This window comes from Saimiri boliviensis, chromosome 5 (assembly GCF_048565385.1).
Source record: "Saimiri boliviensis isolate mSaiBol1 chromosome 5, mSaiBol1.pri, whole genome shotgun sequence".
NCBI classification, from domain to species: Eukaryota; Metazoa; Chordata; class Mammalia; order Primates; family Cebidae; genus Saimiri; species Saimiri boliviensis.
Genome location: NC_133453.1, coordinates 18,252,645 through 18,396,823, shown reverse-complemented (window position 1 = coordinate 18,396,823; position 144,179 = coordinate 18,252,645). Strand labels below are relative to the sequence as shown.

The 144,179-nt window shown below is 39.4% G+C and overlaps 1 protein-coding gene across 6 annotated transcripts; it reads left to right on the top strand.

Annotated features, from left to right (window-relative positions):
- The first annotated feature begins 45,853 nt into the window (after positions 1–45,853).
- On the top strand, positions 45,854–122,879 carry ACSL3 (acyl-CoA synthetase long chain family member 3). Of its 6 annotated transcripts, XM_074398962.1 has the most exons (18): positions 45,854–46,109; positions 71,224–71,281; positions 71,971–71,995; positions 86,778–86,893; positions 89,502–89,914; positions 96,742–96,919; positions 98,123–98,232; positions 99,133–99,271; positions 101,344–101,494; positions 102,760–102,883; positions 103,129–103,200; positions 104,536–104,675; positions 107,008–107,180; positions 109,147–109,221; positions 110,904–111,095; positions 113,205–113,319; positions 114,639–114,796; positions 122,601–122,879. In XM_074398962.1, the coding sequence occupies exons 5-18, from the start codon at positions 89,537–89,539 to the stop codon at positions 122,756–122,758; spliced, it is 2,163 nt and encodes a 720-aa protein (XP_074255063.1). In that variant the 5' UTR covers positions 45,854–46,109; positions 71,224–71,281; positions 71,971–71,995; positions 86,778–86,893; positions 89,502–89,536; the 3' UTR covers positions 122,759–122,879. The 6 variants fall into 6 exon arrangements, with proteins under 6 accessions (XP_074255063.1, XP_074255062.1, XP_074255065.1 ...); XM_074398961.1 differs by lacking the exon at positions 71,971–71,995; XM_074398964.1 differs by lacking the exon at positions 86,778–86,893.
- The last annotated feature ends 21,300 nt before the right edge of the window (positions 122,880–144,179 follow it).

Here is a 144,179-nt window from a genome sequence, read left to right as displayed (position 1 = left end):
CAGGAAGCTGAGGCAGGAGAACTGCTTGAACCCAGGAAGCAGAGGTTGCAGTGAGCTAAGATTGTGCCACTGCAATTTAGCCTGGGTGACAGAGTGAGACTCTGTCTCAAAAAAAAAAAAAAAAAAAAAAAAAGAAAAGAAAAGAAAATCCTTTGCATGATACTATAATGATGGCTACTATACACTTATCTAAACCCATAGACTGTACAATACCAAGAGTCAACCCTAGTGTAAACTGTGAACTTTGGTGATAATGATGTGTCAATGTAGGTTCAACAATTCTAATAATCATTCCACTCTGGTGGGGACACTGATAATGGGAAGACCATGCATGTGGGTGAAGTGGGCATATGGGAAGCATCTGTCCTTACTCTTAACTTTACTGAGAACCTAAAACTGCTCTTTTAAAAAGTCTTCTGTAATCCCAGCACTTTGGGAGGCCGAGGCAGGTGGATCATGAGGTCAAGAGATCGAGACCATCCTGGTCAATATGGTGAAACCCCGTCTCTACTAAAAATACAAAAAATTACCTGGGCATGGTGGCACGTGCCTGTAATCCCAGCTACTCAGGAGGCTGAGGCAGGAGAATTGCCTGAACCCAGGAGGCAGAGGTTGCGGTGAGCCGAGATTGTGCCATTGCACTCCAGCCTGGGTAACAAGAGCAAAACTCCACCTCAAAAAAAAAAAAAAAGTCTTAAAGAAAGGACTATGAAAAAAATCAGGATTTTAAAAAATGGAATGAATTTGAGGATAGGATGCAAGGAAATGTTAGAAACAGCACCTTATAGATGCATATGAAGAAGAAGCAACTGGCTTTTAAAATATTAATAAACTTATTGTCTTACTAAAGAAGTTTATGAGGATATATAAATACGAATGTAATAAATAATGCTCTATGACCTGAAAATATCCAAATATTAGTTAGTAGGAGGATAGATGCCTGTAAGCATGAAAGAAGGATTTAGTTTTGGGTTTTCTGTCAATTTGTCAAGTGACTATGGGACCTCACCATACTTTGGTTGCAGCTTCTCAGCCCATAAAAAAGGGCAATAAAATTACCCACTGAGAGAACCTCAAAGAAGTGTTCTCATGAATAATGAGTTGATGATGCTAACATGGCTGATACATCCGAGATGAAAGGCTGGGTATAAAAATATAATACCTACCACTGTCGTTAAATTCCTGTTATTGTTCATACACAAGCAAATATGAGTGTGTATTAGTCACAGCTAAAAATTAGGCCACCCAAGAAAAAGAATGAGTACCTTTATGAATTGTGATTTCATTTGCACTAATTTTTTTTTCCAGTATTATTTTGGTGAGATATACAACTTAACTTGAGCTATTGTTATAACAAAATGTCTTTAGAACCTGACTTCCTGGTAGGAGAGGTGGTATATGTGGAATGTTCCAGTAGCCAGCACTGGGACCTTCATAGTGCCTCTTGGATCTCAGTTTCCAAGTCAGTAAAATCCAGTTGTCGGATTAAGTGATCTCTGACTTTTCTATTAGCTCTAAGAGTTGACAGTTCTCTATCACTCTTGAGGGCCAATCCTGCATCTGATGAAAAATAGAACCCCTGAGCTAGGTGTGCTGGCTCATGCTTATCATGCCAGCACTTTGGGAGGCCAAAGTGTGCAGATTCCTTGAGCTCAAAAGTTTGAGACTAGCCTGAGCATCGTGGCAAAACCCTGTCTCTAAAAAAAGTACAAATGTTGTGGGGCATGGTGGCATGTGCCTGTGGTCCCAGCTCCTTGTGAGCCTGAGGTGGAGGATTGCTTGACCCCAAGAAGTTGAGGCTGCAGTGAGCCTTGATAGTGCCACTGCACACTGTACTTCAGCCTGGGTGACAGAGTGAGACCTTGAAGAAGAAAGAAAGAGAGAGAGAGAGAGAGAGAGAGAGAGAGAGAGGAGAGAAAGAGAGAGAGAGGGAGGGAGGAAGGAAGGAGAAAGAAAGAGAATAGAAGTTGGGGAAGGTTAGTTATAAAACTGAGCAGTTCAGTGACGTTTTAATACAGCTGTGCTATAATTCTGGTCCTGCTACTTAAATTACTTGTAGGCAGATTCCCTCCTCTGCAAATGGAGCTCAGAGCTCAGTGACCCTTCAAAAAGTCATTGGGAGGATTACCTAAAGGTCTTAGATAGTACCTGTCACGTAGGGAATCCTCAACCAATTGGTCAGATTTTACCAAGCTCTGGAAGGACCTGCCCAGCATTGACTTCATTTGCTCTGGCACCCATACAACATTCACCAAACACTCATAATGCTCCTAGCAGAGTACCGCCCACCCTGTAAATGCTCAAGCTAAGCACAGCTTTTTTTCCCAAGAAAAGTTTGAATTGCTTATTAACTCAAATCATTATGGGCTGCAGAGAGCCTGCAAAGTGTCCTCCCAAACTATGCAGAATGGCTTTTGCTCATGGTTCTGATTGTTCATTTTTTCCTTCATTCATTCACCCAAGAACTCATTCATGTATCACTTATTTATTTGTATCCCTGTGATGTGCTATGTATAGTGCTGAATGCCAAGAAACAATTTTGAACTGGACAAAATCCCTCAGGGACCTTAACTTCTAATGACATCTAAATTGCTTCTTCTGTCTTCTTCTCTGAACTCTCTTTTGCTTGTTTCCTGTTGCAGCCAGGGATCTTTGAGGTGACACAGCTCCCCAAATCGGGATTCTTTTGGAAAGTGGAGAAGGTTCCTGTCTCTCTCTGTCTCACTGGCTCTGTATCTGTGACAGTATGCACTGTACTTAATCATGACACATACCAACTACATTTTTGGTTTTCTTTGCTGAGCACGACACGAAATGTGTTGTTTTTTATTATCTCCTTTAATCCAACCCAATGGGGTAGGTAGTAGGTATAATCACTAGCTCTTTTTGCAGATGTGGAAACTGAGGCATAGGAATTTTAAAGCAACTGGCCCAAGATACAGGGCCAGTAAATGTTTGAGCTGAGATTTGGAGGCTTCAACTCAGAATTGCCTACCTCTGTGTTTTTCCTATGTCTTACAGAGGTTTGAGTGAAATACTCGTTTGGGTTTCTTAGAGGCCCTCTTTGCTGCAATCTTTCCTCCCCATCTCCCTGTGAGAAATAGATTTCTGTTCTTTAAGCCACTCACTCGATGGTATTTTGTTCCGGCAGCCCAGCTGACTAATACAGAAATTTGCAAAGACCATATACTGTAACAACGTTCATTTATGATTTATGACGTGAGGATGCTGATCTCTGACTGACAGCCTCGGTTGAGGTGGTACCAGACATAGATGAGAATGAAAGGCTCAATGTTATTCTAGGGAGCACTCCTCTCCTCCTCTCCATGGTCTAAGACATTTTTCCCGGGTCAAGCCACTTAAGCATGGCTCTCTCTCCCTTAAGAAGAGGGTTTTTTTTTTCCCCATGAAGTTCTCCAGCCCTTAATGCAAATTGACATCTGGCAGGCAGCTCCAGATCTGAGTATCTCTTCTGCCCTACACTGCAGAATTAGACAACGTACTGGCCTTGAATTTTCTGCATGATCTTTCCTGGATATGAGTAATATATTCAGTTGTTGAGACAAATAAATGATTCTGTTCACCCTCCCAAACTTAGGTGCCAAAGTAGCAGATAGTTTTCCCCCTCTTCCTACTAGCACCTACATGGACAATTGCGGAGAGTTGCTTATTGAGTGAGAGAGGAGCAGGCTTAATAATGCTTAGGCCAGCTCACTGCCTTAAGGCAGTGAGAGGAAGAGACCAGCTTCCTCATATTATAAATGAACGTTGTTACGGTATATGATCTTTGCAAATTTATGTATTAGTCAGCTAGGGCTGCTGGAACAAAATACCATCGAGTGAGTGGCTTAAAGAACAGAAATCTATATCTCACGGTTCTGGAGGCTGGACGTCTAAGATCAGGGTGCCAGCATGGTTCGGTTCTGGTGAGAACTCTCTTTCTGTCTTGCAGATGATTGCCTTCTCAATGTCTTCACATGGGGGTGACAGAGCAAGTTTCCATCTCTTCTGCTTCTCAGAAAGGCACTAATCCCATCAGAGAGGTCCCATTCCCAAGACCTTATCTAAACCAAATCATCTCCCAAGAGGCCCCACTTTCAAATACCATCATGTTAGGGGTTAGGGCTTCAACATATGAACATAAATTTTTGGTCCAAACAATTTATAAAAGACCAATTATAACTAAAGTTTTTTATTTATAAATAAAAATGTATAAATTATTATTTATAAAAAAAGTATTGATTTATACATAAATAAATTTTTATAAATTTATAAAAATAAATAAATAAATATTAATAAATAAATTATAATTGAACAATGTTTATATGTTGAAGTCCTAACCCCTAACACCTAAATACTTGGTCCAAACAATTTATAAAAGACCAATTGTAACTAAAGTCTTTTTCTGAGACTGAGTCTTGCTCTGTTGCCCGGGCTGGAGTGCAGTGGTGAGATCTCGGCTCACTGCAACCCTCACCTCCCGGGTTCAAGCGATTCTTGTGCTTCAGTCGCCCAAATAGCTGGAATTACAGGTGTGTACCACCATACTCAGCTAATTCTTTTGTATTTTAGTAGAGATGGGGTTTCACCATGTTGGCCAGGCTGATCTCAAACTCCTGATTTCAAGCGATCCACCTGCCTCGGCCTCCCAAAGTGCTGGGATTACAGGCATGAGCCACCACACCTGGCCACCAATTATAACTAAAGTCTAATCGGCATAAAAAGTGAGATCAGAGTATCTGTCTGCCAAGAGGAAGCTACCAGTACCCACAGGGATGTGTAATTTTCCAGATTTTTTCTTTATAGCACCAGTGCCCGCAACCAAGGCCTCCAGCATGGGCAAATCCCTGAGCTCTTCAAACTCCTCATCCATCTTTCCGTGTGTATTCTGCTCCTCACCTGGATGTGCGCCTAGAACAGCTCTCAACCTTAAACTTCATTTTCTTCTGGTTATGAATCCATAGTGCTAGCCCTTAGGGATCTCTGTCAGTAATTCTTTAACTTTTTTGGTCCATTAAAAACACTCTTATTTTCCAAGTCTAATACTAAACCTATTCAGGCCTAACGTTTGTTCCAGCTCCAAAACCACAAATTATGATGTCAAGTATGTATCTCCCGATCTAACATTTGAACTGCATCTTGGATGTTTAATATTTATCTTTCATATATTAAATCAGCATCTTCCCTAAAATGAGTAAATAGTATTTTCACTATCTGTCCTCTCTTTTTAGCAAAGCGATTTAGATCTTTTCCTCAGAAAACGTAAGAAGGAAAGATCGCAAGTGTATGGAATTATCCTTCTCATGTCAAATTACTTGTATTATTAATAAAGGCAGAGTTGGCTGGGCGCGGTGGCTCACGCCTGTAATCCCAGCACTTTGGGAGACCAAGGCAGGAAGATCACGAGGTCAGGAGTTCAAGACCAGCCTGGCCAATATGGTGAAACCCCCGTCTCTACTAAAAATACAAAAATTGGTTGGGTGCGGTGGCTCACGCCTGTAATCCCAGCACTTTGGGAAACTGAGGCTGGTGGATTACCTGAGTTTGGGAGTTCGAGACTAGCCTGACCAACATGGAGAAACCCCATCTCTATAAAAATACAAAATTAGCCAGGCGTGGTGGCGTATGCCTGTAATCCCAGCTACTCAGGAGGCTGAAACAGGATAATCGCTTGAACCGGGGAGGTGGAGGTTGCATTGAGCCGAGATCATGCCATTGCACTCCAGCCTGGGTAACAAGAGTGAAACTCTGTCTCAAAAAATAAAAATGAAAATAAATACAAAAATTAGCCAGACCTAGTGGCAGGAGTCTGTCCTCCCAGCTACTTGGGAGGCCGAGGCAGAAGAATCGCTTGAACCTGAGTGGCGGAGGTTGCAGTGAGCAGAAACCACGCCATTGGACTCCAGCCTGGGTGACAGATTGAGGCTTTGTCTCAAAAATAAAAATAAATAAATAAATAAATAAATAAATAAATAAATAAATAAATATATGTAGCCTGAGTCATAGTTAATACATATATCCCTCTGGTATTTTATAGGAAATTCCTGTATCACCAAATGAGGTAGTAAGTTCCAAATCCAACACATTGGCTTTATCTATATAATTGGTTTTCATGATCAGTGTCATTTCGCTTCCCACAAGAATAGCAGGGCAGGCACTTAAATAATGTCTTTACCAGACTTACCTTCTATTCCCAGTAGAGAGAAATTTTTTAAAGACTGTTGAAAAAAATGTCAAAAGCCAAGAAAACCTGTCATCTGAAGCTTCAGTTTCTGTGGAATGGGGCTTGTTGCATTAATCTTTGTATTTCTGCAAAGTCTCTTTGCTTCTTAGGTTAGTTGTACAAATTGCAATCCATATATCATTCAAGTATAAGTGTGAAAATGCCTTCTAAGGTGATTACTGAGAACAGACTGAGTCTCTAACAAAAATAAATACTGACTTAGAACCAGACAAAAACTGTATATTACTAGGAAATTCTCACAACTCAACACAGAACTCCCTCAATAGCAAAGCCAGCAAAAAATGAGTTTTTACTCACTTTTTAGGCTAATGTCAAGAAATAGGAGAAAACGAAGAGACCAAAGAAACTAAGAAATCACTGCAATGACAATACAGAAGTCATCATAGGCAGGATTTGGGGACATTTGCCTCCACTTATTCTGGCCTGGTAGATAAACTGGGTCCTGGTTTTTTTCTGCAGCCTTACATAATGGTCTTACTTTTTCAGGTTGAATGGAGTTCACAGTGGTTCTTAACCTCATTTTCTTCTAGCTAAAAGTTATGATGACTCATTTATTTCTGCAATTGCCTTACCCTTTCATTTTTCAGTGGAGCTGGGGCATCCGGATTGGGGATGGGAGGCAGATCCTCAAGAAGAAGCCTGAGGAATGGACCAGAAGACCTTAAGCCTGGCCAAAAACACAGGCTTCTGCCTGCTTTGTTTTCCAGAACTCAGTCTTCCTTTTCTTGGAATGTTGTCTTTATTCTATCTCAGTTTAAAAGTCGCCTCCTCCAGGCAGGCTTCCCTGATTCTCCAGTCCCTCTGTCCTTATTCATCTTCATCTAGGCATATGACTATATCACTCCCTGGACCTTAAGGTCATGAAGACTGAATCTTTGTTTTGCCCACAAGTGGCACTGCCAAGATATCACGTAGTGCCTGGTGCCTAGCGGGTACTGTCAACATACGGTGAATGTGTGGATTACAGCTCTTTTCCCCAGCTTTGGATCTGAAGTTCTGATTGGGTTTGTGAGGCCTGAGTCTGAGCTGTTGGGGAAAGTGAAATTTCCCCAGCGCTTAGCACAATATCTTCCTTTTTCATCTTGCCTCTCCTTCAGTTGTCCTTCTTACTCACTCGTTTCCATTTCCAGCTTGGCTCAAAAAGTGCTAAGTATGGCTTCAATATTTTGCTGATGAAATGCTATATTTTTATTATCTGCCTAAAAATCTTCCTAACCCAGTCTTATTCTCTGTTTAAAAAAAAAATAAAATAAGAAAGAGAGAGAGAGAGATAAGAATTCAGTTATAAAGCCCTTTGAATAAGTTGATTCTGAGTTTTATAAACTGAAAATAAAAGATTGACATTGACTGAGTTTAATTATTGCTATCATTGCAGGAAGTCATCTTTTCTGAAATCAAATCTGTAACATAATCCTTTCAAGAAAAGTAATATTTTGACTATGGCTAGTAATCAGAAAAAGAAAAAGTCTTAAACTATAACAGAAAAGCCCAATTAACATTCAAAATTGATTTGTCACCCATATTATCTAATGACATCAAGCACAGTGTCATTTTCACAAAATATTTAAAATTGAGACAGGGAGATAAAAATTGTGTGAAGCATTTTACTTGAAGTATTAATTAAATGTAATCATTTAGTAAGTTAAGAATGTTTTTTAAATTTTAATATACATTTTAATATAGAAATAGAAATGAGGTCTCACTATGTAGTTCAGGCTGGTCTTGAACTTCTGAGCTCAAGTGATCCTCCTGCCTTGACCTCCCAAATTACCAGGATTACAGGCGTGAGCCACCGTAGCCAGCCTAAAATTTTAAAAAATTTACTCTGGAAATATTAGCAATATAACAATTTTCAGAATAACAGCTGTTGAATAGTGAGAAAGTTGATTAAAACTATTAAACTAATTTTCAGGTTAATAATCATAGGTGACCTTCTTTATCTGCAGGTTCTACATCGACTAGTTCAACTGAAAGTGGATTGAAAATATTTTTTTAAATGATACAGTAGCTCACACCTGTAATCCCAGCACTTTGGGAGGCTAAGGCAGGCGAATTACCTGAAAAGTTTGAGACCAACCTGGCCAACGTGGCAAAACCCTACCTCTACTAAAAACAAAAAAAAATTAGCTGGGCATGGTGGCATGTGCCTGTAATCCCAGCTACTTGGGAGGGTGAGGCAGGAGAATCACTTGAACCAGGGAGTCAGAGGTTGCAGTGAGCCGAGATCATGCCACTGACATATATATACATAAAACAAACCATAGAAAATGATACAACAAAGAATAATACAAACTAAAAACCAATATAGCAATTACTTACATAGCATTTACATTGCATTATGTATTAAGTAATCTAGAGATGATTTAAAGTATACAGGAGGATGTATATAGATTATATGCAAATACTAAACCATTTTAAATAAGCAACTTGAGCATTTGTGGAGTTTGGTATCCACAGGGGTTAATTCAATTCCTGGAACCTATTCCTGTGAATACCAAGAGATGACAGTATGTTACCATATAAATTGGTTATATAGATTTTTTCATTAGTATGTCACATTAATAAAGTTTAATTTATCCTTTCATCATATTTTTAACTCATTGTGATTAAAACTACTTTAATACTACTTATTTTTCCAGTTCATATTTTTTTATATTGCAGGGAGAAATTTCTGAAAGATTTTACCCAAGAAGGAGAGTGCTTAAATAACTGGTTAAGAGAAGTTAAACAAGCCAACTTAAAGAAGTAGGATGTGAACTGGTTTTACTTTTAAAGTTTGTTTTACCTGATGAAGAATTTTCAATTTATAACTTAGTTAAAATATTAAAACGTTAAAGAGGGAGAAACATTACGATATAAATTATAATATGAAGACAGTATACATCACATTTTTTTCAGAGCTAAAAATGAACAAATGTAAGACGTTATTCAGTGGTGGGCATGCTTATGTGAGCCTAACCCCAAAGTCTGAGGAAGAGGAGAGGCTGAAGAAAAACGATGAGTTTGTGTCCTTTGTAGGGACATGGATGAACCTGGAAACCATCATTCTCAGCAAACTGACACAAGAGCAGAAAATCAAACATCGCATGTTCTCACTCATAGGAGGGTGTTGAACAATGAGAACACATGGACACAGGGAGGGGAACATCACACACTGGGGTATGTTGGGGGGAAACAGGGGAGGGACAGCAGGGGGTGGGGAGTTGGGGAGAGATAGCATGGGGAGAAATGCCAGATACAGGTGAAGGGGAGGAAGGCAGCAAATCACACCGCCATGTGTGTACCTATGCAACAATCTTGCATGTTCTTCACATGTACCCCAAAACCTAAAATGCAATAAAATAAATTTAAAAAAAAAAAAGAAAGAAAGAAAAAGGCCAACGTATCTAGTGTCTCAGAAAGAAACATTTAATAGGGCCTTACCAACAGAACCATAGTCTTGGTGGTGAAAAGACTGGGTGGTGAATCCTGGCACCATTATCCCCCCATATCCAAGACATATATGTCACAGGGAAAGGGTGTGTGAGATTCAGAAGGGATGTATAGACAACTGAAGTATGATAACATCCGGGCTATTTTGACCCAAAGGTGGAAGGTACAGTAAATACATGCTCTTACATAAGGAACAATGGATAAACTGAAAATCTTACAGGCCTTCCCAGAACTGGGGATAGTCAGAAGATAACATGGCAGATGAGCAACCAAGATGGAGTTACTTTTGCCTCCACAGCTGTACCAAATTGAACCAAGTGTATATGCAAATAAAGGTTAACTGCATTCTATTGTAGTCTGGTCATGAATACAGAGGGGATTCTTGTATTGAAGCAAACATGCCTGTTTGGTCATTAATGGACCTAGCATATAGAATATTCAGCACTTGCTGAGATCATAACATGATACTGTTTTAATTAGCATGACGTGCTTGATCATGTTCAAAGTTCAAATGAGGTCACATCTTCCTTTAATAATCAAGTTAATCACTGGAGCCCTACTTGCCCAAATACACAGAATTCTGCTTTCTCTCTTGGGGTCCTCTCTCAGGAACACTAAGGGGTTACATAGTCCAGTCAGGCCCGTCCTGCTTCCAAATATCTTGCCAAGGGAGCCTGGGAAAGCTGATTAGTTCGCCTGTAGATTTTGTGTATTCTGAGGCTCTTGCTTCAGAATACACGGACCCAGGTTTCCACTCTGACCACAGTTCCCAAAAGCACATCATCCTTGTCCGAGTAAGCCATGCACTCTGCTGGAACCAGCTCTCGATAATCTAGACCTTGATATTAGGCCTAGGAGTCTAGGCCGGTTCACCCTTTTCTTCTTGGCCAGATTCTCCTTGCAGACCATCTCAGTCCCATAGAGAGCATCTGAACCCCGAAAGGGTAGGAATTATAAATCTCTGCATTTTCGCCAAAGCTTCCCCATGCAAATTTGGCCACATTCTTTCCAAAACATACCACTCCTGCATACCATGGAGTATTGGATGGAGCATCCTTTGATAGGCCAAACACAAAACAATAACAACAACCAAACAACCAAGCCAACTTCAAAATAAAAATTAAAAAGAAGCCATGCTTTCCTAAACCAAGACAACATGTATTTGCTGCTGCCATCTGGGCTGAGAGGTGTTCAACATTATTTAAATGGCAATCTCTCTAGGTAAATTTAAGTTCAGCACTAAGCAGTAAAACAATATTCAAAGTACAATAGAGTTGAAAATAAGTTTATTTCTCAATCCCTTCTTGCATTAACTTGACTTCCTTCCAGTCTTGTGGGTAAAGTATCTTCACTTCTGGATGAGGAAACTTTTAACACCACTCCACAACATGATGACAAAAGATAGAGTTACCCCCACAACTTTGATAAACATATTTCATGGTACACACAGCCAAGAAATAGCCCTTAATATTATACTTCTCCTAATTTTAACTTTCTGTCTATTTTTGAAATCCTTGTTTAACTTCAAAGGCTATCTTCTTGGAAGAGAATTGTGAATGAAATCTATGTTATCTGACTAAAATACAGTAAGAAATCATATAAATTTGTTGCAGATGGGTTACAATTTGATTATATTCCTCATCCTTGGCAAACCTTGGTAGTTGGTGATCAAATATAGACTTAATATCTGCATCAAGTAAAATCAAACAAATCTAGAAAATCCTCTAATATCTTTCTACCAATTTTTAAATGCCATGTTTTTAGATTCTGTGTCTTCATGGTAGGAATGTAGGAATTCATACATATATATGAACTCATATATATATATATATATATATATATATATATTTAAGTCTGATTTTTTTTTTTTTTTTTGAGACGGAGTTTCGCTCTTGTTACCCAGGCTGGAGTGCAATGGCGCGATCTCGGCTCACCGCAACCTCCGCCTCCTGGGTTCAGGCAATTCTCCTGCCTCAGCCTCCTGAGTAGCTGGGATTACAGGCACATGCCACCATGCCCAGCTAATTTTTGTATTTTTAGTAGAGACGGGGTTTCACCATGTTGACCAGGATGGTCTCGATCTCTTGACCTCGTGATCCACCCGCCTCGGCCTCCCAAAGTGCTGGGATTACAGGCTTGAGCCACCGCGCCCGGCCAAGGCCTACTTTTGAGGCTTAAAGTGCCCTAGCATTATAACAAAACACTGCAGCAAGGGCTATGAGAGGAGCCAGGAACCCATGGACAAAACCCAACCTTAGTATATATAGTCAGAATATCACACTTGTCCATCCCTGAGCCAGTCTCTGTGCTCAGTATCAATTATGTGGATAATCTTAGATCAACCACCCCAAGCCCCTTCCCAGAAGTGAGGTTGATTCCTTAGGCAGTGAAGTGCTTGCTATTCCCTAATGGCAGGAGACGGGGTCACGGATGGATGGGTGGAGATGGGGCATGACACCCTTCCTCTCCATACTCTTTTCTTTCCCATTGACTTTCAGTAGAAGACACAGGGATATAAAAGATAGGTTTCCAGATGCTGACTGCTTTCAGATCAGTGTCCTCCAGAGTAGCCCCTTGTCTTTGGCCATTTCTGCAGGGCAAAAAATATTTTTCTATACCTTTGTGGATGTAATTCATTCCGCCATCATTTCACTATTTCGTTCATGCATTTGTTCATTTAATATATATTGATGTGCCCAGTATTGTGCTTTTTATTTTTTTCCCGTCTCTTCTCTTAAGACTGAGTTAAGGGCTGGGTGCAATGGCTTATGCCTATAATCTCAGCACTTTGGGAGGCCAAGGCAGGCAGATCGCTTGAGGACAAGCATTAAGAGACCAGCCCTGGCCAGCATGGTGAAATCTCATGTCTACTAAACATAGCAAACTTAGCCAGGTGTGGTGGAATCCACCTATAGTCCCAGCTACGTAGGAGGCTGAGGTGGGAGGATGGCTTGAACCCAGGAGGCAGAGGTTGCAGTGAGCCAAGATTGCACCACTGCACTCCAGCCTGGGTGACAGAGTGACACTCCGTGTACATATGTGTGTGTGTGTGTGTGTGTGTGTGTATATATATATATATATATATATATATATATATATATAAGACTGAATGAAGATGCTGGGCCTGGTTGAAGGAGCTGAACCCAGACAGAGCCAGTGTGCTCAGAGGTAACGGGAGTAGAGGGGACCATGTCTGAGTAATTTTCCTTGCTAATATGCAGGCTTGCCAAAAGCCTTTCTTTATAGACATATGACTAACTCCACCCACTCTCATCTAGAAATGCCTGGGAGTTTTCCAGGTACTTAATTAGCTATTCAAAGATAATCCTTGGGAAGCTCCAATTTTCAAACAAAGTATCTTTTAATGATACTTTTAAATCCTCTCCTTAGATAACAAAGGTAGTCACGCCATTTATTGAACGCCTACTAGGCTCTCAGTTATCCATTTGACTTATATTAGGTTATTAATTCTTTACACAAACCACCAAGGTAGGAATTATGATTTTACCATTATAAAACGAAGGCATAGAAAGGCCCAGCGAGTTTCTCAAGGTGAAAAGCAACAGAACCAGGATGTGAATTTAGATCTGTCCAATGCCAACGTGAGTGCTAATTCCACAGGCCTCTCTCTCCCATGGTGCACTGAAGCATTGCTAACTAGCAAACCTTATTTTCATTTTTAGGTCACAATGAAACCCAACTATCCTATCAGTGTCTATTAAATTCAACTTAATAAGTAATTCTGAAACTGAGACTTCGTTTGGAATGGCGCAGTGGCTCACGCCTGTGTGAGCCTAGCACTGTGGGAGGCAGAGGCAGGTAGATCACTCGAGCTCAGAAGTTTGAGACCAGCCTGACCAATATGGTGAAACCCCGTCTCTACTAAAAATACAAAAAAATTAGCTGGGAGCAGTGGTGTGCCCAGCTGTAATACCAGCTACTTGAGAGGCTGAGACAGGAGAATTCCTTGAACCTGAGAGGCGGAGGTTGCAGTGAGCTAAGAATGTGCCACTGCACTCCAACCTGAGTGACAGAGCAAGACTACATCTCAAAAAAAAAAAAAAAAAAGGAGTTTAATGGAGCTAGGAGACTATGCAAATAGAACTACATTTTTACTGGGAACTAGTAGTAGAACTTAGGTTTTTTTTTTTTTTTGAGACAGGGTTTCACTCTGTCACCCAGACTGAAGTGTAGGGGCACAATCTTGGCTCACTACAACTTCTGCCTCCCAGGCTCAAACTCAAGCTCCCCACCACAGCCTCCCAAGTAGCTGGAACCACCCGCATGCACCACCACGCCCAGCTAATTTTTTGTGTATTTTGTAGAGACCGGGTTTTACCATGTTGCCCAGGCTGTTCTCAAACTTGTTGGCTCAAGTGATCTCAAACTTGTTGGCTCCAGCCACCTGGGCCTCCCAAAGTGCTGGGATTACAAGGATAAGCCACCACGCCCATCTGAATTTAGTATTTCTTTCCTTTTATTTTTTTGAGACAAGTCTCACCCTGTCGCCAGGCTGGAGTGCAGTAGTGTGATCTTGGCTCACTGCAGCTTCTGACTTCCTGGTTCAAGCAATTCTCCTGCCTCAGTCTCCCAAGTAGCTAGGATTACAGGCACATGCCACCACGCTCAGCTAATTTTGGTATTTTTAGTAGAGATGGGGTTTTACCACATTGGCCAGCATGGTCTCCATCTCCTGACCTCATGGTCCTCCCGTCTCAGCCTTCCAGAGTACTGGGATTACAGGTGTGAGCCACCGCACCCAGCCTGAATTTAATATTTCTAACTTCCAACTTGTTCTTTTCTGAATCCCTCAAAAGAAAATAAGACCCAGACCCTTCATGAACTTATAGTCTAGTTGGAGAACAGGTCTTACAGAAACGACACTGCTCTTAATTGTCAAAGTGAATAGCACAAATGTAGTTGAATGTCGAATGGAATATTAACACCAGTAAAAACTACCGGAGGAACTTGGAGCATGCATTCCTCCTGCGGTTTATTTTGTTTGAACGATTTTTGGGAGAAAGCTTCTTTTGCTTTTTCCCATTGTTCCAAGTGGAGGAACTTCCATTAGAATAATGCCTGTGTCTTAAAAGTCAGTTACTGATTGGTGATAGCGAGGATTCCACACCTAGTGGTATATGTTCCTTGACTGAGTAAAATTAATCTGCTCAAAAGCTGCAAGACTGCAACCATCAGAGATTCATTCTCTTTTCTCTCTGCCAGACCAGTGCAAGGCAGGGATCCCGGAGAGGTGCATATGTAAGGTTCTCTGTCTCACAGTTCACACTGCGTGATGTGGGCTCGGAATGTTAGCTAGCCCTGCCCTTTGGCTACAGGTGTAAATTCATGTTCTCCCATCAACTGCAACATTCGCCTCTGTCAGCTCCCCGTATCTTTTGTCTCAGTTGTTTCAGAACTCCACAGAGGAAAAAGAAGTGTTTTGTTTGTTTGTTTTGAGACGGAGTCTGCCTCTGTCTCGCCTAGGCTGGGGTGCAGTGGCTTGATCTCAGCTCACTGTAGCCTCCTCCCCTCCTGGATTCAAGTGATTTTCCTGTCTCAGCCTCAGAGTATCTGGGACTGCAGGCATGTGCCACCACACCTGGCTAATTTTGTATTTTTAGTGGAGATAGGGTTTCACCATATCGGTCAGGCTGGTCTTGAACTCCTCCTGACCTGAGGTGATCCGCCCACCTCGGCCTCCCCAAAGTGCTGGGATTACTGGCGTGAGCCACCACGCTCCACAGAAGTGTTATTTATTAGCCTTTTAAAAATCCCAAAGTACAAGGCATTTACTTCTTTACTTATAATTCAGCAAGTATGACTTATTGCTATGTCTAAGGAACTCAAAGCAAAACTTTGTTCTTAATGTTTTAATTTGTATTAAGAATGCTCAGCCATGATTTACTAAGATGTACCTTTTTAAAACATGTGACTGCTTTTATCAGGGCCCTTGTTAGTTGATGACGGCAGCCGAGGTTTGTGGTAGACCATATCCCTCTACCGCCTCTAATTTCAGCCACAGCTGAGGTGTATGATTCCCTGGGCCTCAAGCAGGTGTCCTGTGTTGTTCCATCTTCAACCCTGGAACCCTCCCCCAAGCTGTGGGAAGCCGCCCACTTAACCTGCGAGCACAGCCTGGAATTGTGAGGAAATCGTGCTGGCCAGGGAGACCCTCAGGCAACGAGGAAGAGGTGCCAGTGGGAGAGTGCTCCAAGCTCCTGTCCTTTGGATGGACAATTCTGGGAGCCACTGTGAGCACTCTTCAGGAGGGTCCAGCAGAACCAAAACCCTCTGTCCATAGTAGGGACAGATAAGCCAGGCGCAGTGGCTCACGCCTGTAATCCCAGCACTCTGAGAGGCCCACGCAGGAGGATCACGTGGTCAGTAGTTTGAGACCAGACCAGCCTGACCAACATGTGAAACCCCATCTCTACTAAAAATACAAAAATTAGCTGGGTGTGGTGGCACGTGCCTGTTATCCCAGCTACTCAGGAGGCTGAGGCAGAAGAATCACTTGAACCCGGGAGGCAGAGGTTGTACTGAGCCGAGATCACGTCACTGCACTCCAGCTGGGTGACAGAGCAAGGCTCTGTCTCTAAATAAAATAAAATAAAATAAAAAACTGAATAAACTATCTACACTCTAATTCTGGCTCTGCTTTTGCAGAGACCCAAACTAAGTCAATGACAAAAGAAGATAGGATATGTACCTATTTGGAAATTAGTAGTTTGGGGATGCCTGCCCTAAACATTCTTTTCCAGATGCGCCAAACTTTGTGAATTCTGTAGGAAATGGAAACTTGATTTTAAAAATAAACTTTGAAGCAATTTGAAAATAAAGAAGACCTTCCTTTTGAACCAATGCTAAGAGTTAAGCAGGGCCACAGGCACTGTGAACAAAACTTCTTAAGACTTCTTCAGAATTTGAAAAGATTGTAATAACAGATATCCTAGAGTGTATGGCAGGATTTTCAAGTAGCTTAGGGAATATGGAGAAGGCTTCCAGCTAAAAGCTTATACATTCTCTTTTTTTTCTGAATGTAGAGTTCATTCTAGGGCCCTTCAGACCTTATGAATTTATGTGACAAGAGCATTGCAAGCCCACCTGATGATATGAACAAGTCAATGTTAAGCCAAGTTTAGGGCTGGGCGTGGTGGCTCACACTTATAATCCCAGCACTTTGGGAGGCTGAGGCCAGTGCATCACTTGAGGCCAGGAGTTTAAGACCACCCTGACCAACATGGTGAAACCCAGTCTCTACTAAAAAAAATACAAAAAATTAGTCAGGTATGGTGGCACACGCCGGTAGTCCCAGCCACTGGGGAGGCTGAAGCAGAATTGTTTGAACCCTGGAAGTAGAGATTGCAGTGAGCCGAGATCGCACCACTGCACTCCAGCTTTGGCAACAGAGCAAGACTCTGTCTCAAAAAAAGAAAAGAAAAAGTCACTGTTAGGGGTGGGCTGTGTTCTGCCTCCACTCCCGAAATATATGTTGGAGTCATAATCTCTTGTACCTCAGAATGTGACCTTATTGGGAGATATGGTTTTAATAGAGATAATCAGGTTTAAATGATGTCATTAGTGTGAGCCCTAATCCAGTATCACTGGTGTGCTTATAAAATAGAGGAATTTGGACACAAAGTCACCATCCACAAGCCAAGAAACCCCTGAGGGTTCTGAAAGCTGGGAGAGAGGATGGGAAATAGATTCTCCCTTATATTCCTCAAAAGGAGCCAACCCTGCTGTCACCTTGATTTCAAACTTGTAGCCTCCAGAACCGAGACAGTACGTTTCTACTGTTTAAGCCACCAGCTGGTGATACTTTACTACAGCAGCCCCAGGAAACATGGAAGGCTACTCTGACAGGACCTTCCCTATTCAGCCTTCCATTTCATATCCATACTGTCATCTTCCATGAAGGTAGCTCAGGAGTTGAACAGACTTGGTCCTGATCCTGGTTTGATCACTTCATTAAGTTACTTTCTTTCTTTTTCTTTTTTTTTTGAGACAAAGTTTTACTCTTGTTGCCCAGGCTAGAGTGCAATGGTTCCAGCGATTCCCATGCCTCAGCCTCCCGACTAGCTGGGATTACATACATGCGCCACCACGCCTGGCTAATTTTGTAATTTTAGTAGAGATGGGCTTTCTCCATGTTCATCAGGCTGGTCTCGAACTCCCAGTCTCGGGTTATCCACACAGCTTGGCCTCTCAAAGTGCTGGGATTACAGGTGTGAACCATCGCACCCAGCCTAGTTTGTTTCTTCAAGCCTGTTTTCTCGTATGTAAAATAAGAACATGAATGATACCTACTACGGAGACCTTTTGAGTATTCAGTGCACTAATATAGATAAGATCCTTTCTTTCTAGGTGCTTATAAATTCAAGAGTGTCACCTAAGACCCATTGGCTCTTTGCCAACAAATGCTCATGGTCCAATGGTGGGTAGTCTGATCCTTGTAATTTGTATGGCTCTTAGAGATTCAAGTTCATTATCACTTCTGTCCACTAGGTTCGTTATAAATACTGCTGTCATTTTCTCTTATTGACTCCCAATGACCAAGGCTGTTAAGCCTCTTGAAATGAAACAATTAATTATCTTTACTTATGAGGAAGCAGTAAAACTAGAAAGATGACAGCCTTAGAGCCAACACCCAGACTTTCCTGACAAGCCATTGTGGATCAATCTGGGAACGTTGTATATTAATTAGTAGTATTGGTCAGCCTTGATGAGTCACCCAACCAGGGACCAGCTTCCAGCTCCTTTTGAGCCAGATAGGCACACAGGACTTTATTTTCTTATTTTATTTTTTTGAGAGGCTCAATCTCGGCTCACTGCAACCTCCGCCTCCCGGGTTCAAGTGATTCTCCTGCCTCAGCCTCCAGAGGAGCTGGGATCACAAGCACCCACCGCCACGGCTGGCTAGTTTTTGTATTTTTGATAGAGACGGGGTTTCATCATATTGGCCAGGCTGGTCTCAAACTCCTGACCTTGTGATCTGCCCACCTTGGCCTCCCAAAGTGCTGGGATTACAGGTGTGAACCACCACGCCCGGCAGGACTTTATTATTTTAAATGTATTTTTTAAACCAGATAATCATCCTTGGTTTATGTGGTACAGACACTTTAAAATCATACCTAAACATTACAAAACTAAACACAGCTGGTCTTTGGACTGTTGATTGGATTTGATTATCTGAATGTTTTTCTTGCTTTGTCAGTGATAACTCGAAGCTGATTAAACCACGAGATATCCCTTCACTAGGATGTCTATAATCAAAAAATTAAAAAATAGCAAGTATTGGAGAGAATGTGGAGACATTGGAACCCTCATACATTGCTGGTGGAAATGTAAGTGGTACAGTGCAGTGGAACAGAGTTTGGTGTTCCTCAAAATGTTTAACACAGAATTACTATACGGTCTGCATAGCATTTCTACTTTTAGATATATACCATAAAGAAATGAAACCAGTTGGGGTGGAGTGCCTCATGCCTGCAATACCAGCACTTTGGGAGGCTGAGGCAGGAGGATCGCTTGAGCTCAGGAGTTCGAGATCAGCCTGGGCAACATGACACAACCCCATCTCTACAAAAATACAAAAATTAGCCGGGCATAGGGGTGCATACCTGTAGTCCCATCTGCTCGGGAGGATGAGGTGGGAGGATCAATTGAGCCTGGGAAGCTGAGACTGCAGTGATCTCAGTGAGGTGTGATCACAACATGGCACTCCAGCCTGGGTGACAGAGTGAGACCTTGTCTCAAAAAGAAAGAAATGAAATGAAACCAAAGACTAATGCAGATACTCGTGTGCCACCGTTCACTGCAGCATCATTCACAACGGCCAAAAGATGGAAACAGTCCAAGTGCCCATCAGCAAATGAATGGATAACCAAAATGTGGTAGAGGCATGCAAAAGTACGTTATTCAGCCACAGGATGACGTTTTGATATACACTACAACCTGAATAAACCTTGAAAGCATTATGCTGAATGAAATAAACCAGATACAAAAGGACAAACATGCATGCTTTCACTTATATAAAATATCTAGAATAGGCAAATGAATTAAGAGACCAAAAGCATATTAGATGTTACCAGGGGCTGGGTTGGGGGTGAATGGGGGTTAATTGTTTCATGGGTACAGAGTTTCTTTTGTGGTGATGGAAAAGTTTTGAAAATAGATAGTTGTAATGTTAATAGTAGTACAACACTGCATGTAATTAACGCCAATGATTGCATTTTAAAAAATGGCAAATATACATTTTACCACAATAAAATTTTGAAAAGGCTGATTACATAATCATTTTGTTCTTTTCACGTGCAACCAGACACTCTCCAAACTAGTCACAATGATGATCTCATTTCATCTTCACACATGCCACGAGGTAAGGATTACTGTCTCCATGTGACAACTGAGAGAACTAAGATTCAGAGAAGGGCTCATGGCCAAGTCTCTACTCACTGAGCCAGGATTGTGCTTGAGTCCATCTTTCCCTAACACTAAGTGGTCAATACATGAATTTCTCTGTGTATGATCTACTGATAGCCCAATCATATAGGTGTGTGTCCATTTCTCCTTTACAGCAGCAGATCCTGGTTAGTGGGGAAGAAGAATGCTCTGGGCTCCATAAGGAGAATTTCCTGATTCTGAGGGGAAATGGAACAGTGTTTTCTCTAGGAGTCCCGTTGATCTTTATAAACATAAGGCTTGTCTTGAAGGTACCACTGTAATGCTTCATGTATTTTATAACCTCAGTTATCAGGAAGACAGCCAACATCCGGCATGAGCAAGAATCACCTCCTAACAGAAAAGGAGAGCTGAAAAAAGTAGAGCTATGCAAGGTTATCAAGGTTAGCTATTCCATTGGAGCTGCAGCCTCTGCATGCTATTACAATGCCTTTTCTCATTGCCATTCCAGAATGGCAATTTAGTAGAGAGAGCTTTAGTAGAGAGATGCTGGAGCAGGAGAAGGAGGTAGATTTTCTTTTCTTTCTTTCTCTCTTTTATTTTTTTTATTTTAAGACAGGAAAAAAAGAGGGGTCTCACTCTGGTGCCCAGGATGGGAATGCAGTGGTACAATCTTGTCTCGTTGCAACCTCTGCCTCCCAGGTTCAAGTGATTCTCTTGCCTCAGCCTCCCGAGTAGCTTGGATTACAGGCAGACGTCACCACACCCAGTTAATTTTTGTAATTTTAGTAGAGCCAGGGTTTCACCATGTTGTCTGAGGTGGTCTTGAACTCCTGGTCTCAAGTGATCTGCCCACCTGGGCCTCCAAAGGTGCTGGAGTTACAGGTGTGAATTTCCATGCCTGGCTGGAGGCAGTATTTTCAAGAGAATTGCAAATGACTATAAAGATGTAAACCTGGCCAGGTGCAGTAGCTCATGTCTACCTGCATTTTGGAAGGCCAAGGCAGACAGGTCGCTTGAGCTTAGGAGTTCACAACTAGCCTGGGAAACATGGGACCCTGCCTCTACAAAAAATAAGAGATAAAAAGTTAGCCAGGCACAGTGGCTCATGCTATAATCCTAGCACTTTTGGAGGCCAAGGTGGGAGGACTGCTTGAGCTCAGTAGTTTGAGAGGTCAAGGCTGCAGTGAGCCATGATAGCACCACTGCACCCCAGCTTGGGCAAAAGAGTAAGACACTGTTTCAAACAAACAGAAAAAATTAGCCAGGCTCAGTGGCTCATGAGGCTGAGGCAGGAGAATTGCTTGAGCCCAGGAGTTTGAGGCTGCGGTGAGCTATAATTTTGCCTTTGCAATTAGCCTGGGCAACAGAGTAAGACTCTATCTTCCAGAAAAATAATTATTATAATTTTGTTGTTACTGTTGTTGTTGAGATGGAATTTTGCTCTTGTTGCCTAGGCTGGAGTGCAGTGGTACCATCTTGGCTCACTGCAACCTCTGCCTCCTGGGTTCAACTGATTCTCCAGCCTCAGCCTCCCAAGTAGTGGGGATTACAGACATGTGCCACTATGCCTGGCTAATTTTGTATTTTTAGTAGAGACGGGGTTTCTCCATGTTGGTCAGGCTGGTCTGGAACTCCCAACCTTAGGTGATCCTCTTGCCTCGGCCAACCAAAGTGCTGGGATTACAGGTATGAGCCACTGCGCCCAGCCTATTATAATTTTTTTTTAAGTAAGAAGAAGGCTGAGCACGGTGGCTCACCCGTGTAATTCCAGCACTTTGGGAAGCCTAGGCGGGCTGATCATTTGAGGTCTGGAGTTCAAGACCAGCCTGGCCAACTCGGTGAAACCCCATCTCTACTAAAAATACAAAAATTAGCCAGGCATATGGCACATACCTGTAATCCCTGCTACTCTGGAGGCTGAAGCAGGAGAATCACTTGAACCCAGGAGATGGAGGCTGTGGTGAGCCAAGGTCATGCCACTGTACTCTAGCCTGGGGGACAGAGTGAGACTCTGTCTCAAAATAAATAAATATAAAATAAAATAAAATAAAATAAAATAAAATAAAATAAAATAAAATAAAGAAGAAGAACAGCATCTGTCCTGCCTGGGGAGGTGGACATCCTCTGTGCTCTTCCATGTCCAGTCCCTTCATTCTTGTCTCCTTTCTGACTTCTCTTTATTCACTGGATTTTTGCATGTTGGTGATGCCCAGGGTTCTGTCCTTCCAACTTCTTTTCATATTGTACACTCTCCCTTGACTGATCCCATCCACAAACATGGCTTCAGCTACATTGGCCTGAGGACATCTACATCTCTAGCCTGGCGGCTCCCTTGAATTTGGATTCATCTATTCATCACACATTTCCAACTGGATGTGCCCAACCATAGTCATCGTCTCTTTCTGAAACCTGAGTTTCTATTATCAGCCAGGCCAGAGGAGCAGTGGTTCAAGTCTATAATCCCAGTACTTTGGGAGGCTGATATAGGCAGATCCCAAGGTCAGGAGTTCGAGACCAGCCTGGCCAACAAGGCGAAAAACCATTTCTACTAAAAATACAAAAAAATTAGCCGGGTGCGCTGGCACACGCCTGTAATCCCAGATACTTAGGAGGCTGAAGCAGGAGAATCACTTGAACTTGGGAGGTAGAGATTGCAGTGAGCTAAGATCATGCCACTGCACTCCAGCCTGGGTTACAGAGCAAAACTCTGTCTCAAAAAACAACAACTATCAACCAACCAGTCACTCAAGTCAGAAACCTGGGAACCCCTCCTGGAATCCCCCTTTCCTCCTCTCTGTTGTCTTCCTGCATCCTACTTCCTCTTCCTGTCCTGTCAATACTACTTCCTGTTCGTTGCTAATTCAGTCCCTCTTCTCCACCTTCCCTGTGCTTTGTTTAATTCCTCCTTATCAAAACTTACCCAGAGCACTACAGGAGACTGTGTTTATCTCTCTATCTCCAGTCTTCATCCTCTGCAATTTCTTCTCTAAGGAATGCTTAAACAAACAAACAAGATTACATTTGGTCATGCTTTTCTTCTACCTAAAGGTGACTAATGCTTGTTGACAAGATAAATTTCAAACATCCAGGCTTGATATGGCTGACAAGTTTATTCATGTTCTTCGTCACATGTTCTCGGGCCATTTTCCTACACACAATTTGAGCTGTAGTCATCCTGGCCTACTTGTAATTCTAAAAATATGCCACTGCCCATCTTGCCTTTGTGATTCTACACAAAATGTTCTTTCTACTTGGAGTGTTCACCCACTCCCTTGTCCTCTACCTCTCTGCCCAGTTTTTATGTGTCCTCAGGGACTTAGCTCAAACATCAGTTCTTAGAGGCATGTTTTGACAATTGAGCTGATCTGGAAGCTTGTTCTTTATAACCCTCCCTTATGAGCCTGTGCAGAACTCTACTTACTCCTTATCACATTGTCTTTGTATGGATTTTCTTGCATAGTGTCTTCACTAGGCTAATTATAGATGGGAACTGCATCAAGCAGATGTTTGATACACAGGAGGGGATGAAAAGACATGTTGAATCAATGCTCCCTGCTTAGAAAATTATTCCATGCCAGTCAAGTGTGGAGGCTCACGCCTGTAATCCTAACACTTTGAGAGGCTGAGGCAGGTGGATCACTGAGGTCGGGAGTTTGAGACCAGCCTGACCAACAGGGAGAAACCCAATCTCTACTAAAAAATACAAAAACGTTAACTAGAAATGGTGGCGCATGTCTGTAATCCCAGCTACTTGGAGGGCTGAGGCAGGAGAACTGCTTGAACCCAGGAGGCAGAGGTTGCGGTTAGCCAAGGGGAGCAAAGATGGCGTCACTGAACTCCAGCCTGGGCAACAAGGGTGAAACTCCATCTCAAAAAAAAAAACACCAAGACAATTATTTCATCTTAGTCCACATCACAAGGAGTTGATAGACAACCCCTTTTAGCAACAATGGTGATATTCTAAGGGCTCCTTGAGATGCCAGGGTTGAAGAGAAAAGACGAATAGATTGAGACCTGAAAGTCAGAGTTTGTTAGACAGGCATTGGAGATATAAAAAGGACAGGAATGACAGTGAGCCTGGATTATTCAGTGTGGCTACTCACCACGGAAACTGGTGGACATCCCTTGCTTTTGCCTCCCAGTGATACTCTGCCTTTCTTTTAGTAACGGTACCTTAATATGCCTTAGAGATACCAAACCAGCCCCTGTGGTTCAGGTGGGGCTGATTCCAGGCTTTCACTCCATTGATAAGTACAGGTCCTTGGTCTGTCTAATCATACCATTCCACTCCCTTTGCCTCAGCGGTTGGTTCAGAGACAGGGACATGACACAAGCCAGACCAATGATGCTAAACACTAGGACATTCTCTGGAGCTATTTTATTTTTATTTATTAATTTTTTCAAGACAGAGTCTTGCTCTGTCACCAGGCTGGTGTGTAGTGGCACCATCTCGGCTCACTGTAACCTCCGCCTGCTGGGTTCAAGCGATTCTCCTGCCTCAGCCTCCCAAGTAGCTGGGATTACAGGCGCATGCTACCACGCCTAGCTAATTTTTGTATTTTTATTAGAGACGGGTTTCACCATGTTGGCCAGTATGGTCTCAATCCCTTGACTTCATGATCTGCCCGCCTCGGCCTCCCAAAGTGTTGGGATTACAGGCGTGAGCCACTGCGCCTGGCCTCTAGAGCTACCTAGAAAGAGAGTTTCTTTTTTCAGTGGGGTTTTTGGTGGAAATAGAAGGTAGAATTATAAGCCTATGGTGACTAGTTGCCATTTTTGCCTCCATATGGAAGAATACTTGGGAATGGGGCCTTAAGAAAAAGAAAGAGGTCCTGAGAGGCAGAAAAACACCTTGCTGCTGATAATGTTTTGAGTACCTAATCCAACTTTGCAAGACACCAAGCAAGTTGTTGTCACCCGGGCTGGAGTACAATAATGGTACAATCTCTGCTCAATGCAACCTCCACCTCCCCGGTTCAAGCAATTCTCCTCCCTCAGCCTCTCAGGTAGCTGGGATTACAGGTACCCACCATCATGCACAGGTAATTTTTTGTATTTTTAGTAGAGACAGGGCTTTTCGCCATGTTGGCCAGGCTGGTCTTGAACTCCTGACCTCAAGTGATCCACCTGCCTTGGCCTCCAAAAACATTGGGATTACAGGCAGGAGCCACTGCTCCCAGACAAATTCTCCTTTTTGAATGAGGAAATTCCAATTTGAGTCTCTGTCACTTGCCATCAAAAGAGTGTTTATTATTATAGAAATCAGAATAGCCAACACATCTATAGAAAAAAATGTGAATACAGGTGTCCTGTGGTCATGTGCTTCCTTCCATCCAAATCATCTCACCCAGTGACTCTGTGGGCATGAGGCTGTGGTAGTCTCAAACTACCTGAACTGTGACCCACTTATATGGGGCATACCTACTCCCCATCCCATTCACATATTCAAAAAAAAAGGGAAAGGTTTCCCAAATTTATTTTGTTTTACATTTGTTTTAAATTACTAAGCAAAACATGAATACATTCCTATAGCAATTGAAATATTATAGATAAGGCAGAAAGTCTCCTGACTTTTACTTGACCATTCCCTTCCAGAGGTCACCCTGCATACAGCTAGTAGCCTTTAAAACCTTGTAACTCAGGGTAGGCACATATGGGAATGCAGAGGTTTGCGTCACATGGTGGCTGTGCAGGTGACAGTGACTGTGATTATGTAGGTTCTGCCCACATATACAGCAAGAGTAAAGTTGAATTAAAGAGTCCCAGCCGCAAAAAGCACTTCCTGTCTTACTCCATCATCCAACCCCAGAGATATCTGAAGCTGTCCCCTCTTCTAAATTCCTTCTATGCATTTAGAAATCCTCTCTAAAAGGCTGCTCTTAATAAGTTTCTCGGGAAGGGGAGGATAACCTAAATATAATTTTTCTTGTAGGTACTTTCACTAATTCAAAAGAATGATATAGGTAATATATGAACATCTGCTTCATTTAAAAGACTAAAAAATACAGAAATACATGGAATACGAGGGTAAAAAATCTACCCTTATTTCACAATCTCAGTTCACCATTACCATTTCCTCCTCTTTGCATTATGGCATACCTTTATTTACTTATTTGTTATTTTTTAGTTTTACTTTAAGTTCTGAGATACATGTGCAGAATGTGCAGGTTTGTGACATAGTTATACATGTGCCACGGTGGTTTGCTGCACCTATCAACCCATCATCTAGGTTTAAAGCCCTGAATGCTTTAGATATTTGTTCAATCAGTTGGTTGTTGGTTGTTTTTTTTTTTTTTTTTTTTTTAATCTGAGGCTGGAGTGCAGTGGTGCGATCTCAGCTCACCGAAATCTCTGCCTCCCAGGTTCAAATGATTCTCCTGCCTCAGCCTCCCAAGTAGCTAGGATTGCAGACATGTGCCACCACGCCCAGCTAATTTTTTTTTTTTTTTAATCTGAGGCTGGAGTGCAGTGGCTCCATCTCAGCTCACCACAACCTCTGCCTCCCAGGTTCAAGTGATTCTCCTGCCTCAGCCTCCCAAGTAGCTGGGATTGCAAGCATGTGCCACCACACCCAGCTAATATATATATATATATATATATATATATATATATAATTTTTTTTTTAGTAGAGACAGGATTTTCACTGTCTTGGCCAGGCTGTTCTTGAACTCCTGACCTTGTGATCCACCCACCTCGGCTTCCCAAAGTGCTGAGATTACAAGCGTGAGCCACCTCTCCCGGCCTAGGTATTTGTTACATGACATACTTTTCTAGTCCTTTTCCTATCATGTTGATGCAAAAGTAATTGACGTTTGCATCAACCTAATATGTACTTTTATTTCATATATGCAATGCAGCAATATATTTTAGAAACTTTTTCAAGTCTGTGTCATAAGATTAAAAGATTAAGCTATGAAAAACAGAGAATATGCCTTTTGGTAATGACATACAGGATGGGCAAGCTTTAAAGGGCGGGAGGGCACTAGGAATTGTTGTACCCAAGCCTAAATAGGGAGAGACAGGCTGGGACGGGTGGGGTGTTGAACATTTGTATGGGTGGAGGCACTCAGCAGGGCCATGTCAAAAACAAAGCTCACTGACTCTTCAGTTTTTTCAGACCGCTTGTCAAATCTCGAGCCTGGGAGGAAGGCTGGGTTAGTGGCAGTAATGAAACTCCAATTGTTTATATTCTTAATTGCTATTAAAATTCAAGGTTTTTTTTCTTTCTTTTTTTTACCACAATGCTTATTGTTCCTTTTTTTCAGATAAATCAAGGTAAATATCTTTTTCCTCCCTATGTGGTCATTTCGTAAATTAAATCTTTGAAGAATTGTTCTTGTTTTGGGTTCTCTTTTTAATCTGGCAGAAATTTCCTCTTCCTTGTGCTCCACTTCCTTCTTATATTCTTCCTCTTCCCCCTCTTTTTTTTTTTTTTTTAGAAATATGCTCTTAAGCAAAGTATGATAACATAACATAATGAATACAAGAGTGTTGTATTTTAAAGATTACACAGAAAATATATACAACTGATAAAATAAGAAATAAAATAATTGAAAAAACAGATAAAATATAAAATATATACAATGTGTTTATATTTGTGTATGGGTCATAGAAATGTTCCCCAAGATTGCTAGAGATTCAATAAAAACAAGAATAAATTACTAGCAAGATGCATACTAGCAATCTTTAAAAGGAGTTTACTTTTAAAACATTGGTTGTGATGGCATGGTCTTGCTTCATTAAAAATTTCTAGACTGAGCTGGGCACAGTGGCTCATGAGTATAAGCCCAGCACTTTGGGAGGTTGAGGCTGGTGGATCACCTGAGGTCAGGAGTTTGAGACCAGCCTGGCCAAGATATGAAAACCTGTTTCTACTAAAAATATGGAAATTATTCAGGCATGGTGGTGGGCACCTGCAATCCCAGCTACTCAGGAGGCTGAGGTAGGAGAATTGCTTAAATCTGGGAGCTGGAGGCTGCAGTGAGCCGAATTGGTGCCACTGCACTCCACCCTGGGTGACAGAACAAGACTCTGTCTTAGAAAAATATATCTATACACACATATATGTGTGTATAATCAGGATGAGTGACCATACCGCACTTTTTTCTGGAAAGTAATGTAGTGCCAGGGAGAAAATAATGGGCTATAGAAAGTTAGACAAGCCAGGGTGTACTTCCAGGTTATACCACTCACTAGTTACAAGACCTCACAGGTCTCAGTGTTTTCTTCTATAAAACAGGGAAGTGCTTCCTGGGGTAGTTGTCAGATTTTAAAAAATTATATATATATATATATATATATATATATATATATGTATGTATAATACATATATATGTATTATACATATATATAAAACACAGTACTCATTCAATAAATGAGTACTTCTACTAATTCCAGGAGGTAAAATAAAAAGACAATAAATGAGTACAATTTTCCCATGCTTGCATTCTGATTTTCAGAATAACCTATGCAACTTTATACTCTCTACCAAGTCAACCAAGGCAGAAAAGGAGAGAGAAATTCAGTCAGATGATCTGTTTAAGAGAAAACACTGCTTTATGTTTCTCTTTTGCTGTATTTACTCAGAAACATGAGTTTGCATGACCTAGTGTAAGAAGAAAAGGAAGCCCTAGAAATATGATTCCTGCTTTACAGAAACAGGATGACAGAGTATCTGCAAAACACATACAGGAACTAGCATAATGTCTTGCTAAATGTTTGTTCAGTAAAGACATAACTGCAATTTCACAATAGTGACAAGTCTACCTTTCTAAGTGTCAATGAATTTCCTTTTAACATCCTTCATTTTCCTGTTTGTATCTATCAGGAAATTTGAGTTACGAATGACCTCAGACTAGCTTAAGCAAATGCAAGCACACACAAACACTTCCACATAGTATGCTGAATCAGGTTATGGGAAAGAATGGGGTAGGGGGTTGTTGACCTCAAGCACTGCTAGAATTGGGGATCCACATCCCATCTCTTTGCGGGGCTCCACTCTCTGCGTGTTGGCCAGATGGCTTCTGAGAGAGAGTAGATATGAATTCAGTAAACTTAAAGCTTGAATATTCCAAGCCAGTCTCTCAGGATACAGATGTAAAATGCCAGGGATGAACTCTAATTGGTCTTCCCTGGACTACCTGACCACCCTTTGAACCAATACTTGTGGTAAGGGGAGGGGGATGTTTTGATTGACAGGTTATGTTCTGTACTCGCTTCTGTGGCTAGTAGGGATGAGGTTTGATGACCTGCAGTTTCACCAGAAACACACAGAATTGGGAAGGGCTATTTTCCAAAGGGAAGAGATAGCTTTTAATATAAAAAGTAGGAGGGGGTTGCTAGGCAGACAATACAACCAGAGGTCCATGCAGAAGAGAATCTTTCATAAATGATCAAATAACTAGAATTTTGTTGTGATTATACTGTATAGAGTTTTGAAATTGTATGTACCAAGTTCTTTATTCCCTAGGAGGGTGTGTTTGTCACCCCATTACTCCTGATAAATGTATCCTAACATATTGAGGGAAATTATTATTTTTTAGAGCTGCTTTAATAGTAATAATAGGGAGGGCTATGTTGAGGTATCTCACCAAAACCAACACATTCTCACTAATTGTTAATTTGGTGGTTTTCTTTCTGTACTCACTAAAAGTAGCTGATTCAGAAGTGGATAGATGAGAATTTGTGATTTCGTAGTTAAAATGACTGTGTAATGAATTGCTTTGATTTTCTTGAATTAATATCACTGATATAAAACGAGGCTGGGAAGCATGTTCTGACTTTGTTGCATTCTCATTGTCATCGCTCAGTTTAGTTCCATGAGGGGGTGGGAGTAGGGAAAGTTGTCTTTAAGGTTAGGTGCCATTTTGGAATAAACCTGGTTTTTTGGTTTTTGTCTTTTTTGGGGGTTGGTGGGGGGGAGCAAAGTCTCGCTGTGTTGCCCAGGCTGGTGTGTAGTGGTGCAATCTCAGCTCACCACAACCTCCACCTCCCAGGCTCAATCTTCAGCCTCCCTGGTAGCTGGGGTTACAGGCGTGCACCACCATGCCTGGCTAATTTTTGAATTTTTAGTAGAGACGAGGTTTCACCATGTTAGCCAGGCTGGTCTCAAACTCCTGACCTCAAGTCATGTTCCTGCCTCAGCCTCTAAAGTTGGTTCTTTAAAACAGCTAAATTTTTTTTTTTTTTTTTTTTTTTTTTTGCTTAGCCCAGATGCTCAGAGGCTGGCAGGATCTCCTGCTTTTTGAATGAGTAGCAAACAACCAGGATAAACGTCAGGTGTGTCTTCCTACCGCTCTTCCCCCAGCCTTTCCTTCATCTATGTGCAGAAAGCTCCATGAGGTCCCTGTTCAGCATGCCAAGGCACTAGACATTAGAGCTCCTGTGTCTGTCCTCTGGGCCAATCGTTTTTTTCTCTCTGTGCCTGGCTCTAAAGTAAGCGGCAAATATATCCACATTTGGTGGTAAAAGGAACTGACAATAATGTTGAGTCAGTGCTTCTCAAACCTTAATGTGCGCGTGAATCATTTGGCTAAGCTCTTGTTAAAATGCAGATTCTGATTCAGTAGATCTGGCCATAACTCAGTAGATCTGGGTCTGACAGTCTGCAATCCTTTTTGAGACCGAGTCTCACCTATTTGCCCAGGCTGGAGTGCAGTGACACAGATCTCGGTTCACTGCAACCGCTGCCTCCCAGGTTCAAGGAATTCTCCTGCCTCAGCTTCCCAAGCAGCTAGGATTACAGGTACGTGCCAGCATGCCTAGCTAACTTTTGTATTTTTAGTAGAGATGGGGTTTCAATATGTTGGCCAGGCTGGTTTTGAACTCCTGAGCTGAAGTGATCTGCCCACCTTGGCCTCCCAAAGTGCTGGGATTACAGGTGCGAGCTACTGCGCCTGGCCTCCCGAATTTTAAGTAAAGCTGTTTTATACCTAGGTGAGGTACATAGGTGATCTCAGTAGATCTTTAGTTAATGCTTTGATATTTCCATTATTTATGCAAGTTTGAGAAACATGCTCTTAAGCAAACTATGATGACATAATGAATGCCAGAGTGTTGTGTTTTAAAGTTGTACAGAAAATATATAAAGCAGGTAAAAATATAAAACATATATAATGTGTTTATATTTGTGTATGGGTCCTAGAAATGTTACCCAAGATCATTAGAGATTCGATAAAAACAAGAATAAATTACTAGCAAGATGCATACTAATAACCTTTTTATTTTTAAAGGAGTTTATTTTTAAAATATTGGTTGTGATAGCATGGTGTTGCTTCTTTAAAAATTTCTAGACTGAGCTGTGCGCGGTGACTCACACCTGTAATCCCAGCACTTTGGGAGGCTGAAATTGGTGGATCAGCACCTGAGGTCAGGAGTTCAAGACCAGCCTGGCCAACATGGTGTAACCCCATCTCTACTAAAAATACAAAAATTAACTGGGCATGATGGTGGGCACCTGCAATCCCAGCTACTCAGGAGGCTGATGTAGGACTATCCCTTGAACCAGGAAGGCAGAGGTTGCAGTGAGCTGGGATTGTGCCATTGCACTCCAGCTTGGGTAACAGAGCAAGACTCTGTCTCAAAAAAAAAAAAAAAAAAAAAAAAAAAAAATTCTGGACTGGAAACTGTCCTTATAATAGTAAGAAAAATACAAATGATAAAAAGCTTTTCTTTTCTTTTTTTTTTTTTTGAGATGGAGTTTTACTCTGTCACCCAGGCGGGAGTGCAGTGGTGCTATCATCTCGGCTCATTGCAACCTCTGCCTCCCAGGTTCAAGTGATTCCCCTGCCTCAGCCTCCTGGGTAGCTGGGATTACAGGCACTTGCCAGCAGGCCTGGCTAATTTTTATATTTTTAGTAGAGATGGGTTTTATCATATTGGCCAGGCTGGTCTCGAACTCCTGACTTCAAGTGATCTGCTCGCCTTGGCCTCCCAAAGTCCTAGGATTACAGGTGTGAGCCACCGCACGCAGCCGATAAAGCTTTTCAATAGGCAAGATGTGAAATAGCAAAAGAGAAAAATTAAAATGAATTCTCTGTTTTGTCAGCACCTTTGCTGACAAATATTTTAAACATCCTTCCCCTCAAATGTATTAATTCAGCAAACACACATCAAGTGCCTGTTACACATCAGGCACTGTGCTAGGTGCTGGGATACAGTGGTGAGTGAAACAGACATGCTTTCTTGTTTTCATGCATCTTACAGTCCGGAGCCGAGCTGATCAATACAGTAGCCCCTAGCCATATGTGGCTATTGAGCACTTGAAAGGTGGCTAGTCCAAATTGAGATATGTTGTAAATGTAAAATAAACATGAGATTTAAAGGCATACCCCCAAAAACTAATAATTTTTTATATTGATTACAAGTTGAAATGATAATATTTTGGATATCCTGAGTTGTCCAAAATACTAGATAGAAGAAGACTTATGAAGATTAAATTGTGAATTGAAATACATGATTAAGAGCTGGCTGTGGTGGCTCACATCTGTAATCTCAGCACCTTGGGAGGCTGAGGCAGGCAGATCACTTGAGGCCAGGTGTTCGAGACCAGCCTGGCCAACATGGCAAAACTTCATCTCCACTAAAGATGCAAAAATTAGCTGCATGTGACAGTGCATGCCTGTAATCCCAGCTACCTGGGAGGCTGAGGCACAAGAAGAATTGCTTGAACCCAGGAGGCAGAGGTTGCAGTGAGCAAAGATGACACCACTGTACTCCAGCTTGGGTGGTAGAGTGAGACCCTGTCTCAAAACAAACAAAAAATGATCCCTCTGAAATATCAATAAGAAAAACACATAGGAATAAAGCGGTTATAGAAAGAATAATAAACTGAAAATATCACAGAAGAAATCACTGAAGTATATGTAGCATAAGAATAGCTTTCAGTTAAACTTTTAAGAAACAGTTTGATGTCTTGCATGAGATTTAAATGTTTAGCCAACATTGGTGTGTGTACCCCTCTAAACATGTGCGTGTGTGCACAGTTTTCATAGCTGAATTCAACAAGTGTGTATTGGAGGAGACATTGTACCAATCAGCACACTGGATGGACCTTAGGGATACGGAAGTGACAGTGACGTGCTCCTTGTTCTCAGACATCTTATCATCATGTTACAGAAGGAAATACACACAACTGACAGTGATACAGCCCAAGAAGCGCTAAACTCAAGGAGGTGCCATCTGTTGTTTTGTTCCACTTCACCTTTCTACTAATAACTGTACTGTCTGATTCACACCTGCCTCCCTCTCTGCTTTGGGGTGTGGATGGCTGAACTCCACCCTAGAGTCCAATGGTGAAGCAAGTGAGTCAGGCTGGAACAGACAACAAGATTGAGTGAAGAGGGACACATCATCTCTCAAGAGAATTAAGATTTCTGGGAAGAGACTCTGAATTTCCAGTGAGATAGGAGTCCGAAGCGGTCTCTAGCCATGTTGCTTCCATGGGGACGTCAGGCTGGAGCAAACACCAACATTGAGGAAACCGGCCTGTGGAACAGAGAAGCAAAACTGCTTTTTCTGATATTTTTGAGCCCAGTCTCAATTTTCCCAGAAGACAGAGATACTCCAGGGCTGTTCAATTTTGTAAGCCAATAAATTCCATTTGCCTAAGCAAGTCTAATTTGAATTTCCTGTTCGTCCTAAGATCTAACTGATAACATGATACCTAACCAAAAGGTAACTGATAACCTAGCTAATAACTGATAACATGATACCTAACCAATAGGTAACTGATTACATAGCTAATAACTGACAATATGATACCTACCTAACCAATAGTATAAACAAAACACAGAGAATGTGATGAGTGATTTTGCAGGGGAGCCACACAGACCACTTGATATTTGAGATCAATGCCTTCAATGACAAAGCAAGATCTGATGGACCTTTAGTTGATGAGACTGTATTCCTTGTTACATCTATGGATTCTGCAAATAGGGCAGGATTCCTAAAAATGTCAGGCCATTTCACACGACACAAAAATATGTTCCTGGCCAGGTGTGGTGGCTCATGCCTGTATTCTCAGCACTTTGGGAAGCTGAGACAGGTGGATCACCTGAGGTCAGGAGTTCAAGACCAGAGTGGCCAACATGGCGAAACCCTGTTTCTACTGGAAATACAAAAGAAAAAACAAATTACCTGGTGTAGTGGTGGGGACCTTAATTCCAGCTACTTAGGAGGCTGAGGTGGGAGAATTGCTTCAACCTGGGAGGCATAGGTTGCAGTGAGCTGAGATCATGCCATTGCACTCCAGCCTAGGTGAGAGAGAGAGAGACTCTGTCTCAAAAAAGGAAAGAACAAAAGAACAAAAGAAAGAAGGAAGGAAGGAAGAGAGAGAGAGAGAGAGAGAGAAGAAAAAGAAAGAAAGAAAGAAAGAAAGAGAAAGACGTTCCTAATCTCTGGGAGAGGCTCTTGGAAGCTGGAGGAATCTTCCTCATACTATACAGCTACTTCCTCATTGGAGCTTAAATGTCATCTCTCAGAGTTGTCTTCACTGACCTCCCCATCCAAAATGGTCTCTATTCCTTTTTCACAGTTATCCTGTTTAAATGTCTGAAGAGCATTTTGATTCTGTAATTATCTTTTAAAATAATATTGTTTACTATTTTTTATTTATAGTTGTGATTTTATCTTAGAATATAAAATGCTTAAGGGTCAGGACCTCTTAGTTTCAATATCCACAGTGTGTTTAGCATAGTACTTGTTGTCTGGTGGCACTTAAATTTCCTTAAAATGATGTTCGCTTAATTAGAACACTGAATCCAGGTTTGGCTTTCAAATATTTTCATTGATATAGAGAAGCCACAGCAGTTTCAGAGAAAAGAGAAGCAAGTCCGCTAAGGAACTTAGAAAGAAATTGACGCGAATGATTTTGGAGAAGAGAACAGTCAGGGACTATTTATGTATTTCACAGTATAAAGTCTTTATTAGAAACATGTAAAAAAAAACTGCTCTGTATTGTCACAAACTTCTAAATTAAAGGGAGAAACAAAACTTTCACCGGCCCTAAAGAAGAGCCTGGACTATCATCAGGTTCTGGGAAGTAGTTTTTTCAGCACCCAAAATATTGTGCCTTTCTTCAGCTACCTCATCTTTACCAAGAGAGCAGAGACTGTTGGTTGCTTACCTGGAAACTGTTCTCCTCTTCATGGTTCGTAACAGAATGCTAATTTTATTTAAGATGCCATTGTGTGTGTACTTCTAAGAGATTGTATGTTCCAGCTTCCTTAGTATGTGGTGACTTTCTGGTCAATATGATGTAAGATGAGATGTTGTGTTGAAAAAAAGAAAATCTCTTTGAAGGAATTACTGGGAACTGCATCCCTTTTGCATTATCTTCTTCTTTCTTCCTGATGCCTGGAGCACAGATGTGATGGCTAAAGCTCCAGCAGCTATTTTATGACTTCGGATATAGGCATCAGACACTAGTAAGTCACACACAGAGATGGAAAGAACAAAAAGAGAGAAGCATCTTGGGTTGGGTCCCTGATGATTTCATGGAGCATCCATACCAGCCCTGGATTACCAAGTTCCAGATTCCTTTTATGTGAAATAAAAATCCTTATACACCGGGCCCGGTGGCTCACACCTGTAATCCGAGTACTTTGGGAGGTTGAGGCAGGCAGATCACAAAGTCAGGAGATCGAGACCATCCTGGCTAACACAGTGAAACCCTGTCTCTACTAAACATACAAAAAATTAGCTGGTTGTGGTGGTGTGCACCTGTAGTCCCAGCTACCCAGGAGACTGAGGCAGGAGAATCACTTGAACCCGGGAGGTGGAGGTTACAATGAGCCGAGTGCCACTGCACTCCAGCCTGGGTGACAGAGCAATATTTCATCTCAAAAAACAAACAAACAAACAAAACCTTATATATTTTAGCTATTATTATTTTGCATTCTTAGTTACATACAACCAAACATGATTTTAATGATCTTGGTTTTTGCCTTTTAATCAAATATATAAAGTCTATATTATAAAAGATCTTAAGAAATAATAGAGAAACAGCTATTTTGGAGAGAAAATATTATTTCAGAAACTGCCTGAATTCAGGGTTCTTTACATACATGCTTATAAACTAGAAAGAAGGCCCAAATAAAACTGATAAATTGCAGAGAAGTTTTAGTAAGTCTAGCATAAAAGATTGCATATGCAGAGACTCGTACATAGAACAGCAATCAAACAAGCCCAACAATAGATTCAAAGAAACTTTTACACATGTAAGAGTGTGTAGCTCATACATGTCTACTTCCTGAACTGGGAAATATTATCAACCAAAATGAAACAGGAAGAAAAAAATGTGCATTGTTACTTTTAAAAGCAAATGCATTTTAGGACATTTTGATGAAATTCTGATGTATAAGGGCTGGGAATAGACCCTTTCAATATATTTTACAATTGCCAGGTCCTTGTTTAAAATCTAGGCATTTGTTTTATTCTCCAAATGATGAAGAGGGGAAACGTGCACTAAAAATCATCAATGGGATAGAAAATAGGTCATTTTGGAAAGACTTTTTTAAAAAAAGATTTGTCTACAAACAAATGAAAAAACATTCTGTGCTCATGAATTGGAACAATCAATATTGTTAAAATGGCCATACTGCCCAAAGCAATCTACAGATTTAATGCTATTACTATCAAACTACCAATGTCATTTTTCACAAAATTATAAAAAACTAGTCTAAAATTCACGTGGAACCAAAAAAGAGCTCAAATAGCTAAAAGAATCCTAAGGAAAACCAACAAGGTTGAAAGCATCACTTTACCCAACTTCAAATTATACTACAAGGCTCCAGTAACAAAACCATCATGATACTGGTACAAAAATAGACACATAGACCAAAGGAACAGAATAAATAGAGAACCCAAAAATAAGGTCACACATCTATAATCATCTGATCTGTGACAAAATCGACAAAAATAAACAACGAGGAAAGGACTCCCTAGTCAATAAATGGTTCAGGGAAAACTGGCTATCTATATGCAGAAAAATGAAACTGGACCCTACTTATCACTATAGGCAAAAAACAACTCAAGATAAAGCAACAACTTAAATGTAAGACCTCAAACTATACAAATCCTAGAAGAAAATCTCGGAAATACCATTTTGGACATCAGTCTTGACAAGTAATTCATGGCTCATTCCTCCAATCAAAAAATTTTTTTTCATCCAATCAAAATTTGTTTTGCAACAAAAACAAAAATTGACAAGTGGGATCTAATTAAGCCAAAAAACATCTGCACAGTAAAAGAAACTACCAACAGAGTAAACAGACAACCCACAGAATGGGAGTACTTGCAAACCATGCATCCAACGAAGGTCTAATATTCAGAGTCTGTAAGGAACTTTAAAAAAAATTTACAAGCAAAAGACAAACAATCCCATTAAAAAGTGGGCAAAGTACATGAGCAGACGCTTCTCAAAAAAAGCCATTCAAGCGGCCAACAAGCATATGAAAAAATGCTCTTCATCACCAATCATTAGAGAAACGCAAATCAAAACCACAATGAAATACTATCTCATATCAGTCAGAGTGGCTATTAAAACATCAAAAAATAACAGATGCTGGCAGGGCTGCAGAGAAAAGGGAAAGCTTTCATGCTGTTGGTGGGAATGTAAATTAGTTCAGTCACTGTGGAAAGCAGTTTGGAGATTTCTCAAAAAACTAAAAATGGACATAAAGAAGGGAACAATAGGCACTGAGGATTATAGGAAGCACGAGGGAGTGAGCAAGGGTTGACAAATTGCCTGTTGGATACTGTGCTCATTACCTGGGTGACAGGTGCAATTATATCCCTAAGCTCAGCATTATATAATATACCCTTGTAACAAACCTGAACGTGAATCTGAAATAAAAGTTAAAGTTTTGTCTAGCTTGGAAAAGAACAATAAGACAAAGTATTTCATGCATGTGAAGAGTTATTAAAGAAGACTAGTCAGTTTTTAATCATTAAAGTAGAACAGAATCAAATTACCTTAGGTTGAATAAATTGATTATTGATAGTGTTGACAAAATCTGGTATCATTGAAGGCTGGAGAAGAATCTCGATCCCTAGAGATCTTTATAAAGGGGATGTAGGGTATCCTAGTGGGATGTCTTGCCCCATGATCAACCACGAGCCTCCCTCCTGAAGCTCAGAGCCTGTGTTGAAAAGAAGGACTTCCTAGAAAGAGTGATCTTTGGCCACAGAAACTCTTAGAATTCTTCTCCTGATTCTTTCTTTGAAATTCAGTCACTGGAAAATTCCTTGAAATATATTTCAGTTTTTTTAATGTAAGGAAAAGTGGCAGCCACTGTTTTTTATTTTTATTTTTTATTATTTTTGAGACAGAGTCTTGCTCTGTTGTCGAGGCTGGAGTGCAGTGACTCAATCTTGGCACATTGCACCCTCCCCTGCCTAGGTTCAAGCGATTCTCCTGCCTCAGCCTCTCAAGTAACTGGGATTACAGGCATGCACCACCACGCCCAGCTAAGTTTTGTATTTTTAGTAGAGACAGGGTTTCTCCATATTGGCCAGGCTGGTCTCGAACTCCTGATCTCAAATGATCCACCTACCTTGGCCTCCCAAAGTGCTGTGATTACAGGCATGAGCCACCATGCCCAGCCAAGCAACCATTGTTGATTGCCCACTCACAGCAGAGGTTTTAGGTGTGCTGCACACATCCCCTTAACTTTCCCATGCCCAGGATGTGCTAATGACACCCATGAATCTCCACCTCAGTGCCTCTACCAGTGCCTAAGCCATTGATTTGTCCTAAGATGGATCGATCGATAACCTGTGTGAGTTTGCTTTTCCTGCCCACTGAGCCTTGCCAGTACCACAATCCGTGGGCTCACAAAATGTCTGACTTGCCATCATGGAATCCTGTCTGGGACTGAGGACCCACTTTATGGTGGAGGAACAGCAATGAACATGTGATAGTGGGACCTATGGATCCTACCAAGTGCTTCATCTCTGAGAAGTGCCACCCTATGGAACCCTCAGAGTCTCGTTAAAAACCCAGCAAAGGAGCCAGCTTGAGGATGATATTCTATTGGAGTAGGGCCTTGTCCTTCAAAATGTGTCATGTATAGTACTTTGAACCAAAGGCCAAATGTTACTGTGTCCACAGTAGCTAGAATACCCTCCCCAAACCCTAGTAGATGCTCTATGACTGAGCTAGATTTGTCAGGGTAATTTCACTTGCTGGTGACTGGTTTAGGGGAAATGAGTTGAGTGCATCTTAGAAAGATGCAGCTGTTCAATCAACCCATACTGATGTAAGGAGAAACTGCTTTTCTCTTCTGGCTTTGGATGTGTCGTGGAAGATAACACTTGGAGCAGGGGTAGCCACCTTATCACCATGAAGAGAGAAACAACATGGAGACTGAGAATGGGACAGTGAGCAAACAGACAGGAGGAGCTGAGTCTTTGATGACACTATTGATCCTTTAAAGCAGCCCTGGGGCTGGGCATGGTGCCTCATACCTGTAATAGTAGCACTTTGAGAGGCTGAAGTAAGCGGATCACCTGAGGTCAGGAGTTCAAGACCAGCCTGGCCAGCATGGCCAAACCCCCTCTCTACAAAAAATACAAAAATTAGCTGGGCATGGTGGTATATGCCTATAGACCCAGCTACTTAGGAGGCTGAGGCAGGAGAATTGCTTGAGGCTGGAAGGCGGAGGTTGCATTGAGCCAAGACTGTGCCATGGTACTTCAGCCTCAGAGACGGGAATATATCCTGTCTCAAAAAAAAAAAAAAAAAAAATCCCAAAAAAAGCAGCCCTGGAACTGCTTTCCTGGGCATTTTGTTAAGTGAAATAACAGAATAACAGGTAATTTTATTGTTTATCCACTTTTAGTCCAAAATGGGTAATTTCCGGTGATATTCCTGGCAGATGTTGCTAGTTAGGCTTTTTCACATTTATCCCCTCCATGGCTTCCTTTGTGCTGATAGTGCCTCCTTTCCATTCCAGAAGCTCAAAATGCCTCTCTAACATTTCCCAGCCTCCTTCACAGATAAGATATGGATGTGTGACCCAGCGCCTGTCAATGAGATTTGTGGAGTGGTCTGTTGTGAGCCTTCTGAGAAAGGATTTCCTTTTTAATAAAAAGCGGCATTTGGCCTGACGCAGTGGCTCACGCCCGTAATCCCAGCACTTTGGGAGGCTGAGGCAGGTGGATTATGAGGTCAGGAGATTGAGACCATCCTGGCCAATATGGTGAAACCCCGTCTCTATTAAAATACAAAAACTTAGCCGGGCGTGGTGGCATGTGCCTGTAGTCCCAGATACTCAGGAGGCTGAGGCAGGGGAATCGCTTGAACCCGGGAGGCGAAGGGTGCAGTGAGACGAGTTGGTGCCATTGCACTCAAGCCTGGGCAACAGAGCAAGACTCCGTCTAAAAAAAAAAAAAAAATAGTGACATTTAGGGAACATTTCCTTATTCTTTGGTCAGATGTTGTTGTGTCTTCATGCGCTATCTGGCCAGATGCTGTTGTGTGTTCATGTGAAACTTGAAACTGTGGCTGCCATCTGTGACTGTGAGTGGACAGTTTAAGGCTGAAACCAATATTCTGCGAATGACAGAGTGAAAGATAGGGAATTTTGCCCAAGTCCTCAACGACATGCAGAGGCCTGATCCCACCTCGGACTTGCCCCGCCTCTTTAGTTCTTTTTATGTGACATAATAACTTCTTTTTTTTTTTTTTGAGACAGGATCTTGCTCTGTCACCCAGGCTGGAGTGCACTGGCATGATCACAGCTCACTGCAGTCTTGAACTCCTGGTCTCAAGCAATCCTCCTGCCTCAGCCTCTTAAGTAGTTGGCATTACAGTGGTGTGCCACCCTGCCTGACTGATCTTTGTATTTTTTTTTTAAAGATGGGGTCTCTGTGATACCCAGGGTGGTCTTTAACTTCTAACTTCAAATTTCCCACCTAGGCATCCCAAAGTGTTGGGACTTCAAGCATGAGTGTCGGCACCCAGGCAATAAAAGTCATTTTAAAAATTGTTTTTTGTCGAATATTCTGCTTCTCGAAGTCAGTCATCTTAACTCAAACATACAGTATCACATGCCACCTTAACTCTTGCTCTCTGCTCCCCAAATTCACCAGAAGTGAAAGAACTAAAAGATTTCTGTTACAATTTTAAACATCAGCTGGTCTTGATATTGTAGTATAATGATTATGGAAAGTGCTCACAGTATTTTATTATATAGTCACAGACTATTTCTGCCATCTTTCACATGAAACGTTATTAGGTATTCATGAGAATTACGAAGACGTCTCTTCTCAATGTCCCTGTTATTTGGAGAAATAACAAAACTATAAAAGGGACTGCTGTACTCCTATAGATGTTTTCATTCAGTTGGAAATAATAGTTTCTGAACTGAATTTTTTAAAAAAGAAGGAAAATATAGCCAAATTTGAGAACTCTCAAAATCTGTCAATAAAAATATATTGAAAACTTTTCAAGAGAAAATTGTACACTTTTTTTAAAACAAAAAACATGGAGAGTAGAAATACTACAGGCATACCTGGTTTTATTGCACTGTATTTTTTACAGATTGGAGGTGGATTAGTCTGTTCTCACATTGCTAATGAAGACATACTAGAGACTGGGTAATTTACAAAGAAAAAGAGGTTTAATGGACTCACAGTTCCACCTAGCTGGGGAGGCCTCACGATCATGGTGGAAGGTGAAGGAGGAGCAAAGGCCTGTCTTACGCGGAAGCAGGCAAGAGAATGGATGCGGGGAAACTCCCCTTTATAAAACCATCAGATCTCATGAGACTTATTCACTAATACAAGAACAGCATGGGAAAAACCTGCCCCGTGATTCAGTTACCTCCCACCAGGTCCCTCCCACGACATGTGGGGATTATGGGAGCTATAATTCAGATGAGATTTCGGTGGGGCCCAGCCAAACCGTATCAGGAGGTTTGTGGCAACCCTGCATTGAGCAAGTCTGTAGGCACCACTCTTCTGATAGCATCAGCTCACTCTGTGTTTCTGTGTCAGATTTTGGTAATCCTTGCAACTTTTTCATTTTTTAAATATCTGTTATGATGATCTGTGATCAGTGATCTTTGGTGTTACTATTGCAGCTGTTTTGTGACACCCTGACCTAAAGTGTCCCCATATGAGAGGGTGAACTTCATTAGTGAACGTGTGTGTTCTGATTCCTCTAATGACCTCCCCTCCCCAATCCCAGTCCCCAGTCACTCCCTCTCCTTGGTCCTCTCTATCCCCTGAGACACAAGGATATTGAAATTAGGCCAGTTGATAACCCTACAATGGCCTCTAGGTGTTCAAGTGAAAGGAAGAGTCACACATCTCTCACTTTATATTAAAAGCTACAAATGAAATGATTAAGCCTAGTGAGGAAAGCATGTTCAAAAGCCCAGACAGGCTGAAAGCTAGGCTTCTTGTGCCAAGCCATTAGCCAAGATGAGAATGCAAAGGAAGGTTTCTTGAGCAAAATTAAAAGTGCTACTCTAGTGAACCCATAAGAAAGCTAAATAGCCTTAATGATGATATGGAGACACTTTTAGTGGTCTGGATATAAGATCAAACCAGCCATACCATGTTCTTAAACCAAAGTTTATTCCAGAGCAAGGTGTAGTTCTCTTGAATTCTGCAGGCTGAAAGAAATGAAGAAACTGCAGAAGAAAAGTTTGCTGCTAGCAGAGTTTGATTCATGATGTTTAAGAAAAGAAGCCATCTCCATGACATAAAAGGAATGCAAGATGAAGCAGCGGGTGCCGATTTGGAGATCTAGCTAGGATGGGTGATGAAGGTGGCTACGCTGAACAAAGGATTTTCAAGGTAGACAAAAGAATCTTACATTGCAAGGAGATGTCATCTAAGACTTTGACAGGTAGAGAGAAGTCACTGCATGGGTTCAAAGCTTCCAAGGAAAGGCTGACTCTCTTGTTAGGTGCTATTGCAGCTGGTGATTTTAAGTTGAAGCCAATGATTATTTGCCATTCTGAAAATCCTAGGGCCCTTAAGAATTATGCTAAATTTACTCTGCTTGTGCTCTGTAAATGAAATAACAAAGCCTAGATGACAACTCATCTGTTTTCAGCATTTATTGAATAGTTTAAGTGCATTTTGGGGAGCATTGTTCAGAATATATGATTACTTTCAACATGTTTCTGCTATTGACAAGGCACCTGGTCACCCAAGAACTCTGAAGAAGCTGTACAAGGAAATTAATGTGGTTTTCATGCCTGCTAGCACAACATTCATTCTACAGCCCAAGGATCAAGGAGTAGTTTCGATTTGCAAGTCATTATTTAAGAAATTTCATAAGGCTGTGGCTGCCACAGTGATTCCTCTGATAGATCTGGACAAAGTAAATTGAAAACTTTCTTGAAACAATTCACCATTCTAGATCCCAGTAAGGATATTCATAATTCACGGGAGGAGGTCAAAATATTGTTAGGACAGAAGTTTGGAAGAAGCTGATTCCAACCCTCACGGTTTACATTGAGGGGTTTGAGACTTCAGTGGAAAGAATACCTGTGGATATGTTAGAACTAGCAAGACAGAATTAGAAGTGGAGCCTGAAGACGTGTCTGAATTGCTGCAATCTCATAATAAAACTTGAACGGATGAAGAGTTGCTTCATCTGGATAAACAAATAAAGTGGTCTTTTGAGGTGGAATCTCCTCCTGGTGTAGATACTGTGAACATTGCTAAAATGACAAGAACGGATTTAGAATATTACATAAACTTAGTGGATAAAGCAGGGCAAGGTTTGAGAGGATTGTCTCCAATTTTAAAAGAAGTTTTACCGTGGGTAAAATGCTATTAAGCAGCACTGCATGCTACAGAGAAATTGTGAAAGGAAGAGTCAACTCATGTGCACATTTCATTGTTGTCTATTTTAAGAAATTGCCACAGCCATCCCTACCTTCAGCAACCATCACCCTGATCAGTTAGCAGCCATCAACCCCAAGGCGAGATCCTCCTCCAGCAAAAAGATTACAACTTCCTGAAGACTCAGATGATCACTAGCATTTGTTTTAGCAATAAAGTATTTTAAAATTAAGATATATAAATTGTTTTGTTAAATATAATGCTATTGCACGCTTTATAGTATAAACATAACTTTTATATTTACTGGGAAACCAAACAATTCACGTGACTCACTTAATTTTGATATTCCCTTTAAGTGCCAGTGGTCTGAAACGAAGCTGACAATATCTCTGAAGTATCTCTCTACATTCCTGCTTAGCTTAAGCGTTCAACAGCAAATAAGAATTTAGAATTTTAATTCCCAGGACTATTTTCTTTTAAATATAAGCCCATATCCATAATATATAATAAATATCCATAATATAGAGATAATAAAGAAAGATATTGTTGGAATTCTAGTATTCTGTCTTAGGCTTATGGATAGATAAAAAGGTTCAATATTAGTTTTCTTCTTTTGGAAGAAGAATTTTCTAGAGGCTTTTCGTGGTTGTAGAAGTACCGCTTTTAAAGCCTGTTTCTCTCTGCAGAGCAGCGAACGTCTTCTCAAATAAGCCATTCTGTATTTCACTTATCTTCAGGGTGTATCCTTTGATAACATTTCTACAGATTAATTAGCAACTGAACTGCCATATTTTGTAGTGGGAGAACAGGTTGCCTGAGTCAGGTATCCATCCCTTTAGGTACTCAATTGGCCCACAGTCAGTGAGCTCTATGTGCACGGTGCATCATCGCTCCACCTAGTTCAAGTCCTGGCAGCTTCCTGATTTTGAGATTCTCTTGGGAAATGAGCCCCAGCTTTAGCTTGAGGCTGGCTCAGGAAGGCAACCTTTCACCTAGTTAAGGAAAAGTTCACAGGCAAACGAAACAATACATTGGGTTAAAAAAAGAGGCCAATCCTACTATTACTGGGTTAATGAAAGCCTTCTTTCTTATAGTACATGTAGTTGTACCACATGTAGTCATTTGTGTTTGGGGATGTGTGTGCACGTGTGAGTGTGGGTGTGTGTTTTGTTTGCCTGTGGGGAGGCAGTTTACTAGCACAGGATGATTTCTTTTTCTTGGGTAGTGTCTAAAATGAGATACAATGGCAAACTGCTTAAAATACAGGAAGACTGTGGATTCCTAAGAACGTTCAAAAACAATAATTTGGAGTAAACTTAATTTTTTGGAAAGAAATAGCAAATTTGCATGGTGAGTGCATTTAGGGGAAAACGGGTTATATGCTAGGTTAAGTGAGGCCAAAACAAGGTAAATGCTAATGGATAAGCTTTGAGTTTTTGAATCTCTTCTTGCCCCAGGCATTTCCAAAAGCCATTTTATTTGGCAGGATTTGACAGTAATTTGTGCAAGAACAGGATAACTAATCCAGTTACAAACGAAAAAGACTATGTATATCATTTCATAATTTACATTGAAATTTATACATTACAGCAATAACTGTGCATCTGCAATTTTTTTGGGGGGGACGGGAGGTGTTTTTTCCTGGAGGGACGGAGCTCCTGCAGACCCTACTGCGCTGGCCTTTCCTCTCACGTCGCTGCCGCAGATCCCCGCGGCCCGCTCCTACCCGCACTCCTTCCTTCTCCGCCGACCCGGTTCCCGCTCCCGCTCCCGCCTCCGCCAGGCTCAGGCTGCAGCCAGGTCCGGTCCGCGGCGGCTCCGCAAAATGACCCGTAGTAACCTCGCCCCGCCTCGGGCCGCCAGCGCCAAGCTCCCTGGCCCAAATTCGATAGGCCCAGCCCCGCACGCGCCACCGCCCGCGGGCCAATGGGCGGCGGCCTCTCTGCATATGCAACGAGCGCCGGCCGGGAGTGCGCGTCCCAGGCGGTTCCGCTCAACAGACGCTGCTCTGCCGGCGCCCGGGTGCAACGCAGCCGTTGTTGCCGCGTCCGGGGCAGGGACGAGAAGGCGGCGCACTGGGTCGCAGACGTTCGTCCTCTCGCAGTGCGGCCCCGACGCCTGCGCCAGGGTCCACGGGCGGCGGCGCGGGGCGTGAACGCTCTGAGGCTCATCCAGGCCTGCGTGGGCCCGAGGCCGCAGGAACCCGGACCCCGGTGTCGCGGTGAGTGCGGCGCCCGTTGTGGGAGCGGTGGGAGCCGGTTGGCGGCGCGGCCTCCGCGTGCGGTTCGGCTGGGCCCGAGGGGCGCCCCGGCCTCGGGATCCGGGACCCCGACGTCGGCGCCGCACCTGGCTGCTGGGTGAGCGCGAGGGCGGCCCACGGGGCCGGGAGCAGCGGCGCGCAGGGTGGGAGGCGGCCCGCTGGGGTCTGGGAAGCGACTGACGTGGGACCTCGGCCCAGGGCTCACGCGAGCCGGGAGCTGCAGCCCGAGCGGCGTGGGGCGGCGCTGACCGGGGTGGGAGGATGCTCTGCGTGCCTCCCAGCGCAGTGGGGCGCAGTGGGGCGGGGCGGGGGACAGGCCCCTTGAATTAGGGGGGCCTCTGCCGCGGCCCCAGCAGTGCGGTGTCCGTGGGAGGAGACTCAGCCCTGCGATTTCGGAAAACCCTTGCTTGGCAGGGTGGGAGGAGCTGTGGCTGCGTGGGGTGAGAAGAAATTGGGTGCGTGAGGTGCGTCGACCTTGGCGGTTGCTTCTGGACACTATCGTGGTGATGGGACTGGGTTTGAGACTGATGTTCGGGGTGGAGGGTTGCAGGTTTACTTTTCCCCAAGTGCGTTTTAATCACACACTGGTGATAGGATGGGTAACTCAGAGAGTGCTCACTACCAGCCATCCTGTGGGGTAGGTGTTATCAGGCTCGTTTCGCAGACGAGGAGCCCGAGGCACAGATTTTTAAATGGTTTGCCCAGGTGGCCTGATAATAGAAAATGTGGCCTAAGCTGTTGTATATAAGGCCCCTCGAAAATGAAAAGGCTGGAGGAATGTCTTTAAAATTACATGGAAGCTAGAGCTGCAGTGGGCTTTGTGATCTAAATTATAGCTGAAAAGAACGACAAATAGCTGATATTTGTTGAGCATTTATTACATGCCACGCACTGTTTGGAGAGCTTTATGTACCGTGTCTTTACACTATTAACTGCCCTCCGGGGTGGGGGTTATTCCCATTTTACAGCGGGAGAAACTGCAGATTGGACGTATTAACTTGCCTCAGATCTCAGCTAGTAAGAAGCTGGGATTCACACAGGCCTGTGTAAATCTGGAGCTCGTAAATTTAACCACTGTATTTTGCTGCCTCTCCTTGGTGGCTGGCTGAATAGTTTCCACAGTGGATTTTAGTCTGGGTGGTCAGGAGAGACACAGTTTGGTACCTTCTTTCATGATCATCAACCTATTTTGTTTCCCCAGATTATTTCTGAGAGTTAAGGGTGCTCCTGAAAGTGTATTAGAAGGTTATTATAGGGGAGAGGTGGTGTGACATGGGACTCTGTTGCACAGACTGTTTTGTTTTCTGGCATTTTTCGGTGCACTTCTCAGACTCGGGGATGAGTAAAGCTTCTGTTGTAATTTTCGCATGTGTTTTCAGACTTTTCCTGGTTTCTCTTTTCTATAAAAAGTACTGGTTTTGTAGGATGATACTGGGTGTAGGGGCGGAGTGTTCCATTGGATCTAAGGGTCAGGGTGACAAGTCACCTCATATCTTTGGATCTCAGTTACTGAATTTGTCAGATGTTTAGACTCTGTGACTTAAAGCTTAAATATTCTGAAAGTCTGAAATATTCTCCTCGAAGGAAGAAGGGAAGAATGGGAGAAAAGAAGGATGCACAACTTGTGAGGGGAAAATCATCCTCTGTCTGGTTGGGGTGAGGGTCAGATCATAAAGCCTCCAGATCTGTTTCATTTGCTTATGTGCTTCCCTGCTGTTCGGTTTCAGTTAAGTGACTGTTTCATTCCTCAGTCAGTTAATTGCCTCACCTAGAGCCATTTAATGTCTGTTCTATGTCAGGCACCTTATTAGGTGCTGGGAATACATTCGTGAATAGAGGAAAAAATAAACAAGAAGCAAATGGTCATACAATGAATGGGTAGTTGCAAGTTTGATAGGGATGATGAAGGCAAAGTACTGTGTGAATGAGGATTATGAGCAAGGTTATGTTGCAGATGGAAATCTAGTCTAGGGAGCAATTTTTGAATTGATGTGGTGAGATTTTACTAGAGGACAGTTTTGAAATCTGAGCCTGCAATTATGTACATAACGCAAGAGTTTGGGAACATGTGAGTAACAATAATTCTTTTCATTTCAGTGTCTTTCCTACACAGAATGTCATCCCAGCTTAAATTGCAAGATAAGAAAGTGAGATAGGCAACTTTTTCAGGTTGTCATTCTGTCTGCCTTCAGGGTACTTAAATAGTCCTCTAATACTTTCTCCCACTGAAGATGAACTGTAAGGGGGAGTAAGACTCTTCTATGTGAGATCTGGGCTTGCATATGGAATTTCGATTTTTTTTTTTTTTTTTTTTTTTTTTTAGGAAAGCTAGACCAAGGGTGAGAGGCTTTTAAAATAAGCAGCATCGTAATTATCAAAAGTATCCGTTGTAGTTTATACCTCACAGGGTCATTTAACTTAAAAGTCTCATCTCTTAGGAGATCAGTTTTTGATGGCTGGATTGGGAACTACAGATTGTTAAAAATACATAAATGCCTCAGTTGAACATGTATGAAGCCAATATAAATAATACTTTGCAATATATTTACTTAATGACCATCTGCATGCAAAACATCATCCTAGGGGTACCATGTGGAATAAATAAAAAAGATGAACTTGCCAAAGTTCCTGCTTTCAAAGAGATTTCAATTAATAAAAACTAATACTCAAATTTAAGTTTTTAAAAAAAATTTTTCAAAATATTAGCCTATGTTGGCTCATTTGATCCTCTTAAGAGCCATATATGATAAACAGAAATATGGAGAAAATGGAGATATAAAATTGTCAGGATATGGTGCTAAATAGTATAAGGAGTGGGAGAAAGAGGTGTCAAGTGATTACTAGATTTCAGACCTATGCAACTCAAGGGGTTTGTGTGCTATTCACTGAGCTGGGGCTTACTGGTAGAGAACTAGGTTCTGGATATGGAAATAGCATGACTTCAGTTTTGGCAGTGTTCAGTTGGAGCTGCCTTTGAGGCCTCCGTTGAAGTACTGTCCTAGTGCTCAGGATTGGCGTGGCCATTTGCCATTTTGAAGCCCTCCATGTAGAGGCAGGAGCTGAAATCACAGGCATGGGTGAGACTGCCTACGGGGAGGCTGTAGAGTAAGAGTAGAAGGAGGCCTGGGATGGAGCTGGGCAGAGGAGGTTGAGCTTGGAAAGGAGACAAGAGTGTCCAGAAGCTGATGTCCCCCGAGGTCAGTGAGTCAGTACTGTGGAATGCTCGTATGGGAGAAGAATTAAGAACCATCCATTGGATTTAGCAAGGTGAAGGTCATGGAAGTCACCGTTGACCTTTGAAAGAGATGCTGATCTGCAGGTAGCGGTGGGTTGGGGAGCAGCGGGAGGTGAGGAAAATGGAGACAGCGAGTATAGGAAACTGTTCCCAGTAGTTTTGATTTCAGCATGTTTAAATGCTGTTGGGAAGGCTCAGTGGAGAGGGAGTGGTTAACTATAGACTAGAAAAGGGTTTGTGCAGAGTTCCTGAAAGGATGGGTTTGGGCTGGGATCCAAAGCACAAGTGAGGCCTGCGTCTTCACTGGGAAGAGGGACACCTCTTCCATAGTAACAGAAGACAGGCCTGTAACTGATGGAGCCCTAAGCAGATTCCAAAAAATTATCAAGAACTGTTAAATTTCTAAAAATTAGCCTAATTTTAGTTGACTCCTGGCATAGTCTTTTAGAAAACTTTGCCACAAGAGCATCGTGTGTTTGTATTAAAATGTGGCGGCCGGGCGCGGTGGCTCAAGCCTGTAATCCCAGCACTTTGGGAGGCCGAGGCGGGTGGATCACAAGGTCAAGAGATCGAGACCATCTTGGTCAACATGGTGAAACCCCGTCTCTACTAAAAATACAAAAAAAAAAAATAGCTGGGCATAGTGGTGCGTGCCTGTAATCCCAGCTACTTAGGAGGCTGAGGCAGGAGAATTGCCTGAACCCAGGAGGCGGAGGTTGCGGTGAGCCGAGATCGCGCCATTGCACTCCAGCCTGGGTAACAAGAGCGAAACTCCGTCTCAAAAAAAAAAAAAAAAAAAAAAAAAATATGGCTCAGTCTTAATTTCATCCACCTCAATAGAATATATGTTTTCATCTGACTTCTGATGATAGTTTATTTTCTGAAAAAGGAGACATTGTAAATGTTAAATCCTGTGATGCCTTCCTTACATGTTTATTTTTGGTTTCATTAGAAAAATGCTTTCAGACTTTGTTTTTCTGACATCACAAGTGCCTTATTTCTTCTTTTTATTTAAAATTTAGCTTCTGTTATTGGAATATGTTTACATACATACTTTTGATGTTTACCATTTTGAAAGATAAAGAATTGGATGATTCAGTGGTTTCAGTTGATCTGCTAATTTTTGTTTAGAATTGAAGATACTTAAATAACCAACCTTTTGGGAAGTCGCCACTGGTTTCTTCTTGTTTGTGAAGGTATTTGTTATTAAGGATTCATTCATTCCTTCATATATTTGTTTAGTGTCTGTTTTGCAAGTTACTCGGAATTTGGAAATGATTGAGCAAGTTCCTGCTCTTAAGGAGCTTACAATTCACAGGAAGGAGGTATATGAACAAATTACAGTGTGGCATAACAGAAGAAGCATATGAGCAGATATATTGCAGCATGGTATAATCAGTGCAGTAGTGGAAGCTGCTGGGAAATACAGAAAAAGTGCAGAGCAGGCCCAGAGTAGGGAAGGAAAAGGGGGGACTTCTTAGTGGAGATGATAGCTGAACTAGGTTTTCCAAGATGAACTGGAGTTTTGCTAGGTCAACAGGGAGCCAGGAAATAGAATGTTTTACCTTGATTTTGGACCCCCGTGTGTGTGTGTGTGTGTGTGTGTGTGTGTGTGTGTGTGCGCGCGCGCGCGATGTTGTAACACTATCAAAGAATATTGTTAGAAATAAATTGCTTATCTTACTACCCTAACATTGATTGCTCAAGCCATGAAAAGCTGCACATTTTCCCCTGTCCTGTCATGGTCAACTTTTAGTCCTCTGTTGGATGCAGAAAGTAACTGAACTTGATTATATTCTTTGGAGACAAAGCGTAGTTTTTCTTTTTCTAAATGAATGGTCTTTGGAATAAGGATAATAGCTGATACCTTTATAGTAAACTGTGGCCAGGTGCTGTTCTAATTTTCATCTCAGCCTTATGAAATAGGTTCTTTTATGCATTCTTATTTTTGCAGATGAGGAAACTGAAGCACAGAGGAACTTAAGTGACTTGTGCAAAAGTGTGCTAAGTGTGCTGGATTTCATGCCAGGCAGTTTGGTTCGAGTCCATCTTCTTAATCTGGGCGCTGCATCTTTTCTCCGGAGTGACAGTTCACTCGAAGTTCCTATTAACCTCCGAAGGCATGATTGTATAGGGAAAGGAGCTATGATGACATTTAGGGGCAATTTTATGTGTGTTTTAATCACACAAAGTTGCTGCCCCAAATAAAACTCAAGCTTTTAGTTTTTATTTTTTAAATACAGAGGGAAATCATAAGGAAATAGAACTTAACTAGTTTTTTTTTTTTTTTTTGAGACAGAGTCTTGCTCTGTTGTTCAGGCTGAGACAGAGTCTTGCTCTGTTGTTCAGGCTGGAGTGCAGTAGGAGGATCTCAGCACACTGCAACATCTGCCTCCTAGGTTCAAGTGACTCTTCTGCCTCAGCCTCCTGAGTAGCTGGGATTACAGGTGCCCGTCACCATGCCCAGCTGGGTATTTTTTTGTATTTTTTTAGTAGAGATGGGGTTTCACCATGTTGGTCAGGCTGGTCTCGAACTCCTGACCTCATGATCCGCCCATCTTGGCCCCCCAAAGTGCTGGGATTATAAGCGTAAGCCACCATGCCTGGCCTAAAATTTCCTTTTTGGACTTAAATGAAGTGCTTCAGGATACTTTCCCCTTTAATGTTTCTTCACAGGAGTTGTTATCATTGATTTTTAGATTGGAATATAAAGGAATTTGGGATCCCATAATCTGCTAATTCCATTTTCTTTTCTGTCTTTTGACTAAAATATAGACACATTTTCTGTATGTTTGAAAAGTGTTTCATAAAATTTAATCCACTTAAACCCATTCCTTTCTCCCAGATCTTACTGTTAACTACTGCTCTGAATTTGGTGTTTATTATTCCTGTGTATTATTCTACAGTTTTATTACACATATGTGTTTCCTTAGACAGTATATAGTATTGTTTTGTATATTCTTAAAGTTTATATCGATGGCACTGTATATATTCTTGTTCAACATGCTGTTTTTTTTTTTTTTTTTTTTTTTTTTTTTAAACTCCCACTCAAAATCACTTATCAGTGTGGTTTCATGAATTGAGTTTCAACTCAGTTTATCACTGTGGGTTCATGTCGTTTTATGTCGTTTATTTTTACTGCAACATGTTACTACATTTTAGGTCTATACCACATTTATTTCCCCTTTGCTCTGTTGATAGACTTTAGGCTGTTTCCATTTTTTTTGTTACTACAAACATTATTACCATATTAAACACAAATCTTTGTCAGTTTTAATTTTTGACACTGTAGTTAACCTGTGCTCCTTTTTCTTTGTTCTTTTCATTCTTGTCTCTGCTCTCCTATAATCTTTTCATTATTTGACCTAAGGTACATTTCTTTGTCCATTATACTTACAGTGTAAAACTGTAATGGGCACTTTTCCTCCAAGACTCATTTTAGTAACCTTTATTTAAGTTAACTTCCTTTGCTTTTTTTTTAAATAATAAAAATATCTTAAAATACAGAAATATCTTAGTAGATATTTTACAGGAATATATTATTTTACTTATAATTCCATGCATGAATGTAGGGATAATTCACAGGTACTCTTTCTCTTGGGAAATGTGTCTGTGTTAATGTACATTTGATTTAGCTAATTCTGTATTTTAGTGTTTGTTTCCTTTAAATGTTTTCCTCTAAATGTAGTGTACTTTTTTTCATTGCAGTTTAGTGGGTAGGAACATAGGCTCAGAGTTAAGATTGCTTGGATTCAAATCCTGGCTCTGCTTTTTGGCTGTGTGTCTTTGGGCAGCATATTTAATTTCTATGTCTCAATTTCTTCATCTGTAAAATAGAAATAATAATAGAAATCGACCAGTAGATTGTCGTGAGATTCAAATGAGGTGTCTGGCATAGTCATTATTCAACACATATTAACTGTTTTTATTAGTTTTATTTATTGTTAGAGTATGCAGTATTTTCTAAGTCTTCTCAGTTTGTGTTGTTACCTTCTCTTTTGCAGCATTATTTTCACACATCTATGACTCAAGGAAATGTCTGATGTGTTATAACTATTTGTTAGTGGAGATTGGGAAGAGATACTGTAAACAGTAGCAAACTGTAAGTTGAGGGACGTTAACTAGATTTTGTTATATTTTAACCTCAATAATTTAGGATTTGGCCAGGTGCAGTGGCTCATGCCTGTAATCCCAGCACTTTGGGAGGTTGAGGTGGGCGGATCACCTGAGGTCAGGAGTTGAGTCCAGCCTGGCCAACATGGCGAAATCCCTTCTCTACTAAAAATACAAATTAGCTGGTTGTGGTGGTGGGTGCCTGTAATCCCAGCTACTCAGGAGGCCGAGGCAGGAGAATCTCTTGAACCTGGGAGACAGATGTTGCAGTGAGCTGAGATCACATAATTGCACTCCAGCCTGAGCGACAGAGGGAGACTCCATTTTTAGGGAAAAAAAAAAATTAGTTTTTATCCTATTTTGATTTTTTTGAAATATATATAAAGCATTTTGAAAGTGGGTTGCAATGGTGAAATTCTCAAATAATTAACAAGGGTCTCCTCTTGTTAGTTTTAAATATCTTTTGTAATATGACCCTGATAATGATTCAGATGGTGTTTCTAAGTATATTATCCTATATCATCAACCTTGTGTTCAGTGGAGAAGGAACCATTGGCATCCATGTATGTAAAGCTGGATAGGTAAATATGAGCTAGTGACTTGGCCTTTCTCAGCTTTCCATTTCAATTTCTGTAACATAAAGATTTCAATTCTTACCTCACAAGGTTATCAAGACTTAATGTTAGTTGCTTCCTTCATCTGTCTGGCTTCCCTGTCTTCTCTTGTAATTTTTTCCCCATATGTGTATTCTTCCTTCTTCTTTGTCCCTTCTCTGCCCTTCACAAGTAGTCTTTTGGTAAATGGTAACAAGACCCTCTGAATTCAGTGTGTGAGTGAACCTATTATATTAATAAAGATACACATTATTTAAAGGGGACTAGGAAATATTAATTTTGTAAGGACAAGAGTTTTTAGGCCATATGAGGTTACCGAGGAGATGTTGTAAAAGTTAAATGAGCAGTATAGAGACCAGAGAGGTCATGCTTTGTCAAGGTAGCCATGGAATGGTCAGCTGAGCAAAATGAGACTGATGTTAGATTTGAAGAAAGAGTTGTGAGGAAGTGGAGTTTGGAAGAACAGGATTGACAAAACTAAATCCATCAACTGCTTAGGAGGACTAAGGAAGTTGTGAGGAAAATCACATCCCGTGGGAGGGCAGAAACAAGACCTAGCATAACCTCATTTATTTATTCATTCAACTCAGAGAGTAGTTGTTGAATGAATTAAAGCTTCTAGGAAAAGGTAGGGAGAACTAGCAGCCAGCAAATGAAGAGAATTGAGTGGGCTCTGAGTTGTTGCAGGAGGAGCATTGAAGGTCTTGCCTGAGTTGTTTGTAACCCTGCTATTGAGACTGGTGATGTGGCGTTGGCTGTGCCATTTAGTCTATCTGGACTTCTGGGTTTTTTTTTTTTTTTTTTTTTGTCTAATCTTTTCTTGCTTTGGGGGGTTGAAGAGGGATCTGCTTCTTCATCTCTGTTCTTTTTTTACCTCCGTTTCACCCTCTTTCTTTTACTTGTCTCAGGATTTTTGTTACCTGTGCCGTATTTATTTCTTAGGTGTCTTTGATGATTTATCAGTTAGGTTTGTGCATTTCTCCATGTGTTCATTTATGTGTTTACTACATGGAATTCACTGGGATATTTGCATGAGTCTCTTCCTCTTTTGACATCTCAATAAACAAGATTCTCATGTAAACCAACTCAGAGGCAGTGGGCAGTAAATAGATGGAGTGACGAATGAGGCAGACAGTTTCGCTGATGTTAGAGCTTATGGGTATTCTATGTTGAGATGTACAATAGGTTAACAAATAATCACAAAAGAAAATGAGCACTATAAGAGAACTTTATCCATCCACTGGCCCTTAGGGGTCAGTGGATGGATAAAGCTCAGGCTAGGCTTGGGGCCAGTGGAGGTTTGGATCTCAAAGAATACCTAATCAAATTAGATGCAAAGAGATAAGTAGACTTAGGATGTATGCAGAAGAATAAAGGACATCCAGGTAGAACTAACAGGGCAAAGTGAGCAAAGGCAGAGAAGACAGGTAAGGGAGGCAGAGAGGTGGATGGAATTGATTTGTGATGTAGTGTGTGAAATAAGGAGTTGGAAGGTGAGAGTTGAAGAGTGAGCTGACTTCAAGTTGTGGAAAGCCCTAAGTGCTTGGCAGAGGAGTTTAGATTTTTTTTTTAAAATTTCTTCCTTTGTATTTTCTTTTGGACAGTAAGGAGGGAATTGAGACTCTTGAAGAGAGGAGTGATGTGAAATATGGGTTATAAGGGAGTGGCAGTGTCACACTGGCAACGTGGATGCAGGATGCATTGATGGAGGAGGGGGAGGGGACTAGAGATAGAGGGGTAGTTACGGATACAGTTGAATCCTGCCAAGTGGCAGGAGTCAAATGCGAAGCGGTATAGCTGGGCTCTACTCAAAGAAAGCCAGATGAGGGGTCATCAAGGCGATGGTTAGATAAGGGAGTGGAGGAGAGTGAACAAAGTTCTGGACTTAGATGTTTGTAGAATGAGGTGAGAAGTCAGTGAAAGATGCATAAAGTGCCTGTCACTAGGGGCCAGTAGGCATTGTCTAGGCAGGCCTCAGCCAAGTCTGGGTCCTGCAAATGTGTGGCATTGGTCCTGGCTGTGAAACTGTCCAGCTGGCAGCCTTGTGGGTAGGAGTGAAGAAAATGCAGTGAATCTGCAAAGAGCTGTCGTGTTTTAGAGTCTAGGACAGCGAGAGCTCAGGAGTCCTCCAGGAAGGACGTGGTTGTTACAGAAACGTTTCTCCCTGGGACTAGGCTTTCAGAGGGCAAGAGAAGAAACCGCAAGGGAGTTGGTGGCCAAGATGGGGTGAGAGAGCAGTCTAGTGGGTGAGGGGTTGTGAGGTTACTCACAGCCTATGCTCATTCTGTTCATTTTTAAGGCTTGAATTAGTTTTCTAATGGTAGGAATCTTGTTCCTTCGGGATGACAGATGTGGATTTTTTTTTTTTTGCTTCTCGGCTTTATCTGTGGCATGGCTACCCTTGTGGCATACCCTTGTTTTTGGTGAACATGATAGTCACCATAAAAAAGGTGTATAATTCCAAGGAAAAACTTAAGTAGGGCAAATGCGGCCGGGCGCGGTGGCTCAAGCCTGTAATCCCAGCACTTTGGGAGGCCAAGGCGGGTGGATCACGAGGTCAAGAGATAGAGACCATCCCGGTCAACATAGTGAAACCCCGTCTCTACTAAAAATACAAAGAAAAATTAACTGGGCATGGTGGCACGTGCCTGTAATCCCAGCTACACAGGAGGCTGAGGCAGGAGAATTGCCTGAACTCAGGAGGCGGAGGTTGCGGTGAGCCGAGATTGCGCCATTGCACTCCAGCCTGGGTAACAAGAGTGAAAATCTGTCTCAAAAAAAAAAAAAAAAAAAAAATACAGCAAATGCTCAACAGGGAAAAGTTCATAATTTAGAATATAGGTGTGCCGAAGGTTATAAAATAGGTAATCTAGTACTAAGACAATTACCCTTGTGTGTGTGTGTGTGTGTGTGTGTGTGTGTGTGTGTGATGGAGTTTTGCTCCAGTGGCACGATCTTGGCTCACTGAAACTTCTGCCTCCTGGGTTTAAGTGATTCTCCTGCTTTAGCCTCCCGAGTAGCTGGGATTTCAGGCATACCACCACACCCAGCTAATTTTTTGTACTTTTAGTAGATACGGGGTTTCACCATGTTGGCCAGGCTGGTCTTGAACTCCTGACCTCAGGTGTCCACCTACCTTGGCCTCCCAAAGTGCTGAGATTACAGGTGTGAGCCACCACACCCAGCCAACAATGGCATATTTTTGTATAGAAAGAAAATAAAACTATCTTAGGATAATTTAAATAAATTATTCTTAACATATGTCATTCATCTGTCTGTTCTTCGTCCATTCATGTGATGGATGTTCCCACCAGGCACGTTGCTAGTGGACACCAAGTATAGTGATGAATAAGACAAATATGGGCCTTCCCTGGTACATAGAGTGGGAAGATGAACATTAAGCAGTTCCATAAGTAATTATTTAATTACAACTGCAGTAGGTCCTGTGAAGGCAAAGTTATAGGATGCAAAGGGTGGGGAACCAGAGTAGGCTGTCTTGAGAGGCTTTTCTGAGGAAGTGGCATCCAGCTGATCTAGGGAAACGGGGATGGTGGTGTGGTGGTGAGGCGACTGGACTGCTTTCTAGGCAGAGACTTGAAGCATTGTGGGGTCGGGTGGAGACTTGGCTTCGGGAAAAATTCACAGGAAGGCCGGAGGGGCAGGAGTTTGTCCAGAGGTCCTCTGAGATGAAGCTGGGTGCAAAAGTAAATGGGCCACAGCATGCATAAGACAGGAATAAAAATAAAGCCGTCTCTTACAAGCCATCGATTGAGAGTAGACTGGGAGGATTAGGGAACTTGGAGACTCGACCGTGCCAACTAGTTAGCCTTATCTACGTCAAGTCAGTATGCATCTTTGGTCCTCAGTTACTACAAAAAGTTTAAATTTTATTATTACAAAATTCGGAAACAATGACCTTTTTATGGTTTGAATTATATAATTAGGAATGTTACAATTTACCAAAATTATATATGTATAGAACAATATACCTGATCCTGTATTGTGTCAGTTTTGGTATTGTTCTCCTATTAATGCCAATGGGAAACTTTTCAGCTAGATTGGATAATATTTCATAATGTATGTTTTGAAAAGAAATATTTTCAGTGTCTTCTCTAAGTTTACCCTTCAGTTTCTTGTTTAAAAGATCATAAATTGACCTAGTGTTTCAGGCATGTCAATATTGTTGCTACATAAATTTGTAGAAATTATATATGATGAATTTATATATTTGCTTTAAAGTTTTCTTCCAAGAATTTATGTTTGATGAGAAAATTTGGAGAATACATAAAAGCATTAGTTCTACATTCTAGATATAGTCAGTGCTGAGGTGCTTTCAATCCTGATACCTATTTGCGTGTATGTTAACAAAGGTGGAAATATATTGTGTGTATTTAATATTTAACCTGCTTCTCATTTATCTTATCATGAGCAGTTCCCCTGTTATTGAATGTTTTTGAAAATATTTTTAGTGGTTGTATAATAATCTACTATATGTACATAATGTATTTTTTCTTTCACAATTATTACATGACGCAGTTACATGTTTCTGTTACCCCCATTATAAATCACAAATAGAAATTCTCAAGTAAATTTATTTTTCTTCATTAAATATTCACAGAAGTGGAATTGTTTGGTTAAAAAGGTATGAAAAATTTAAAGACTTTTACTAAAAATTGCAAAATTGCTTTCCAGACAGGTGGTACTTATTTCTGTGCCCTTTAGATTGAGTGTGTCTTGCATTGTGCCTGTACTTGCATGTATTTTTTTATTTTTATTTTTATTTTTTGAGATGGAGTCTCACTCTTATCACCCAGGCTGGAGTGCAGTGACAGTCTTGGCTCACTGCAACCTCCACCTCCCAGGTTCAGGTGATTCTCATGCTTCAGCCTCCTGAGTAGCTGGGATTACAGGTGTGCAACACCATGCTCAGTTCATTTTTTGTATTTTTAGTAGAGGTAGGGTTTTACCATGTTGGCCAGGCTGGTCTCAAATCCTGACCTCAAGTGATATGCCCACCATGGCCTCCCAAAGTACTGGGATTACAGGCATGAGTCACCATGCCTGGCCTTGTAATTGCATGTATATATTGAAAACCAGAAGAAAGGTGTTTCATACTAATACTATTTTATATAATTAAAAAAAATTTCTTGGCCAGGTGCAGTGGCTCACGCCTATAATCCCAGCACTTTGGGAGGCTGAGAAGGGAAGATCACTTGAGCCCAGGAGTTTGAGACCAGCCTGGGATTACAGGTGTGAGCCTCCATACCTGGCTGTTATGGCTTTAAATATTTACTTTATGGCTTTAAAATATTTTCTTAAATATTTTCTTTATGCCTATTTAAATTATAGAATATAAAATAGTATTTATAAAAATATACATTTATGCATACCTGTTATGTATCACATACTCTGCTAGAGTCTAGGAAAGCAGAAAAAAAAACCAGTCCTTGCTTTAGGAAGCTCACAGTCTATTACAGGGAGACAGAAAAGTAAAGTTAAAATGCAGTTGTAATAAGTTATGATAATGGTATGCCTAAAGTGTTTTGGAAGCTCAGAGGAAGGACATCTAACCCAGCTTTGATGGAAGAGGGGAGAAAAAGGATGGAGGTAAAAATAGATGGAGAGAGTTCAGTCAAAATCTGTATTCCTTACTTCCGGATAGAGCATAGTTTTTCTGAGTTAGTCTGGAGGGTATTGGAGATGGGACCCAGGGGACATACAAGTATAAAGTCATGGGACAAGAATACACATGGGGAATGCTTGAGGAACTGAAAGGGTGTTTTATACAATTAGCAATAGAGATCAGGCCAGAGGAGGCCTGATAGATTGAGAAAGGTGGTGGAGAGAATCAAGGGGATTGAAGGTCTAGATGGGTCAAAGGATTGTAGCAAAAGAGTTGGTGGAATAGGCAACAGTCTTGCATGTTCTTCACATGTACCCCCAAACCTAAATTCAATTAAAAAAAAATATATATATATATAAAGAGTAGTTTTGGAGTTTTGTACTTAAGGGATAGTTTTGTACTTAGATTGTTCAGAGGTTTTTTTTTTTAAAGTTAGTTTTGTGATTTTCCTTGTAATGACGAGGTCAAGCACATGACTGCCCAAATGGGAAGTTCCATGAGGGCAGAGTCGGTTGGATATGCAGGGCGTGTTTATGTAAATCTGAACTTCTATATTGAGAATGAAAAGCATAGCACATTCATAGATTTACTTTTCTGGTGAGAAACATCTATATTGGCATTTGTTGTTTTTATTAGATTCACTTACACCCTTATAAATACTTAGTTCTAGAAGGATTCTGTAGGCAGGTAACAGTTTTTGTGTTTTGCATTGATGCTTCTGGGGAGAATGGTGTACATAGTGTAAAACTGGCATATGTAATGCTTGTATATTCTTATACTTCATCATGTGTTAGAGGATTACAGGCTAGAAATTTGGATGGGACACTTCTCAGAATTGTGAGTCACTATCTGGGAATTGCCCTTGATGTATAGATAATTTACCCATAGGTAATTGGGAGCTGACTGTATGTCTGTGTGTTTAAGTTAATAAAGTTTATTTATATTATATGATGCCAGAGTTCAGGCATGTTAACTATAGGTGATTACAGTTTTTGTTTCTTGTTATTAATTTCAAATAGCTTTATGAAATAATTATATTTGCTGTCTTTCTTAGATAAGTCAAGAACATAATGTGTTTCTTTTGAGCTGCTTCATGGAGAGTAGGTTTAATTTATTCTTCCACTAGAAAGAAACTGTGTTTTATTCACTGCCGCACACCTAGTGCCCAGCATGTAGGAGACACTCACATTTGTTGAATGAATGAATGAATCAGTCTCTGCATCCCTGCCACCTAGGACAGTAATGGACCTGAGATACTGAGTAAGCATTTATTAAATTGAATTGAAAGATTTGAACATGTTAACCACAAAATTTTTGCAAGGCCAACAATCTCACATGAAAAAAACCAGTATGTACTTACTAATGGGAGCTCAGGAATTCCCGAAGAATAGACTTTTTGTTGATAAATATGTACTTGAATAACTAGCTGGTTGAGTAATATATGCTAATGTAATTTTAAAAATTTATGTGATTATGAAGGCAGGAATGTGATGGACTGTTTTAGCCAGGCCAACTGCATGCTGTACTTTAATGTCATTGCTGCTTGTTGCCCTCTCTGCAGCCTTGTTGATACTCCTGACAACACCCTCATCAACCTTTGTGCTTGTCTTTGGCTTCTAGGGCACTGTTCCCTGTTCCTCTACCTTTCTTGTTGGTTCTTCTGGCATCTGCCCTTAATCCTTTATCCTGCAACTGAATATACTGTTTTTGAGGAATTCTGTGTTCTATGAATAGAGTCAGTGGTGACTGTGACATCTGCATCTTCAGCTGTTTGGAACCCCAGTCCTGTATTTCTAACAATATACTGAGTCTCTCTTCTGGCCTTTCCCACGAACTTAACATCCAGGCCTATATTCACGCACTCATATTTGTGTCTGTTCTTCTTGTATTCCTCATCACATGCCACCATTCTTTCATTATGGAAACGTAGACGCTGATTTTCAGAGCCCTTACTCTATACATCCTACCTGTCAGGTCCTACTATTTTCCCTCAGAAAAGCCTCCACAGTTGATCCTGTTTCTTCTGAGTCTGCTGCCTTAAATTCTGCACTTCATCACTTGAGCTGTTGTAATAGCCACACACCTGGAATCCCTTCTGGTTTATTTTCTGTGTTGACTCAAGTAAGCATTCTAAAAAAAACAAATTTAGGACCGGGTACAGTGACTCACACCTGTAATCCCAGCATTTTGGGAGGCTGAGGTGGGGTGGGTCACCTGAGGTAGGAGTACGAGACCAGACCAACATGGTGAAACCCCATCTCTACAGAAAATACAAAAATTAGCCGGTCATGATGACAGGTGTCTGTAATCTCAGCTATTTGGGAGGCTGAGGCAGGGGAATTGCTGGAACCCAGGAGGCAGAGGTTGCAGTGAGCCGAGATGGTGCCATTGTACTCCAGCTTGGGTGACAGAGAGAGACACTGTCTCACAAAGAAAAAAATTTAAAAAGTAAAAGAAAGCAGATTTAGTTAAATGCTTTCCTTGAAAACCTATGCAGTGAGCCGAGATGGTGCCACTTTACTCCAGCCTGGGGGACAGAGACACTGTCTCAAAAAAAAAAAAAGAAAAAGAAAATTAAAAAATGAAAAGCAGATTTAGTTAAATGCATTCCTTGAAAACCTATCTCATCCTATCTACAGCATTTTCTTTGCTAACTCCCTCCATATTTCCTGTCATCCAGCCATCTCAGGCTACTTGTGATTACTCACTCTGTGCGCATTCATGCCTCTGCATTAGGCAGGAGTGGAGGAGGAATCAGAACCTGGAGGAATTGATTTGGTTCTGTCTGTGGGTACATATACTCATCCTGAATCTTGAAGGATGACTTTATTTTGACAGCCCTCTTAGCTGCTTCTGTCTCTCCCAATTCCATATCCCATTCCAAGTGCTGGAGAGAAGAATATGATTGGACCAACGCATTTATATTTTTGATACAGGCCTCATTGGTCGTAGGTCTGCTGTGGATTCCCACATTTGCCAAAGTCTGTGGGGTTGGAGATGGGAACAGAATGGAATCAGGTATGTGAAACAGAGCCAGTGCTTCCCTCCCCAACAGTTGCAGGCCAGGCAATGTGGACTGTGGGTTAACACCATTGGACACTATTTTAGAATCAGAATACATGCCAATAGTAAACGTTTTTTTTTTTAAATGGAATATGGGAGCTGTGGAAGAGAGGTATTACTAGGCTGGTTGTTTGCTTCAGAGATCGGCTTCTCATCTTTCCAGGACTTAATTCAGCTGGTACCTCAGTTACAATTTTTCTTTAACACTGTGCAACTTACTGGATAATTTTTTACTCACTGATCTGGAATGTCACTATTGCTATATGCAAAAGTCCCGTGACTATTTCTGGTTTTTAAATTCTGTATTAAAACAATTAGTGTTTGTTTTGATAGGGCAAGTATGCATTAAATATGCTGTTTCTCAAAAAATTTTTTCTTCCAGATAATTGTTAGAGTTAATATATCACATAACCATACAAAACAAACATGTAAGACAAATCCTAGTAGGATTGTAATTGGGATTGCATTTGGTTTATGGGTTAATTTTGGCAGAATTACATTTATTCTTTCTACCCAGGAACAAGTCTGTCTTTTCATATATTTAGAGTTTTTGGTGTCTATCAGTATCATTTTACACACACAGACACACATATGTAAATAGGAATGTTATGTTGCGTGAAGTATTTTAAAGTTGCTTTTGTTATTATGGACTATATTTCCCTTTCAATTTTTAACTGGTGATTAATAGTATATAAGAAAACTATCAATTTTTATTATTTACCTGGTATCCAGTTATCTGTGAATTTTCCCTCTGATTGGATATTTTTCAAATGATTCCTTCAGATTTTCTTGTCAGACAGCCACTTATCTGCACACAATGATGATTCTGTCTTTTCTTTTTCAGTATTCATACTGCTCATTTTTTTTTTTTTTTTTTTTTTATTGCATTGGCTGAAGTGCAGTGCTGTTCAGAAGAAATGCATTGAGAGCCATAAATTGAGCCATATATGTGGTTTTAAATTTCTGGTAGGCAATTGATTTTAATACATTTTATTTAATGTACTTTATCCAAAATCTTATTTTGGTATATATATTCAATATAAAATTTATTAATGAATTGATTTACATTGTTTTTTTACTACTAGGTCTTTGGAATCCCGTGTGTATTTTATACTTAGAGCACATCTCAGTTTGGACTAGCCACGTTTCAAGTGCGCAGTGGCACTTGTGGCTAGTGGTTACCACACTGGACAGCATAGAGTTAGAGCCTTCTTGATGTACAGTAATTATGATCATAGTTGGCCTTGTTATTCCTTACTTGTATGGCAGTTGCTTTTCAGTGTGGTGTTTAAGGTTGATTTCTAATAAATACACTTGTTTTAAGGTTAAGTGGTTTTGTTTATGAATAAGATGTTCCTTTAAAAGTTAATAGTTGATATTCACCCCCGCACTCCCCACCCACCCGGAGATGCAGTTTCGCTCTTGTTGCTCAGCCTGGAGTGCAATGGTGTGATCTTGGTTCACTGCAACCTCCACTTCCTGAGTTCAAGTGATTCTCCTGCCTTAGCCTCCAAAGTAGCTCGGATTACAGGCATGTGCCACCATGCCCAGCTAATTCTGTATTTTTAGTAGAGACAGGGTTTCACCATGTTGGCCAGGCTGGTCACGAACTCCTGACCTCAGGTGGTCCACCCACCTCAGCCTCCCGAAAGTGCTGGGATTACAGGTATGAGCCACCATGCCCTGGCCTCACTTTTCCTAGATGCTTAAGATATACTGTGATGCTCACACCTTTCCCTTCCTACTTAGCCTGTTAAATATAGAAGAATTAACAGGTAGTAATGAAGAATTCTAATGGGTGAAGAGTCATTGCACTCAAAGAGTAAACAAACCATGCTTGGTTGTGGTATATCATTCTTTTAACTCCGCTGGATTAGATGTGCTGACATTTTAGGAGTTTTTCCTCATACTCATTAAAGAGATTGTCCTACATGGTAAGCCAGGTTTTGAAATCAGCATTATATTAGCTCTTGTAAACTAGGTCACAAAATTTCAGATCATTTTGGCTTAAAAAATTGTTTTAAAACTTAAAGGAATATATGCACATGGTTGAGGACTTTTTAAAGTAATTTCTTAGCAAAATGTGTTTGTGGAATGTAAATTTTCTAAGTTTTTGCAAGTCTGAAAATTTATTTTACTTGCAGTTGATTGGAAAATTAGCTCAGAGTAGAATTCTAGGTTAAAACTTTCCCTTAAAACTGTTTTTTTTTTTTGTTTTGTTTTTTAAAGATGCAGTCTTGTTCTGTTGCCAGGCTGGAGTGCAATGGTGTGATCTTGGCTCACTGCAGTTTGTGCCTCCCGAGTTCAGTTGATTCTCCTGCCTCAGCCTCTGGAGTAGCTGGGATTACAGACACGCGTCACCACGCCCAGCTGATTTTTGTATTTTTAGTAGAGACAGGGTTTCACCATGTTAGCCAAGATGGTCTTGATTTCCTGACCTCATGATCTGCCTGTCTTGGTCTCCCAAAGTGTTGGGATTACAGGCGTGAGCCATAGTGCGCAACGTCTCTCAAAACTTTTAAGGCATTGTTCATAGCTGCCTACCTTCCTGTGTTTCTGAGACGTCTGATGCCGATATTCCTTTATAACACTTGGTCTCCAGCCTTTTTGGCACCAGGGACTCAGTTTTGTGGAAGATAATTTTTCCACAGATGGGAGTTGGGGAGGCAGGGGGATGGTTTTGGGATAAAACTGCTCCACCTCAGGTCATCAGGCATTAGATTCTCATAAGGAGCTTACAACCTAGAACCCTTGCAGGCGCAGTTCCTGCTCCTGTGAGAATGTAATGCAGCTACTGTTCTGACAGGAGGCAGTAATGCTTGCTCACCTGCTGCTGCTCACTTCCTTTCGGGTCTGTGGCCCAGGGGTTGGGGATTCCTGCCTTATAGGATTGGTGACCATATGTCCTGATTTGTCTTGAATACCTCCAAAGCACTCTTTTTAATAGTACCTCCTTTTACTTTGAAACGCATCCTTGTTTGTTGATCGTTTATAGGATCACCTTATTTTTAGGTGACCTGTGGGAAGAAAGTTGCCTAGGTGCCAAGTCAAGAGACTGAAGACACCATCTGTCCCAACATAATAAATAACTGATTACTTAGATATAGCAATGATACCAAATATATTTACTGATTACTTAGCTACAGCAATGATACCAAATATGTTACTTAGATACAGCAATGATAACATATATATTTACTTATTACTTAGTTACAGCAATGGCACCAAATAGATGTAGAAACAATCACATAATTATATAATCAATCTTATTAAATCATGATTCTTCATTAATCTTTGCTTTAGTATTATAGCATAGAATCATTTTAGTCTTATAGTATGGACATAATCGGGTGGAAATATAATTAGGATCTGAAGGGAGATTGTGAGAAGTGATCAGGAGGCGAGAGTAAGAGCCTTGCGGTAGTGCTAGCACCTGGGAAGGAGCCTGTTACTTAACAGGCCGTGAAGGGGAGTTTTCCTTTCACTGGGGAAGTTCAGAGAACTTGCCCGACTCTTGAGGAAGGCCTGACATTAGCCAGGCCAGCCCTAAGACATCCAGTGGCTTAAGTGTCATGGTGTTGTGCTTTAATGGTCACCATCCTTGTCCACTTTCCCACCTGATGCTCTTTTTAAGTTCTTAGAAGTTGTCAGAAGTAAGAATTAAGAATAAGAGGAATCCTAAAATCCTTTGATCTTTCTGATAAGTGCATAGAAAGATACTGACATATGTGCCTGCTCCCTGATAGGGAGGGGCCCCCTGTGCTATACCCAGGTGGCCCCCTGTATTTTAAGTATGTGATTTCCTTGACCCTACCAATCATGTCAGATGAGTCACTCTTCTGGCCCTGCCCCCCTGCCTTGTATACAATAAATATCAGCACCTCCAGGTATTCCTGGCCACCACTGGACTCCATGCTTTGGTAGAAGTGGTCCCCTGGGCCCAGCTGAATTCTTCTCTTATCTCTGCGTCTTGTGTCTTTCTTTCCTGTGATCTATTGTCTCCGCACACTAAAGAACACTCAGGAGACCCTGCAGGGCTGGACCCTGCAGTGGCCTGCTTTCTGTTTTTTTAGGAGGATTTTAGGATATTCTTACACTCTCCACTTTGAGAATTTACATGGCTGTGTCTAGAAGTCAGTTATGTTTTTGCCTTATTTATCTGCCCAGCTCTCAACCTGAAGACTAGTAGTATCCATCAGCTCTGGGATATAATATTGCAGAATGCATCAGGAATTTCTGCCTCTTTATTCTCGTTTCTTTTTATTTCTGGAACTCCTTGTAGTGGAACTTGAATCTCTTGGATTAATTTAACACTTCTTTTTTTGAAAATGAGAATCAAATTTTCTTTATTTTACCCTCTTTTGGTTTTCTTCTTCTGGGAAAGATTCTCAACCTCATTTTCTGACACTTGTATTGACTCTTTAATTTCAGCTGCTATTTATTTCCAAGAGCTTTTTCTTATTTTTATTCCTTCTATTAATATATAGCATCCCATTCTTGTTTCATAGATGGCAGTAGCCTCTCTTAGGCTTTTAAGAATATTACATAGACGTATTTACACATTTTCCACATTTCCTGCATTGTCTTATTTCCACTGAGGCACCTTTTCTCTGCTGTTTTTTTCTCTTTCTTTGATAGTGATGATTTTCCATGAATATCTGGTGATTAAGAACTTTATCTTCTGTCTGGATTTTGAATTTTGAAATGTTTATCCTGTTTCTAGTTTCTTTTTCCACAAATAATTCTCAACATTGACACCAGGTTTAATATTATTAAACGGAGATCCGAGTATGTCATCCCCCTGCTAATAAAAGTTACAAGACTTTTAAGAGACGTGGATAATGTTTTAACCGGTCAGTGCAGCATACATTCACAGCAGCAGTGAGAAATTTGTTTTTTAGGACTGCTGTAGCAAGTCACCACAGATTGAGTGGCTTAAAGCAACAGAAATTTATTCTGTTAATGTTAATAGAAACCAGAAGTTCCAGTTGGTGTTGCTGGGCTGAAATTGAAGCAGAGCTTTGAAGGACCCAGGGAAGAACCTGTTCCTTGCCTCTTTCAGCTTCTAGTGGCTTCTGGTGTTCTGTCTTACCAGCCCAATCTTTCAGACCAGCATCTTCAAGTCCTTGTATCAGTCCAATCATTCAGGCCGGCGTCTTCATATCTCTCTGCTTCATCTTCACATCACCGTCTCCTTCGTGTGTGTCAAATCTCCTTCTGCCTCTCTATTTATAAAGACATTTGTGAGGGCATTTAGGGACCACTGGGTAATCTAGGGTCTTTTTCCAAATAAGGTCACATTTGCAGACTCTAGGGATTAGGGCCTGATACCCTTGAGGTCCTTTCTTCAGCTTACTACAACTATTTAAGAGTCTTCTGAAATTTCTCTTTTCTTGTATGCTTCCCTTTGCTTTTACACATAACTGTTATTACTGCCTGCAGATATTATCTGCTTGAACAAAAATACATACATTAACTCAGTTTATAGTGATTTCCTTGACCTTATCTTCCCCATTCTAGAAAAAAGGCTGCATTTGCCTGTTTTCCTAATGCAGTTGTTGCACTTTTCATAGTTTGCCATATTAAAGTGATTTGTCAGGCCCTGCCACTGACTGGGAATTTTTTTTTTCAGTGTTAATGGTGTCATTCTCAGAATGCAAAGTGTCAGGTCTGGAGTGACTAAGGCATTTAATAAATATTTGTTGAAGAGATTAACATTTATTGAGGACCAATTAAATACCTAGTAGGACTTGTCTCCTTGGGCCATTTAACTAACAAAACAAAGTAGGGTAAAGTAAGTATGCACCTGTGCCAGAGTTTCTCTAGGGCATATTTCTCAAAAGGGATTGCTGGGTCATAGGAATCTACATTTTCAGCTTTTGCCTGATGCTGCCAAATTGCTCTCCAAACTGGCTGTACTTCCCTAAGAATGCCAACAGCTATCTTGTTTCCTGTGTCCTCGCCAACAATTGTGAATTTTTTTTTTCATTTAAAAAATTTAATGGGGGAAATGATACTGTTTTAATTTGCATTTTCTTGATAATTAATGAGGTTGACCATTTTTAATAGTTAATAAACAATGTGGAATTTTCTGTTAATATACATAGTCTGCTTTCTCTTACTGCTCTTTTATTTCTAGAAATTCTAAAAATATGGATATGAATTATTTATGGCACTATTCTCATTTACATATGAGGAAACTGGCACAAAGAATTTTTAATACGAAGGTGATTTCTAAGTTATTTCCCCCGGATGAATAGATGAATGACCTTGTCTACAGTCATAGCTAGTAAGAAACAGCAGGCATATTGAACCCAGATGTATCTGAGTTTAAGATCTGCCTTTTTTTGTTTGTTTGCTTGTTTGTTTTGGGAGATGTAGTCGCGCTGTGTTGCCCAGGCTAGAGTACAGTGGTGCTATCTCAGCTCACTGTAACCTCCGCTTCCGGGGTTCAGGCAATTCTCCTGCCTCGGCCTCCAGAGTAGCTGGGACTACAGGCACACGCCACCACATTCAGTTAATTTTTGTAATTTTAATAGAGATGGAGTTTCACTATATTGGTCAGGCTGGTCATCATGAACTTCTGACCTCAGGTGATCCACCCACCTCGGCTTCCCAAAGTGCTGGGATTATAGGAGTGAGCCACTCTGCCTGGCTTTCTTTTTAAATATTTATTTATTTATTATTTTACTTTAAGTTCTGGGATACATGTGCAGAATGTACAGGTTTGTCACATAGATATACATGTGCTATGTTGGTTTGCTACATCTTTCAACCCATGTAGGTTTTAAGCCCCAAATGCATTAAGTGTTTGTCCTAAAGTTCTCCCTCCCCTTGTCCCCATCCCCTGACAGGCCGTGGTGTGTGATGTTTACCTCCTTGTGTCCGTTTGTTCTCATTGTTCAACTCCCACTTATGAGTGAGAACATGTGGTGTTTGGTTTTCTGTTCCTGTGTTAGTTTGCTGAGAATGGTAACTTCCAGTTTCATCCATGTCCCTGCAAAGGACCTGAACTCATTCTTTTTTATGGCTGCAAGGTCTGTCCTTTTTTACAAAAATTAGTAATGAATTAAAAGCTAACGAAGCAGTGGTATGTTGAATTAAATGATTCAAAAACTTAGCTTTTAGCTCTACTTGTTTATATATTCTTAAAAATGGCTATATAATGACTACTAACTACTTGCTTCACAGATGATAGAGAAAATCATTGAAATAAAATTTAAAAAGGTTTTTATAAACAATATATTAACATCACCATGTATACATCTTAATTATTATTCTTTATCATCATCATGAGTAAATGAACTCAGCCTTTATAGTATGCTTTTTGACTTTTGGAAATACCTTATTTTTTAAAATTGATTTTATTTTTTAGAGCAGTTTTAGGTATACAACAAAATTAAGAGGAAGGTACAGAGATTTCTCATATACCCCTTCCCCTACACAGGCATAGCTTCCCTCTTTATCAACATCTCCCTACCTCCCCAGCATGCTGCATTGGTTATAATTGATAAACCTACATTGATACATCATTATCACCCGAAGTCCATAGTTTACATTAGGGCTTACTCTTGGTATTATACCTTCTGTAGGTTTTAACAAATGTATGATGATGTGTATCTACCATTATAGTACATATAGAATAGCTTTACTGCCCTAAAAGTCCTTTATCCTCTGCCCTATTCATCCCTCTCTGTCTCCTAATCTCTGGCAACCCTGGATCCTTTTACCATCTCCATAGTTTTGCCTTTTCCAAAATGTCATATAGTTGGAATCATACAGTATATAGCATTTTCAGATTATCTTCTTTCACTTTGTAATGTGCATTTAAGTTTCCTCCGTATCTTGTCATGGCTTGATAGCTCATTTCTTTTTAATATTGACTCATTTTCCGTTGTCTGGATGTACCACAGTTTATTTATCCATTACTTTATTGAAGGATATGTTGATTGCTTTCAACTTTTGGCAATTATGAATCAAGCTGCTGTGAACATTCATGTGCAGGTTTTTTTGTAGACATCTTTTCAACTCTTTTGGGTAAATAGTGAGCAGTATGGTTGCTGGATCATTTATTAGGAGTATGTTGAGTTTTACATGACATTGTCAAACTTCCATAGTGGCTGAACTATTTTGCATTCCCACCAGCAATGAGTGAGAGTTGCTCCACATCCTTGCAAACCTTTGGCGGCATTATGGGTTTTGGCCATTCTTACAGGTGTGTAGTGTGTATACTATATGTTTTTGAAGAAAAGTTACATAATAAAATGTGATTTGCTACTGTGATAGATTGGTGTTTCCAGAAAAACTCACCAGAATCTTTCATGTGAGGTTTAGAAGTAAAATATTTCCAGGAAAAAGCTGGCATTTGGCTCTGATTAACTGGACTATGAGTAGTCATGCTTGTCTTTTTTATGTTTGTTTTGACAGGTTTTGACACAGAGTGCATATCTTCAAAGCACCTAGTACCTCCTACCATTGTCAACTGGTAAAATATTTAATTTTTTATTTCAATAGATTTATTTGGTATAAAAGCTATTAAGTTAAAACCAATTACGTCTAAACTGAACAAAAAAATTGTAATTCTCATTTTATGATTGTAGAATTATGAAAGTTACAGAAGATAGTTTCATATTTACTTTAATTCCATATAAATCCATTAGGACATTAAACTATGTTATTAAGCAGTATTGTCCAGCTTCTTTTTCTTAACTTGAATTTCACCAAGTATCTGCAAGGGATTTGAACTCAATAGCCTCTTTATTTTGCTTAGTTTAGCATGAATTAGACTTACTACCATTTCAATAAGTGATCGTCATTTAAAATTTGTATTAATGTTACTATAAATTTCTGACTGGACATTTTAGTAGAGGTTGTAGTTTCAGGGGCTTTTTGTCAACCTATAGAAGGGTCTCTGTGGTTACTAATGAGGCATAAGAAATATAGCAAAATTTGATTCTTTCTGTGGCATCTGAAGTGAATTAGGGTTTATGAAATTTTGGGGCAAAAATTGAAAGATCAGAGTGACCTGAAGGTTTTTAGCATTGGATGAAATGAAAATAAAATTGAGTAGGACTGCTGTAAGGAATAGTCTGTGTTGGTAAAGTGCTTTGATGACATAAAGGCACTAAGTGTTTTATCCATTCGAATCATGATGGTTGACATCTTCTTTTTCAGAATCTCATTTCAAAGTCTTTTTCACGTAAGTTGAATTTACTAATCTTGACATTTTTAACTGATTTTAAAAAGAAATCACACAAGTAATATGTTTATTATTAAAAACTGTAAGCAGTGTAGAAATATCTTAAGTAAACAGGAAACTTCTCTGTTACCCTGGTTCTTTTAGTAGGGATATCCCTTATTTTCATGGAGTGTGTCTTTCCAGACCCTTTGCATATCCAAGATTGCCATCTTTTAATGAAGTAGGTGTGATGGACAAAGGAACTTTGTTTCAGACATGTCTGTGCCTGAGTCTCTTTGAGGGATATACATGATCAAATTAAGAGTCTTTTTTTTTTTTTCTTTTTTTGAGACAGAGTCTCACTCTGTGGCTCAGGCTAGAGTGCAATGGTGTGGTCTCGGCTCACTACAACCTCCGCCTCCTGAGTTCAAGCTATTCTCCTGCCTCAACCACCTGAGTAGCTAGGATTGTAGGTGTTTGCCACCATGCCCAGCTAATTTTTTATATTTTTAGTAGAGACCAGGTTTCACCATGTTGGCCAGGCTGGTCTCGAACTTTTGACTTCAGGTGATCTGCTCGCCTCGGCCTCCCATAGTGCTGGGATTATAGGTGTGAGCCATTGTGCCCACGCATCCAGTCAAGAGTGCTTTCGAAGTGACTAATTAAACCCATTGTAACACAGTACTCCTTTACAGATTTCTTTTAGTAGTTAATGGGTTATGGGAACCTCAGACTTTGAATTCTTAGCTAAGAGTGCATCAAAAGAGTTTAGTAGATTTACAATAAAATTGAAATTGCAAAGGTAATTATGGGATATTAAATGATAGATTTTAAATAGGAAGACATTTATAGAAATGACTGTAATTACTGTTGCCTTTATAGAGGATCAGCTAGGTTTGGGTAGATGAAGAAGTGGTTTTGGAGCTTCAGTGCGTTTACTTGTGCTCATTAGGGTACTTAGGGCATTTGAGGAGGGAAAACGATGTCAGAAACCGATTTGGGAGGGTGGCACAGGGGAGGAAACACTATGGTACAGTGACAAAGGTAACTTTGTCATAATTTTGCCTAAAAAGGGGAACAAGACTCATAATCATGCTATATAGGTTAGCTGTGATGAAGTAAAGGAAATGTCATGAACTGCTTAGGAAACCCAGTGTCTTGAATCCTGAAACTTAGAACTCAGTCCTTTCACATCTGGAAATTGCTTATGCTCAGAAGTCCTGTGATTTAAGAGATAATGTAAAATGGAAGTTAATTGACATTTATATGTGTCGTTTGTGCAGTTGTTGGATTGAAATATTTTTAACTTCTTAAAAAATATAGGGAAGCAAATTTTGATCTGTATGTGAAAGCGACCTAGATGAGAAGTATGGAAGGAGATGGAGGCAGCAGAAAGTTTACTGCTCCCTTGGTTTAAGAGGAAAATGTTTTTTAAGAGTTGGGCCAAATATTTCTCATAGCTACGTAAGGTAGATTCCCTTTTTGCTGTGTCTTTTTTTTTTTTTTTTTTGAAGTGGAGTTTGACTTTTATTGCCCAGGCAGGCTGGAGTGCAATGGCCTGATCTTGGCTCACTGCAACCGCCACCTCTCAGGTTCAGGCAGTTCTTCTGCCTCAGCCTCCCGAATAGCTGGGATTATAGGCATGCGCCACCATGCCTGGCTAATTTTGTATTTTTAGTAGAGATGAGGTTTCTCCATGTTGATCAGGCTGGTCTTGAACTCCCAACCTCAAGTTATCCATCTGCCTCAATTTCCCAAAGTGCTGGGATTACAGGCTTGAGTCACTGTGCCCGGCCGTCTTCCGCTTTTTAAATGTAATCTGGGTTTTGAACACTTGCAGGACAGCTGCAGAGGCCAGGAAATGACACACCAGAGAATGGAGGTGATGAAAGGGAAGACAACTGTTATCTTCAGGAAAAGCTTTTTTAGTGGTAAAATCATTCGGAATTTGTAGGAAGAAGAAAGTACTTTATTTTAAAGATACAAAAGTGAATACTATTTGAATACAACACAAGACTATTGACTAAAGAAAGTAATTGCATATTTAAACCTTATTTTTAGCTACTTAACCTTTACACAGTGCAAATTAAGGTGATATGTTAGTTGTGATGCAGGTAATTTATTCTGTATATTTCCATAACATACTCATAAGTTCTAATTATATGTTATTTGCCTTGTCTTAAGTTTGTTTTTTTAGCTGGTCCATGCAAAATACAGATAAGAAACTGGGCTTTTGAGGGTTGGAAGGGAAATGGAGGAAGAGAAAAGGAAACATCTAAATAATTTTACTCAATTATCTATAAGTCATTTAAATTCAAGAAAATATATTCTGGGTAGACTTAGTTTGTAAAATTATTCTAAGCTATTGTAGCTCTTGTAAATGGAATAAGCATTTTAAAGTCATCTTGAAAGTCTTTAGAAACTTTAATTCTTTTACATTCTCAAAGCTTAAACATAACCAGAAGAGCTGTCTTCTCTTCAAATATGAATACTTTGTTCATTATATTTACTGTTGCTTTTTTTTTTTTTTTTAATATGTTTGGAACTGTTATGTTTTTCCTCTGGCCTTTGAGTTTTCTTTTTTATTTTACCCTGGGGGAAAGAGAGATTTGTTTGTTTATTTTTGAGACAGAGTCTTGCTCTGTTGCCCAGGCTGAGGTACAGTGGTACGATCTCAGCTCGTTGTAACCTTTGCCTCTCAGGCTCAGGTGATTCTTGTGCCTCAGCCTCCCGAGTAGCTGGGATTACAGGTGTGTACCACCGCACCTGTCTAATTTTTGTATTTTTAGTAGAGATGGGGTTTCACCATGTTGGCCAGGCTGGTCTTGAGCTCCTGGCCTCAAGTGATCTGTCCACTTTGGCCTTCCAAAGTGCTGGAATTACAGGCATGAGCCATTGCGCCTGGCCAAAAAGAGGTATATTTAAAAGTGAATTTGTTAATCCAATGAACATAACTTTCACTTAAAAATTAGGCTGTCTGTTCAGTCTCCTTGGTACAGGTTTATGTCATGCTAAATGTAGTGTGTAGCTGGATTGAATTGGAATTATTAAGATCCTCAAATACCGATGAGCCAGGTTGATGTCATTAGGTAATCTAATAGTTCATGTTTGCCTGAAATATTTATATAGCTGGCTTTCTCATTAATCATTTTGTAGGAAATGGCTGGAAGAAATAGTAGTAGTACTAAAAGAATAAAGAATCCTATTCAGTATCATCTTAATATAGTCAAGGCATTTAATTCTTGGCCAGTTAACCTATACTGATAAATATTATTAAAATAATGCTAGTGACTGGGGCTTCTAGGGTCTAGTTCCTCTGCCCTTTCATTAGTATAATACCATGGTGACAAAACATGTCATTCCTCTTTGTTCCCCTTTAATGAGTCAAGCTTGAGCAAAATTCTAATATAAAAAGTTATACTTCTGCATGGAGAAAACTTACTTATTTTGGTTATAACAGAAACAGCTTGAAGTACTGGACACAGGAACAAGCATTCTTAATGTATTATCTTAAAAATAAATTTGTAATAATCTCTCTGAAGCTCATGGAGAGAGAGCTCCAAAACTGACTAGCTAGCTGGGGTTGCTCAATGGAACAGTATCAATTCCAAATACAAGATATGCTAAGAATTATTATTACTCTTTTTGCTTACAATTATTTTATGTTATAAGGGACTTGATGGATGAACATATGATCTCAGCCTCTTCTAACCTTAAAACCTTAAATCTAGTAGACATGTATCAGTAATGAAAATAGTAGCTGAGATTTGAATATTGCTTATGAGGCATGCCCTTATATACTTTACATGTTCTGTTTAATCCCCATGATAACCTTATAATGCAGATATTCTTCACCTTTTACAGTGTGAGGCTTAGAAATGTAGTCTACCTAAAGTGACATTTAGTAAGTGGCTGAACAGTGTCAAACTTACTCAGGCTCCATGGCCTAAGCTGTTCCTAAGATTAAGGTTGAATGGACTTTTGTATCTTTAGAATCAGCAGGGTATAAAAAGTAATGATACAGAGAAATACCTGGTACAGATTGAGTATTTCTTGTCCGAAATGCTTGGACCAGAAGTGTTTTGCAGTTTGGATTTGGGAATATTTGCATATACTTACCAGTTGAGCATCTCAGATACGAAAATCCCAAATCCTAAGTGCTCCTGTGAGCATTTCCTTTGACTATCGTGTTGACCCTCAAAAAATCAGAGTTTGGAGCATTTCAGATTTTGGATTTTTGGATTTTGGATGCTCATCTTGTATGTATACATAGGTTTGTATAGTCAGCAGAATTTTACAGTATTTTTAACACATGTATTTTATTTTTGTAAGGTATGTATTATTGTCAACTCAGTTTTACAGTAGAATCTGAAGCTTAAGGATGTTAAGGGACTTGCCCTATGTTACATGATGATTAAATGGGAAACCTGCATCAAACCCAGAGCTTATTGTTAAGTTCTAAAAGGGGTGAGTTTATTGAATATTTTTGAATATTTTTATATATAGTGAAACTAGTACTCAGTATTATAAATAATAGCACCTTTAGTAGATCATATAAAGCAAGCTTGTTCAACTTGCCCTTTGAATGTGGCAGCCCAACACAAATCCATAAACTTTCTTAAACATGTTTTTTTGGTGATTTTTTTTTTTTTTTGAGCTCATCAGCTATTGTTAGTATTGGTGTATTTTATGTGTGGCCCAAGGCAATTCTTCTTCTTCCAGTGTGGCCCAGGGAAGCCAAAAGATTGGACCCCCCGGATACAAATAAAAACAAGTACCTTTCTACTTGGAAACTGTACATTAAACAGAACTTTGTACTGAAACCATATCTACTGATAGCTAGCTTTTATAACACCTTAGCATTTTTCAAAAGCTCTTTATGTCACATTTTATCCTTACTTTAATGTTGTACATTAGATAAATGATGATATATATGGGGAAATGAGGTATAAAAAGCTTATTTTCATGTAAGAAGATCAAACTTAACTAGTGGTAAAGCCAAGACTGCAGTTAGTTTACTTACTCCATGAAACAATTAGTTGTAGGGTAACCAGCTCTTCCTGGTTTGCCTGGGAATTGCCTGGTTTTCCGTACTGCAAATTTTGTGTCCTGAGACACTGTAGTCCCAGGCAAACTAGGGTGTTTAATCATCCTGATTAATTATAACTCTTTGTGGTTGACTGGGGATTGGGTTGCTGTGTAAAATACAAGGCATTCAGTTAAAATTGAATTTAAGGTTGTTAAATCTGACAACCCTCAGTAGGAGTAAAGGGACATTTCAGTCCACTTTGCTGCTTTTGTATGTGGACCTTAGTCTTCACACATTTATCTACTTAAGGAAGCACGATCTTACAGTTTTCCTTTCTCTGGGGTTCTTGATTCTTGTTCTTTCAGCTGTGTGGACAGAGATGCAACAGGTCAGAATGAATATACAAAACCAGATTGTGCCCAATTCAGTAAAACTGGTGTTTGTGTTTTGGTGAGAGGGGAGCAGTGGTTGGGGTGTGGAGGCTGGGGAACAGAGAGGGTGGGGGTGTTTTGAAGCAGTTAGTTTTCCTTCACTTGGCTGAACACTTAACCCAGATCTCAGCCTGTCCCATATTTGTTGAGTCTGTCAAAAACCAGCACATTTTCTCAGACCGTCCACATTATGTTATCTTTAGACTGTATGTTAAAAAGTGTTTGTTTTGAGACCATCCTGGCCAACATGGTGAAACCCTGTCTCTACTAAAAATACAAAAATTAGCCGGGCGTGGTGGTGTGTGCCTGTAGTCCCAGCTACTTGGGAGGCTGAGGCAGGAGACTCACTTGAAATCGAGAGGTGGTGGTTGCAGTTAGCTGAGATCACAGCACTGCATTTCCAGCCTGGTGACAAAGTGAGACTCCATCTTAAAAAAAAAAAGTGTTTGTTGTTGTTAAGGTCGTATGTTAATGTGATTCAAAAACGAAAAGGAAGCTGGGTATGGTGGTGTGCCTGTAGTCCCAGCTACTCAGGAGGCTGTGGTGGGAGTAAGACTTGAGCTCTGGAGATTGAGCACAGTCTGGGCAATGTAGTGAGACCCTATCCCTTAAAAAAAAAAAAGAAAAGGAATGAAAGGTTTTCCCCAATCTCTTCTTGTATCTATTCACTTATGGAGATAATCTGAACTTGTTTCTTACCTTCCCCACAAAAGGGAGATTATTACTGTATATAGAAGACAGAAAAGAAAAGTTGCTCAGGTCATTTAAATCTTCATAGTTTGAGGGCTGTCAGTACTCCTGAATCAATTTTGTGAACCCTAGGCATCAGTAGAATATAGTCTCGAGTTGAACTGCATCAATATTAATGGTGAGCAAATTAAGATTTGGTGACCTACTCAAGGTCTCATAGTAATTATAGTAGAGCTTAATCTGGTCTACTGTATGTGTTTATGCATGTATGCATGTGTGTGTATGTTGTTAATATCCCTGTTGTGTGTCAAACTGAAAAAGATGTATATTCCTTTGTCTGATTTCTGTTTTCGATTAATTGTTATCTATAAGCGGGAATAAAAGTGGTTTTTTAAAGGAATAATGGGTCTTGATCAGTTTTGGGGAAATTGAGAGGACTGTATTTACAGTTCAAGGGGAGTACTCAATAGCATTACTCTTATTTCCATTATCATAATAATAGGACCGAAATAGTTTTAAAACTACAGTGGATAACTGAAACTTAAAACGTTGGCTTTGTTAAACTGCTTTTTAATTTAAATATATTCATGGGAAAGACTTGCTATAGTAAATGTTCCTCCACTCCTCCTTTTCAATATATATCTTTTATGCCAAAATTTTATTTTCTGAGGTTAAAATAAATACAGGTTTAATAGCTTTCTTAAAAAGAAAATACCAAATTACATTATTTCCTCATAAAACTTTCTAGTTGTTAAATTGGAGGTTTATCCAATCCAGATAGTAATATGACTGAATCTTCTAATAATGTTTTTAATTGATTTCCTGTCCGGAATATTTTTGACAATTTTATTTTTGTATTAAAGAAGTACTTGTATGGACTGATGATCTTGATTTCAGCCTGTAGTCACTGCGACGTCATAACGTTGAAACTATGTGGTCATAGTTGAAATCTTTGAGATTGTTGAAAGATTGTGTTAGTTTTTGGGGATTTGGAAAGGAATTCTTTGTTTTTACTAAATACAGTAAGAACCACTGTATTACATAATGAGTTAGTCTGTGTGTCAATATTTGTAAGAATTTAAAACAATTTCAGGTCTACTTTTTTGGGGGGAGGGAGGCAGCAGGATATATAGTAAGTGAATGTTTTAAAACCAATCTCTTGAACTAGCTATGTATTTTTATTATGCTTTTAGCCTTGAATGCCTGAGAAGTGAACATGTTCGTGAGAACCAGGGTGCCCCTCTAAAGAAACTCTTTCGTGATAGTAAATAATAGTCACTGGTTGCACTTTCCATTACAACTCTGAGAGACTAATTTTGGGTAGGAAATAGTTCTTTCTGCCCTTCTTGACCCTGGTTCCCTATTTCATAACACATGGTTTGCGTCATTCCTCTGGGACTTTTTCAGTCTCTGTAGAATGCATATGACTGTCACTTTTATGGAAAGGAGAATCTCAAAAGTAGTGTATTAAAGGACACTTTCCCCCCTCCACCAACAATAAGGTATTAACCGTAGAGTTTATTAAGAGAGTGTGGGGGCATTAAAAAGTTTGGACATGCCTTGGAGAGACATGTAGGTTAAAATCCCACGTTACCTGCTAGCTGTTAAGTGCCTTTGGGCACAGTCTGTTTGAATTGGGTATTGTGAGAATTAAATGAGATTAAATAAAAAGTTCCCTTCACTGTGATTGTTTGCCTGCACTCAGAATTGTTTCCCTTTTATTGCAATCTTGGTGAAATATTTCAGCACATTTCTTGCTAGCAAATACGGTTTCCTTGATGTCCAGCACTGTGCAAGCCACTCATTTATACTTCATTAGAGATAAAATGCTAAGCCATATTATTATTGTTATTTGCAGATATGAACAGTTGTATAGTATTGGTGCCTGTTTGGGTGTGTAGGCTGAAAGAAAAACACAGAGGAGGAAATCAGATTGAGTGGTGGACAGGATTAACCGAGAAGTAAATTGTGGCATATCAAGGTGCCCCATGCTGCAGTACTTTCTCCTCTTCTGTCCTCTTTTTTCCTGTTCTCATCCTCTGCTACCTTTGACTTCGTGGGAACATTTCTAAGTGTTGGGGCTCCTTCCCTGCTCTGCAAGTTGAGCTTTTAGGTCCCTTTTCATGATGGTGGTAGACGTGGAGGGGTGCATAATGTCTGCTTACTGTATTAGTACAGAGGGAATATAATAGCATTGCTGACTTCTTCCCTCCTGTAGACATTGTACATGTCTTAGGTTCTGAGGGTGACTCCCATTTTCTTTGTTCAGTCCACTGGCTTTGTGGAGGTTAATTTCACAGATCTGCCAATTTTGAGTTGAGGTACCATGTTGTATCTCTCCTGCACCTAAGAGATGCTTGAAACCGCAGATCTAAGCAGGTAGAACCATTTGATACATTAATCTGAAAGTGATCCCTGTGGCAACCTACTTTTTCCCTGTTTTTCTCTTACGGAAACACATCATCTCTGATGGAAGCTTTTCTTCCTTCTCTCTTTTCTTCTTTTCTCTTTTTCTTCTCTCTTCTCTTTTCTATTCTTTTCTCTCCTCCCCTCCTCCATTTCCCCCTCCTTTTCCTTCCCTTTTCTTCTCTCCCCTCCCAACCCCTCTCCATCCCCTTTTCTTCTCACACGGTTCTTTCTCACAGGGCTTCTTTCTGTCTTTGTCTTTTCACAGGGTCTTGCTCTATCGCTCAGGCTGGAGTGCTTTGGTGTGATCACAGCACACCACAGCCTCAACCTCTGGGCCCAGGAGATCCTCTCACCTCAGCCTTTTTTGTATCTGGGACTACAGACGTGAGCTACTACTCCTGGCAGGAGGCTTTCACATGAGCATTTGTGACAATTTTTATTTTGAAAAAATGGGGAGTTGATACAGAGTATTTGTCTATGACATTAATAATATTCCTTAGTAGCAGTTTTTAAGATAAAATTTTATTTTAACATCCACTTCATACCCTTTGGAAGTGTATCATTTGAAAGTGATTTCCTAGGTGGTTGTTAAGCCCATTACTTTACATCCAGTTGGTTCATAACACGAGATTTGGGTGACACAAAATTCTGTCTGGCCTCCTCTTCCTCTACTCTTTCCAAGTCACCTGTGTTCTTCCTCTCAAATAATAGAGGGAAGAGATCTTCCTTATACTTGATCATTATGATTTAAAACAACTGCTAATTAAAATATAAGATGTAAATAACTCTTCGACATAATGCAACTGACATTACATGGAACATTTTAAAAACACATTTCAAGTGTTTGAACCTAGCTGTTTATCACACAGTTTTATATTTCAAGATTTTGTTTGCTCATATTTCATTGTATAAGTAGTAGTAAGTCATTTTCTTTTAATGCTGTTAAACTTAATTTGTCTTGTTATTTTAATTAGCATTTTGAGAGTTTAGTGAAGTTGGGAGTTGTTAAATTCTTCATAGTGAAAAATGAATGGACTTTGACCTGCCTTTGAATATTTAGGGATAATTTCTTAAAAACCTTGACTTGCCTGTATCTTTTCCTATAGTCATGCATAAAGTCAGGCATACCCTTGTATACAATACATTCTTCTCAGTTGGCAAGGTATCATAGAAGTTTTTCTAGGTCAATGCATGCACATATAGCTTGTTTTTAATGGCTGCATAATAGTCTGTTCAACTGGTATATATGTTTTTCAGATATTCTTTGATTAACAAATCTTTAGATCATTTTCTGTTTTTGTTTTTTGCCACTGAAACAATATTGCCAAGTCCTCCAAATCTGTGTGTGTCCTCTGTTTTATCTGGACTATACACTAATAGTTACAGTTAATTACCCATCCCCAAATCCTTAAATAGTTGAATATGTCTTCCTGTGACCCTGACACTACTCTGTCATGATTCTTAGTGATTTCATTGTCCTTCTAATTCTGTGGTCTTACTATTTCATACTCCAATCTGCCTTTGCTACTCCTCTTCCATGACCATTCATTCTCCCACTCTTCTAGATGACTATTTTATACTTTCTTTCTCCTTAATTTTCTGATACCTTCCTTTCTGCCTCCCTTCCATCCAATGATTTTGCTTCTTACTACTCTGGGAAAATAGAAGCACCCAGAAGAAAATCTTCTACAAGCTTCTATTACTACTTCTGTCCACCCATACATCTGTGTCCCTGTTCTTCCACCCTCTCTCCTCCTCCAGGGTGTGGCTGTCTTCTGCATAATACTTTTCTTTCCTCTCCTGGATCATAGCCATCGGTCTGCAGACAAGCTCTACTTATTTATATTTAAAACAAAAGAATCTCTTTTGTCCTGGCCTGTGATCATTACTCTGTTCTTTAGAACCCCTGCTGCTTACTCTCTTTCCATCCTTTCTTGAACCCTCTTCAGTTGAGCTTAGGTTCCTAATATTTAAGCTCTTTTCAAGTTTGAGGTCAATGGAAACCTTCACATTGTCAAATCTAGTGTTTAATTCCCAGGCTTCCTCTTTTATTTCCTCTTTTTTGGCTTCCCTATTCATACTCTCTGCCCATTTTCCTTGTGTTGCTTGACTTGATTTTAATTTACAGGAGCTCTTTGTATATTTTGTCAGCATTTTTTCCATAACACTTGTTTTCCTTTTGGTTCTTTTAAAGTTGTGTTTCACCATACAGAACTGATAAATCCTCAGGATTTATGTAGGAGAATAAATATAAGAATCGACAAGAGAATTTTGAAAAATATGGATAGTGAAGGTCTTAACCAGATATTTAAAGCAGTAGTTCTTAAGCATTAGGGTACAAAAACCCTACATGGTTGCAGTTTAAAAATGAATCTGCTATAAGAGTTTTCAATTTTTAGGTATTGGAGCAGTAAGGAAGATAGGGAGGCATATCTGAGGAATCTATTTTAAATAATCTCTAAGGTAATTCTGGTATGATTGACCCATGGGCCACATTTAAGAAACATGGCTGTAAATTTATATTTGGTATAAAATGCTATTAGCAAAGCAATAGGCATATACATGGCAGGAGCAGAATGGTGTTTAGAAACACATCCAAGTGTGAATGAGAAATTATTAATGAAGAGGACATTTTGTTTATTTGGGATAAGAGTGGCTTATTTAAAAATGGTTTAGGCAGTTCATCTGAGAGGAAGAATTTAGCTTTCACCTTTATGCAATATAAAAAAATAAACTTTGTTGACTTAAAGATTTAGATATAAAAATTAGTCAAACACTAGAAAAAATACAGGAGACCAGTAGTTTAACCTTTGGATAGCTGAGGCCTTTAAACACTAGGTTGGAAACCTAGAAGCTATGGAAGAAAAGACTGACAGATTTAGCTGTTCAAGTTTACTGTTGAAAGGTAATGTTATAGGGCAAGGGTCCCAACTTAGAGTGCAAGGGAGGGTTCTTGGATCTCACGCAAGAAGGAATTCAGAGCGAGTCCGTAGTGCACAGTAAAAGGAAGTTTATTAAGAACATAAAGTGGTGAAAGAACAGTTATTCATAGACAGAGCAGGACGTTCCTGACAGTAGGAGGAGGAATGCGCCCACCCTAGGTATAGCACCCATATATACAGAGAGATGCGGTCTGCTACAAGGTTTGTGAGAAAAGAATAATTTTCTTAATTACTGTATTTTGCAAGAATCGATATTATCTTTAATGCAAAATTAGGAATGCCCTTGTTCTCCACATACTGGGATAGCTGGATACTCCCAAATCTGGGTCTGTTTTTAAAATATTAATTTGTTCCCTTAACTGTAAATACCTGGAAGCTAGGAATGCCTAATTTTCTGGAAATGTAGCCCAGCCTCATTTTCCTATCCCTCACTCAAGATGGAGTCGCTCTGGTTCGAACATCTCTGACAATAATACTCATTCTAAGGTGAAGCAACATAAAGTATGACTAGTTCTCAAGATTTTTTTATAGCCACCTAGCAAATAAGATGCAGTTGTCCAAATTTGTTACTTTACTTAATTTATCTAGAACATTTTAGAAAAATTTAAAGGCTTAATTGAATGTGGCTGGTGTCACTGGGCTGCAGTTGAAGACTTGCTCTGGGGCTCTCTCCTCCTTGGCTTTTGCAACACTGTCTTCTCCAGTTTCTCCTTTACTGCTTTCCTCAGTGGTCTTCCCCCCTTTCTTGGCCCTGTGGATTGGTTTCTTTTCAAAGTTTTCTGTCCTTGAACTTGATCTTGTAGATTTCCTGTGTGTTCGGTTTGGACATTCTTACCCTTCTTCCCTTTTGGCTCCGAAATGTGTGCTTCTAGCTCTGGCCTCTCTTAAGTTTCACAGTTTATATGTATATTTGGATGACTCACAGGAACCTTAAACCCGTGTTTCAAAACCGTTTATTTTCTTTCTACTGACCATCCAACCACTGACCACCTATTTCACTTGTATTTTTCCCTTGGTGGAAGGCACCAATATAATTTTCTCTCCTTGTATTGTTGCAGCTGTAATTCATGACTCAATTCTGTTTTGTATTCAGAGACAGAATTAGTTATTGGGAAGGACTGGGGCAACAGCTGCAACCTTTGCCACCTTTGGTAGCTGCTGGCCCTGTGTCACACCACCTTAACCTCTTGCTTGAGAAGGGTAAAGAAATATTTTTAGCTTTTAATCTAATTTCTTTGCCTGTAGTTTCTGCTGCCTTCACGTTGTCTTCTACTTATAGTTATTTCCTAAACCTGTATTTGTATATGTTAGAATGCAAACTAAATTCTTTTCAAAGGGCACTTCAACTTTGTCTCCTTCCCTCCCTGCTCTGCTGGTTTGCTTTTTGTTTCTTGAACATGTACTCATTTTGGTGCTTGGTCAGCCTGTGCGGCGCCATCACTTCTAAAGCTCCATCCCTACTCCCACTCCCCTACCCCATCCTCACTTGGCCTTAGCCTTTTAAGATCTCAAAAAAATTGCCATTTGGTCCAAGAAGATGTTGCCGAGAATGCTAGAACTAGCCTCTGTCTTTTACTGTACACTTCCTGAAGCACCATTTACACTCGTTGTTTAATACTTATCTTCAGTTGTATGTTCCATTTGAGTTAACTTTTTGTATGGTGTAAGGAAGGGTTACAACTTCTTTCTTTTGCTTGTTGATTATTTCAGTACCATTTGTTGAAAAGACCATTCTTTCCCCATTAAATTCTCTCACTACCCCGCTGAAATTCAGTTGTCCATAATATAAGGATTTATTTCTGGACTCTTATTGGTGCCATTGATCTATATGTCTGTCCTTTTGCCAATACCACACTGTCTTAATTACTGTTGCTTTGTAGCAAATTTTAAAATTAAGACATGTAAATCACCCAAGTTCATTCTTTTTTCAAGATTGTTTGACTGTTCTGGGTACTTTTAATATCCATGTGAATTTTAAAATCAACTTACTTATTTCTCCATAAAAGCCAGCTTTTATACAGCTGAGATTCTTTTTAAGCTAACCTTAGATTTAATGAACTAGTTATTTAGGTCAAAAAGAATAATTAAGTTGATGCTACAAATTCAAACTCAAGTATTGTTGAGGTAGCAAATATTTTGTTATCTGAAACCTCAGTGGTAAACACAATACCCAAATTTAACATATTTTTGCTGCTTGTTAAATACATGCCTTTAGATAAATAATACTTAAGTAAACTAGTGGACAAAATTAGATAGCAAGTCTTTTTCATATCTAACTTATTTAACTTGATACACTTTCCAGCTTTCAACATAAGATAATGTTATTTCTTATTAGATAATGTTACATAATTCAACTTGTCAGTATTATTCTAGTGCTGTTAGCTATATTAATTACATGAGGACACTGGTGTAAGAGGACTCAAAAATTCACTGGGTTGGGTAGAAAATGAGAACTAGACAGTGATTTCATCACTATAAAGTTAGTTGTTACTTAGCATCCCCTAATGCTAATATATGGCAGATCCCTGTAGCCATAAATTGCACTCTGGCATTTAAGGGATTAAAATACAGTTCAAATCCTTCAATAAAATCGCATCATTCACACCATTACCTTTGAAAATAAATGCTTGGAATTCTAGTACATACCTTAGATCTTGTTTATACATGCCATTCAATTTATTGTAACACTTTTTAAAAAATATGCAGGATTTTGTTCCTTAATTCAGCTGAGTCCAGGTTCTTGTCTCGTGACCAGAAAAAAAATTAGGCATGTGAATACATTGAAGGTTGAGGAGGGCAGAATTTATTAAGCAAAAAGGAAAGCTCTCAGCAAAGAGAGGGGTCCTGCAAGCAGGTTTCCATCTCACAAATTGAGTACCAGGACCACCACACAGGAACTGAAGAGGCCAGACTCCTCCCCTTCATAAGGCACAAATTCCTGGTGGCTCCACCCCGGTGGGCACACTGGGGCAGACTTTGTCCCTCTGGGTCACAGGTTTCATCCTGGAACAGCATTCTGGTCTTTCAGCCTTCAGGTTGTTTCAGGCTTGAAGGTGAAGTTTCACTGAGGACCCTTCCCTATGTGCCTGGGCATTTGTTTGCCTCTAGCCTCTATCAACATGGTATTACAGATACAACACAGAAGGAAAAAAAGTTAAATCAAACTTTAGGAAATTACCAGCCTAACAGCATCAGTAAAAATGGTACTGTTGTAGTCATGGCATGAAATACACATAAAATCGAAGGCTGAGTTTATCTTAATCTTTCTTTCTTTTTTTTTTTTTTTTTTCTTTCTTTTTTAGATAAGATCTGGCTTTGTTGCCCAGGCTGGAGTGCATGATCTCGACTCACTGTAATTTTCGCCTCCTGGGCTGAAGCTATCCTCCCACTTCAGTCTCTTGAGTAGCTGTGACGACAGGTGTGTGCCACCATACCTGGTTAATTTTTGTAGTTTTTGTAGAGACAGAGTTTTGTCATGTTTCCCTGGCCGGCCTTGAACTCCTGAGCTCAAGTGATTTTCCCTGTCCTCCCAAAGTCCTGGGATTACAGGTGTGAGACCCCCATGCCAGCCTGTTTTACAATTACTGAGTGCTTTCAGGTTGGAAAATGCATTGTGAAACACTCAAAGATGTTGCTGCGATTATCGAGTGCTTTCGATACTGTATAAATAAGTGACAGGACAACACCATAGTTACATGATTGGAACTCAAGAATTATTAAATGATGGGACTGAAAAGAGTCATGTAAATCATTTGTCCAGAATTTATAATTTTTTTATCTGTATCCCAATAAAATAATTAAACTATGTATATTCTCTAAAATAGCCTTCCAGTTTGCCCAACATGCTTGCTCTCCTGGCTAGATACTAGCTAAAAATTAACAAAAATAGTCTTTTCTCCTATTACTACGTGGCAAAGATGTAAAACCCTTTCTTGCCAGCGGCACTGCCCTCTACTGGACTATTTAAGGTATTCATTCAGCAGGTCAATGTGACTATTTTACAAGAAGATAACAACACAATAGGTGTAAGTGTAAACATCCCATATCCCAAATAAACTGAAGTTCCCTGAATAGGTTAAAAAAAAAAAGCCCTTTAATAAGCTTTTACCATTAAAACAATTCTGGTAATTTTGAGAACTGGTAATGAAGTTTATATAGTCTTAGTCTCCATTTCAGCCTTGGAGGCAGATGTGCGGCAATAATAATAATAGTAATGGATGGGCATGGTAGGTGTACGCTCATGTCAGTCTTTTATGATGATTTATATATTCATAAAAATCACATTTTTGTGAGTTCATTCATGCAACGGATGTTTTCTTAGGCATAAACATAGGTCATAGTAGACACATACTGAAATAGGTCATATCCATTAAGTCTCTTGCTGCAAGCATCAAAACTTTTCAGAGCTATTTCCTCTGTGAAAATTCATTTTAAGTTGCAAGTTGTTTTTTTCTGTGATTCATTCCCATGCTTGAGATTTGCAGTAATGTAGAACTAGTTTACCATCACTCCCGAAACACTCACAGAAGGTTCCAAATTCCTGGTCCCAGGAAAGAGCAAAGCCTGATTCACATAAATGAACAACTGAGGCTGCAAGTTTAAGGAACTTTTTTGATGAAGTCAAGGAGTCTTTGGATGGTTCCAGTTCACTCTATTGCCTACTTCTTTGTTTTCCTAATAGGAACGTCTCCCACAGCCTTTAGTAGGATGCCAGTTTTTTTCTTGCTGTTGCCAAAGGATCCTTTGTCCCCAGGGAAACTGCAGTGGGATAAGGGGGGTCTTGAGTGGCTGTTTTGGAGAGACCTCTATAAGTCCTTTGCTGCCAGTAACAGTTAAGGGAGGTAGCTGTGACATGGTCTTCATCTTCTGCTTTCTTGCTAGGTTCTAGCTGAGATTTTGAAAAGAATTGTTCAGGGGTGGTAAGGGCTCAAATAGTCCTCCTGCCTCAGCCTCATGTGCCACTGTGCCTGGCTTATGTTATTTTATTTTATTTTACTTTTTGAGACAGGATCTTGCTTTGTTGCCCAAGCTGGAGTGCAGTGGCATGATCACAGCTCATTGCAGTCTCATCCCCCTGGCTGAGGTGATCCTCCCACCTCAGTCTCCGAGTAGCTGGGACTACAAGTGTGCACCATAAGTGTGTACCACCAAACCCTGCTCATTTTTCTCTTTTTTGTAGAGATGAGGTTTCCCCATGTTGCCCAGGCTGGTCTTGAGCTCCTGGGCTCAAGCATCCTCCTGCCTTGGCCTCCCAAAGTGCTGGGATCACAGGCATGAGCCACCATGTCTGGCTATTATATTATTTTTAATTCAGAAACAAATATGCAAAATTAAATTTTTAAGGAGAGTACTTAGTTGGATAGCATCTTTTTCCTGGGTTAGGATACGTTTATTCTTAACTCTGATGTTCTGGTTGTAGGAAGACCATTTGTTTTCATTTTGCCATTTTCCCACACAGAAAGCTTTAATGTTTCCCAATGACCTTTATGGCAAAAAACAAATTCCCTCGATCTAGAGCCATTGTGGAAAATGAATTTTTTTGTGTTTGCAAACTCCAGTTGCTTGTTGCTGACTAGAATGCAAATGCAGCTCACAGGGAAGGAATGCAGTGATTGTTTGGCAGATGGCTGCTGGAGCTGTGAGAGAGGGTGAATATGTCACATTTGTAAAGTACTTGCCATCCCTAATGCAGTGAGATGCTAAAGCACAGGAAATGGGTAAATTTTTGGTCTCCCCCCGACCCCTTTTCTGACTTGCTCCCTTTTTACTACTGGGAAATGTTTGTGGATACTTGAGGTTTTGGTTGGAATGGCCACCTGTTCACAGTCTGATGTGGAAATTTGTAATTCTTTTGTTAATAGCTATCGTACAAATGAGTCTCTTTGAAATATCAAGATGTTGTAGGGACCAGTATAGTAGCTGCTGCCTGGTAGGGAAAAAAAAAAATCTTCATTTGCTGATGTAACTTTTTAAAAAGTTATTTAAAAATGATTTTGGACTAACACCTTTCTTTTTCTTCCTTCTAGAGTCTTGCTGAAGTCTGTTAATTCTGCTTTTTGAGATGAATAACCACGTGTCTTCAAAACCATCTACCATGAAGCTGAAACATACCATCAACCCTATTCTTTTATATTTTATACATTTTCTAATATCACTTTATACTATTTTAACATACATTCCATTTTATTTTTTCTCTGAGTCAAGACAAGAAAAATCAAACCAAATTAAAGCAAAGCCAGTAAATTCAAAACCTGATTCTGCATACAGATCTGTTAATAGTTTGGATGGTTTGGCTTCAGTATTATACCCTGGATGTGATACTCTAGATAAAGTTTTTACATATGCAAAAAACAAATTTAAGAACAAAAGACTCTTGGGAACTCGTGAAGTTTTAAATGAGGAAGATGAATTACAACCAAATGGAAAAATTTTTAAAAAGGTAAGGTGATCTTTCATTGCCTTTGAATTCTTTCTGAATAAAGTATTCTATCAGAAATGAAGTAAAGGAGCAGCACAGCCTGCTTCCATTAGAATTTGCTGTTGAAGGAGAAACGATGTAGGAAGGGGGCTAGACTCTCCTCTGATCTATTTCTGTACTTACCAGCACTGATATATTCTGAGTTTTCAGAAGGACATTGAGACCCACTGGTTGGAATATCTAGGGCAGTTTTGGGTATGAAACCATACTCCCTGTCTGTCTCTAGAGCAGCTAGGGGCTGGAAATGGCTCCAGGTTTTGGGGTGGGACCTGCAGTGTTAAATGTCACTTAGGTGTGGGTTGCAGTGAGTGCTTCATATCTTTGTCCTTTGGTTGTGGCAATTGCATGGTTCTTAAAACATTTCTTTTCAGAAATAGAGAAACCGCCATTGTTGGTTTGAAACAATGGGCAATATGTCTTTGGAGTCAGTGTAACAGTGATTAAGAGCCTGGACTCCAGACCCAGACTATAGGTCTGAATTTTGGCTTTGCCACTTACCAGCTTTCTGATCCCGGAAAAGTAGTTTAACAGATTTGCCTCAGTTTCTTTATCTGTAATATGAAGATAATGATCATTACTAATACTCAAGAGCCAAGCTGTTCTAAGATCTTTACGTGTATCATTTTAAGATCCAGTCACCCTATGAGTTAGTTATTATCTTCACTTTACAGATGATAGCACTGAGACACAGATAGTTTAGGTAACTTACCCCAAGGATGCTATAGCTAGTGAAGCTGGGACTGGAATCCAGGCCTTCTGGCTCTGGAACTCGGACCCTCCACTCTTTGATTATCACTTCAATAATCACAGCTTTCAGGCTTCTTGTGAGGATTGAGTGTGTGTGCGCGTATCTGCAATGTGCTTAGAACAACAGTTTGTGGCACTTAATGTAAATGCTCTAGCTTTTATTACTACGTTACTATTATCTTGAGAATTCAGTGAGGAAAATTATAGTAGGAAATTCAATGAAGAAAATTAGATCACGGTATAATGCTTCACTAGTGTAGAAATGGCATGAGAATGCTGTTTATGAATTTGGATATGTGACTTTCTTATAAGTAGTTCTTGAAATTCTAGTAGGTTAAAAAGTGAAGATAAAGTATTTTTTAGAGGGGATACAGTGATCTGTGGTTGGTTGATAATTTGGTTAGGTAGTAGATTTAATATCTTTTAACCATTTCCAGCTATCTTGATCCCCAACTGCCTTTTTTTCTGTCAGTTACAAAGAAATCGTCAGATCTTGAAGGAGAGTCCAAATAACTGCAACTATGGAATGCAAAACCCAGAGTGCCTTGTTTGCTGGAGGGCCAGAGGGTTGTTGCTTAACATCTTCTATATGGCCCATTAATTCTGCCACTTACACAAATCTCATACATCATTTCCTTCCAAACATAAAGGAGATGCCAAACAAGTTGATGTCAGTAATTCCTAGAAACTAAAAATATTTTAACTTGACAACAGAATCTGTAAATTTCCTCACCTTTAAATAGAGTACTTCTATATCTTGTTTTATCAGAAACAGTCCTGATTTATACTTGTTGCTGTGAATAGTGGCCCCTTATGGTCTCAAAAGTGCCCTAGTTTGGATAGTTATATGGTCACTTTACTTTGAAAACAAATTCCCTATTTCTTTTGCAGACTTAGAAAAAAATGATTTTTTTTACACTTAAGATCTAGCTGAAGTTAATAGCATATTTCTAGAAATTAAAATCATGAGTTAAGCATGTTAAAGTTTTCTTCTCTAGCCTATGGATTGTAATTTGCAAAGCACTTTATCATAATGAAGTTGGCTTTTCTCATACTTAGCACTGCTTTTTATGGTACACTATTGAGTCTGTGTTTTAGAAATCTGGTAGTTATGAAAAGATACTGAAAGCAGAACGTTTTTATGTGCAAAAGTTTTCCATTTCTCTTTCTGCGTATAGATTCATTTTTGTCTTTGATACGCTATTTGAATTCAAAGGTTGGATTTTCTTTTAGTCTAATCATATATACAGAAGTCTTTTTTTCAGGAAGCTTACTTTTCCCCCCAGTATTCTACATATATTTTATTCATTTTATGTGGCTAGTATTGTCTTTCAGTTGCCATTCAGTAGGTATAGCAGCAAACTAGTTTTTAATTATGTAAAAAGAAAAAATGCTTACCTGTTGAATATGAAATTTCTTAATTCATGTATCAGTATAATTAGGACAAAATAAAATCCTAGAGCTATCATAGTTGTTGCCTGAAAGTGCATGTGTAAGTGTACATGGCTCTTTCCTGCCTGTCCTGACCATAGTGCCTTTGTATTCATTGATTACTCAACAAAGCATGAAATATTTGTTAGAAGGTGAGACAAATTGTTTTTTTTTTTTAAGCAAGTTTTTCTGTCTCTACTTCATTACTGTGAAGTTTTATCTAGTTAGTACAGGAGGTTTTGAATTTCTGTATGTCAGAAGATCTGCCTAGTAGCATTTGCTATGAAATTAGCATTTGTGGTTCTTCAAACTTCGTTCAGAAGGCTGTGTCTAGACTCTGACATGGGAACATGTTATATTTTTCTTTAGGTTCATTGGGAAAATAGAATAATTTTTAGGTTTTGCATACAATAAATGAAACAAATATTTTCTCTTGGCCATACTCAAGAAGAAAGGGTAGAGTATCACTGGTTAGCTGAGGCCTTAGTTTCTTTTCATTCTGTGTTGCAGCTGATCTGTAGACTGCAGAGTTGGTATCTCAGCCGCATGTTAAACATGTTAGGCTCTTTTTTGTTTTCCCCTTTCTTGGTTTCTTCGTACACCCATTGCGTGTGTCAGTAGTGGCATCTGCCTGAAACGTTGAAAAGGGGAGCTTTCACTACTAGTGGTTTAAGCTGTGTGCTTTTCTGCCGTTAGTGCCTGTTAGCTGATCAAGCTCAGGAGGGAAGTTAAACTTACTTTGATAAATTGTGTCTTTATTAAATAGTTTCCATATTTGAAGATAATCTTCAACTGGAAAAGAAAATGAATGACGTAGCAATATTTAAAATATTTTTTTGAGGATTAACCCCAGAATATTGTATCTGATACTGTAGAAGGAAAGATGAACAAGTCTTATTTCAAATTAATGAACTTTGAAGCTTTGTTTCCATCTTATCCTAATAGTCTATTTTGAAGTCCTGAGGGGAGGATGAGTAGAAGAAAAGGCAGTGGCGATGATCTTGCTCTCAGTATGTGCAAGATAGAGTAGCCTCCAGCTTCACTGCGAACAGATTCTTCCTGAGGGGACAGAAAAACAAAAGGCACTCGTGGCTTGGCAGGCCTTTTCAGGATCCTTTAAAATTTCATAAGGTTTTATAAAACTATAACAGATTTAAGAGATGGAACCTGTGTCACCATCACCTGATTCCAGTGTTCCCAGCAGTAAATGTATTGCATTAATGTCTTCTTGAAAAGAACAGTGAAATGATTTCAGAACAACTTTAAAATATATGTATACCTGAAATAGAACAAAGTTGCAAAGACTAAAAATAGAAACAGAAAAGAGTACAAAGCCACAGTGAGCTATCAGAAACACTTAATTTTTTCTTAGGTATTTTACAAAAATAAGAGAGAGCTTAGAAAAGACTTCACTGTGACATTCCTTCTAAATTGATCCAAAAAGATAATAGAAACACTCATTTATATCTTTGTAAGTTGACTTAGCTTTCTTTTCCTCTTTCTTAATGCTGTCTTTTGTGTTATTTCTTACTCCAGTCACATTTTTTACCCTGTTTGTATATATGTATAGTATTTATTTTCTAATTTATTAGGACATTTGCATCATGCTATATAGAACAAATTATAATCAGTCTCTTGGCTGGGTTTTGTAGGTTGGTTATGATATTGCTCTTCTTTTAGTTTTTCCTTCCAAACTGTCCCTCTCCTTTCATCCTGTTTATTAAAAGCACTGCTGCACGCCAGATTGTTTAAGTCAAAAAATCAGAGGTGTCTGATTTATGTCTCTTACAGCCCCCTCTTTTTTAACAGGCTTCCTCCTTACTTCCACACTTGCCCCCAGCTATAATTCACTCACACATAGTAAAAAAATGATTTTTCACAATTGTTTATCAGGCCACCTTACTAACCTGCCTAATAAGACCCTGACTTCCTTCTACGTGCACTGTAGAAGCATTGTGATTTTGTGGTTTATCTCTGGAATGAGTTTGCTTGGCTTCATATTCTAGTCCCATCACTTATTAGTTACATGATTTTTAACAAGTTATATTTACTCTATGTCTCTCTATTCTCATGTGTAAAATAGGGATAATAATAGTAACAGTTTTTTTTACAGTTATGGTAAGAACTTACTAAGTTAACACTTGTGGTGTCCTTAGCGTGTAATAAGCACTAGTAAAGGTTAATTACCCTCATTATCATTATCTTGATTATTACAACCATCCAGATCACTTGAGTATTTTCACTCTGTGGCTTCCCTCACAATAATTTTTTTATAATCTTCAGTTGCAGAGAGAAAAGTTAAATGAAGCCAGGTATACTTTATTGAAGAAGACAGGAACATGTATAATTTTGAAATATTGCTAAATAATGAAAGTAAAACAAGTCCTAGTGCTTAAACTAGTGCTTAAAAGGTTTTCAGTATGAGACTGGATTATCACCTATAAGTAAAGAAGGAAAGGTGGAAAATCTTTCTTTCTCTCTCTCTCTCTCTGTGTCTGTGTGTGTGTGTGTGTGCGCTCTGTGTGCTTGTGTGTGTGCGTGTGTTTTGAGACAGGGTCTCTGTTGCCCAGGCTAGAGTGCAGTGGTGTGATTGATCACAGTTCTCTGCAGCCTTGAGTTCCCAGGGTCAGGCAATCCTTTTGCTTCAGCCTCCCAAGTAGCTGGGGCAACAGGTGTGCACTGCACGCCTGGCTAATTCTTACTTTAAAAAAAAAAAGAAAAAGAGAGATGGGGTCTTGCTTTGTTGCCCAGGCTGGTCTCAAACTTCTGGCTTCCAGTGAGTCTCCTGTCTCAGCCTCCCAAGGTGTTGAGATTGCAGGTGTATGCCAGTGCACCTGGTCAGAGGAGGGTATCTGAATAGAGAAGAGGTTTCAGGCCTATTTCAGAGGGTGAGAAAACTAATAGACCAGGGACGTATAATAGGATTGCTTCAGGGTGCTGAGGTCCTGGATTTAATAAGGTTAGCTGTTCTGCAGCAGTGTTCAATGATGTTGGCAAGGAATACTTACTTTAAATCTTGTCTTGGGCTAACCAACCGTAGGGGCAAAGTTAGGATTAGAAACTTTTTCAGCACAAATCAGACAAAATTATAGAGTGGGTAGGATCCTCTAAATGAAATATTTATGAAAAAGATAATTAGTAGATGATTCAGCGGTTTAAATAATTAAAATCATGAGATTGAGATTTTGTTTTATATTTTATTTTTTATATCTGTGGAAATCTTACACTCATTTGATTTCTTTGCCACATGGTGGCATCATTGCATGAGTTTATATATTTGGATTGTATGTCAAACGCCTTTTCAGAGCACATATATTCTTTGAAATTTATAAAGCCTGTCATTTACATTCTAAAATCTGGAAGATATCTCATTCTTAATCTTTGGAGTGTAAAATTCTTAATAATTGTAATCCAGTTCCTGCACATTTTGGCCAAGTTATCATCTATCTTCTCACCCCCACAGAGCTCCTTTTGAAGTCATTGGAGCTCCCTGTGCTGAGCATTTCATGGGGGTGAAGAGCAAGGTGAGAGTTTGGGACCAGTAAATTAAATAAGTATTATCTTAAATGCAGTTGCTTTATCCATCACAATAACAATTTATTTCTTAAATGCATAATTGAATAGGACACTAGATGGCAGCATTTATCCTTTCCATTTTTATCTTCATCCAACCTCTTATTTCCAGAAATCTCTTCAGTGTTGTTTACATTATAAAATGAATATGGTCAGGTGATTTTAAGGTGTTTGAGATGTATATTACCGACACAGCCTTGTTTGGGAATTAATTACCTAGTATTTTTGCAGAGGGAGGAACTTTTTATGCAATCTACGTGTAATTAGGGATTTATGGTTTTGTCTAAGTTGAGGAAAATTTCTAAAGACAATATGTTAAAGAGCTTTAAAAGGACATTTTTACTAATGCATACTTGATATTACCTGCCCTTATGATAAACAGATAAAATATTGAAAGCCTGGTGGTGCCAGTAAGCATTCAAGGCTTGAACAGAGGGACTTTGAATAATGTAACTAGTCCACCTGGTTGTGTAAACAGAGACTTGTTTACTTTGTTATCCAGAGTTTGATATGGCAGTTCAAGTTCAACAATTATAAATATTTCTGTTAGCTTGGAAAGGGGAAGTTTCTGTGAATCATATTATATCTGATACTGACATTTAGGAATTCCTAAATAGAAATTAAAATTTTGGCATCTGTGGTACTTGGTAATAGGCTCAGTATTAAGTTAACACCTAATTCATTTAAATAGATGAAATTTATAAGTCGATTATTAGTATATGACTGGCCAGGAAGTTGACCTTTAGGATCCCATCAAACTCTCAATATTTCTGAAAATCAAAAATAAAGCCAAAAATTCCCCTGGTTACATTGAAAGATTTAGCATAAGATTTGAGTTGTTACAGATGATGTCACAGAATAGCTAATTTTTAAAATAGATTTTCGCTAAAACTCAATTTCTAGCTTTTTATTAAAAAATAGTTTTATGCAAACATAACTTTCTGGTTCATTATAACATTTGGACAGTATTCTGGTTTCTTTCTGTAAATTATTTTGATTACATTAAAATGTATTCATTTTTGTTTTTGTTTTAACAGGTTATTCTTGGACATTATAATTGGCTATCCTATGAAGATGTCTTCGTTAGAGCCTTTAATTTTGGATGTGGCTTACAGAAATTGGGTCAAAAACCAAAGACCAACATCGCCATCTTCTGTGAGACTAGGGCTGAGTGGATGATCGCTGCACAGGCGTGTTTTATGTATAATTTTCAGCGTATGTAGACTTTCTTAACTCCTGGAAGAATGGACTTAACAGATATTCATTGAAATACTTTACTCTGACGAGGTTAAAATTCTAATGTTTATTTTCACCAAGTGTCCAGTTAATGAAGAACTCTGCTATGACTTGGAATTTGTGGTTTATACCAATCAGTATTGCAGTGAGGCTTGAACCTCTTAATAGTGAGACTTTCAGGGTCTTGAGAACTAGACCTACACTTAGGGGCCGTTGTTCCAATAGCATGTCTCAGGAATCCTCTTTAGAAGTTACTGTCATTTTGTTATATCACCTCTATCAGTCACAACAGTTGGCCTCCGAGGCACTTCCATACTGAAACATGGTGAATTTCAAGGTGCTAGGGTAGATAATAGAGAGTTTTCGTATTGTAGTTATTTGAGTGGTAAGCGTGGTGGCTCAGTCTGTGAGATAGTTCTGGAAGCATAAGTTCAGAGGTGTTGGTGCCAAAAGGTGACAGTAATTTGTGGATGTTTAGTCTCACCCTTCAGGTGAAACAGTATACTTTCACCAGATTTCTTGCTGTAAATTTCCCCACTTTTTCTTTTAAACAAATATTCCATTTTTGTTTTCACAAGTTTAGATTTACATTGTTTCTTTTGAGGAGCTTTAAAAGAATTCTTTTCAAAATCATTTTGTGTATCTTTTTTTAGTTAGGCAGAAAGGAAATAAAAGATCTATATTATTCATGTTCGATGGTTTCAGCATTTCTGAGAATGTTTGTCTTTAGATATTTTACTTGAGAATAAGCGGTACTGCCACTTGTTCGTGCTCTTTTCTTGACGTACACCATCAGTCTGACATTCAGTGTGTCACTTTATTTGTGTGTGTTCTTTTTCACATTATAGAACCCAGTGGTCAAGAATTAAGATTTTGAAGTTTTAGAAGTCAGTTACAATTCCTTCACAATGTGATAGTCCCAGAGTAACATCTATAAGTGAAACAAAATAAAAATTAAAATATCTCCATCTTTAAAAATTGGAAATCTTGGGGTATTTAGGGGAGGGTGAGTAGGTATAATGTTGATTAGTATAGTAAGATAGCTTTTAAAAACATAAGACTTATAGACTATGAATTTAACAGTTCAGGGCTCTGAATGCTTTTATTCATCTCCACTTTCAGAGACTTTACATTTGTAATTAAATGTTTGAATATTTGACTGGTTGCTTCTTTTCCTTTTAGTTGTTACGTTATATGCTACTCTAGGAGGTCCAGCCATTGTTCATGGGTTAAATGAAACAGAGGTGACCAACATCATTACTAGTAAAGAACTCTTACAAACAAAGTTGAAGGTGAGGACTCTAGTTACTTTCTAACTGTCTGATACTTGAGAATTTTCAGTGTCATGAGCCCTATTATTGATACTTATTTCTTTTATGACTTTTAAATCTTTCATCTTTGTGGACTTTTATGAATATCATACTTTGTTTTTTCTTTAGCAAATAAAAAAGTAGATTTTATATCTATTCATGTGTAAGTATCCAGGTTTATAAATTGTTAATATGCCTATGTCTAAATTGAAGGAATTATGACTATTATTTCTTTTATTGTGTTTGTCTGTTTTCTAGTCTACTTTTAGTAAATTTGTAATTTTGAAGGGTTATATTTTAAACTGGTAATTTGTATTTTACCTCTGAAGCACTAAGTAATTAGAAGTTTTCAGACTTTTTTGAAAGTTAAAAAGGGAGACTTTTAATGAAATTACAGTAAAAAGAGGTTTCTTTGGTCTCTAGACAGCTCCCAGAAATATCTGGGGTATTCTTTTCTTTTTGACCAAGTTTACATGTGAACGTTCTCCTCCTTCCCTCTCTATATTTTTATGTAGTCTCTTGAAAATACGAGGGGCTTCTGGTTTCTCTACAGTTCAGGCAGGCTGTGTTTACTACAGTTCAGGCAGCCTGTGTTTACATGCCCATTTTGTAAGGCAGTACCTTTCTTGATCAGGGTTTTACCAAAGACCAGGGGTATACACAGTGAATCTAATGCTATAAAATAATAATTTAAATTCAGACCAATACTTACCCATCTGTAAAAAGTGAACTTTATTATGTCAGTGTACCCTTTCTTCTTACTTTTTTTGAGGCAAGAAAGTACTTAACAATTCACCAAATATGGTAAACTACTTAAGTCCTGAATTATTCACTAAATTGCTTGAAAAATAATGAACATGATGAATGTTGGTGTATTTCTAGGACATAGTTTCTTTGGTCCCATGCCTGCGGCACATCATCACTGTCGATGGCAAGCCACCAACCTGGTCCGAGTTCCCCAAGGGTGTCATTGTGCATACCATGGCTGCAGTGCAGGCCCTGGGAGCCAAGGCCAGCACGGGTATGTTCCACTTTTCTCATTCCTTACTTGTGCTTTCTGGCGGCCACATTCTCCAGAATTATGCCAGAGGTTTGCTCTTGAGGTCAGCTCAAATCACATATCAGTTTTCTACTATCAGTTGGGAAAGCAGATCCCTCTAGGTATACTTTTATCTAGTCTTGAAGGTTTTAAGGAAAAATATAAACATTAATTATTAACGTTTTAAAAGTGGTAGTTTGAAATTTAAAATATTTTACATTATTCAATTTTTTATTTCCTTTTTATGATAGTTTTGGATAGGTTAAAGTTTATAAATAATGCCGTTAAACTTACCCTGTGTGAATTGGCCTGTGAGTGGTATTAACAGAGTGGCTGAATCTGGAGGCCTCCTTTTATTCCCTGCTCCAGCTCGTCCCTTTCCTAAGGTGACAGCCTTATCCTCCGACTGGCACACCTAGGCATGGTGACTCCAGAAGTTCCTATTCTCAAAATAGTGTCAGAAAATGTTGGCTAGTATACCAGTGTTTAGAGATACTGCAAAAGCTGCTGGGATGCTCGGACTGTGTTTCCTCTGTAGTTGGAAACATAGTAATTAATTAGATATAAGCATTCACTCAGCTCAAATTTTAGGCACTCTGAATTTTAGTGGTGGTGGCACATTTAGATGCAGATATGTTGTGGACAGTGGTGTGTACAAGTCTAGTACTCGAGTTATGACTTAAGAGATTTGGAAGCTAGAAGCACTCAGGTTTTAATTATAGCTGTGGGAGTAGGGGGTGAGGTCACCCACAGGGAGTGGTGGCTTCAGAGGTTACCAAGGACTAGTGAGAGAGGAAAGAAGAACATACCTAGTAGTGTGTGGTTCCTGGAAGCCAAGGGAAAGGAGATCTTGTTGAGTCGTGAGCAGGATCAGGGCTGCATGCAGAGGTCAGATGACATAGGATTGTCGCTTCCAGGGAATGGAGGTGTTGGAGAAGGGTGATAGGGTGCTGTGGGTTGAAGGAGTGAAGGGCTGATTTGGAAGTAAAGAACTTCCAAGCGTAAACATTATTTAAGAATTATATCTTGACTGACAGGAGAGGCAGTGTATTTTATTGGGAATACATTTAAATAATTTTTTCATACTCATTTAGAAGTCCACATGTAGAGTAGTTCTGGGAATAGTTCAGACAGACCAACGGTGCCAACCATGACCTATTTTTCTTTGTTCTTCTGCTGTACCACCTCTATAGCTTGTTGGCTGTTGTCCTTAGGCTTGGAGTCTTCTGATTTCAAATGGTTCACATTGTCTTTTAATGCAGGACTCTGAGTGTAGCCAGGTTAGTCACCACTGTGAAGGAGTGAATGGTTTTTAACAAACCCCTAGATGCTGTAGACCAACCTACCCTTATTTCTTAGTTGAATTACTGGGATAATCTTGTCTCCCTGATTCCTTTTTTCCCTTTCTAAAGTTAGCCACACAGCAGCAGCCAAAGTGAGATAAGAACACACTCCTGTTCAAAACAACGTTGTTTTACACCCAGAGCAAAGTCCAAAGTTCTTCCCATGGCCTTTGAAGTCCCGTGTGTGGTCCCCGTGTGTGGTCCCCGGTAGCCACTTTACCATCATTTCCTGCCACTCTTCCTCTTGCTCACTCTGTTCCGGCCACACTCCTTGCTGGTCTTTTGATGTACTGAGCCCATTCCCACCTTTGGATCTTTGCATTTCCTTCTAATTAGAACACTCTTCTCCCAGTTCCAGGGTTTTCATGGCTCCCTTCCTTACTTTATTCAGGCCTTTGCTAAAGTAACAAGTCTACAGAGATGTTTTCCCAGACGTTTCCATCCAAATAGCATCTCTTGTCGTCCTTCTCACCTTGTCTTGCTTCAGTTTTCTTCATAGGTTAATCTGTTTGTATATCCCAATAGAATAGATCCTTCCTTACATTCAGGGACTTGATCTATTTTGTTGAGCTCAGTGTAATTAATGTTTGTTGAATTCAGTTAAATTAATTTGATAGGGCTGGTTATTTGATTGAATTGATTATGGAAGGAAATTGCTGAAACAGCAGAATCTCATAAAGTGTATGTGCTTGTGTTTTCTCTTCACTGCAGAAAACCAACCTCATAGCAAACCGTTGCCTTCAGATATCGCAGTAATCATGTACACAAGTGGATCCACAGGACTTCCAAAGGGAGTCATGATCTCGCATAGTAACATCATTGCTGGTATAACTGGGATGGCAGAAAGGATTCCAGAACTGGGGTATGTCATTGTAGAGTAACATCGAGTAGTTAAGTATTTAGGTCTGTTATAATGTTAGCATTTGTGTCATTTTATTAATGTATCATTAAATTAGTCCTTCAGAGTCTGTTTATAGTAGGCATTTCTGTAAAACATAAAAAAGGGCATTAAAATTATTGGCAAAATAGTTATAGTGAGGTTTAAAATATATAGATATTTATGTTTTAAAAAGTACAGAAGTTAACTTTTTATAGTTGTAAATCTTTTAAATTATGTTAATCAGCCTGTATTACTGCCTCTGTAGTTGTTTTTATATCTAAATACAATTCAGGTGAACAGGTAATCTGTCCAGTAAGTATTTGTTGAGCTTCAGTATTCAGCCTCTGACTTTTCTTATTAATACGGATTCCAGTGGTAGCAGCGAAAGTTAGAGTAGAGCAGGAAAGAGACTGTTGGAGAAAACCAGATGGAAGTTTGAGGGACTGTCAAGCAAACATTGCCAGAGACGCAGTCAGTATTCTCGTGACCAATAGGGTACAGCGATTGGATATTTTTAATGGTTTTAGGCACAGAAATTACAAGCTTACATGCACACACATGCAGTTGCTATGGGATTGAACTTGGGGATCGAGGAATTTCTCTGTATGCATACATTTCTGAAAAGATTAAATGCAACAGCTTTCTTACAGGTTTGCCTCAGTTGCCTTCTACATTTTGGGTGTGGGGGCAGCTCTTGAAGCAAATACACGTATATACACACACATTTTCTATATATTGCTATCTAATTTATTATATAATCCAATTCCCAGAACAAGCATCTCATCTGTAAAATTTCTGGTAGACAGTTGTGGGTTCTCCTCTTCTGGTTGGCAACCCATTAGATGTAAAGACCGTTTCCTCCTCGGATGATTTTTTTCTGTTCTTCAGAAGAACCCTATATTATTATTTGTTTAAGCCGCTGTGTCTTCTATCTCAGTACTTTGCTTCAGTGGTGTTTATAATTCCTGAGTGCTTTTAAGTAGGACTGGAAACAGCACTCCTTCCTTCCACCTCCTTCCTCACTTTTAGATTGAGCTGTAATTCTTTTTCCCTAATATCCCCAGCGTCTGTCTGTCTCTGTCTCTCTCTCTCTGTCTTCCAACCACACACACACTTGACCAGCAAATGAATGCCCTGGGGCCCTTCCACGTGCCTTCAAGCTTGCTCCCATTGCTCCCTTCAAGCTTGCTCCCTTTTGGCAGAGACAGAACCTGACCTTTGTTTCTGTTGTCTCCCTTTTCTTTTAGAGAGGAAGATGTCTACATTGGATATTTGCCTCTGGCCCACGTTCTGGAATTAAGTGCTGAGCTGGTCTGTCTTTCTCATGGATGCCGCATTGGCTACTCTTCACCACAGACTTTAGCAGATCAGGTCAGTTAAATGTCTGCAGCTTGAAATACTAAAAAGGTATAATTAGTTTTAATCCTTTTTTTTAAGGTAGTATGACAGTATAAGAATGATGGTTCATTTAAAAATGAGCTTTAGCCTCTTAAGTGCTTCTTAGACTATAAGTACAGTAAAATAACTTCTAATATGCTTTTTGATCTAAGAATACCATTGAATTTTAAAAATAAGGATCACTTCATATGGATTGCTTTTTCCTCTCTATTTTATAGTCTTCAAAAATTAAAAAAGGAAGCAAAGGGGATACATCCATGTTGAAACCAACGCTGATGGCAGCAGTTCCGGTAGGAAGTGACTCTTACTTAATATTTTGTGTTAAAGAACTATCACCCACCACAAAGCGTTAGTGCTAGTGAAAATATGTTGTTGACAAGGTAGTTTATGTAGGATTTATTCCTTATTGATTATGGGTATTGCCTTAGGCACTACAGGATTTCTTCAGTCTTGCTTTACCTTTTTTTCTTATTTACTAAGCACTAAATTTCAACTTATATATTAAATTATCAGCTCCTTTCCCTAAATACCTTCTTGTTAAAATAAAAATTATTTTCATGATACCTGTTTGTGAATTCATTGATACTTGAAGCATCTTGGGCGATAGGAGGGAAAGTGTGAGATTACCTCCTTCTGAGCAGGTTGTATAGTTACCTCCTGAGTCCTCAGAGAAGTCTGGCCTAAACACGAAACAAAGTAACAGAGAAGCTGGTGCAACTTTGAATGACTCAGGAGAGGCTGATATAATACAGAGGCCTGTGAATAAGACAGGGGAAATGGGACAGCTGTGGTTTTCTGGCTCTTCATTAGTAGGCTGAGTTTGTTTGGAAATGATGGAATTATTGTCAGATACCTAAATGCTTATGTCAAGAATAATTACATAGTTACTTCAAAGTAAATATAAATAATCAGTAGTTTTGTAGTTTCTGTAATTATAGTTTCTTAACTAGTATCCTACTTAGTTCACTTAAAAATGACATAATTTAAAATTATGGAGGGAACATTATTTTAAGTCATTAAAGTATACTTCACATTAATGGACCTAGCAACCAAAATGCAGTGCAGACAAAGAAAACTTCCTGGTGCAATATTGAGACAAATAGCCAAACAAAAACCCTAAAACATCCTGTGGTCCTTTTGTGAGCAAAGAATGTGGTACTGTGTATTTTTATAAGATAAAGTTAGGAAATTTTTAAAATCATTTCAGATGGTTCATTTATTTCATGAGTAGGTTTTAGTTCAGAATTAGTAAGATAAGCAAAGAAATATAAAAAATTATTAATAGTTAATAAATAATAATTATTAACAAAAGCCCTAAGGCTTTTCTGTTCTTTCTTACAATTTATATGAGTATCTCAATATATTTCTGCATTTAAAAATTATTTTTGTAGAAACTTTATTTTTAAACTAATTGTGGTTCTGTTTCAAAATTTGATCTTGAAAGGATACAACTTTTTGAAAAATTCAAAAAAATTTTTTTCTTGCTGAAGCACATCCACAGTTGAAGAATACATCTTTTAAAATTCCTTAATATTGCTAGAAATATTAACCTGATGCTAAGATTTGAATATGTAAGGCAGCTGTTATCATCATTAACTATGTTAAACTCATTTTTATACATTTAGGAAATCATGGATCGGATCTACAAAAATGTCATGAATAAAGTGAATGAAATGAGTAGTTTTCAACGTAATCTATTTATTCTGGCCTATAATTACAAAATGGAACAGATTTCAAAAGGACGTAATACTCCACTGTGCAATAGGTAAGTAGACTCTCTACCTCCCTCTTTGTCTCCTTGATAATTTAATCATTTAGTTCACATTAATAGCCCACTTAATTGAGATGATTATAAGAAATACATTTAGTTCATAGAGTCAAGGGAATTCCTTTAAAAAATTCCATCCTGGCTGGGTGCAGTGGCTCATGCCTGTAATCCCAGCATTTGGGAGGCCGAGGCAGGAGATCACCTGAGGTCAGGAATTAGAGACCAGCCTGGCCAACATGGCAAAACCCCATCTCTACTAAAAATACAAAATGTAGTGGGGCTTGGTGGCATGCACCTGTAGTCTCAGTTGTTAGGGAGGCTGAGGCAGGAGAGTCACTTGAACCCAGGAGGCGGAAGCTGCAGTGAGATGAGATCACGCCACTGCACTCCAGCCTGGGCGACAGAGCGAGACTCTTGTCTCAAAAAATAAAAATGAAAAATCCATCCTGACATGGGAGGATTGCTTAAGGCCAGGAGTTCAAGACCAGCCTGGGTAACATAGCAAGACTCCCTCTCTGCTTAATTGGGCATGGTGTCACATACCTGTAATCCCAGCTACTTCAGGGCTGAAGTGGGAGGATCGTTTGGGCTCCCAGTGGGAGGAGGATCGTTCGGGCCTGGGAGCAATAACCACTCCACCCTGAGTGAGAGTGAGACTCTGTCTCTTTTAAAAACAAATAAAACAGCCTGTATAACAATATGGGCAGTTTTAAAAAACCTTCAATGTCATTGAAAGCTTGTTTTCATTTAAGATTTTGCTATTTGTGTGTTTACATTTTCTGTGAACACTTAGATAGTTTTAATTATTTTGAGAAGTAGCTTCTTTTTTGCTTTTTATTTCAGTATGAATATAATTAAATGCTTGTGTTTAAAGCGTTATATGATGAGTTTTATTCCAACTTGTATTTTTATAGCATTAATAGAGTACATAGATTTATGAGTTTATCATAAAATAGTTTAGAAGTTAGAAAATGGAAATATATGACAAAGTATTTTTGTGGGAATATTAATATGTAGTTTTCAGATGCTTCACATAATTTAGAGCTTTATAAGTTGGATAACTAACGTAATCCCGCCTTACGTTAGTTATTTCTTTAGTGAGCTATAAAGTTGACCCTCTGTTTCCACAGGTTCCACATCTTTAGATTCAACCAACCATGGATCAAAAATATTCTGGGGGAAAAAAAAACAATAAAATATAAATTTATATAAACAATATAAATTCTATGTAAATAGTTGTTATACTGTATTGTCTTTTTCATTGTTGTTATAAAGTATATACTTTATAACTATAAAGTATATAAAGTATATATACTTTATAACTATAAAGTATATAAAGTATATATACTTTATAACTATAAAGTATATAAAGTATATATACTTTATAACTATAAAGTATATAAAGTATATAAAGTATATAAAGTTATACTTTATAACAACAATGAAAAAGACAATACAGTATAACTACATAGAATTTATATTGTATTAGATATTATAAGTAATATAGAGATTTAAAATATTTTGGAGGCTGCGTGTAAGCTTCATGCAAATACTATGCCATACTATCCAATTTTATATAAGGGACTTATATAAAAGTCTGAGGATTTTGGTATCCAGAGGACTGGATGCCAAGGGATAACTGTAAAAGCTGATTTGAAAAGTCTGTTAATATCATTTTTTAAAAAATGGTTGCCATGTAGTCTTTACCTTTTTTAAAGGTCGTTTTGTTTATTTAAGTACTACCTTTCCTTTTTGATCAAAGCAGTCTTTTCATTAGGGTATTTTCAAAAACGTCAATTAGATGTTTAACTTGTTTCTTTCTTTAATACCTCACAGATAATTTACTAGATTATTTTTAACAAACATTTCAAAGCTTGAATTAGTGAAACTTTGAAAACATTGTCGTGTGCAAATAATACACATTTCTAATAAAGCAAATTAAAGCAAAATTTAATTTGATTTTAATATATTTTATAAAGATGGTAGGGTTGTTCAGTATTAATATAGTATATAATGATACGTATGTTATGTAAGTAATCAATGAAACTGGCCATAAGCAAAGGTTTTCCCGTCACTGTACAAAACTAAACCTGACAATTCAAATTCAAATATTACTTGAAAAGCTCTTAAGAGGAAATTATAAATTTTGACCTTGTTGAACTTCATAAAATTGTTTGGGGCTCAAGAGAATCTCCAAATTGGCTGTGTGACTTTGGATAAGTAACTTAATCTCAAAATCTCTCATATCAGAACTGGGGAGTTCGTTTAAATGATTTGGAAAATCCCATTCAATTTAAAAATCCTGTGGTTCTCTAATTTTTTTCTTTAGCTTTGTTTTCCAGAAAGTCCGAAGCTTGCTAGGGGGAAATATTCGTCTCCTGTTGTGTGGTGGTGCTCCACTTTCTGCAGCCACACAGCGATTCATGAACATCTGTTTCTGCTGTCCTGTTGGTCAGGGATATGGACTCACTGAATCTGCTGGGGCCGGAACAATTACAGAAGGTAGTGTTCTCTATGGCCAGAGACTGGGGTGTGATGCCAGGCAGGTTTTGGGGGTAGTTTTGGGATGTTTCCTGCAAATATATAGGAGAAGAGTAGAAAGGTGTTTGTGAGGCAGAATAATGGTAAATATCAAGTACTGTAATACTGATATGAATTTTTAGAATGCATTAGGTACATCTAGGCTCAATAATTCATCTAGAGGAGTTTTTGTATCAAATTATGATATGTAATATTAAAAACCACTTAGCATTCTGGAAAGAAACTTTTGTAACAAACATACTATTTTGTGTACATTTATTTTCTCACATCAGTTACTAAATTTCTTTTTATGTAGAAAAAATAAGGTGTTTTTGTTTAGTTGGGTAAGTATATTAAGGCTCAGGTTCAGAAATGTTTATGAGGATTTCTGTGAGTGTTAGAGAGGAATTAGGTTCAGGTCTGGGGAATACTATTACCAGAGTTTATCACAGGGATGTGGTTGAGAAGGGGATCTGCCACCTAATTAGCAGTTCTGAGATGAATTGTGTAGGGCCTCACGTGTCCCATTTATGGGAGAAAGTTATTTTGCTTTCCAGTACGACGTAAAGTTACGCTTCTACTTTGTATTTGCTATATACTGATAGATATGAAACCTCATAACTGATTTTTCCCTATTTATTTTGAGTGCCTCTGTGTAGCATTTTCATGCATTACTTCATGTTTCAGTTTTTTAATGTTCTTTGTGTTTTATATATTTTTGGAAGCTACTTCTAAGTCAGTCATGTTAGAAATAAGCAATTTTCAATACATGCATGCAGGGTTTCTTCTGACGATCCTTAATTTCTTCTCTTTTTAAGATTCAAATGGAATGATTAATCAGTAACAGTTTATGTTGTAAATAAAAATCTTTAAAGTTAAATATCAGCCTTTCGTTTCTGATACTTGATCTTCGAAGAGGAAACACAATGTAATAGTAATTCATAATAGTGGAGGGTTCTTTCCTTACATCCTTGAAAGCTACCAGTTTTATTCTTCAGCCTGGCTCTTGAGCTTGTACTGTATTAATTTTTTTTTTTTTTTTTTTGAGACTGAGTTTCGCTCTTGTTACCCAGGCTGGAGTGCAATGACGCGATCTCGGCTCACCGCAACCTCCGTCTCCTGGGTTCAGGCAATTCTCCTGCCTCAGCCTCCTGAGGAGCTGAGATTACAGGCACGCGTCACCATGCCCAGCTAATTTTTTGCATTTTTAGTAGAGACGGGGTTTCACCATGTTGACCACGATGGTCTCGATCTCTTGACCTTGTGATCCACCCGCCTCGGCCTCCCAAAGTGCTGGGATTACAGGCTTGAGCCACCGCGCCCGGCATTGTATTAATTTTAAATAGGGTGTGATAGCATAAGCTGATGGAAGCCTGCAGAGGCCTCACTCTGAAATGGTGATAATTACATGGGAAAAGATTAGAGAGGTGTTTTGTACTGCACATCTATGAGTCCTAATAAGAAAGAATAGATGTAAACCATTATGTTCATCATCCTTTAAGACAGGGACTACAAACTCATGAACCAGGCAGCTACCTATTTAAATGAGTCAAGTGGGCCCTGATGTAACGGTGTAATGGGTAAGGGTTGATTCTGGGGCAACAGTAGCAGGCATGCCCTGTCTAACAGAGTCCGTTAGTTCTTGCTGTACCTGAAATGTGGGCCCATTGTTGCTGGCGATTCTACACTTACATGTAAAATTTTCTGATTTTTAAGAATGGCAATAAGTAATTTAAAAACAAACAAACAAAAAACCCTTGTAGGCCAAAAAATACGACTATGCAGGCTTCACAGCCTGTGGTTCACCAATATGTGATTTCTGCTTTTAAGGATTCTCTGGGAGTATCTCAGCTTTGGGATAAATCATCATTTTTGGTAATTTAGAAAAATGAAGTAATTTATTAACTACTGTTCTCAAATGCTTTTTTTTTTTTCATTTAATTTCTAGTGTGGGACTACAATACTGGCAGAGTGGGCGCACCATTAATTTGCTGTGAAATCAAATTAAAAAACTGGGAGGAAGGTAATAAACGATTTTAACCACGGAGTATTAATTTTTAAAGTATTAAACTTTAAAATTAGAATCACTTTAAAATTAGTGTTTCACTTTCTTCCTTTAGAATGTAAATACCCATAAATGCTCATTGTTATCCTTTGTAATAGATGTATTTTATCTCGAACTATATGAATGCGCTTATTTTGTTTTGTCAAGATGTTTCTGAAGAGCTGTAATTGTTTTTATTTTACTTATTATATAGAGGCGAGTAGAATTGTGGCAAAAACTTGAGAAATGTACTAGTAAGTGAATAATAAATTAGGAATGATCCTAACTTTATCTTGCAGCAGTAAAATTATAAAGTATTTTATGAAATTGTTGGATTTTTACATGATTTTTTTTCTTTCTTTTTTTCTGAGGGCTTCAACCTAGTATTATCAGAAGGAAATTTTCACTGTAATTCCATAAAAGTCTGTAGCTTATGCCATTTAAAGTAATGGTCACTTAAAAATCTTATTTGATCCTGTTAAAATAAACAAATTATCTGTGTTTTATTGGGATGCACCTTTCCTCCACACCAAGTAAAGATAAAGATTCTGGTCCGGCGTGGTGGCTCACACCTGTAATCCTAGCACTTTGGGAGGCCAAGGCGGGTGGATCACCAGGTCAGGAGTTCGAGACCAGCTTGGCCAACATGGTGAAACTCCATCTCTACTAAAAATACAAAAATTAGCTGGGTGTGGTAGCACATGCCTATAATCCCAGCTACTCAGGAGGCTGAGGCAGGAGAATCATTGGAACCTGGGTTGGAGATTGCGGTGAGCCAAGATCGCACCATTGCACTCCAGCTTGGGTGACAGAGTGAGACTCTAAATAAATAAATAAATAATCTAAGGCTTGGATGTCATTTTTTAGCTATCTTTAGTCAAATTAGTGAAAATATTTAACAAATTTAAGATTAGAATCATTTTGAAATTATCTGTAAGAATAAATTTTAATATGTAGTAACTCAATCTTTTTTTTTTTTTTTGAGAGAGAGTTTCACTCTTGTTGTCCAGGCTGGAGTGGAGTGTCATGGTGTCAGCTCCATGCAACCTCTGCCTCCCAGGTTCAAGCAATTATCCTGTCTTAGCCTCTTGAGTAGCTGGGATTACAGGCACCTGCCAGCACATCCAGCTAATTTTTTATTTTTAGTAAAGACTGGGTTTCACCATGCTGGCCAGGCTGGTCTTGAACTCCTGACCTCAAGTGATCCACACTCCTCAGCCTCCCAAAGTGCTGGGATTACAGATGTGAGCCACTGCACCCAGCAGTAACTCAGTCTTATATAGGGATTTGTTCTATTAGGGTTGCATGACTTAATATTTCTATCAGTTTATCAGTATGATATTTAAGACCTTGAAGAATCTTTCAGATAGTTTATCTCTGTTGTATACATAATTTTATGCAACAAATGGAAGATGTTGGATTTTAGAGTGTAATTTTTTTCTTGGAATAGAAGTTTGAAAACATACATGCTTATGGTTTAGCAACTGAGATTTTGTGCCTAGTGTTAAATTGATAAACTTTGTTCATTCATAGTCTCTGCCTTTTTTCCTTTGGGATATTCTAATTGGATTAAAATAAAATGTCCCTATTTAGTAACTAATCATTTCAAATTTTCATGTATTGTGTTTAACTCAAAATAAACTCAATTATTATTTTATTAGGTGGATACTTTAATACTGATAAACCACACCCCAGGGGTGAAATTCTTATTGGGGGCCAAAATGTGACAATGGGATACTACAAAAATGAAGCAAAAACAAAAGCTGATTTCTTTGAAGATGAAAATGGACAGAGGTGGCTCTGTACTGGGGATATTGGAGAGTTTGATCCTGATGGATGCTTAAAAATTATTGGTAAGTCATCTACATTTTTTTTGAAAATGAGTGTTTCTGAAGTGGTTTCATACAAGAAGTACAATATGTTCAGAGAAGGTGTTTAATAATGTAAATGTTTATGTTATATTAGTTTGGGCTATTGCGTCATTCCTGGAACATAGGATATTATGGACTGTAGAATTTATGAGGCCTGACATGTTATGAGTTCCCGAAGATGGTTCAGTAGCAGTGGTATTTTTAATTACTATTAGGCAACCTTCAGTCATTCTTTCCTTCCTGTGTAGGGAATACTCATTTCTTTGAATTATTTGACATTTAGAGCTGTCATAGTCTGAACTGCACCCTTGCCTTAACCAGGAGAACAAAAGAAAACCAGGCAACTTAAGTACTGTGACCCATATGGGGTGAAAAATACCTTCTTCTGCTCCTCTTTTTAGGTTTTTTTTTTTTTTTAAAAAGTCAATGGCATTTCTATACCTGTCATGCTAACTAGAAACCTAGGGGGAGATTCAAAACTGTTCTCTTCAGTCAGCTTCTCATACCTATTTTGTATCCCACTAGTTTATTTTATGAGCTATGCTTCAGAATCATACTCTTCTCTTTTTGTCTCTTGCCTGATCATTGGTCAGGCCTGCACCTTCTGCCATCCTCTCCCAAGAATTTCTTCTCTCTTGCCATGCTTACCCCCCTAAAACACACCCTCTCACTACTACCATGTAATTGCTAAACAAGGATCTTACTGGCCACACCGTTTAATGTCTCCTGCAAGTTCAGTTGAGGGTGCCTCTGTTAACATTGTTCAGTTCTTCGCCTTCATTGTTAGTTGTTTCCCTCCTCCTCCTTGATGCTGCTGAAATTAGAGCTGATGTTTTTCTGGCTTTTGCCAGTACTGTTGCCTGACTACCCCTCACTCTTCCCTTAGGACTCAGCTCAAGCAGCTGAGCATAGTGACTCGGGCCGGTAATTCCAGCTACTTGGGAGGCTGAGGTAGTAGTATCACAGAAGCCCAGGAGGCCATGATTGTGCCACAGCACTCCAATATGGGCAACAGAGTGAGACCTTGTCTCAAAACCAACCAGCCAACCAACCAGCCAACCAACCAACCAACCAACCAACCAACCAACCAACTAACCAACCCACCCTCAGCTCAGGCCTCACTTGCAAGAATTTTTTCCAATCCCCAGGTTGTAGAACCTTCACTTAGCACTACCGTTATAGTACCAGTGTACTGAAGTAATATGTTTTTGCATTATGCTTGTCTCCAGTTAGGTTGTGAGCTTGCAGTTGGCATTGAATATCTTCTTCACCTGCCTGGTACTAATGGATACCAGGCATAAACCTGTTCAGAAGAACATACTTGGAGCCCTGCTAATGGGGTTCATAAAATAGAATCTCTCTTAATTGTCCCTCTTCTCTCTTCTCTTTTCTCTCCTCTCTTCTCTCCTCTCTTCTCTCCTCTCTTCTCTCCTCTCTTCTCTCCTCTCTTCTCTTCTCTCTTCTCTCCTCTCTTCTCTTCTCTCTTCTCTTCTCTCGTCTCGTCTCTTCTCTCGTCTCTTCTCGTCTGTCTCTTCCCTTCTCTTCCCCTCTTTCTCTCTTCCCCCCTTTCCCCCTTCCCCCCTTCCCCTCTCCTCTCCTCTCCTTTCGATGTAGTCTTATTCAGGCTGACATGCAGTGGCATGATCTCAGCTTACTGCAGCCTCCGCCTCCCGGTTTCAAGCAATTCTTCTGCCTCAGCCTCCTAAGTAGCTGGGATTACAGGCATGCACCATCGTGCCCAGCAAATTTTGTATTTTTAGTAGAGATGGGCTCTCACCATGTTGACCACGCTGGTCTTGAATTCCCAACCTCCTTATCTGCCCTCCTCAGCCTCCCAAAGAGCTGGGATTACAGATGGGAGCCACTCCACCCAGCCTGTTTTTCTTTTGAAAGCATGTATTTAACAGTGTAAAAATTAGGGCTTTATTTTAATATGTGCTTTTAATTTCAGCATAACCATTATTGCTTAATTTTGCAAAGTTTAAATAATTGGATAGCAAATTACTTAGAGAATGGCCAGTATTTATGTATGTATTAAATGTTAATATTATTCAGTGTTTTCTCCTCTCTACCTTTCTTTGTTTTGCACAGATCGTAAAAAGGACCTTGTTAAACTACAGGCAGGAGAATATGTTTCCCTTGGGAAAGTAGAGGCAGCTTTGAAGAATCTTCCACTAGTAGATAACATTTGTGCGTATGCAAACAGGTAAGAAAGTAGAATTCACACTGCTTTTACTTAAAACATTTACTGTCTATAGACACTTTCTACCTTTATGGACATTCTTCGTAAAATTGTTCCAAGAACTCTTCTTATCTATTACCTGTGGGAGTGGCCTCCTTCTCATTACAGCCATTAGCTGACCCTTTCCTCGCAAGGCTTCACCAATATCTATATCTGTCTCTTTCTTTCTCTCTCTCTCTCTCTCTCTCTCTCTCTTTCTCTCTTTCTCTCTTTCTCTCTCTGTCTCTGTCTCTCTCTCTCTCTCTGTCTGTCCCTGTTTTCTGCTTTACATCTCACTGCACTGTCCCACGTAGGGAAGTGAAGAAAATAAAATCTTCCTTCATGCTGCCTTGGTACACCTAACTACCTGTCCCTCAGCATGGGAAGCTTCACAGAACTGCTACAGAGAAATGGGGACTAAAGAAGTGGCAGTGAGCAGCGTGCTGCTTAGTACTTACTCTCTGCCTTACACTGAGCCTGCTCAGTACTCCAAACAGGGCCCGGGGTTCCTACTATAAGCTGTACAGCCTAGCGCACAGCATCCCCAACTTATGGTGATAAAGAGGCAGCTGGGAACCTGTCTACAACAGTTGCATAATTATTATGGGAAAATAAAATCTGTTACCAGAAAAACTAATTTAGAAACAGATGTTGGGGGTACAGCTCAAGTTAGAAATGAATCGCATTTATTTATGAATGATTCTGATCTTTAACTAGTATTTTCTTTAGTGGTGTTACAGTTCTGGATTTATTTATGTGATAGTGACCAGAAGTATCCCCTTCCTGATGTTACTGTTTTGTGGTCTTCAAAAAAGTATCTGCCTTCATTGGGCATAGTCAGAGTTCCTCTATCAATACAAATTCTCATGATAACAAAAGAAAAAATGAATATATTCACATTATTTTGATTCATTGCTGATTTTTTTAGTTTTTATGTTAGATTTAGTTTTTTAAAACCTGTGCCATTGATAGTCAGTGTTTAAAGATGAATTTTCTAATATTTGTAATTTTCTTTTAAAATTTGTACATGGCACTATTCATAAACAGTTTTTCATAGTTGAAATTTATCATGAAATGTCAGATTAAGGTTTATTTAGCAATGAACTCTGCCAAAGCATTGGAACATATTATGAATCAAACAGTGAAACTTGGCAGTTGTGTGAAATGGGTATGCCAGTGCCAAGTATGGCACATGCATTTAAAAAAACAGTGAAGTTATTTACTAGCTGTCACTGTAATCATAACCGCAGTTAACACAGTATACCGTTTGGTTCCTTATCTAAGTTGTCCTTTCTGTATTTCAGTTATCATTCTTATGTCATTGGATTTGTTGTGCCAAATCAAAAGGAACTAACTGAACTAGCTCGAAAGAAAGGACTTAAAGGGACTTGGGAAGAGCTGTGTAACAGTTGTGAAATGGAAAATGAGGTACTTAAAGTGCTTTCCGAAGCTGCTATTTCAGGTGAGTATTCTGTGATACTAAGAACTGAGATGGGAGGAGAGTACCTATATGCATTCAACTTGTTATAAGGTTTAGGGTTCATCACTTCCTGCTTAGAAACCATTTCTACTATTAGTATATGCAAGAGTAAACTTAATAGTTCCCCATTCAAGCCCTGCTTCGCAAATTATCCACTCCCACCAAACTGATTTACATGTATCTTGAATGTTCTTGTCCCTGCAACCTTTGCTTTCTGGGTTGATCCTTTCTCTTTATCTCAGCTGTTGCTCTTCAAGGCCTTGCTCATTTTCCTGGCCACACTAGCTCATAGTGATCAGGCCAGAACTTCTTTTGAAACTTTATACAGTGTTAGAGTCCTGGTAATTGGTTGTACTAATAGTCCCATAACCATTTTTGGTGGGGTGAGGGGTGCCATAGACTAGTTTAGTATTGTTGGTTTAATAAAAACATCTGTGTCTTTTGAGTTGTTGTGTCAAGCACAAAATAAGCATTAATTTTATTTTTATTATTATTAATTTTAAGCGACAGGATCTCTTCTGTTGCCCAGAATGGAATACAGTGACACAATCATAGCTTACTGCAGCCTTGAACTCCCAGGCTCAAGCGATTCTTCTTCCTCAGCCCCCCAAATAGCTAGGACTACCAGTACATGTCACTGCGCCTAGCTAATTTTAAAGAAGTTGTTGGTCTTGTTTTGTTGTTGAGATGCAGTCTCACTCTGTTGGCCAGGCTGGTCTTGAACTCCTGGGCTCCAGCGAGCCTCCCAGCTTAGCCGCCTGAGGACCTGGGTGGGACAATAGGCATGTGTCACCATTCCAGGTGCCACCATTTACTTTTTAGTCTCCACATTTCAGTAATGTCAGATTCTTTAAACTCACCCCTGTGGTACATTGCTTAGTGATTTTGCTCATAGTGTATATTCCTTTGGAAACCACTCCTGAAACACGTTTAATCTTTGAAGACTCAAACCTTGTGTATTATTTCTGTGTTTACTTTTACAAGTTAGAGTTAATACATCTTTTTTTACTCCCAAGGCACTTTATGTCTTTAGTTTTGCATATTCTTTTATTGTAGTAAAAATCTTAATTCAGTTTACTATCTTATCATTTTAGATAATACAATTCAGTAGTGTTAATTATATTTACATTATTGTGCAACTGATATTTAGAACTTTTTCATGTTGTAAAACTAAAACACTTTACCCATTACACTAATTCCCCTTCTTCTTCTCTCTCTTCCTGCCACCTTTTTACTTTCTGTTTCTAAAATTTTGACCACTTAAGGTACTTCATACATGTGGAGTCATACAGTATTTTGTGACTGGCTTATTTAGCATAGTGTATCTTCAAGATTTATTCATATTGTACTGTGTGACAGGATTTTTCTTTTTCAGGGTATATAATATTCCATTGTATGAATATTGCACATTTTCTTTATCCATTCATCTGTCTTTGGACATGTGGGTTGCTTCTGCCTCTTGGGTACTGTGAATAATGCTGTGATGAACATAGCTATGGCTGTGAGATTCTGCTTTGAATTATTTTGTATATATACCCAGAAATGAGATTGTTAAGATCCTATGGTAATTATTACTACTATATTTAATTTTCTGAGGAAACTGCATACTGTGTTCCATAATGACTGTTGATTTATATTCACACAAACAGTGTACAAGGGTTTCCATTTCTCCACATCCTCACCAACGTTTGTTATACTTTTTTTCCCCCCTAATATCCATTCTAACAGACGTGAAGGGATATCTCATTGTGGTTTTGATTCGCATTTCTCTTTTTATTAATTATGTTGGGCATCTTATATATGCTTGTTGGCCATTTATATATCTTCTTCAGAAAATTGTCTATCCAAGTCCTTTGCCCATTTTAAAATCAGGATTCCCCCCACCCCACCCCCATAGTTAAGTTTTACAAGTTTCTTATAAATTCTGAACATGTATTAGTGTGTTCCCACACTGCTATAAAGACATACCTGAGACTGAGTAATTTATAAAGGAAAGAGGTTTAATTAGCATGGTTCTGCATGGGTCAAGGAGGCCTCAGAAAACTTACAATTCTGGCAGAAGGGGAGAGAGAGAAGCAAAGACACTTCTTATGTGGCAGCAAGAGAGAGAGCAAAGAAGCGAAGCGGGAAGAGCCCCTTATAAAACCATCAGATACTGTGAGATCCCACTTACCATCACGAGAACAACGTGGGGAAACCACACCCATGATCCAGTCACCTCCCATCAAGTCCTGCCCTTGACATGTGGGGATTATAATTTGAGATGAGATTTGGGTGGGGACCCAGAGCCAACCCTTGTCAAGACATTAACTCCTTATGAAATACATGATTTGAAAGTATTTTCTCCCATTCTGTAGGTTGTCTTGATTGTCTCTTGATTGTTTCCTTTGTTGCACAGAAATTTTTCAGTTTCGTGTAGTCACACTTGGATTTTCCGCTTTTGTTGTCTGTGCTTTTAGTGTCATTTCTAAAATGTTATGTTGTGAGTTTTTCTGTATGTTTCCTTGTAGTCATTTATAGTTTTAGGTCTTTAATCCATTTTGAGTTAATTTTTGTATATGGCATAAGGGTCCAGTTTCATTTTTTTGCATGCAGGTATCCAGTTTTCCCAACACCATAGGTTGAAGAGGCTGTCTTTTCTCCGTTATGGAGTCTTGACACCCTTGTCAAAAATTATTTGGTCATCTATATATGCAAGGATTTGTTTCTGAGCTCTCTGTTCTGTTCCATTAATCTGTCTGTCTTTATGGCAGTACCACACTGTCTTGATCACTATTATTTAGTGTAGTATGTTTTGAAATCAGAAAGAGGAGGCCTCCTACTTTGTTCTACTTTTTAAATATTTTTTTTGACTATTTGGGGCCCCTCGAGGTTCTGTGTGAATTTTAGGATTTTTTTTTTTCTTCCTGCAAAAATGCCATTGGAATTTTGATAAGGATTTTATTGAATCTGTGTATTGCTTTGGATTGTATGGATATTTTAATGATATTGAGTCTTCCTGTCCACTAATACAGGACATGTTTGCTTTTATTTGTGTCTTTTAAAATTTCTTCTAGCAACATTTTGTAGTTTGTCGTGTACAAGCCTTTCACCTTCTTGGTTAGTTTATTCCTAAGTATTTGATCCTTTTTTGATGCTACATTAAGTGGTATTGTTTTCTTTCTTTCTTTTGCAGAACAGTCGTTGTTAGTGTATAGATAAGCAGTTGATTTTTCATGTTGATTTTTTTATCCTGCAACTTTGCTGGAATCTTTGTTAGTTGTAAAGGTGTGTGTCTTTAGCGTTTTCTACATATAATCTGTTTTCTTATTGATCTTCTGATCTACTTATAAATGAAAGTTGGATATTGAAATCTCCTTATTGCATTGTTTTCTGTTTCTCCCCCTAGTTATGTAAGTGTTTGCTTCATATATTTAGAAACTCTCAAGTTAGGTGTATATTTATAATTGTTATATCATCCTGGAGAATTGACTCTTTCATCGTGATAATTGATGTCCTTCTTTGTCTTTTATCTTAAAGTCTATTTTTCTTTGTCTTTTGTCTTAAAGACAATTTTTGTCTTAAAGTCTATTTTATTTAAGTATGGCCATCGATTTAGGTTCTTACTTGCATGGAATATCCATTTCTATCCTTCACTTTAGGCTATTCATGTCCTTAGATCTAAAATGTTTCTTGTGGACAGCATATACTTGGGTCTTGTTTTATATTCAGTTGGTCACTGTATCTTATAATTGGGCATTGAATCAGCATTTACATTTCAGGTAATTACTGATATGAAAGATTTTTCATATCTATTTTCATTTTGTGAACTATTTTCTGTGTATCTTAGAGCTTTTCCTCTCTTGCTACCTTCTTTTGTTTTGTTGATTTTTTTTTTTTTTGTAATTATATTCTTTGATTCCCTTGTCTTTTATCTTTGCGTATGTTCTATAGATGTTTTCTTTGTGGTTGTCAGTGCAGTTACATAAAACATTTTAAAATTATAACAATCTATTTTAGTCTGATAACAGCTTAATCTTCTATTTCATCTAAAAACTTGACTCCTTTATATCTTTGCTCCTCCCTCAAAAGATACGTCTTTCTTATTGTGTAGTCATTGATATAGATTCATAATTACTTTTTGTCTTTGTTTTATAAATTCTATACCAGATTTAAATGACTTATGCACCTATATCAAATTACTTTAGAATTCTGTATTTGTCTATGTATTTACCTTTACCAAGGAGTCTTGTAATTTCTTAACGGTTTTGTGTTAACCATTACTATTTGTTTTCCTTTTGCTTTAACTTGAAGGACTCCTTTCATTATTTTTTGTAGGGCAGGTCTAGTGGTGATAAACTCCCTCTACTTTTGTTTATCAAGGAGTCTTAATTTTTCCTTTATTTTTGAAGGACAGGTGTAGGTTACAGTATTCTTGATTGACAATTGTTTTTTTCTTTTAGTATTTTGAATAGTACTCCTTTCTAACCTGCTGGCTTTCTGCTGATAAATGATAGTTCAATGAGAAGTTCCTTGTATGTGATGAGTCATTTTTTTCTTGCTGCTTTCAGGAATTTTTGTGACTTTTGACAGCTTGATGGCAAGTGTGTTTTGGTGTAGTTCTCTTCCTAGTGGAGCGTTTTGAGCTTCTTGAATTTATACTCCCATTTCTCTTCTCAGATATAGGAAGGTTTTGGCCGTGATTTCTTCAAATAAGCTTTCTGCTCCATTCTCTCTTTTCCTTCTGAACTCCTATAGTGAACATTTTCCCACTTGATGGTGTCCCATCTGTTCCTGAGGTTCTCTTCATTTCTCTTCATTTTTACATTTTTGCTCCTCTGTCTTAGTAATTTCAGAGGTCCTGTCTTTGAGTTCATAGATTCTTTTTTCTACCTGGTCAAGTCACTGTTGATCCTCTAGTGAATTCTTCAATTTATTTATTGTATTTAGTTCCAGAATTTCTATTTGGTTCTTCATTAAAATTTTTTTTATTTCACTTATATTTTCATTTTGTTCATGCATTGCTTTCTTGGTTTTGTTCAGATGTCTGTACTCTCTTGTCATTCATTGAGCATTCTTATGATAGTTATTTTGAATTATTTGGTAGTTCATATATCTCCATGTCTATCAGGGCTTTATTTCTGGAGATTTAATTTGATGTTTTGGTAGTCTCTGTTTTTCTGTTTCTTTGTATATTTTTATTTTTGTTGGGTTGTCAGCATTTGAAAAATCAGCTACCTTTCTCTGTCTTGCCGTCTGCTTTTGTATCGAGAAGACTTCGTCCAGTCAGGCCTGCTAAAGATTCTAGAACCAGCCATCTTAAGCCTTTTCTGAGGCTGTGTTCTCTCTGGGTTTGTGGGGTACAATCTAATTGAAGAGGTTTACCGGTTTCTACTCAGGAGGTCCCTATGGTGTCTATGATACTGTGGCTTTACTGATGCTGTAGTGAATCATGGTACTGGAGCTCTACCTAGTGTCCATCTTTGATACTGCAGCCTCTGGTGCAAGTTAATCTTTGTTTTTGACAGCTCTCAACCTGGTTCCCTGTTCCTGTTATTTAGAGTCAGGAAAGACAGAAGCCAGTTCCTTGTGCCCCAGAAGTCAAAATATTGGATGTATGTACTGCTGCTTTACTTTGCTAGGGAGAAGTCAGAAGTTGGGGATTCTTCCCTATTACTTTCTACCGTGCTGAGGGGAGGGTCTCTGGCAAGCAAATGCCTTCCGCTTTTCTACCAGCCTTTGATGCGGGTTGGTTTCCTGCTGTCCCAGAGGGCAGGAACCTCTTAATTACTTTCTGAGATTTTTGCACAGGCAATAGGTAGGCCCATATATATTGTTAAATCCATGTTTCTATAGGGGGAGGAGAGACTGCGTTTTCCTATTTTGTCATCTTGCTGACATCATTCCTTAACACATTTCTTTTGTGTATCATATGGCCAGCTGTTTACCCATTTCCCTTTGTTAGATTGCATGCCACTTGAGAAACTCCTCGTTTTTTTTTTTGTTTGTTTGTTTTTTGAGGCGGAGTTTCACTCTTGTTACCCAGGCTGGAGTGCAATGGCGCGATCTCGGCTCACCGCAACCTCCGCCTCCTGGGTTCAGGCAATTCTCCTGCCTCAGCCTCCTGACTAGCTGGGATTACAGGCACGCGCCACCATGCCCAGCTAATTTTTTGTATTTTTAGTAGAGACGGGGTTTCACCATGTTGACCAGGATGGTCTCGATCTCTTGACCTCGTGATCCACCCGCCTCGGCCTCCCAAAGTGCTGGGATTACAGGCGTGAGCCACCGCGCCCGGCCGTTTTTTGTATTTTTAAAAGAATGTTTAGTAAAGCACTTTATGCATAGTAATGGTTTTTAAAAAATATTTGTTGAATGAATGCTTAGAAAATTAAAATTTAGTCCTACTGACCACATGGTGTTTCAATACTACGTCTGCCCTTTGACCTCCTTTAAATGCCTTCCTTTCCTTCCTCCCTCTCTCCCTCCTTCCATTTGCTACTATCATGAATCTCCTGAATGTCAGGCAGTATGTTAGGACCCAGTAGTGAGTGAACATTCTGTCTCCACACAGCTTGTAGGGAATATCCTGGTTCAATGACATAATTGTCTTAAACTTTATTATTTTTTAATTTCTGAAGTAAATGTGCTCTGTATAATAAATTCAAGGAAAACAAATAGTTATAAAGGAAATGGTGAATTTCCCTGTTTCCTTTCTCCTGGATACCAGGCTCTAGACGTGTGCAGTTCATAGCTTGGTATGTATCCTTCTACACGTCTAGCTGCATATAAGTTTATGCATCCTGTGCTGCAACTTACCTTTTTTTTTTTTTTTTAACCCAACAGTTTGCATTTATGCAACATATAATGGAGTTTCATTCAGTGAAGGACTGCATCTATGACAGTAGTCACATAAGATTACTATCATATTTTTACTCCCTTTTCTGTGTTTAGATACACTTAAATACACACTTAACCACTGTGTTACAGTTAACCTACGGTATTCAGCACAGTAACATACTGTGCAGGTTTGTAGCCTAGGAGCAATAGGCTATATATAATGCACCCTAGATGTATAGTAGGCTGTATCTACATTTGTGTAAGATACACTATGATGCTCCCATCATGGCAAAACTGCCACGTGATGCATTTCTCAGAACTTATCCCTGTCATTAAGAGATGCATGACTGTATTGGATACCCTATTAGATACCTGCATAAATCTATTTTTTTTTTCTATGAGGTGGGGTCTTGCTCTGTTGCCCAGGATGGAATGCATAGCACGATTATAGCTTACTGCATCTTCAGAACTCCTGGGCTCAAGTGGTCCTCCCACCTCAGCCTCCTGAGTAAGTGGTAATACAAGCTTATGCCACTATACTCAGCTCATGTTTTTTATTTCTATTAAAATTTTTTTTTAAGTTATTTATTTTCAAGACAAGGTCTCACTGTGTTGCCTAGTCTGGCCTCAAACTCCTGACCTCAAGCCATCCTCCTGCTTGAGCCTTCAGAGTTACTGGAATTACAGGTATGAGCCACCATGCCTGGCTCTAACTTGTTTTGGTGACAGAGTTATATTGTATTTTGTTCCTATATCGTATTTTATTTAACTCATTCCCCTATTGATGGGACTTGTTAAATAGTTTATTGTTTTACTTATGTTAGTATTTTGAGGAATAGATTCTTTAGAAGTGACATTCATGAGCCACTTGGTTGTGCATTTTGATGGGTACTCAAAAAGTAAGGAAGTTAACACTATTTGATAAGAACCTAAATACCTTTTCTTTCTTTTTTAAAAATCATTTTAGCAAGTCTGGAAAAGTTTGAAATTCCAGTAAAAATTCGTTTGAGCCCTGAACCGTGGACCCCTGAAACTGGTCTGGTGACAGATGCCTTCAAGCTGAAACGCAAAGAGCTTAAAACACATTACCAGGCGGACATCGAGCGAATGTATGGAAGAAAATAATTATTCTCTTCTGGCATCAGTTGCTACAGTGAGCTCAGATCAAATAGGAAAATACTTGAAATGCATGTCTCAAGGTGCGAGGCAAACTCCATTCTTCATATTCAACCTAAACTGTTACTTCTCATGACGTCACCAGTTTTAACTGACAGGATTAGTAAAACATTAAGACAGCAAACTTGTGTCTGTCTCTTCTTTCATTTTCCCCGTCACCAACTTACTACGACTGTACTTGTCAGTATGAGAATTTTTCTGAATCATATTGGGGAAGCAGTGATTTTAAAACCTCAAGTTTTTAAACATGATTTATATGTTCTGTATAATGTTCAGTTTGTAACTTTTTAAAGTTTGGATGTATAGAGGGATAAACAGGAAATATAAGAATTGGTTATTTGGGGGACTTTTTTACTCTATTTAAAAAGACAAAGGTATTGTTAAGAAATTATGTAAATTTCAAATGCTTATGAATCAAATCATTGTTGAACAAAAGATTTGTTGCTGTGTAATTACTGTCTTGTATGCATCTGAGAGAAATAAATATACCTGTACTTATGTTTTAAGAAATTGAGATCTTGCGAATATATGCCTGTCAGTGTCTTCTTTATATATTTATTTTTTATTAGAAAACATGAAGTTTGGTTGGTGATGCATGAAACAAAATAGCAAGAGAGGGTTATGGTTTAATAGTAAGTGAGGTAACACAGCACGTGTAGCACCAGTTGATAATTAGTCTTCCGTAGCTTACTATCAAAATGTTCAGTGTCTTCTACTTAGCTGTTGAAACTAGGAACATATCCAAACTTAAATGGAAGCAATTCTGAAAGAGAGGATAGAATTTAAAAAACAAAGAGTATATAAAGTTATTCTTTGAATATTTCATTGACTATATGTACATTGAGTTGTCTATATTTATAAACCCATTAGTCATGGAAAATTATCCCAAACGCTCCTACTTTTAGTCTAGATATTTCATCATATATCTAATTTTAAAATTAGTATTTTTTCATGGTTTGCACTGATGCACGTGTATATGTGTGTGAGAGAGTCAGTGGTAGCTTATTTCAAAATTAAAAAGCATCCTTTCTACTATAATCTTTCTACACTAGAAAATGAAATAATTTAGAATGCATTTGATAATAGCATTCTCACTAAGATACATGAGAATTTAACTTTATGACCACCTGAGTTAAAATTAATTTATAGGTTTTGATGTCAGTGTTGGAGTTATTTGTGATTCAGAAACACTGCTTGTGTACTACATAGTAAGTCTTTTCATATATACTGCTTGTCTATTGTTATTTCTGGATTATCAAGAGTAATAGTGCACCAGCTAGGATGTGCTCAAATCAGGACTTAAATCCTAGGCACCACATTTGTTATGTCAGACTAGTTATTTTCTTGATTTTCAGTTACTGTAGACAACAAAAGGCAAAAAGGTAAGAACATAGGTCTGTGTAAAATACGGGGAGTCTTAGGAGCAGCCACGACAGTGTATGTGTGTTCAGTCACTTCACAAAAATCGTATGTGGAGACATTGCAATACAGTGTTTGTTTTGTTTTCAACTTTTCTTGTATTCTTGTATATTTGTATTATGTTTTGAATGCTTTTTTTCATAGCTAAATATTAATAATGTTTGGGATAACTGCCAAGAAGAAGTAAAAATATTAAAGTAAATGGAACTTTTACATGAGGATGCTGTGATCTAAAAATTAAATCTGGGTGGGTGGAGAGAATTCGTTTCTGATGCCTTGTCTTTAGAATAATTGTTTTCAGATGATTTTAAAAAAAGATTGTATTTAGGAAAAAAGTGTTAATGCTTCAAAGGAGAGATACTGACTGTGACCTGAAATAATGTCAGATGAATATGTAGCTGATCACTAATGGAACCATCTAATGGGGCAGGCTTAAACTATCTGGTTCCTTTTGTTTTCTCATATGAAGTTTATAATTCCTTTCAGTCCTAAAATGTCAGATGCCAGGTGTCAAATGCCACAGTAGAACATGAAATTAAATAGAGTCCCTTTTAAACAGATTTCTCTGTAAGCAAAACCATCTTTAGTGACTTAAAAAATAATACTGTTTAAAATTACCCTTTCAAGAAAAAAAAAAAAAAAAACACTTGAAGAAACCACCCAACAATTATGACTCATATAAGAAACACTGGTTTAACCAGGAGATCTTTGGGAAGGAAATAAATTTCAAAGTGCGAAATCTAATACAAATATCTGACAATAGGATATGGATCTAAAAGAATGGTTCTGAAGAACTGTTGTTTACTGGGAATAAACTAAGCTGTATGAAGAATTCGTCAACATTTCATGTTCCTATGAGTTTAGCAGCTTACAGCACGGACTGGGGGCCACCTCCATTTTTCTTCCACCCTTCCTCCACTGACACGCATCTTAGCAGAAACTTAATTAAAAAGTTTTTGCTGGCAAAGGACAAACCTGAAAGTAAGTAGTATCTACTTTCTAAATACTACTCTGCTTTTCAGTAGTGGAATTGATTAGATATTTATAATGTTCTCTAAAGCTTGTAAGTTTTTCAGCAACGTTTAAAAATAGATTTAACCTGGAATAACTTTTCTGTTTGCTGCTGAAATATTCGTGATATTACCGTTTTTAAACAACTAGTCCCTGTGATACAACTTTAAAAAATTTGAAAAAGTTTTTAAAAATCTCCGATGTGTGGGCTCCTTTTTTTCCCTCAGAATTATGTACATCTGTGGTGTTTTACAGGGGGAATCTACTTTTAAACAGTGTACATATTGGACCACACTGAAATGTGATACATCCTTTCTCTACTTAAAATTGGTTATTTACTGTGAGTTCATTTCCGATGTATTCTTGGTTGTTGCTGTTTTCTGCCTGAAGACATGTATATCATAAAGAGAGCTACATGGTATGGACTATTTATTTGTAATTTGACATGAAGTTTGAAGAATAAAGATATATAAAAATTAAAGTTTCTGATATTAAAGCTCTTAATATATTGGGTGTTTTTTTTTTCTTTTGGTTTTGTTTTTTAAGAAAAGTTCTTTCCATAACAGTGAAACTTTGATATTTCTGAAATACTTGTTGAAGAAGGAGTTTGGGGAATTTTCCATCCTGGCCGACTAACCTAACCAAGGGGACATTTTTTTATTCTAGAAATTCTGTATTAATCTACCTTATTTCCTAACCTTTTTATATTCTAAGTTTTCCCTAACCCTTCTTGAATTCCTTCTTTCCATTCTTCCTTTTTGGTTTTGACTGCCCAGAAGCTGTGCTGTTAGCATTTTAAATTCCAAAATACTCATACAGCATCAAGTCTTGAATAGAGATGGTAAATTAGAATTTGGCATCAACATTAATGGGGTAAAATCTACAATGTGAAAGAAATACTTAAGTTTTGTGCCAACATTTAATTTAGCGATTGTGGGAGGAAGAGTTGTATCATACGGTATTTCAGAAACTCACCTCCCCCACCCACTCCCTCTTTGACTGCCAGTCAATATTTGTTTCTGGGTACATGTAACTCATACTTTTGTTTCTGTGTGTAATCCTGTAACAAAACCAGTTTAAGGTATTTCTAAATAAACATTTGGCATCTTTTCTCTGTGTGTTTTGCATTAACTTAGGCAGTTTTGCCTCATTTCTCTTCATTAACTTTGCCCAGGTTATTCTTTTAAGCTGGTAACTTAATATTTCTACCACATCAAATATGCAAGTGATTTTAGGATGAGGCTGGTCTATATTGTCATGGAATGGTTTTTATGGCATAACATAAAACAGTTTTTATATATTAGATCTGTAACCTGATTTAGGTAATAACATCTTCAATCTTACAAAATCTGCCTCTGATTTTCTCCTAATTAATAGGTCCACATGCAAGCATATGGGCTGCAAGGGCCTGTCTGTTTCAGAATCGCCTCTGTAAACCAGATGCCTTGACGTGGTGCACGCATAGCCCCAGAAGAGATGTTCAGTAACTGGTTTTGAGTGAATTAAAATGTTAATGAAATTATTCTGACAGTGCAAACGTGTCCTCTAATGTTACATGGTTTTTTCTGGTTTGGATTTTTTAAAATGCCTTTCAGCAAATCCTTCCCCATTCGTGTCTTTATTTAGTGATTTTGAATTACGTTGCCTTTGGTGGGATTCATTCAGAAACAACTTCCCCCATTTGGTTATTTCTTAGATTCATTCTCATTTGTGAAGAAAGGTGGTTCTGTGTGGGTTTTTTTGTTACTCTGTAAAAGAGTCACTTTTTCTGCACGGATTTCATAGAAACAAGGTTTCTCTCATATGAATTTTTTTTTTTTTTTTTTTTTTTTTTTTTTTGAGAGGGAGTTTTGCTCTTGTTACCCAGGCTGAAGTGCAATGGCGCGATCTCGGCTCACCACAACCTCCGCCTCCTGGGTTCAGGCAATTCTCCTGCCTCAGCCTCCTGAGTAGCTGGGATTACAGGCATGTGCCACCATGCCCAGCTAATTTTTTGTATTTTTAGTAGAGACGGGGTTTCACCATGTTGACCAGGATGGCCTCGATCTCTTGACCTCATGATCCACCCGCTTCGGCCTCCCAAAATGCTGGCATTACAGGCTTGAGCCACCGCGCCCGGCCATATGAATGTTTTGATGCTGGAAGTTTTTCCGTATTCACTTAGAGTTTTGGTCTCTGGAATGAATCCTCTCATGTTGAGAGGGTGAAGAGCTATAGCTACAGGTTTTCCCACACCATCTGCTTTTGTAGGGTTCTTCTCAGTGTGAGTTCTCTAGTGTTTCATCAAGGCAAGCTACAAGGGAGGAATTCTCCACATTGACCACATTGACTGGAGTTCCTCCGGTATTCTTTGCTGGTTACTAACAATGCCGTGTTGCTAAAGATTTCCGCCCCTTCTTCATATTCATAGGTTTTTTTTTTTTTTTGTATGAACTCACATGTTAAATAAGGGAGGAGCATCCTTTAGAGACTTTAGATACTTTATCAATGCTTTAGAACTTTGTCAATGTTCATAGGGTTTCTTACCTGTATCATTTTTCACGTTGATTAAGGCAGTAGTTCTCAATCTTTTTGGTTTCAGGACCCCTTTATGTTTTGCAATAATGTATTGAGGACTCCAGAGTGTTTGTTTATGTGGCTTTTATCTATCAATATTTCTTTGTAAAGAATTTGTACTTTACCATGAAACATGTAGAAGTAAATTATTCACTTCAATTTTTCTTGACTCTAGTCATATTAAGAATACAAAAGGTCTAAGCAAGTGGCAAAAGATGGGGGGTTCATGAGAAAGGGTGTGTGTGCGTCCCCACCCCTGACTCCTAGGAAAAAAGATCATAGCTGTCAGAAGAACATAGCAATCCAAGATATGTTCTGTGATAAGGGCAAAATTCCACATTTTTCCTCAAAATAGAAATGAAAAACCTATCAGTACGTTGTCCAGATAATTTGATGCCGCAACCTTTTATACATAAAAACGTTTACGTGTAAAAGCCTATAGCTCCAACGCCCTGCCTATCCCTGACACTTTGTCAACCCCATGGTCCTATTTTGGGTGCTGTCATCGTTCAGAAGACCCTAGTCTGGAATCTGGGAAGAGGAGGATGTTGAAGACTCACAAGTTCGAATTCTTCTCATGGAGACCTGGAAAAATGGGACGTCAGGCCTGGTGGGAAAGGAACGGGGTTGTGTGGGAAGGCACTCACCTATGAAACATCCAGCTCTAACAACCCAGCAGTTTGCTGCTCCCAAAACTTCCAACTCCACTGTGGGTCTCTCGCCCCATCCAAGGACTTCATGAATGGCCAGGGCACCATCTCTTACTCTGCTAGGTGCTCTGTCTGCCTTGGCTAATAGCTCTGCTCAGCCTTAGCACCAACACCATCCTCACTCCAGTCCTCTCTTGGTTTGAATGTCTTGAGAGCAGTGGGGCAAGAACTCTGAGAATTCCTTTAGATGTTAGCACAAATGGAAGAAAAGATGGCCATTTGGTAGCTGTGATAAAAAATAGCCAACAGAATCTGCTTTTAACCCTGTTCAGCAGATCAGCAGCTCACCTCATGTAGGAAAGTGAGATGCGCCAGAGGCTGAAGGAAGTTCCTAGTTTGCCCGCTAATTCCACATCTAGAAATCTGTCCTTAGAAAATACTCAATAGATGCAGATTGAGATTTCTTCCAGGAATACCTTCACTGTGATGTTTGTAGCAGTCCATCAGTTGGAAACAATTTAAGTGCACTAAAATATCAGTTAAATATTGTACACCATCCACTTGTTCATAGAAGCAAGAAGAATGTTTATACAGCTTTTTATTTTGTGAGAATAGTTTCATCCTATGAATTATATGGGGTGGGGGAGGAAAGTAGAAATCAAAATTTGGTAAGCACTTTATGTCATAATGTGTGTATGTGTGTGTGTTGTATGTATATTTCATAGAGAAAAGTCTAGAAGGAAATGTGCCAACATTGGCCAAAAATTGTAATTGATATTTTTCTCTTCATACTTTCAGAATTTTTTACATTGGCTTTACTTACTGCTAAAAAAGTCAAGCTTGTGTAAAGAAGCCTAGCTTAAAATATGGAACATAAGTTTTAACATTTTTTTTATTTTAGCAAAATTATCAATTGTTAAGAAAAATATTTCAGACTATCTCAAGTGTTCCAGTAAACCTTTTTATTTTCTAATCCCATTCATATTTATATATTTTTTGAAAACTCCCTTCAACAATACCCTTGTTTGTCAGTCTTGTTCTGTTTGTTCCATCTTTATAACATGACATGGATATCTGTGCCTGTTTTCTGTATGTGCATTATTTTCTGGTAATTCTGCCCATGTTCTGCATATCTTTATTTTCATGTGCTTAATCTGATTTTTTTCTCTTATTTACTGCGTCATGACTCAATTTGAATTTTTTTACAACTGAATTCTGTGGCATCTTGGCCCTAAATAGCTCTTTTCAAAAAGATTTTCTTCTTGTTTGTCTATTAGATTTGCTATGCCCCTTCCCCTCCTCCTGTTAAATGTAAAAATTTATCCGTATCAATATCTGATATGGTTTGGTTGTGTCCCCACCCAAATCTCATCTTGAATTGTATCTTCTATAATTCCCTTGTGTTGTGGGAGGAGCCTGGTGGGAGATAATTGAATCATGGGGGCTATTTCCTCCATATTGTTCTCGTGATAGTGAATAAGTCTCACAAGATCTGATGTTTTTATAAGGGGTGTCCCCTTTCACTTGGCTCTCATTCTCTCTTGCCTGCTACCATGTAAAACGTGCCTTTTGCCTTCTGCCATGATTGTGAGGCCTCCCCAGCCATGTGGAACTGTTGAGTCCATTAAAACTTTTTTTTTTTTTTTTTTTTTTTTTACAAATTACACAGTCTAGGGTATGTCTTCCTCAGCAGCATAAAAATGGACTAATACAATAGCATATGGCATACTTTTCTGTAGATCATCCATTTAAGAAGAGGAGATAATTTTCTAATTTTTTAAAACAGCTCCCATAAGAAAAGGAAAATTCAGAAAGATGCTTTTCTTCTATCTTTTCCCTGAAAGTTGCTCAGTTCTTCTCTGCCTTTCAGTTGTTTTATTGGCTGATTCTGGTTCTGGGTCTGGTGTCAGTGCTGACCCTGTGAACCCTCATCAGGGCCAGTGCTGAGACCTATAGATGATTACACAAGATGTCCTTTACAGACCAGGCTTGAGGCTTCCTGCTAGTGTAATATTTTTCTCTTTAAAACTTATTTGGAATGTCAGACAAACGTGTAAAAAATTCCAATACTAGTTTTTGAAATATTTGCTTATTTAACATAACATGAATTTATGCTCATGTAAAAATTTCTAGTAATTTAGAGATACAGACTGAAAATGGGAATCCTCCCTATACACACAGGGTTTTTAGAGAACATATAATGAATTAAATTTAGTCTCTCCTCCCACATTTATGTGTTGAAGTCCTGATCGCTAGTACTGAAGAATGTGAGTAAATTTGGAGATAGGGCTTTTGAAAAAGGTGATTAAGTTAACATGAGATCCTTAGTGTGACCCGTCATCCAATATGACTAGAGTCCTTACAAAAGGAGATTAGGACACAGAGCTTCACAGAGCAAAGAATGTGGGATGCCAAGCCAGAGAGAGAGAGGTCTCAAAAGATACCAGCCCTGCTGACACCTCAATCTCGCCCTTCTAGCCAACAGGATTGTGAGAAAATAAATTTTTGTTGCTTAAGCCACCCAGTCTGTAATTTTGCTATGGCAGCCCTAGCACACGAATGCAGACTGCAATTAGATTCTGGTCTAGATTCTTTAACTTGCCTTTTTTATTGTGAGCATATGTTGGACACGTTACTGTGTCAGTACACAGGAACTGATTCATAAATAACTTTGTTAATGGCGATGCAGTATTTCACAGAATGGATGTATCATAATGTAAACCATTCTCTCATTGTTGAGTACCTAGTTATTCCGATTTTTACCATTAGAATCAGGTGGTAAATCAGACAACACAAAGCCTTTACTCACATTTTTGTGCTTAGGTGGAAGCTCATCTACAGGACAGCCTTCTAACAGAGGAATGGCTAGGTAGATCAAACCTTAGCAGTTTTGTAAACTGTCCAATTGTTACCTGGTTTGGAGTGTGGCGTGTGTGTGTGTGTGTGTACATGTATGTCTCCTGACATCTCAGGTAAATTTAAATTTCCAAGAAACGGGTGTTTTAGTGATTCTTTGTCTCCTCCAAGTCTAGTGTCATATGACTTTCTTCTAAGAGATTCAGAGTAAAGTTGGCTATAGTATCGTTTTCATCAATTAGCCTTTGATCATCAATTAGCTAAAAGGCAGGAAACAAGGGGAAAGATGGTGTATCATGTGACACAGGCAGGTCCCGTCCCTGGGACAGCAGCATAATTATCCTGTTCTTGAGACTTCAGTCATTCTGGCTATTTCCAGTTTGGTTTGCATATTAAAATGAAGGCCACATTTCATGCTTAAATTTTCCATCTAAGGATGATTTTTTTTCTTTGTAAAAATAGCTTTATCGAGGTACAGTTTACATACCATAAAATTCACTCATTTTAAGTGTATAATTCAATGATTTTTAGTAAATTATAGAGTCGAGTTGGGCAATCATCGCTGTAATCCAGTAATCCAATTTTAGACCAATTTAGCCTTTTCAGCAATTAGCTGTTAACCAACAATTTAGCTAAAATGCAGAAAAGAAGGGAAAACATGTTGCGTAGTGTGGCCCAGCAGACCCCATCCCTCTGAGCCTCTGTAGATCCTGTGTTACTTTTCTTTGTTCCCTTTTTTTTTTTTTGAAGTAGGGTCTTGCTTTGTCACCCAGACTGCAGTGCTGTGGCGTGATCATGGCTCAAGCCATCCCCCTGCCTCAGCCTCCTGAGTAGGGACTACAGGAATGCACCGCCACGTCTGGCTTACTGATTAATGAATTATTTGTAGAGAAAGAGTCTCGCTATGTTGCCCAGGCTGATTTCAAACACCTGGCCTCAAGTGATCTTCCTGCCTCCTAACGTGCTTGGATTGCAGGCGTGAACCACCATGCCCGGTCCTGTGTTAGGTTTTTATTATTATTTTTTATTGTGTCTCCTTTTTTTAAATTTGCCTCCTTCCTTCCTCCCTTCCTGCTAATAAACAATAATTTCATATGCCTTTTGAGTCATTTGAGAAATTGTTTTGTTCTTCCTTTCCCAGGAATTGCTAATAATGAGTAAAATAAAAATGGGCAGGAATTGGATGTAAAATCTGAAGGCAGCTTTGCGTTTGTGTATCTCATCTCTCCTCTGTGTCATTTACAGGAAGCAGCAGGGCTGTGTGGGTGATGGATGTTGCTGTCCATGACTGCCGTTCGTTCCCCTTCTTTGAATCACCAGCCTACGGTGCTGTCCGCCATGCAGCTGACGTTCACCAGCTCTGCAGCTACCCGTCTTCCCAGTAGTGGCACGGGCACAGAGCCTTGCTCATGCACAGGGATGGGAATCTGGAGTAGTAGAAAACACAATTTTCTTCCCGCCCCCCACCTCAAACCTTGGCAATACTGTTTTCACAGGTAAAGAGGATGAAGAACGCAGACTCACCATAGCAAGATGTCCATGATCACTAGTCATCTGTGTGTCTGTGCTATCAAGGCTGACAATTAGATCTGATTACAGATATGTGAAAAAAGGACAGTGTTTTGATTGTAGTACTGGCAACAGGAATTGCTTTTTGAATTTTATATTTGGGATCCACTTTTTTCCCGCCTCCAAGTCCTTCCTGCTTTTTCTTTGGTTTCAAGAATACAGAAAGATGATTATTTTTATTGGAAAAATCTGTTGGGAAGCCATCCTCGCGAGACATTAGCAATCCTCGTGCTTGTGAGTTCTGGAATAAAAATTATACAGGCTGGGCATGGGGGCTCACACCTGTCATCTCAGTACTTTGGGAGGCTATGGCAGGAGGATTGCTTCAGCCCAGGAGTTCAAGACCGGCCTGGGCAAAATAGGGAGACTCCCCCATCTCTACAAAAAAAAAAAAAATCCAGATGTGGTGGTGCACACCTGTGGTCCCAGCTACTAGGGAGGCTGAGGTGGGAGGATTGCTTGAGCCCAGGAGGTTGAGGCTGCACTGAGCTGTGATCATGCCACTGCATTCCAGCTTAGGCAAAAGAGCGAGACCCCGGTCTCCAAACAGAACAAAACAGAACAACATAACAGTTAACACAGAATTTGTCAAGTATTTGATGCATGTTACCACCATGAATCCACATGGCAGTGACAAAAACATGGGTGTCCTTATTCATGCTGTTTTACAGATGAGGAAGCTGGGGCTTACAGCAGTTAAAAGAGTAAGCGACAGCTAGGTTGGAACCTTGTCTGTCTGAAGCTCACTGCACACCAGTTTGGTGTGGTTTAGTCCCCCAGATGCCCACCTTTTGACTAATGCTGCCAGGCCTTCCTGAGCCATCCTGTTGGTCTTGGCTTCTTGACTCCGAACCCCTCATTCCCACCCCAGTGCCTTGTTGACCCATGAGACTCACTGTATTCTGCTCACCTGGTCTCCAGTTCCAGGAATGGCACTGCCCATCTGCTCTGAGCCATTAATAAAACAGCACTTGGCTGCTGGCTTGTCACCGCCTGGCTGGCACTGTGCCAGCTGCTTTGTATACGACCAAGTATAAATGAACACCCTCGATACATGCAGACATAAAGACTGCTGTATTCTTAGAATGGAGTTTTGTTAACTTTGGCTTAGAGTAGGCAATGTAATTATCCTGTTCTCGAGACTTCAGAAATTCTGGCTATTTCTAGTTTGGTTTGCATGTTAAAATTAAGGCCACATTTCATGATTACATTTTCCATCTAAGGATTTTTTTTTTCTTTTTAAAAATGGCTTCATTGAGGTATAATTTACATCCCATAAAATTCACCCATTTAGAAAGTGTATAATTCAATGATTTTTAAGTAAATTATAGAGTTGGGCAGTCATCACTATGGCCCAGTCTTAGAACATGCTTCTCACCTCCCAGGAATGCCTCATGCTTATTTATGGTTATTCTGGGGACTTCCTTTGCTTCCTCCTGGTCCCTGGCCCTGGACTTATAAATAACTTCACAGGGAGGGGTTAGGATTTGCCCTGTGGACCCTCTGGCTTTTCCTTGTTCCCTCTTCCCATGGTGTCATTTCTGGCTGGTGTGAGACATCATTGCTAATAGCCTGGATGTTGGTTCATTTTTTTAAAAACATTATTTTATTTTAAGTTCTGGGATGCAAATGCAGGATGTACATGTGCCATGGTGGTTTGCTGCACCTATCCGTCACCTAGGTATGAAGCCCGCATGCATTAGCTTTTTTTTTTTTTTTTTTTTTTTTTTTGATGCTCTCCCTCTCCTTGCCCCACTGACGGGCCCTGGTATCTGATGTTCCCTGCCCTGTGTCCATTTGTTCTCATTGTTGAACTCCCGCTTATGAGTGAGAACATGTGGTATTTGGTTTTCTGTTCCTGTGTCAGTTTGCAGAGGATGATGGCTTCATGTCCCTGCAAAGGACATGATCTCATTCCTTTTTATGGCTGCATAGTATTCCATGGTGTATATGTACCACATTTTCTTTAATGGATGTTGGTTCTCTCAGCTCCTCATGATGTCTGATGCTGGCTCTTTCAGGTGAACTCAGACACCTTCAGCCTGTCACCTAGTGACTTCCCCCAGAGCCTTTTGCCATGGGGCATCTGTGGGAGAATGACACCCACCTCAGTCCCAACAGGATTTCCACCCAGCCTTTCTTTGGGTCCTTTTCACCTTGATGGGAGGGTTCTGGGGGAGCAAAGCACATGGGCATGCCCTTAGCTACCTCTGGCCGTGTTCTTAGCTATCTCTGGCTGCCTTCTCTGGGCCCATGTTTGCCCACGCACCTCCCCACCTCCATGCCCATGCCCACCTCTGCACTGGGGAAATGGCCATGGTGATGCTGCTCCTGGCTCAAGAGGATGCACTGTCATCTTTCCAGTGTCTCTGGAGTGGCTTGCTGGTCAGTCCAGCTGCTGGAAAATTGCTAGTGAGGCGTAAGTGCACCCTTCCACCCTACCCCAGGAGATGAGTCCAGGGTCAGCATGCTAAGCTCCCTAGATCCCTCCTTTCTGCTCCTTTTTTTTTGGAAAAGATGTCAAAGCAGACCTGCCTTCTATGGATTGTAGTATGAACTGAGAACCTCACTCCAGGAACTGGGCTCCTGAAACTGAGCCTTGTAGAATATAGACTGCTGTTGCTAGGTGCCCTGTCCACAGTAATCCCTCCACCTTCTGTTTGAGTCCTTCACACATCAGTGGTACAAGTCCGTGTTTAACCCTAGATAATTGAGGAAAAATTGAGGCTCAGAGATGTTAAGCAGACTTGGCATGGCCACACAGCAGAGATATACACAAACGGGTCTTTCTTTCGGCTTGAGAGGAGGAAGGAACAAAGAAGAGATCAGCAACAATCTATTTGCCAGCACCAGGGAAAGAGATGGAAATGATGGTATGATGAAGTTTTACGCAGTCAATAAAATCACCTATTTTAAAATATTTGAGGATCTGTAGCAGTGAGAAGTCACGGACTAAAGGAACTTACAAACATGCCGAGTAAAAAGTTAAGAACAACATGAGCTGTGTTAAGAGACAGGCACTGCACAGAGCCACGTGCATTACAGGAGCACATACTAACAAGAGAATGGGATGAAGGGAATGAAGGTTGAAAAGTACTATGGATGAGTGATAAGAAAAACATAACAAACACAAATGTATCATTCACTGGAGAATATCACTCACTCAGTCCTCTCCACTTTAAAAATTTCTGATAGCAAGAGCAATGCTTATGATAATATTCCAAAACCAAGAGCATATAAAAGGGTATAAAACGTGCTCTGATCCTATCCTGATTTTATGAAAAGGCACATCTAAGTGTGTACACAAATGTAATGAAAACTAGCCTATCATTTTCTGATTTACAGCTTTCAGTATTTCTTGAACGAATTTCCTTCCATGTTTTTTAAATAGAAAAGTAGCAGACTTAAGGAGCAAAGGGGTGTTAGTCCGGCGACTTTCCCCCTGAAACTGTAATTATGTGTTGTAAGTTCCTTTTCTGTAAGCGATGCCAGTCTCCCTGACCAATGTTTAATAAGGATTGAGCTCTAACAACCTGCCACAATTCTGGGCCACGTTCAGAATTCCTGGGCTAATATTTTTCATTGGCCTCTTTAAAATAATTTTGTATTTTGAAATAATTTCAGACTTACAGGAAAGTTGCAAAGATGGTATAAGAATTCCAATGTGCCCTTCATCCAAATTCTTCAAATGGTAACATTTTACTACACTTGATCATTCTCTCCACTTTTTTTTTTTTTTTTTTTTTTTTTTTTTTGAGATGGAGTCTCACTCTGTCTCCAGGCTGGAGTGCAGTGGCATGATCTCAGCTCCCTGCAACCTCCATCTCCCAGGTTCAAGCGATTCTCCTGCCTCAGCCTCCTGAGTAGCTGGGATTATAGGCATGCACTGTCATGTGACCACAATGACCTAAATCATTTAGTAAACAATGACAGTACTCTTTACTAATTTATAGATTTTATTCAAATTTTTCTACTTGTCTTGTTCATGTCCTGTAGGGCAAGAGGAAAAAAATAAATAAGTAAATAAATAAATTCACCTCCCACTGTGTGCCAGGACTCAATTAAGATCTAGGTGCTAGATGTACTCACTCCTATCGGGGGAGGAGGTCATTGTTTCTAGGCTGTCTCAGAGGACGATATATTCATACAGACAGACATATACACACCATATATTATTATCTGTATCTACCTTCCTTTCTTCTTTGCTTTGTTCTGTCTGTCCATCCATCCATCCATCCATCCATCCATCCTAAAACTGGTACTTCCAATACTAACCCAATAACACAAGGTTCATTCTAGCCTTTTTTCTTTCCATGTCTGTAACACTCGTTAGCAGTTATAAACCTGGCTCCCCTCATCAGAATACAGTCTCTTCAATGCTCAATCCCAGAACACACAGAAAACTGTTTCATGTTTTCTTTTTTTGAGACGGAGTCTCCCTCTGCCACCCAGGCTGGAGTGCAGTGGCACCATCTTGGCTCATTGCAACCTCCACCTCCCTGGTTCAAGCATTTCTCCTGCCTCAGCCTCCAGAGTAGCTGGGATTACAGGCATATGCCACCACGCCAAGCTAATTTTTATATTCTTAGTAGAGACAAGGTTTTACTATGTTGGCCAGGCGGGCCTCAAACTCTTGACCTCAAGTGATCGACCTGCCTCAGCCTCCCAAAGTGCTAGGATTACAGGTGTGAGCCACTGTGCCTGGCCAGAAAGTCAGTTCAGAATTGCTAGCCATGTCACTGTGGAAAGTGAAGATATGAACTAGAATTCAAGTTTGTTTACAGTTCATTTCTGTCTTTAGCTTGAGGGTATATTGTCAAAATTCTGAGTTCAAAAGCTACTCCAGTAGGTGTTCAACCTCCTTCAGTGTATTTCTATTATTTATTTGAAAGTAGGTTAATTTATTTCTACTTCCTTTCAGTTTTGGGTATTTTCCCACTCCTCATTTAATTGTCTATCTGTCTATCCATCCTTTCTATTTGAATATGTGAAATGTTAACATGATTCTACATATATGCTATAACATAATTATACCAAAAGTTATACTCAGGAAATTGTCCTTCCCCAACCCCCTCACCCTGTTCTGACCCCACCCTTTAACCCTCATTACTACTCACCTCCTGAAAGTCATGGTACCAACCAGGGTTCTCCAGAGAAACAGAACCAATAGGAGATAATACATGATTGATTATGGGAACTGGCTTACACTTACGGAGGCTGAGAGACACACTTACTGTGCTGCCTATAGCCTGGAGAACCAGGAAAGCCAATGATGTATTTAGAGACAGAAGGCCTAAGAATGGGCGTAGCCTGGGGGTGGGAACATTTTAATAGATTTAGATTCCTGATTCATTTTGAATTTATTTCAGTATGTGGTCTAAAGTATAGATTTAATATTCTCTTTATCTAAATGGCTAATTGGATATGCCAGTACTGTTTATTAAAAGGTCAGTTTTTGCCCTAGTGATTTGAGATGCTGCTTTGTTATACACTGAATTTCCATATATATTGGGGTCTATTTCTGGACTTTCTATTCCACTTCATTAATTTATCTATTCATGCACCAGTACCACACTGTTTTAATTATGGAATCTTTATAGCATGTTCCAATGTCTGGTAGAGATAGTCCTTCCATGTAGACTTTTGTTTTCGATGTTTTCTTTTCCAGTGTTTAATGCATGTTTCTTACATGTTTGTTTTTCTATACCAATTTCAGTATTATATCTCTAGCTACATAAAACTATTTGTTGTAATGGCATTACATTTATAAAATAAAGATAACTGATATCATCATGATAGTGAATCTTCCTATTTAAAAATAAGGTGTGTTCTCACTTATTTGTAGGATCCAAAAATCAAATCTACTGAACTCATGGGCATAGAGAGTGGTTGTTTATTAGAGGCTAGGAAGGGTAGCGGGGGTGGTGGGGGAGGTGAAGATGGTTAATGGGTACCATAAAAAATATATATAGGAAGAATGAATAAGGCCTACTATTTGATAGCACAATGGGGTGACTATATTCAATAATAATTATATATTTAAAATAACTTAAAGAATGTAGTTGGATTGTTTGTAACTCAGAGGATAAATGTTTGAGGGGACAGATGGATACCCCATTCTCCATGATGTGCTTATTTTACATTGCATTCCTGTATCAAAACATCTCCTGTACCCCATAAATATTTACAATGACTATCTACCCACAAAGATTTTAAAAAATTATAATAAACAATAAAAATATGGTATGTTTCTCATTTGTTCAAGTCAACTTTTCTTTTAGAATCGTTTTAAAGTTTTTCTCAGGTAGATTTTGCACATTTCTTAAGTTTATTGCTATAGCTTCTTTGTTGCTATTGTGAATGGGGTTTTCTTTATCATAAAACTTTCTAATTGATTATGGCTTATGTATATGAAGACTATTGATTTCTGTACATTAGCTTCATTGTCCTGCTGTCTTATTTAAACCTTCTGAGCTAGTTTAATCATCGATTCTCTAAGATTCTCCAGGTATTCGCACGTCATGTGCAAATAGTTATAGTTTCATTTTCTTTCAAATTTGTAAGCTGCATCTTTGTTTCTCCTACCTAGTTGTACTGTCTAAGATTTCAGTACGTGGAAGAGCAGTGGAGACAGTACAGCTAACTTTCAACGAATTACTCAGTGTTTCAGAGGGCTGATTTCCTACCCCACCTTCTCACTCCTTCTTGGCGATAGAATCCTAAGTTTTTTCAGTCAGCAGTGGGTTGCCTAAAGGACTGCATTCTAGACGTTACTTTACCTGGGTATGACAGTGAGGTAACATTTTGGTAAAAGAGAAATAAGTGGAATCGTTATATGATGCTTTAGATCCTTTTTCTTCATCACTTTGCTGCTACTTGGAATTAAGATGTAATGGCTGGACCTCTAGAGGCCATTTTGGGCCACAAGGTGACTTTGTGAATGGGAGCCATGCATCAGGATGGAGGTATTAGCAAGACAGAAAGCCCATGTCCTTCATTATCAAGGAGCCCCATATCAAGCCAAGACCGCCTGCCACTGGACATTTTTACATGAGATAAAAAACATATTTTTGCTTGATTTATGTTACTGTTTCTTGGAGGTTCCAGTCACGTGCAGCCAACCAAAATTCTAACGGAGTTTTGGTTTATTCATCTGTAAGGTGATAATATTTTACCTCACTGAGTTATCAGAATTAAATGAAATAGTTCATGTTAAAAAAAAAAAGGCTACATGGAGTAAGCACAAAAGTCTCCCATGATTTTGTGAGGTTTGGATGAGCTCCGTATTTAAGTGCTCTTTGCAAGTTGTCAATGGAAGGCCAACATCCCCATCTGTGCTTTGCACCTGTTCTCTTTCTTCTTTCTCAACTCTTCTATGATCAATTATCCTTTCATTTCTTGAATAGTTTACCTCTATCTTTCAACTTGACTCTTCAAGTGGATTTTAAACATTTGTGAGCTGTTCTCATTGAATCAAAACTGTCCCTTGTCCCCTCCAGCTATGATTTTGTCTTTCTCCTATTCTTCAGAGTCAAAGTTTTAAAAACAATGTTTTCTTATATAATGTATCAGACAGCGTCGGCTGTCAACCCAGACCTTTGAGTCCCTGCTTCGTGTGCGTGCCTGCCCCCCTTTAGCGTGCTTTTGCTTCTAACACCCAGTGCTGTGGCTTCATAAGGACTGCCTTTGGGCTATGAGAACCACTCAGCTCCCACCTTCACCCTCCACAGATCCAGAAGGGCCTGGAATATATTCTAGGTAATTCCAGTAGATTCCAGAAGTTCCTAGAATTTACACAGGATGCCAGAGGTGCAATGCTTGAAAGCCATGCCCCCTTGCGTCAGGCTGGAACAGCTGAGCTCCCCCATGAGATCTGGGAATCCGGCTGAAGCCACCCTCCGCTGGCCTTTCCTGGGACTGCACTGTGGTTGGCTTCCTTCTCTCTCCCCTGTCTGGCATTTTCTCTGGGGCATTTGAGTCAATCACTTGCACTTGAATGTTTGTCCCAGCCTGCATCTGGAAAACCTAACCCAAGACATCTAATCTCCATCTCCTCTCGTCTTATTCACTCTCCAGCCCAAGAGAGTCTGGCTTCTAGGCCCATCACTCCGGGGAAGGAGCTCTTACAGAGAGCCCCCAAAACACAATGTCACTAAATCCAGTGCGCACCGTTTAGTTCTGGTCTTTCTTGACTTCACAGCCCCATTCAATGCCACAGACCCATGCTTCCTGAAGTGCAGGTCTTCCCTGGTGACCTCCCTGGCTTTCCCCTACATTTCGTGGCCTTTCTTCAGGTTGCCCTCTTCTATCCAGCCATTGAAACAGAGTTCTTCAGGCTCAGTCCCCTCTTCCCAAGTGGTCTCGCCCAAGCCCAGAGCTTCATTGCTACAACATGCAGGGTACCTACACATTTCTGTTGCAGCGCTTTCTCTGTTTGCTAAACATCTCTCCTTGGAGATGTTTCATAAGCACCTCCAAGCTAAATTCATAATAACCCTGTCCACAGAAGCAAGCTCAGTCCTCTTGCACTCTGCTGTAACGTGGTGAGCGCAGCACTTCTCCGTCTGGCTAGAACCTGGGAGTCATGCTGGACTCCACCCCACCCTTGAGCACGTAACCTACCGAGCACCGACTCCTGTGTCTGGTACCTTCTGAGTCTCTCTTGAGCGGTTTCCTCTCCTCTACCACCTCCGCTACCACCATAGTCCCTTCTGTCACCGACAACCACGTCAATGGTGAAAATAGCCTCTTCACTGGTCTTTCTGCATTCGTTTCTACTCCCCTCTAATTTTTTCCCACATGACTGCCAGGCAGATCTTTCCAAAACATAAATTTAATCAAGTCTTAAAAAATAGCTTGCTGAGATATAATTCACATGCCACACAATTCATCCATTTAAAGCATAAAATTTATGCTTTTTAATATATTCACAGAGTTGTGCAAACATCACCACAATCTAATTTTAAGACTATTTCCATCATCCCCCAAAGAAATCCTGTACTCATTAGCATTCACCTCCTGTTCCTCCACACCCCCAGCCCTGGGCAACCACAAATCTACTTTCTGTCTCTATGGATTTGCCTATTCTGGACATTTCACATAAATATAATCATATAATATGTAGTCTTTTGTGGCCAGCTTCCTTCACTTAGTATGTTTTCAAAGTTCATCTATGTTGTAACAAGTATTAGCACATTTTTTGGCTGAATAATATTTTATTGCATGGATATATCACATTTTGTTTATCCATTAATCACTTGATGGGCATTTGGGCTGTTTCTACTTTTCAGCTGTTTTGAATAATGCTTCTGAGAGGTTCATGTATAGGAATTTTTTTTTTTCTGAAATGGAGTCTCGTTCTGTTGCCTAGGATAACGTGGAATGACACAATCTTGTCTCACTGCAACCTCTGCCTCTGGGGTTCAAGCAATTCTCATGCCTCAGCCTCCTGAAAGCTGAGATTACAGATATGTGCTACCACACCTGGTTAACTTTTGTATTTTTAGTAGAGATGGGGTTTCACCATGTTGGCCAGGATGGCCTCAAACTCCTGACATCAAGTGATCTTCCCACCTCGGCCTCCCAAAGTTCTATTACAGGCATGAGCCACTGTGCCTGGCCTCACATGTAAGAGTTTTTGAGTGTAGATATGTTTTCATTTCTCTTGGATATACACCTAGCAACGGAATTACTTGGCCATGTGCTAATCACATTCTTTTACAAGCTTTTCAGTGGCATTTCATGGCTCTTACAAATGAATTCAGTCTCCTTTTTTCTTGGTGCCTGAGTTTCCATGTGATCCGACCCCCACCTATCTTGCTGCTGGTGTGGTCTTTGGATAGACTGTGCTATTTTTTTTGCTGATGTCTATGTCATATTTTGGCTGGAACAATCTTAATTATCAGTCTAAATCAATTTTAACCATTGGACTGATTTCTATTTCTATGACATATCTATCATATATTACATGATTAGTCAAATCTTACCATTGGACTGTGATATGGTTTGTCTGTGTCCCCACCCACCCAAATCTCAACTTGAATTGTAACTCCCAGAATTCCCACTTGTTGTGGGAGGGACCCAGGGGAAGGTAATTGAATCGTGGGGGTCAGTCTTTCTCATCCTATTCTTGTGATAGTGAGTAAGTCTCAAGAGATCTCATGGATTTATCAGGGGTTTCCATTTTTGTTTCTTCCTCATTTATCTCTTGCCACTGGCATGTCAGAAGTGTGTTTCACCTCCTGCCATGATTCCGAGGTCTCCCCAGCCATGTGGAACTGTAAGTCCAATTAAAACTCTTCTTCTTCCCAGTCTCAGGTATGTCTTTTTCAGCAGCATGAAAATGGACTAATACCGTAAATGGGCACAAGCAGAGTTGGGTGTTGCTGAAAAGATACCAGAAAATATGGAAGTAGCTTTGGAATTGGGTAACAGGCAGAGGTTGGGACAATTTGGAGGGCTTAGAAGAAGAAAATGTGGGAAAATTTGGAACTTCCTAGACACCTGTTGAATGGCTTTGCCCAAAATACTGATAGCTGTATAGACAATAAGGTCCCAGTTGAGGTGAGCTCAGATGGAGATGAGGAACTTGTTGGGAACTAGAGCAAAGGTGTCTCTTATGTTTCAGCAGAGACTAGTGGCATTTTGCTCCTGACTTAGACATTTGTGGAAATTTGAACTTGAGAAAGATGATTTAGGGTATCTGGTGGAAGAAATTTCTAAACAGCAAAGCATTCAAGAGGTCACTTGGGTGCTGTTAAAGGCATTCAGTTTTAAAAGGGAAGCAGAATGTAAAAGTTTGGAAAATTTGCAGCCTGACTATGAGATAGAAAAGAAGATGCCATTTTTCTGGGGAGAAACTCAAGCTGACTGTAGAAATTTGCATAAATAGCAAGGAGCCTAATGTTAATCCCCAAGACTATGGGAAAAATATCTCCAGGCCATGTCAGAGACCTTTGAGACAGGCCCTCCCATCATAGGCCTGGAGGCCTAGGAGGAAAAAGTGGTTTTGTGGACCAGGCCCAGGGTTCCTGTGCTATGTGCAGCCTAGGGACTTGGTGCCCTGTGTTCCAGCCACTGCAGTTATGGCTATGAGGGGCCTACGTACAGCTCAGCCTGTGGCTTTAGAGGTTGGAAGCCCCAAACCTTGGCAACTTCCACATGGTATTAAGCCTGAGGGTGCACAGGAGTCAAAAACTGAGGTTTGGGAACCTCCACCTAGATTTCAGATGTATAGAAATACCTGGATGGGCAGGCAAAAGTTTGCTGCGGGGTGTGGCTCTTATGGACAGCCTGTGCTAGGGCAGTGT

Excerpts from the sequence above, each read along its gene's own strand:
- ACSL3 (XM_039469818.2), top strand. The coding sequence starts at position 89,537 with ATGAATAACCACGTGTCTTCAAAACCATCTACCATGAAGCTGAAACAT. Across the intron at positions 102,884-103,128 it reads CACAGACTTTAGCAGATCAG|TCTTCAAAAATTAAAAAAGG; the intron begins GTCAGTTAAATG and ends TCTATTTTATAG. Across the intron at positions 103,201-104,535 it reads CGCTGATGGCAGCAGTTCCG|GAAATCATGGATCGGATCTA; the intron begins GTAGGAAGTGAC and ends TTATACATTTAG.